The sequence below is a fragment of the Urtica dioica genome, chromosome 7 (assembly GCF_054948205.1).
Source record: "Urtica dioica subsp. dioica isolate 48M chromosome 7, U.dioica_male_clone48M_v1_H2, whole genome shotgun sequence".
Lineage (NCBI taxonomy): Eukaryota > Viridiplantae > Streptophyta > Magnoliopsida > Rosales > Urticaceae > Urtica > Urtica dioica.
In genome coordinates, this window is record NC_142762.1 from 46,626,653 (window position 1) to 46,747,525 (window position 120,873).

At 36.2% G+C, this 120,873-nt stretch overlaps 18 protein-coding genes and 1 pseudogene across 34 annotated transcripts in view; 8 read left to right on the forward strand and 11 right to left on the reverse strand.

Moving 5' to 3' along the window:
* Positions 1-2,315: 2,315 nt before the first annotated feature.
* On the forward strand, positions 2,316-6,667 carry LOC149392251 (wall-associated receptor kinase-like 14). 2 transcript variants are annotated; one of them, XR_016300156.1, is made up of 4 exons: positions 2,317-3,215; positions 4,592-4,666; positions 4,771-6,059; positions 6,149-6,667. XR_016300156.1 is itself a non-coding variant. In XM_089619658.1 (3 exons), exons 1-3 carry the CDS (start codon positions 2,438-2,440, stop codon positions 5,952-5,954), a joined length of 2,037 nt encoding a protein of 678 aa, XP_089475784.1. In that variant the 5' UTR covers positions 2,316-2,437; the 3' UTR covers positions 5,955-6,667. The 2 variants fall into 2 exon arrangements, 1 of the variants encoding a protein (XP_089475784.1); XM_089619658.1 differs by having other exon boundaries at positions 2,316-3,215; positions 4,771-6,667.
* Positions 6,668-10,765: 4,098 nt separating this feature from the next.
* Positions 10,766-12,798, reverse strand: AOS (allene oxide synthase). The gene has a single exon (XM_089620231.1). The coding sequence runs from the start codon at positions 12,606-12,608 to the stop codon at positions 11,031-11,033; it is 1,578 nt and encodes a 525-aa protein (XP_089476357.1). The 5' UTR covers positions 12,609-12,798; the 3' UTR covers positions 10,766-11,030.
* Positions 12,799-23,464: 10,666 nt separating this feature from the next.
* Positions 23,465-29,170, reverse strand: LOC149392253 (putative E3 ubiquitin-protein ligase ARI7). Of its 4 annotated transcripts, none has more exons than XM_089620377.1 (4): positions 28,835-29,170; positions 27,997-28,063; positions 27,318-27,446; positions 23,465-25,098 (listed from the first exon to the last, which is right to left on the reverse strand). In XM_089620377.1, exons 3-4 carry the CDS (start codon positions 27,328-27,330, stop codon positions 23,696-23,698), a joined length of 1,416 nt encoding a protein of 471 aa, XP_089476503.1. In that variant the 5' UTR covers positions 27,331-27,446; positions 27,997-28,063; positions 28,835-29,170; the 3' UTR covers positions 23,465-23,695. The 4 variants fall into 4 exon arrangements, with proteins under 4 accessions (XP_089476503.1, XP_089476502.1, XP_089476501.1 ...); XM_089620376.1 differs by having other exon boundaries at positions 23,465-25,165; positions 28,835-29,169; XM_089620375.1 differs by having other exon boundaries at positions 23,465-27,446; positions 28,869-29,170.
* A 2,855-nt stretch (positions 29,171-32,025) lies between these two features.
* On the reverse strand, positions 32,026-40,953 carry LOC149392254 (exocyst complex component SEC3A). Its single transcript, XM_089619384.1, has 25 exons — positions 40,569-40,953; positions 40,062-40,132; positions 39,665-39,745; positions 39,499-39,566; positions 39,273-39,375; positions 38,934-39,082; positions 38,434-38,551; positions 37,739-37,843; positions 37,285-37,386; positions 37,077-37,214; positions 36,752-36,880; positions 36,585-36,665; positions 36,313-36,387; positions 35,638-35,811; positions 35,403-35,559; positions 34,913-34,977; positions 34,360-34,530; positions 34,191-34,270; positions 33,784-33,865; positions 33,534-33,631; positions 33,340-33,448; positions 33,112-33,180; positions 32,783-32,848; positions 32,598-32,687; positions 32,026-32,337 (listed from the first exon to the last, which is right to left on the reverse strand). Exons 1-25 carry the CDS (start codon positions 40,741-40,743, stop codon positions 32,227-32,229), a joined length of 2,667 nt encoding a protein of 888 aa, XP_089475510.1. The 5' UTR covers positions 40,744-40,953; the 3' UTR covers positions 32,026-32,226.
* A 1,021-nt stretch (positions 40,954-41,974) lies between these two features.
* On the reverse strand, positions 41,975-43,379 carry LOC149392255 (Disease resistance-responsive (dirigent-like protein) family protein). Its single transcript, XM_089620907.1, has 2 exons — positions 43,267-43,379; positions 41,975-42,917 (listed from the first exon to the last, which is right to left on the reverse strand). The coding sequence occupies exons 1-2, from the start codon at positions 43,293-43,295 to the stop codon at positions 42,362-42,364; spliced, it is 585 nt and encodes a 194-aa protein (XP_089477033.1). The 5' UTR covers positions 43,296-43,379; the 3' UTR covers positions 41,975-42,361.
* Positions 43,263-45,849, reverse strand: LOC149392256 (DNA-directed RNA polymerase subunit beta (DUF616)). Its single transcript, XM_089620906.1, has 6 exons — positions 45,209-45,849; positions 44,875-45,098; positions 44,564-44,740; positions 44,332-44,487; positions 43,792-44,068; positions 43,263-43,682 (listed from the first exon to the last, which is right to left on the reverse strand). Exons 1-6 carry the CDS (start codon positions 45,603-45,605, stop codon positions 43,450-43,452), a joined length of 1,464 nt encoding a protein of 487 aa, XP_089477032.1. The 5' UTR covers positions 45,606-45,849; the 3' UTR covers positions 43,263-43,449.
* A 3,855-nt stretch (positions 45,850-49,704) lies between these two features.
* Positions 49,705-51,233, reverse strand: RPS9 (ribosomal protein S9). The gene is made up of 2 exons (XM_089621314.1): positions 50,822-51,233; positions 49,705-50,132 (listed from the first exon to the last, which is right to left on the reverse strand). The coding sequence occupies exons 1-2, from the start codon at positions 51,158-51,160 to the stop codon at positions 49,845-49,847; spliced, it is 627 nt and encodes a 208-aa protein (XP_089477440.1). The 5' UTR covers positions 51,161-51,233; the 3' UTR covers positions 49,705-49,844.
* Positions 51,234-53,009: 1,776 nt separating this feature from the next.
* LOC149392258 (MATE efflux family protein) lies at positions 53,010-57,019 on the reverse strand. Its single transcript, XM_089620950.1, has 9 exons — positions 56,623-57,019; positions 55,190-55,385; positions 54,502-54,847; positions 54,323-54,409; positions 54,199-54,255; positions 53,869-54,107; positions 53,633-53,751; positions 53,466-53,552; positions 53,010-53,362 (listed from the first exon to the last, which is right to left on the reverse strand). The coding sequence occupies exons 1-9, from the start codon at positions 56,866-56,868 to the stop codon at positions 53,306-53,308; spliced, it is 1,434 nt and encodes a 477-aa protein (XP_089477076.1). The 5' UTR covers positions 56,869-57,019; the 3' UTR covers positions 53,010-53,305.
* A 5,602-nt stretch (positions 57,020-62,621) lies between these two features.
* LOC149392259 (putative pentatricopeptide repeat-containing protein At5g52630) lies at positions 62,622-65,350 on the forward strand. The gene is made up of 2 exons (XM_089621228.1): positions 62,622-62,815; positions 62,925-65,350. The coding sequence occupies exons 1-2, from the start codon at positions 62,732-62,734 to the stop codon at positions 65,103-65,105; spliced, it is 2,265 nt and encodes a 754-aa protein (XP_089477354.1). The 5' UTR covers positions 62,622-62,731; the 3' UTR covers positions 65,106-65,350.
* A 1,649-nt stretch (positions 65,351-66,999) lies between these two features.
* Positions 67,000-69,621, forward strand: 5PTASE11 (inositol polyphosphate 5-phosphatase 11). Of its 5 annotated transcripts, none has more exons than XM_089620591.1 (8): positions 67,000-67,152; positions 67,232-67,400; positions 67,489-67,628; positions 67,748-67,824; positions 67,930-68,055; positions 68,790-68,863; positions 68,950-69,087; positions 69,190-69,621. In XM_089620591.1, the coding sequence occupies exons 1-8, from the start codon at positions 67,106-67,108 to the stop codon at positions 69,349-69,351; spliced, it is 933 nt and encodes a 310-aa protein (XP_089476717.1). In that variant the 5' UTR covers positions 67,000-67,105; the 3' UTR covers positions 69,352-69,621. The 5 variants fall into 5 exon arrangements, with proteins under 5 accessions (XP_089476717.1, XP_089476715.1, XP_089476716.1 ...); XM_089620589.1 differs by having other exon boundaries at positions 68,676-68,863; positions 68,965-69,087; positions 69,190-69,619; XM_089620590.1 differs by having other exon boundaries at positions 68,676-68,863; positions 68,971-69,087; positions 69,190-69,619.
* A 1,830-nt stretch (positions 69,622-71,451) lies between these two features.
* Positions 71,452-76,033, forward strand: DA1. 3 transcript variants are annotated; one of them, XM_089619192.1, is made up of 13 exons: positions 71,452-71,698; positions 71,869-72,122; positions 72,539-72,690; positions 72,929-73,019; positions 73,133-73,361; positions 73,468-73,591; positions 73,679-73,762; positions 73,991-74,110; positions 74,220-74,432; positions 74,521-74,583; positions 74,658-74,776; positions 75,317-75,375; positions 75,470-76,033. In XM_089619192.1, the coding sequence occupies exons 3-13, from the start codon at positions 72,580-72,582 to the stop codon at positions 75,793-75,795; spliced, it is 1,539 nt and encodes a 512-aa protein (XP_089475318.1). In that variant the 5' UTR covers positions 71,452-71,698; positions 71,869-72,122; positions 72,539-72,579; the 3' UTR covers positions 75,796-76,033. The 3 variants fall into 3 exon arrangements, with proteins under 3 accessions (XP_089475318.1, XP_089475317.1, XP_089475319.1); XM_089619191.1 differs by having other exon boundaries at positions 71,452-72,122; XM_089619193.1 differs by having other exon boundaries at positions 71,453-72,122; positions 73,471-73,591.
* Positions 76,034-76,171: 138 nt separating this feature from the next.
* On the reverse strand, positions 76,172-77,154 carry LOC149392262 (putative calcium-binding protein CML41 pseudogene; annotated as a pseudogene).
* A 2,731-nt stretch (positions 77,155-79,885) lies between these two features.
* Positions 79,886-83,981, forward strand: LOC149392263 (Pentatricopeptide repeat (PPR) superfamily protein). Its single transcript, XM_089620989.1, has 2 exons — positions 79,886-82,929; positions 83,112-83,981. Exon 1 carries the CDS (start codon positions 80,023-80,025, stop codon positions 82,747-82,749), a length of 2,727 nt encoding a protein of 908 aa, XP_089477115.1. The 5' UTR covers positions 79,886-80,022; the 3' UTR covers positions 82,750-82,929; positions 83,112-83,981.
* A 7,592-nt stretch (positions 83,982-91,573) lies between these two features.
* PARVUS (Nucleotide-diphospho-sugar transferases superfamily protein) lies at positions 91,574-93,028 on the reverse strand. Its single transcript, XM_089620285.1, has one exon. The coding sequence runs from the start codon at positions 92,913-92,915 to the stop codon at positions 91,905-91,907; it is 1,011 nt and encodes a 336-aa protein (XP_089476411.1). The 5' UTR covers positions 92,916-93,028; the 3' UTR covers positions 91,574-91,904.
* Positions 93,029-101,223: 8,195 nt separating this feature from the next.
* LOC149392265 (uncharacterized) lies at positions 101,224-105,105 on the reverse strand. 5 transcript variants are annotated; one of them, XR_016300279.1, is made up of 5 exons: positions 104,897-105,105; positions 103,457-104,331; positions 102,841-102,877; positions 102,142-102,558; positions 101,224-101,655 (listed from the first exon to the last, which is right to left on the reverse strand). XR_016300279.1 is itself a non-coding variant. In XM_089620840.1 (2 exons), the coding sequence occupies exon 2, from the start codon at positions 104,275-104,277 to the stop codon at positions 103,597-103,599; it is 681 nt and encodes a 226-aa protein (XP_089476966.1). In that variant the 5' UTR covers positions 104,278-104,331; positions 104,897-105,105; the 3' UTR covers positions 103,083-103,596. The 5 variants fall into 5 exon arrangements, 1 of the variants encoding a protein (XP_089476966.1); XR_016300278.1 differs by lacking the exon at positions 102,841-102,877 and having other exon boundaries at positions 101,266-101,655; positions 102,142-102,221; positions 102,365-102,558; XR_016300281.1 differs by lacking the exon at positions 102,841-102,877 and having other exon boundaries at positions 101,267-101,574; positions 102,142-102,221; positions 102,365-102,558.
* Positions 105,106-110,440: 5,335 nt separating this feature from the next.
* LOC149392266 (GNS1/SUR4 membrane protein family) lies at positions 110,441-111,871 on the forward strand. The gene has a single exon (XM_089620636.1). The coding sequence runs from the start codon at positions 110,598-110,600 to the stop codon at positions 111,483-111,485; it is 888 nt and encodes a 295-aa protein (XP_089476762.1). The 5' UTR covers positions 110,441-110,597; the 3' UTR covers positions 111,486-111,871.
* A 1,213-nt stretch (positions 111,872-113,084) lies between these two features.
* LPAT4 (lysophosphatidyl acyltransferase 4) lies at positions 113,085-115,465 on the forward strand. 3 transcript variants are annotated; one of them, XM_089618485.1, is made up of 5 exons: positions 113,085-113,152; positions 113,339-113,354; positions 113,521-114,215; positions 114,291-114,421; positions 114,642-115,465. In XM_089618485.1, the coding sequence occupies exons 3-5, from the start codon at positions 113,632-113,634 to the stop codon at positions 115,070-115,072; spliced, it is 1,146 nt and encodes a 381-aa protein (XP_089474611.1). In that variant the 5' UTR covers positions 113,085-113,152; positions 113,339-113,354; positions 113,521-113,631; the 3' UTR covers positions 115,073-115,465. The 3 variants fall into 3 exon arrangements, with proteins under 3 accessions (XP_089474611.1, XP_089474613.1, XP_089474612.1); XM_089618487.1 differs by lacking the exon at positions 113,085-113,152 and having other exon boundaries at positions 113,211-113,354; positions 113,598-114,215; XM_089618486.1 differs by lacking the exon at positions 113,085-113,152 and having other exon boundaries at positions 113,212-113,354; positions 113,499-114,215.
* A 1,700-nt stretch (positions 115,466-117,165) lies between these two features.
* On the forward strand, positions 117,166-118,575 carry TLP-3 (thaumatin-like protein 3). The gene is made up of 2 exons (XM_089618836.1): positions 117,166-117,311; positions 117,589-118,575. The coding sequence occupies exons 1-2, from the start codon at positions 117,257-117,259 to the stop codon at positions 118,278-118,280; spliced, it is 747 nt and encodes a 248-aa protein (XP_089474962.1). The 5' UTR covers positions 117,166-117,256; the 3' UTR covers positions 118,281-118,575.
* Positions 118,576-119,453: 878 nt separating this feature from the next.
* The window catches only part of LOC149392269 (metalloendopeptidase / zinc ion binding protein), a 6,074-nt gene continuing 4,654 nt past the window's right edge, over positions 119,454-120,873 (reverse strand). Inside the window, exons 14-17 of the mRNA XM_089618835.1 lie at positions 120,763-120,873; positions 120,581-120,676; positions 120,156-120,475; positions 119,454-120,025 (exon numbers count right to left, since the gene is read on the reverse strand). The exon at positions 120,763-120,873 is cut by the window's right edge and continues 42 nt beyond it. Coding sequence (XP_089474961.1) covers positions 119,786-120,025; positions 120,156-120,475; positions 120,581-120,676; positions 120,763-120,873 — 767 coding nt within the window. The 3' untranslated portion in view covers positions 119,454-119,785. The remainder of the gene's footprint in view (positions 120,026-120,155; positions 120,476-120,580; positions 120,677-120,762) is intronic.

Consider the following 120,873-nt stretch of genomic DNA (forward strand, 5'->3'; position numbering starts at 1 on the left):
GGCTAATTTTTACATTTTTTTATATGATGGATCGATATATATATCATTCATACTAGCCAAGTTTTAGACACTACGTGAGCTATACATATGCAATGTAGACGAATATGATGAAGAACGACTCAATAGACAATTTGGTCAAAAATAACCAGCTTTGACATCATTTGTTAAGTGTTTGCTCAGTTCGTCAATCTAATATCATTACGTTACCGACTACATAAGAACTTCCTTCGCATTTAAATTCGTTTCCCATCGCACAAGTCTTCCCTTCTTGTTATCCAATATTTCCACCCAAGTTGTTAATAGAAAAAGTTAATCAACTGCGTAGACATGATTGCTAGTTTAAACTTTAATTGATTACATGTATCTATATGTGTTGGATAAACTATAGTCAGCACTTAGCAGGAAAATTTGAGACAGGCAACAATAAATAATAAACAGTGGAATAAAATTACAGAACGATATTAAATGAATAACAAAAAAGGATACGTCGAAGCTGGATTTCTTTGCTTAATTGTTCTCCTACATGTGTTTTAATTGAAGAACAAAATAGACTACAACAGCGTACGAGTATAGCAGAGCATTAGTAGTTTGACACCGATAAACCAAACATGTGTTAGTACTAGAGTTACGCACAAAGATAATTTTTTTTTTTTTTTTTTTTAAAGAAGGTGAAGAAGAGGACGTCACTATAAATACTTCTGTACGACTTTGATTTTCAATTTCTTTGCACATTTATGTATATGTTACACAAACTCTCTTTAAATATTAATTTCTCATTTATTAGCTTATTTTAATCAAATAAAAAAACCGATTTTATACTTCAAACGACGAGAAATAAGAATATCATGATTTAACTTGCCCGTTTCAATAATCACAAACCACTCTAAATTGTGTCACAAAATAAGTCATTAATACGTCAAAGCCGTACTTCTCCAAGAATATATACAAATTATAAACTAATTCGAGAAGAACGCGGTGCATGGGTTGCAACATGTCACAGATCGCGTTAAGGAAATGAATTAAGAGTTTTCTATATGCAATAAGACGAAAAAGGGAGATATGTGATATTTATACACACTAAGCTTAGTTACACATGTGTTACAATTGTCACAATTGAAAGATATTCTTTATGTTACCTGAGGAGACAAAACAACATCAGGACTTTTTGTTTGATTAATCGCGCATGCTATTGTATTAGCCGTTACTTGACTTCGCTCTCTTTCCTACGGACCCAAATTGTAGACGTACGAAACAAGATCCTGTGAAGTGAATTCATCGAACAACAAAGACCGTTCGCACTTATTATAGTTTCTTTATACAACCATATATTCAAATATGAGTTTACACGAGTGTGAAACCCACGTTAAGAACAAACTGAAAAATAAGCAGGAATTAACATTTCTAACTATGCCGGACTATGGATTTCTAATGCATAGCAATTAAGTAACCGCAAGTTGACGGATCAATGATTATAACAGCCTATATTTTCAGAAAACGTAATGTACGTATCTGGAAATATCCAACTGATTGGTCACGGAAAATTCGTTCCGTAGCTACAAACTTCAAAGAGAGCATAAGAAAACAGATTTTAAAAAAGAAAATGAAGCCCCACCTTTATAGAAAAAGAGAAACTAGCGGATCCATATTCACAACTACCGTGAATACATCCAATTGTTATTGATAATTGTTACTTGTTAGTGAAAGAGAGATACATGTGATATACATTGATATTAATAAGATAGATATATACATTGATATTAATAAGATATATATATATATATATATATATATATATATATATATATATATATAATAAGTTGACTTCTAGTGTACCTTCTATTTACACAGAAATACTTCACCCATCTCAGCAACATAATTACATGTCCATGTGAAAATAAATGAGATCAAAGGCCATTAATGGCCATCAATGGTTGGACATAAGATATATATTTATATTACTATTTTATATTATATTTTGATTGTTGATTTGAAGAATAAGAAGAAAAAACAATTTTTAATCTTCAATCCGTATTATCCAGAGCGCTGGTCAGTATGAGCAAAATTAATACATGCAGGTGCAATAATAAATCCTCGTCTGCATAGCCAACCGCATTCTTCCAATTAGAGAAGCCCTAACTTTATAATGCCTTACCGGCTTGACTTTAATGCACTTGGTTTGACTTTATTCCGTGATACATAAAACATCTTTAATTAAGCATTAGCCCCAACAACGAAATTAAATAACCCAAAATTGAATTGGAGTTATCAAATTTGTGACGAAAGTATTACTCAACAAACAAAGTACACTTTGTCACCACTTTAACCTTTTATACTCCTCCCACTAAAACCACAAATAATAGAAACCTCGTCAATAATATACGCCAACACAAACCTAACAACCTTTCTCTCTCGCTCTCTCTCTAGAAAGAGGTATTCCATGATCAAACTCAAAACAAACCCAACTCTGTTGCTCTTCCTATCAATACCACTACTCATCGCCACACTCCCATGGAACATCAAAGCTCACATCACCAAGAACTCTTCACTCTCACCGCACACGTGCCACAGAACATGCGGTCCCAAGCACGGACCGAGCGTGACCGTACAATACCCCTTCGGATTCTCCGACACGTGCGAAATCCCTCTGTCCTGCGACGCCGCCGAGGGAAAGGCCAGTCTCAGGAGGTTCCCGGTGGAGTCCGTGACCTCCGACGGAATCCGAATCAACCTCCGGACGAAATGCGACCGTCCGATGGGCGACGCCGTGGATCGGCTCTTCGGCAAGAACTACGCTCCGACGTCGCGCAACGCCGTGCTGCTGGAGAACTGCAGCGACGCCGGACCGCCGTGCGAGATTCCGTCGATCCTTGTCGAGACGCGATTCTCGTCGCAGGGGTGCGGCGACAAGAGCAGCATCAGCTGTTACACGGAGAGCAACACCACCGCCTTCATCGACCGGCGGCGGCTTCTCCGGCGGAAGTGCGGGTTCTTGCTGTCCTCGATCTCGGCGGACGGATCGGTGGCGCCGATCTCGCTGGCGGTGGAGATGGCGGAGCTCGGCTGGTGGATGGACGGAGATTGCCGCTGCTCCGACGACGCTAACTGCACCACAGTGGTGCCGCCGAGAGGGGTCGGAGTACGGAAAGGGTATAGATGTCATTGCAAGAAGGGTTTTGTTGGAGACGGTTTTCAGGCGGGTTTTGGTTGCCGGAAAGGTTAGTTTATTATTTACTCCACGTCTCCACTCTTACCTACCAAAATTTTAAGGAAAATGAAAGACATTTATTTATTTTCTTCTTTATTTGGAATTGTCGAACTAACTTTATTTACTAATTGTTTTTCAGAAGCTACTATTTTCATAATTTCAGATTTTGAGGTGTGATGCCACGTAATAATGTCTAATTAATTAGCTTGACACGTACGGTGTGTATCGTATCGCATATGCATTGTTTAGTATTAGGCTGAAGAAAAAGAGAGTAATTCATTGAATGCGTGTTTTTTTTTTCTTCTCTCTTTAACTTGATATTGCTTTACACGTACGAAATTCATGGGATTTTAATTAAAAATAATTGCTAAAATAAAAAGTGATATATTCCGGTTTTTCGCCTGAGTTTCTGTGGTGTATATATCATGAATGATTTAGCATAAGTTTCAGAGAAATTGACTTTCGGTGTAATTCATGAGTACTTTTTCGTGAGGCCAAGCGAGTTTCGTTTTGGGTTCACACTCAAATGATTGCTATCAAACAATATGGATATCTCATCGATTGATTCTCAGGTTAAAGGAGAAGAAAAAAAATTCCGTGTGAGTCCCACTCTAGCAAAACATTTGTCGTACCAACAAATTGAGACCATTGTTCTTCTTGAACATCTATAACGACTGTTTGCCTTTTAGTCAAAACTAATCATTTTTTTTTTAACCCAAGTGGTCGTTTAGTTACGTTCAAAATGATAGTTAAGCTTTTAATTTGACAATGCTTTTTATTTGGCACGCTTCTGATCACAACCACCTCTTTCTGTCGTACTTATTGTGGGGCATATATATTATATAGTGCACACAAAAAAAGGTGTTATAGTGGTCCGCTGATAATGCTATTTTGTTGATCAATTCTTTGTAGCGGTTAGAGATGTAGAAGTATAAGATGGATGGTGACGTAATCATGATGAAGCAATTTTGTCAAACGTTGAAAACTTAATACGATATAAAGAAAATAACAAGAAGAAAAATTAAATGAAATTGAATTCCAATCCATCGGATACCGGTAATATATATTCACATTTCATGAAGAGTCAACTAGATTATTCTTTGTTTATTCCATTAGCTTAGAAAAAGCATCATTCCTGTTTTTTGTAGTCAAACTTAAAAACAGTGTATGTGTTTTACACAGTCTCTAAAACATTGATATAAAAAAGAAAGAAAACGGCAAACGTACGAAAAACACAACTTAATGGCATGTCACAATTTTACAATAAGTGACAACACAGAGAGACTAAATATTCACCATGCATGAAATATTCTTTTCTTATTTTATTGTTAATTAAATATCTAATAATGCATGTCATCGTCGTCGTTTATGATGTAAACAAAACAGCACATTCAAAGTGCAGCGCAGTGAGATTTCTGTCCGGCAAATGCGGAGGTGAAAGAGTCGTCACATTAGTCGGAGGTAAATCAATTAATTAATTACCGTGCTAATTATTCACTAGTTGATCTATTTTCCAAAAAAAAAAAAATTGAATTTTCCCAAGGTTGACGAGTTTAAACTCTCAGCCATTGCAGTGGGAGTCTCGTTAACCATGACACTGTGCACAGTCACGTGCTGTTTTTGCCGACGGCGAGCGAAACAAAAAGCGCGGCGACTCACGAGACGCCGGCTCTCGGAAGCCACCGGAAATCTGAACGTGCCGATCTACCCTTACAAGGACATCGAGAGAGCCACGAACGGGTTCTCCGACAAGTACCGTCTCGGCACCGGCGCCTACGGGACGGTCTACGCCGGAAAGCTCAACTCCGGCGACCAGTGGGTGGCCATAAAGCGGATCCGCCACCGCGACGCCGACAGCATCGAGCAGGTCGTGAACGAGATCAGACTCATCTCCTCCGTTAGCCACCCGAACCTGATCCGCCTCCTCGGCTGCTCAATCGACTTCGGCGAGCAAATCCTCGTCTACGAGTTCATGCCCAACGGCACTCTCTGCCAGCACTTGCAGCGAGAGCGAGGCCACGGAATCCCGTGGCTCGTCCGCTTAACCGTCGCCACGGAAACCGCTCACGCGATCGCTCACCTTCACTCGGCTCTGATCTACCACCGAGACGTCAAGTCGAGCAACATCCTTTTGGACCACAGCTTCCGATCCAAGGTGGCGGATTTCGGGCTCTCGAGGCTCGGGATCTCCGAGAGCTCCCACGTGTCCACGGCGCCGCAGGGCACGCCGGGGTACCTTGACCCGCAGTACCACCAGAACTTCCACTTGTCGGACAAGAGCGACGTGTACAGCTTCGGGGTGGTATTGGTCGAGATCATCACCGGGATGAAGGCCGTTGACTTCTCGCGGCCCCAGAACGAGGTCAACCTCGCCAGCCTGGCGGCGGACCGAATCGGGAAGGGTCGCGTGGAGGAGATAGTCGACCCGTGGCTGGACCGCGCGGCCGACGCGTGGACGATGGCGTCGGTGCACAAGGTGGCTGAGCTGGCGTTCCGGTGCCTGGCGTACGACAGGGACGCCAGGCCGGGGATGGCTGAGGTGGCGGCGGAGCTCGAGCAGCTGAGGAAGGGAAGGTCGTCGTGGCGGGGCGGGTCGGAGGAGACGATCATCATCAATACTTCCTCGTCGTCCTCCGAGCCCTGCTCTTCTTCCTCTTCCTCCTCCAACGTCAGCGATAGACCTCCGAGCTCTGCGCGAGGATTTCGGCCGGCCCAACGAGCCACGTCTTTGTCGCCCAATACTTTGTGAAGGACACGTCACGTTTATGTATATTTCTGATAGATAACTGTTAGAACAGACGTAAACATGAAGTGAGGTTTGGCCCGGCTAGATCTGTGCAAGAACTCTGACTAAGTCTGTTTTCTCATCCACCATACATACATGTCAACACACACGTATAGTGAGTTTGCAATTTTTTTAATCTCTTTGCTTTTGTTTTGTAGAAAGGGAATGTTATGTTACGTACATGGAAGATGTTTGAACCTCGAGAAAAAGTTTCTTGAAGCGCAAGAAACTTGAACACCAAACTTTAAACACGATGAAAGAAATCAATCTAAAGGATTTATCCTAGTTCGGAAAATTTCCTGCGTCGAAAGTGATCACAGATGCTGATTTTGTTGCCACTACAACAATTGTTGAGTTCAGTCGCGGCTGAAGCCTCGTCGTCGTTAGGAATCAGCCGCGACAAGTTGCAGCTACAATGACTTGTGCGCATGCATATCAACTATCAAGTCGCAGTTATATGAGGTTTTTTTTATTTGTAATATATTTATATATGTTATAGATAATCGTTTGCTAATTAGAACTCAACAAGATTTGTAAATAGCTACTCTACAATTCTTTTCTTTTTTATTATTGGTGATGTACCCATTATTTATCTTAACTTTATTGTCCTCATTTTTCCAATAAATACACGTCTTATATAAGAAGTAAAATCCATCGGAAAGTAAAATTTTACTTTACACTTTCCTCTCATTTTCTATTTTCTCTATTATAGCTCTCTCTCTAAATTTCTTGTCTATAATTATTATTATTCGTAGTTTCAATTGTTTATCCGATTTTTATATATTTTTTTTTATAACAAGTCATTAGCACGATCATTTTTCTCTATAGTTAATCGGTGTACTAATTGTCCAAACAAATGTTTTTATTTTTATTTTTTATCAAGAGACATATTTTTTATGCATGATAAATTCTTTTTAGAAATTGAATTACTTACAATATCACACTTAATCTATGAAATTCCTCATATTTGTTGCCAGAAGAAAATGTATAAAATATAAAAAGTTAAATGTAGACCTAATAATTTGAAAAACATCAAGAATGAATCTCTTACTTGCAAAATATCAAAAAATGAACTTTTGACCAAAAAACGGACAAAAATACCCTTTCAAGACATTTGATTTTTTTACTCTATCATTGAAAAATATTAAATTCATAATATATTAGCATAATATTTTTTAATTTATTAAAATTAATCAAAACTAAGGTAAATAGAGCAAACATCGACTCTTTTTTGGAACACAGACTACAAAAAGATTCGTTGTTGCTTTTTATTCAAATAAATTTCGAAAAAATGATAAAATAAGATGAATTACGATGATATTCAAAGTTCATCGTAATTTATCTTTTTTCAAAAATTTATTTGAATAAAATGCAACAACGATTTTTTTGTAGTCGTTATTGCTAAAAAGAGTTGATATTTACTCTATTTACCTTTAATTAATTTCAATAAATTACGATAAAGTACGATATATTAGGATGAAGTTTAATATTTTTTAATGATAGAGTTTAATATAATTTTTTTAAAATTAAGTTTAAATGTCTTGAAACGGTATTTTTGTTCTTTTTTTGGTCAAAAATCTATTTTAAATATTATACTTACAGTATACACGCACATACATCTTATGTTAGAGGTTGGTTATTATAATACATTACATCTTATGTTAAACAGACTGATAAGAAATTAATAGAATAAATGTGAGTGCCACATTTGCATTACTGCAATTTATCTTTTAATTACAACAAGAATCATTAGAGAAATTCCATTTTGTGAACATAAAAAAGTGGAGAAATATCAAAAGGCATCTTTTATTGTTGTAAAATATTTAAAATTGGATATTTGACTCAAAATCGGATAAAAAAACACTATTTCAGCTCATTTTTCTATCTTTCAATCTCTCCCTCATTTCCACTCAAAATTATATTTTTTTTCGGATTTATGATTTCGGTGCTCAAAATTACCAAAAATGTGAGATTTTCATCTTTATTTCTTGTTTGAATTGTTGTAAAATAGTTTTAATCATGTTTAGAGTGATTATTAGATTATTTGAATTGATTTGGATCGGTTTTGAAAAAGTTATTGTTTTGAATTTGAGATTTTTTCGATGAAATACAATGATTTAAGCTGAAATTTGTGAAATTCATAGCAGTTTACAATGAAATACGATGATTTATGATTAAATTCGAAGATTTAAGATGATTTTCGATTAAATATGATGATTTAAGATGGAATAATGATTAAAACAATACTTTTGTTTGAATTTAGATTAAAAAAAATCGATTTTAGGTATTTTATAACTATAAAGTCTTGTCTTGATATTTTTCATTTTTTAAGTCCAGGAAATAAAATTTATCGATCATTATTACATTACTATAGTGCTTTAAAAAATCTTCGTCCCTCCACTTTTATTTATAAATAATTCATGGAAGACTCTTTTGTGGTTTGCGATGCTGCAAAAATGTGGTGGAAAGGTGGTTGAAGTTGAGGCTGAGATCTACTCCACTAATGTGCTATGACTTTTGTATCCTCGTCGAATTTTTTAATAGTTTATTTTAACAGCATACTCAAGGGTCAATAAATAAAGAAATTTGTAACTAATTAAATCATTATAAACTTAATGTTTGAGATATAGTCGACGTTTGAAAATTTTAAGAAAAATAGCCAAACATACGATGTGGCACTTGAATAACCCATTTGAATTTCAATTTTGGATTTTGTTTACAACATTTTTTTTAACCACAACTCGTCACACACATCTCATATAGTTTTTTTTTTCTCATAAAAAATTCATATCTTCTTCATATGAACTCGAAATTGAGTGATTTCAAATCCTACGGATTCATGGCGATGAGAGCTTTAAAAGTAGATCCATTGTCATTAATTTTTATTTTTCAAATTATTTATATTTTTTTTTGTTAATTATAGCATGTTAAATGAGAATATTTAGTCAAATATAATTGTCATTGACTGTTTTCCTAAACGTTTGCAAACGTTCACTTCTTATTAGTAAGAAAAATAGTAATAATCAATATCTAAGCGGAACATCAACCTGGCTTTTTCCTTTTATATTTAATTGTTTTTTCAACACCCTTTTTTTTTATATAAAAACAATTTTTTATTTTAGTGCCTTGGTCGATTTCTAATTAATTAGCATGTCTGATATTAATGCCTTCGTATCTTATTAATATCGGTATTTTTTTAAAGAAAAATATGTAACGCATCTTATTTCTTTTTTATATTAACATTATGTGCGTTCAAATTCAATAAAGAAATACCCTTTAAAAAAATATCAATAAAGAAATAAGATATGCCACAGATGAGATGGCCAATTTTTTTCTTTTTCTTTTTGATCTTCATATATGAAAAGCTCATAGTTCGATTAAAGTAAAAATTAAAATATCGATATCGATGTGAAAGTTCCGATTTTACTAATATATCAGTTATTAATTGTTATATTGATGGATATCTTATAAAATATATATATATATATATATATATATATATATATATATATATATATATATTTATACCATTCAACTCAAACTACAAATCTCTCTCACATTAGTATCTGACCTTAAATAATAAATTTCATATTTATTGTCAAGTAAGAGAATGACCCACACACACTTTCTAGAAGTCTATTTTAAAGTGAAATTCTATGAAATATATCATGTCAATCATCTCAAATTTAGTCAAATACTAATCTATACTTTGTTTGTAATAACAACATGTATATCCCATAATTTATTATACATTAAATTAATTCTTAATTATTTTGTATAATTATATAATTACCCAAATATATTTGATAAAATAATATATTTAATTCAAGTTATTAAAAATAAAAAATTCAAACGTTTTGTATTTCGATGCCCTATTTATACTTCCTAATTCAATTTGTTCTACATTCATCAGTGTCACAAAAAAAAAATAGAAGTTCAAAAGAAAAGAAAAAAACTATCAAGAGAAATTTATACAAAAAAAAATCAAGTGTAAAAATTTAATTTCTAAATTTCCATCTCAAAAAACAAGAAAAATAGATTTTGTATAATTTTTCTTCTTGTCATTTTGTAATACGATTTTTTCTATTGAGTTGTATTATAAGTTTATATTTGATATTTTGTTGTATGATAATTTTTTTATATGTTTTTTTAAAATTAATTTAAATAGAGTTATAAAAAGCCCTTTTTTTTGTCCCTAGCCCAAGGCCCAATTTTTCTTGAGCCGGCTCTGTTCATACCGATAAAATATCATTGATATATTGCTTATTGACGAATATACATAATATCCTATAAAAACGAGACATATTCATTACATGTAGTAGTATGTATGTGTATATATTTTATATATACATATATTATGTATTCATTCATTGCATCATTGCATGCCGTGTATATATATATAAATATATATATATATATAGTAAAAGACAAAAAAAAAACTAAGAGATTTACCATTTATTCTGCATCATATTTAAAAAAAAGGCTAAAAATAGGAATATGTCTTTTTACACAACAAATGTTCAAAACTTTAGAGTCTCGTATTGATTGTGAAACTAAAAAAAAAAAAAAAAAAACAAAAACAAGAACAAAAAACAAAACAAAAACAAGAAAAAAAACAAAAAAACAAAAAAACTACTCTATATATAAACCAATGTGATGCCAAGAATTTTCACCACCAACAATGGCCAAAGTTTAAGTTATTATAATTTGAGCCTGTTTGGCCCCATCAAGAGATTTTTATTTTTAATTGGTAATTTGAACATTGGTTTAAAATTATGATAATTTTTTAAACAAATTTTGTCCATAACAAAATATTAGATTATGAAAATATACTTGGACTTGGTATTCAAATACAAAAATGGTGTAACATAACGTAAAAAAAAAATGAGGGGTAAAACTGACAATACGAGAACTAATAAATAATTAAGCAAACCCTATTAGATACACGTGGTGTGTCACACTCACACCTTTAAAAAAGAATTGTACCCATGGCTCCACAGAAGCAATTTCCCAGATTACCCCCAAAAATGAAGAAGATGATCAAAAGGTGGCTCTCTTGAGCGACGTGACGTTGACGGCGGAGCCAAGCGGCGACGAGCCAACCTCGATGTCGAAGGAGTCGTACCTCAGGAAGATCTCGACCACCAAAAGCCTCGCCACCAACACCACGAAGTCCTTCCCGGCGCACTGCTTGTTCCCCACCGTCGGGCTCTCCGTCTCCGGCCCGTTCGACCACACCACGTGTCTCAGCAACGCCTCTCCTTCCTCTCCGACGAACCTCTCCGCCACGAACTCCTCCGCGCGCTCGAAGATCTCCGGGTCCCTCGTCGCGAACGGCTGGTACCCGAACACCATCTCTCCCTCCTTCACCTCGAACGACGCCACGTGGCTCTCCACCACGAAGTCCCTCTTCGCCTTCCCGAACTGCAGCGGCACCGGCGGCTCCAGCCGGAGACACTCGTACACGACGGACTTCATGAGCTCCATCCTCTCCATCCCCGCCATGGTCACCTTACCTCCGTCGGACTTCACGGCGGATCTGATCTCCTCCGCCAGCCGCGAGTGGAGGTTCGCTCCGCCGCGGCCGAGGAGCTTGAGGATGTTTGGGAAGAGGATCTTCATTCCGCCGAAGGAATTGAAGCACGTGGCGAAGAGGAGGTTGTGGCATGCTTCGTCTCGCTTGATCCCGAGCCTCTCGGCCTCGTCGAGCACGGCGGTGGACGAGTCGTGGAAGTATCGGTAGAGCCTGTCGTAATCGGACTTGATCAGGAACGCCGGGAGTCTGAAGCTGTGGATCGTCAGCTCCTCCAGAGCTCTGGGGAGGCCCAGAGAGAGGATCGGGCTGAGCTGGAACAAGACCCATTTCTGGACCAGCCCAGGCCCGTCGCGGCCCAGAGTCGTCTCCGTCGGGTCAGTGCCGTACAGGGCTCGGCCGAGGAACGTGAACGAGGCCTGGTCGCTGGCGTCGCCGAAGTTGGCCTTGCCTTTCGACGAGGCCAGCTCGGACTCCAGGGACTGGAACATCCCGGCGAAGGTGGATCGGAACTCCGGGATCACTCTGTCGCGGCGGGATTTGAGGAGGTAGAAGAGGAGGGACTTGAGCTTGGCGTGGTTGGGCTCGGAGGGGTCGAGGTAGGAGAGGATTCTGTAGCCGCCGGTGAGGTCCACGGAGGGCATGAAGGTTCCGGTGAAGAGGTCTCGCTTCTCCACTTTGGAGACGTCGAAGAGGACCGGGAAGGATTTTCCGTCGAGGAGGACGATGACGCCGGAGTTTTTGGAGATGAGGGGACCGGGAGGGACGTTGGCGCGGAACACCGTTGACTTGTATTTCTGGGATCGGGATTTGAAGAACTCGTCGCGTCCCTGGTTGTAGAAGTAGTCTCCTCTGTCCGAGATCGGTCCGATGAAAGGAAGGCCATAGCTTCCGGGGATCTTGCGGAGGGGCAGTTTCGGCTTTTCCTGCTGCGCGGGAACGGAGGGCTTCTCGGAGACCGAGGATGTGATCTTCAGGAACACGAATCGGCGGCGATCGGCGGAGAGGGATTTCGAGGGCTTTTTCGAAGGAAGGAATTGGGTTTGGAGATACGGCACGGTCAGGGAAGAAGAAGCAGCAGCCATTTTTCTCTGTGTTCTTTTTTTTTTTTTTTTTTTTTTAGTCAATTGGATGAAACACAGAAGAGTTGGTGAGTGAGTGACAGAGTGAATATTAAAAAAATAATAAACCTACAAAGAGAGGGAGATATGATTAAGAATAAAGAGTTGTGATCTGACTGTGAGAAATATTTGGTGATATTTAATTATGAACAATTAAAGTGTGTATTTATAGAGAACAGTGGAGGCTAGGAATGAACGCGTGGGCTTCCAAATCCCAAAAGTCTTTTGGACGGAGAGAGTCGTGAAAGGCGTGCTTTATTACAAAATGGTCTTAGACTCTTATCATAAAAGTAAAAGCTCATACAGAAACATAATATTCATTGATGAATAGTATTAATCAGGCAATCAAAAAAATATAAAGATACATCAGGAATTCGTGGATGAGAAAAGTTGAGTGTTAAACATTGGCGTTTATAGAATATAATACAAGATATAAATTTGTTAATTAATGAGATCAAATAAATTACAAATAAAATCTAGGGCCGGTTAGGTATCTAATCCAAATTGACCACTTCTTTTAAAATTCTAGCCAAACTATTACTTAAATTAGGTAACTAACCCAATCCACTACTAAACAATATTATATTTTTATCTTACCCCTCATCAAATACACACCAAAATTTTCGGATCCGACTCCAAATCCTTCAATCCTCCGATATTGCCTCCGAACTCTCCGTCGATTTCGAATCCCTCAATCCTCCGATATTGCGTCCGACCTCCTTTTCCGCCACCAATTTTCTGATTTTGCCACTTCCGAAGCCGACGAAGCGTCTCCGTTCTCAGACTTGGAAAAAATGGTAAGTATATATTATTTTCAATTCGATTAACCCATAGAACACCATAATTGAAACCCTCCCCCGCATCTCCGATCAATTCTCTGTTAGATTAACTATAAAATATGTTTTTTCGAATGGTAAATAATATTTACTATCGGACCATCCGATGGTAAATAATATTTACTATCGGACCATCCGATGGTAAATAATATTTACTATCGGACCATCCGATAGTAAATATTATTTACCATTCGAAAAAACCAAATATTTGTCTCCGATTTGACGAACGATTCCATGATTCAAATCTGATGATGAATAACTGGAAAAAAAATTGGAATTAACAACCAGATAAGAACGAAGTTGTAAGAAACTAAAGAACCTAAACACCTACACTAGACAAACATAAACTAAGAAAGATTAAATGACTAACCTAAATGAACAGATAATATAAAAACAATAGAAGAAAATCTACGAAATCGATGATCCTACTATTCCAAATGAGTTGTCGAATATCCTGGTTGCAAATCGCAGGATAATTTTAATGGTAAATAATATTTACAGTCGGGCCATCCGATAGTAAATATTATTTACCATTCGAAAAAACAAAATACATGTCACCGATTTGGCGAACGATTCCATGATTCAAATCCGATGATCAATAACTGGTAAAAAAATCTAGAATTAACAAACAAATAAGAACGAAGTTTTATGAAACCAATGGCAATTTTGGAAGTATGAGAAATATGGACTATTTTCCTAAATAAATAGATAGTTGGGCTATAATTTAAAAGTTCCCTCTATAAGTAGGCTAGTTGTTTATAAATCTCTAAAATCTATATGCGTAAAAAGATATAGTCTAACGCCAAAAGATATTTAAAATTCAGATATTGAGACATAAAAAAAAAAAAAAAAAAAAAAAACCAATATGTATAAACTAAAATAAAAAATTAGGCAAAAAGAGATAGAGGGGAATGTTGAAATGAGGTAAAGAATAGTCCACACTTGCATGGTAACAAATGAATATTTGAAAGGGGGTTAATATTAAAAAAAATCAACACACAAATAATTAGAGGCATAGTTTATTATTTTTAAAACACAATTTGTAAAAAAAAAAAAAATTGGACTGTTTGGTATAGCTTTACTTTTTAAAAAAAATTACTTTTTTCAAAAGTTACAAAAATCTTGTTTTTCAATTTTCTTTTATATTTTGCAAAAACAATTTTCAACTTTTACTAAACATTATTTTTACGAAAGACTTTAAAACGGTTGGATTTTTATAAAAAAACTAAAATCAAGTTTAATAAGCTAAACCAAACATAACCCATGTCCATTAATGAATTAGAAAACTCATATAATGTAAATTAATAATGAACAATGCACACATATTTATATTTAAAACACTTACTTTCTTAATGATGAATTAGTAAGTGGAAGAGTTGAAATGATGAAAATTAGAAGAAAAATTAAAAGGGGATTTTTGGGCTTTGTATAGACTTATATTTGTTTTCATATTGGCTGACAGGAACAACTTAGTCCTCGATAAAATGCTCTTATTTCCAATTTAAAATGATAAGTACTGGTCAATATTCGAAGGGTTATTAAGTTATATAGCCACACGGTTATAGTGAATTGGGATATAACCCACATTTGGTTAATTTATTATAAATAGCCATATTAACTTATTAACAGATTAATAAAAGACTTATTTAACTCAGCCAAACATGTAAAAAATGTAGTTAATAGGCTGCCACCTATGCAAGTTGACTATTTACAAAGTATTTACCAAATGTTTGCTAATTTACAATTCCTATAGTTTAGGTGGCTTACGTAGCCAATTTTTTGATATTCGAATAACCAACTATTTTCTCAACCATCAATATCCAATCCACTAAACCGTAACATGGGCACGTAACGTTTAGCATGTTCACGTCGAATTTTATTGTGCAATTTTTTTTAGCATTCAGAAACAAATACTAAAACGTGTTCGGATAAATTCCATCAAACAAAAGTCAAAAGGGCAATGATATATATGTCATTGTGGCCATCGGAACCAGAAGCTATTGGAAGTTCTGGTTCCGATGCATTAATTTAGTATAACGAAAGTATCGTTTTCGTGATTAACCCTATCGGAAAAAACTCTTCCAGTAGCATTTTAAAAGTAGAAGAAGGCTATTCGAAAGCATGCTTTCCGCTAATTTTCGTTAGTCATTTGTATTGTAATTTTTTTAATTAACAAAATTATGCGATAATTAAACATCTCTGGGCTGATATTGTTTTTTGTTTTTTTAATTATATAATTGGAAGCTATTGAAAGCACGAAATTCCAATAAGCTTAACGGAAATTCCGCTTCCGTTAAGCTCGAAATTCTGCCAAAAAACTAACGAAAATTTCCGTTCCAATAAGCAGTCGGAACGTGCTTTAACGGAAGTGGAAATTTCAATAGCTTCCAATGCCTAGGATGATATATACGGAAGGCATGCAAAAGAGGGAAGTTTATATCAGTGGAAATTTCATCTCATTTATTTGATGAAACCAAGTTCAATCTACATTGAGCTTCTCTGTTTCGTTGTTTTAATTTATTTTATACTAATATGAAGTATTTTGAAGTTTATATGATTTTTATACAAAAAAAAAAATAATATATTTAATATACATTACCAAAGAGTTTAAATAAATATATTACTAATAATTTTAAATATGATTAATTATAATTTATTTTGGATATTAAAATGTTATTTTTTCATTTTTTATATAAAGTCTAATTTCAAAATTCTATTTTGCTTTTTTAGTTTTAAAAAAGTAATTAAATGTTAATTTTTTAAAAGTTTTGATTCTCTAGAAGAGAATACGTGTCTACGTACGTCTACTGTACTTGACAATTCATACCCATGCTTCTTATTACTAAATGGTTGTAGTTGGATCCAGGGCCGGCCCAAATCACCGGGGGCTCTAGGCGATTCAATATTTTGGGGCCTTATAATACTAATAAAAATTTAAATTTTCAGGGTAAAAAATGTAAACTTTTTAGAAAATGAGACAAAAGTGTAAATTTTTAGGGTAAAAAATATAAATTTTCTTAAAAATAGGCAAAAAGTGTAAAATAATTTTTTTTTGGCCCAAGGCACAAGCCTTACCCGCCTTAGGTCAGGGCCGGCCCTGGTTGGATCCAATTTTTTTTTTGTTTTGTTTGGCGCTTAACACAAAACAATATCATGGACTTGTACACGTCGAGAATTTAGAAATAGAAGGTGACAGTTTTTTTTTTTGTTTCGTTTTGCATGTTTCCAAATGCGACGATATAAGAAGGTGGCTTGAAATCCCATATATAGCAAAGCTTTTTGGCTTTATATGTGAGAAAAATAAAACTTCGCTTTGCTATAAAAGAAATGTTGCACTATTTCTGAGCAATGGTATATGAATTGACAGTTTGAAACCAAAAAAGGGGTATGTATTATTTCCGTACAGGACAAGGTTCGCTGTATACGTGTATAAATTTGTTTTCTTATCGAGTTTATGTACCTGAGATTCTACCATTCGACCGTGGTGATTACGCCGATGGTCAACGGGGAATTTTGGAATGCACACCGAATATTTCAAATAAATGGCAAACTACGCCATCTATACCAAATATCCCAAGGGAAAAAAAGGGCACATTAATTTTGACAATGTAAGACAATCCTCTCATAGTTATACAAGTTCGTTTTAGACTCTATCCTTAAAAATAAAAAATGAAAGAAACTTCATCATAATTACGATTAAATTTATGGGCAATTAAACTAGTAGCCAAATATCTCATATAGGGATGGCAACGGGTACAGGTAAGGCCGGGTACACCTATTCCGTTACCCGTACCCGTTATAATTTTTTACCCGTTACCCGGACCCGTTTATCCGGATTTTGAGACGGGCCGGGTAACGGGGATACCCGCCGGGTAAACGGGTTAAAAATGTTGGACCCGTTACCCGTTTACCCGGTTTAAAAAAAGGGTAGCGGGTCGGGTAGACCCGCTTACCCGTTTATAAAATAAAAATCTACCAACAATATAAAGTTTAAAAATAATATATCATCTTTAGGTAAACATATGATTTATTATATTTTTAAAAACAATGTTTAAAATATATCATCTAATTATGTAAACATATGATTTATTATATTTTTAAATATTTAAAAGTTAACGGGTCGGGTCCCGGGTAACCGGGTACGGGATGGCTATTCCGTTACCCGTGCCCGGACCCGTTAAAACCTTAACGTGTATTACCCGTTTACCCGTTTACCCAAAAAGAACGGGTATTACCCGACCCGAATAAATCGGGTAACGGGCCGGAACGCGGGTAACGGGTCAAATTGCCATCCCTAATCTCATACTCTAAAAACCAGGTAAAATTTAATTTTATTAAAAAAGTAGTCTATCAGATCCGTAGTAAATTAATTATCAAAAAAGTAAATTAAATTTACTTTTTAGTTAATTAACAAAATAATAAATTAAATTTATTTTTAGTTAATTAATTTACTGCAGACCCGATAAGTTATTTTTTTAATAATATTAAATTAAATTTATTGCAGACCTGGTGGACTTTTTTTTAATAAAATGAAATTTTTGTTAAAATCTTAAAATAAACTAAAGAAATTACTAGTTGCAACTAATTTAATAAAGAGAAATTGGCGGCAAAAATACCCAATGATTTCGAGTTGTTTATGTTTAATACTCAACGTTTAAAACTTACGGGTAAAATCCTCAAAAACACATTTTTGTGTCATGGTTACTACTATTGACGTTAAAAGCAGACGGAAAACACGTGGACGCACCAAATCATTTATGAAGTTCTTTTTTAATGGTTTTGCATTTGATAAATATTTAAAATCAATTTGTAGCAATTTTTAAGCATTTTATTTTATTTTATTTTAAAACCTCTTTAATTGTACGTATAAAACAATTGAAAATCATTTTAAACCCTAAATCCCCAAATTCGACCCAAATCCCTTTTGCTGTCTCTCGTCCGATCTGTCTTCATCGTCGGTGAGGTTTCAACTTGAGAATGGCAGTGAAACGCGCTTCTTCATCGCAACACTCTTATTCGTCGCACACGAAGCACGAACGCAGAGACTCGACGACGATGAGAGACTCGACGATGATGAGAGACTCTCCAGGTGAATTTCTGTGTAAATGCGGCGTACAATGGGTCGAGAGGACGTCATGGACCAAGGATAATCCCGGTAGGAGGTTCAGAAATTGCCACGTGACGACGGTAAGGATTTTGATTTTGAATGTTTGGTTGAAATTGATTAAAATCCTATTCTGAGAGTGGTTTGGATTTTTGGGTATTTGGGTTTGTCGTCTCAAAGGTATCCTTGGTAATCTCTGGTTAATATTTCGACAAAAATTAGATTGCAGTTGTCCACTTTGCAGTTAGCCCGGATATTGTATCATGTTTGAATACAACCAGAACTCATATAGGCTCTAATACAAGAAACAAATACCTGCTTTTTTAGGCTATAATTGGTGATTTTCAGGCAGAGGGTGGGTGTAGTTTTTTTCAATGGGTTGATCCTGAAGTTTCTGAAAGAGCAAAGAAAATCAATCCAGGATTGCTGAAAAGAATTAACCAGTTGGAGTTGGATATTGAGCATCACTGTCGAGCAAATCGGAGGCTGAGATTGATAATTGTGTTGTTGGTTATTATGATGTTTGTTGTAATATATGTGTGTATGATGTAAACAGATTTCATGGTAACAGATTTATGTGTGTATGTGTTGTATTGGATTATGTATTGTGTTTTGTAACAGATACAAGTTCCATGGTGTAACATATACAAGTTCTGTTGGACGACCTCCTGTTGAGCTCGACCTCCTGTTGAGCTCGACCTCCTGTTGAGCTCGACCTCTTCGTGAGCTCGACCTCTTGGTGAGCTCGACCTCCTGGTGAGCTCGACCTCCTGTTGAGCTCGACCTCTTGGTGAGCTTGACCTCCTGTTGTTCTCATTGAATGATAATTTAGGAGCTGTTTTCAGGTGTAAATAAGTTCCATGTGTAAACAGACTTAACAATACATATTTCAAGTGTCAAACAACAAAACGGGCTAAGATCAAGGGGCTTAAACAGACATAACAATACATATTTCAAGTGTCAAACAACAAAACGGACTAAGATCAAGGGGCTTAAACAGACATAACAATACATAGTCAAACAACAAAACATACTTAATAAGATCAAGGGTTGATTTTTCTTAAGAGATCTCAAACAACAAAATAGAATTATGTAAACAGACTTCTCGGGGCAAGGATGGTTTTTCTTAAGAGATCTCAAACAACAAAACAGAGTTATGTAAAGGGTTGGTTTTTCTTAAGCTTGTTGTCTTTGTCTTCTTTCTTGTCTTTTCACGGTCTCGGGGCAAGGGTTGGTTTTTCTTGGTCTGCCTCGCTTCTTTGCCACTGCGACCTGCAAGGTAATAAGATCAAGACAATGGGTTATAATATCTCATGTGTAAGTAAGATCAAGACAATGGGTTATAATATGTACCTGTACAACAGCCTCATTCATACACGTTGTCCTTGTATGGCCTTGCTGTTTGCAGTTGCTACAATGATTCACTTGTCCTTTTCGTGACTGTTTGGTAGCATGTGCAGGATAAGGCCCAATAATCTTCTAGGACGGCATATTGATCTTTCACCGAACCCTCTAGAGTCTCTCTTGCTGCCTTCCTAGCCCGGTAGAACACTGTACTAGTGACGTTGCTGTATTTCGTCGATGCGACCATTTCCCTGAAGCTTTGATACTCCAAGTGTGGATTTAGCCGAAATTGCTCAAGGAAATTTTGGGCTAACCAAGCGCTATTCACACGTTTGTTGTAGAACACAACTCCACACTCGTGTTGATCTACGAGAGTATTAATCCTCACCGTCTTTCGGTCTGAATTCAGATTTCGCGCATAGAGAAGCCACTTACAACCTATCCCTTTACATTTTGCTCTCACTCTGTTTTGGTCATTGGCGAGATATTGAAAATCTCTATTCTCTCTAATGAACACCTCTTTGAGAACACTACGAAGATGACCAATGGAGGGAAATATCATACCGAGTTTCAGCTGAACGTCTTCGCGTGATTGAGGATTGAACTCTCTCTTACTCTTCCTCGTTGATTGCTCCTCCTCGTCGCTATACAAACTGTCGAGGTCACTCTCAGACCTTATTCCCTCCGATTCTTCATCAACACCAGCTCCGTCGTTGCAGATTTCGTTGACCACATCCCACCACTTGCTTGGTTCGGACGGTTGAGTCGGTGCAGTTGCGTTGGCTTCATCTTCTTCGTGATATTCATCCTCAACCAGTTCGAAATCACCGCCTTCACCATCGCCTCGATCAGAACCCATTCTCGAGCAATTTTCGATTCAAATTTAGCACCCCGCTCAATTTTGGGATTTAGGGTTTACAAACACAATGGTTTAAATAAAACCTTTTGTTTAACAAAAATGCTTAAAAATTGCTACAAATTGATTTTAAATATTTATCAAATGCAAAACCATTAAAAAAGAACTTCAGAAATGATTTGGTGCGTCCACGTGTTTTCCGTCTGCTTTTAACGTCAATAGTAGTAACCATGACACAAAAATGTGTCTTTGAGGATTTTACCCGTAAGTTTTAAAGTTTGAGTATTAAACTGCAACAACTCGAAATCATTGGGTATTTTTGCCGCCAATTTCTCTTTAATAAATTTAGGCATTTTGACATAAATATTCTTTCACTTTCTTTTGACCCCCTTCCAATGCTTAACGAAGGGGGACATATTGTTGTTAAACACCGAAAATTCTGTTACTTTGGAACGGAAATTTCAGTTCCAATAGCGAAAAATTTTGTTTCTAAAAACCGCAGAGATCATGAAAAACAAGCAATCGTGGCCATTGAAAATTAATCCAACAACCCAGTTTTTTTTAATAAATAAAATAGTTTTTGTTGACGGAATAAATGAAAGTTTAAATGGAATGGAACCGAAAGTTTCATTGTGACACGCTACGTTCTAGTTGCGATGCACAAGTTTAATAAACGACAAAATGTTTCTTTAATAAACAACAGTTTTACTGCGCAAAGCCCAAGTCGGTTCTGCACTATTTACAGCTATGCCACATATGAGATATGCGGCCGCTAAGATGTTATATACGATTTGGGTGGCGCAGCTGTAATTACTTGTCACATCTCTTATAGGTGGCGTATTTGTAAATACGTTCCAAATCAGAACACGAGAAATGCTATCGAGGTGGCGCAATTGTAATTAATAAAAACAATTGGAGCTAATAGTTTTCATACGTAGGGATGACAAATTTACCCATATAATCACGTACCCGCAAGACCCTATCCGCCATGGGTAGGGTCTTACCCGAATAAATGGGTAATGAGTAGGGTAAGGGTATTAAGCATTAAAAATATATGGGTATATGTAGGATATGATTTTTAAGTACCCCACCCATTTGAAATTATTACTATATGAATTTAAGCAAATTTTAGTGTACGTATTTTTAATTTAAGTATCTTTTAGATTTGTTTATTTTTTATTCATAAATCTAATATTAAATGGGTAAAAAAATTACTCATGGGTTATCATGTACTTTGTAGGGTTTTATTCAGACCCATTAAAAATAAATAGGTATAGGTAGGGTTTGATTTTAAAAAAAATTTGTGGGTATGGTCTACTTTTACAGGATCCTATGCAGACTGTACCCATCACCATCCCCTGTATTATACGTACATGTGTACCATATATAATACGTACAGCTTTTTTTTTTTTTTTTTGTGATAAAGAATACGTACTGCTTTTTTAAACGCGAGCTTTGGTTTAACACAACATTCAAAGTCTAATTCCTCCATAAAGCCTTTGAAACCCGAGTCGTACTCAGAGGCAGTTTCTATATTTCTTTTAGTTACCGAATCTTGTAGTTTGAAGTCATTTTATTTCCGGGCGATAAGAGTTATACTTAGGCAAGAAGATTGATAACGAGTATGTAGGAAGAAACAATAAATATATATTTTTAAAATATTATTGTTAGCTCCAAGCCTCCGACTGTCCAACATGATGAACATTGGGTTTTGCGCTCTAAGAATATAGTATTTGTATTGACATTAAATAATCGCCTATACTTGATCTTAGTCCAAGTTGTAAGTCCAAAATAAGCATTATGGTTCAATTCTTATGGTATGATCGAATTTTTTTTAAAATTACAACATCAATAGTAGAATGAGCTGTCATTTAAAATGGCCAAAAAGTCATATTATATGTATGCTTTTATAAGTGTAATTAATGACCAAAAAGTTATGATATTTTAATCTCATTCTCTCTAACTTATAACGAGTCTAAAACTGAAATTCTCTTGTGTACATTATTCTTTTATAGATGGTAATCATAGTACCATTTCCGTCGCAATTTCTTATTTTTGAGACCATCAGCACATTATCGGTTGTCGACATAACAAACCTTTCCATCTAGACCTACAATGTCTTTGTTTAATGCCCACCGTTTCATGTGTGTTTGGACTTTGGATGATTAAATCATACATGGATAAATATACTTAACACTAATTGCTCTGTCCTAGCCACCCGAAAACAATTTTTTTTTAGGGACAATATTTTTAGTTATGATAACACTTTCAAACCCAGTTTTTCTAATCATAAAAAAAATACTATCTTATAAGTTAAAATATATAGGTGAATAACACGTTTAGTCGCAATAAAAGAAAAAAACACACACCCACGCACACACATTTAGTCACAAGTCTTGATTCAATTCCCAAAAGCCAATAGAGTGTTATACTTGATTCAAGGTTTTACCAAGATTTGGAAAGAAGCACTACTACGGATTCAATTTTTTGGTACGTAAAGGTATTAGGTGCGACATGTCGCACTTAAAAGTCGCACCTAAGCAGATATTAGATGCGACTTGTCGCATTCGAAGTCCTTAGCGACGAACTTTCGGGTGCGACATTTTGGGCATCAGGTGCGATTTTCGTCGCACCCGGTGCCTATATTTGTTCTAGTCACCATTGATGCCGAATTAAAAAATGGTTCAAAGGGAAAGATAAAACGTCCCTCATACAATTTCACAAATTCATAGCAAAAGAAGAATAGAGAACGAGAGAGGACTCGTATGTATATGTGCAACGAAAATGTTTCTCATTAGCATGACTATACGTGATAATTATTTACAACCGTGTAAATTATTTATTTTTTTGAACCAGAAACTACTTATATTGATAAACTCGGGTCATCCCTACATTTACCATTCACGAAATCTCACTCTTCTTTTTCCTTCTTCGTCGCACCTATTTGGGGTCGGGAAGGTTTAAATGAGGCCCCTTTCAAAGCGCCGCCGGAGGCGCAATCCGGCGAGACTTCAGGCAGACCGTCCTCCAAAGCGCTCAGAAAATTCTCATAGTAATCGCCGACGGCGAAAGTGAGGTCCGACAGCGTCGTCAAGTAGTCGAGGAACTCGAACTCCTCCGCGCACTCCTGAAGCCTCTCGACCCAAAACTCGGCCTGCCTCTGAAGGTGATCCAGAAACCGCTTCTTCTCGGGACGTTCGTCGCCGGGAAAGTAATGGTAACCGTAGACGTAGCTCCACCGCAGCGATCTCCGACACGCGATCGTCGTCTCCCACGCCCGCACGACTATCCCGAGGGAGAGCGGGTCCGGACCCGAGCTCTTCTTCAGGGCCTCGAGACTCTCCTCCGCCTTTCGGATCGGCTCCGAGTTCCGGGCCCACCCGGCGAGGTAGAAGGCCTCGTGCCTCGTCATCTCCGCGGTCCTCGGCGCCACGTCAGCCTTGCTGCACACGTGGATGTCTCTGTCTGGGCGGGGGTGGAGGCAGCGCCAGCAGAAGCGGTGGCGGCACGGGGCGGGGCACGCCAGGCTGTCGCAGCCGGAGCCTTCCTTCTCGATGGGCCGCCAGCAATTCGGGCAGGGCTTGGTGTTCGCCAGGATCCAGCCCCGCGTGGCGGCTTCCGGGGCCGACGACCCGGCGGCCCACTGGGCCGCGGTGGAGCAGCCCACGGGCCAGTGGGCCTCGCCGCCGCACGCCCAGCAGAAATGGCGCGAGCAGCGGCACTTCGCCGAGAAGTGGCGGCGGCCGGCGAGGAGGACGTCGGAGAAGTCGAAGGCGTGGAAGCAGTCCGGCGAGGGACACCACTTGATCCGCTTCCTCAGGTAGCTGTGGTCGACGTAGGAGCGGAGGAGGATCCGAGAGAACTTCTCCTTCGCCGAGTGGCTCTCCGCCAGAGACTCCACCATGTCCTCGCCCACGGCGGCGCTGCACGACGGAGTGGGACACGTCAGCGTGAGACACCCGTCGTTTACGGACTCCGTTATGTATTTGGACCAGCAGCTCCGGCAGAAGAGGTGGCCGCAAGAGGCTGACGCGGCGGTGGCGGTGGAGTAGGGCTCGAAGCAGATACCGCAGGTGGGATCGGAAGGGGCGGCGGCGATGGGGTCGAGGAAGAGACCGACGGCTGATCGGAGTCGGAGAGGGTCGTCGAACCAGTGGTCGAAGAGCTTGGTGAGGTTCCAGTCGAAGCGGCGGAGGAGGACGATGGCGGAGGCTCTGGGCTCGGAGATGGTGGCGGAGACGGCGGAGATATCGTCGTCGAGACGCTGCCGGAGCTGGGCTTCGTTGAGGATCGAGTAAGTCGGGGCTTGTTCGTCTGTGGAGTACATGTTGAAGATAAGGAGGCTTTTATCGTCGCTTGTAGCAGAGCGGTTACAACACAACTCAATCATGTGAAAGACAGAAACTTAGTTAAATAAACAAAAAGTCTAGCGGAGGCTGATATAAGTCAATGAAGGGAAATTACTGTGAAATAGAGAAGTCTCAGTCGGGGACAAAGCAACTCGGGGAAAACGTATTTATTTATTTATTATTATAAAAGTATTTTCAAATTTATTAGAGCTAGTAAAGTTGGAAGTTTATTTCTATCAGGCTATAATATTCCCTTTTTTTATTTTTTTTATTTTTATTTTTTATAAATACTGTTTTCAACGAGTTGGCAAAGGTTACTTACATTTGTGCCCGGTATTTAAAATAATAGTTCTCCGTGACGAAGAAAAAAATACACACTTTTAATGGAGCATACTTAGTTCACGTTGCTGCCTTAAACTCCCCCTTTTTATGTGTCTTTTTTCTTATTTTGCTTTCCTTTAATCTCTTTTCTTATCTTGCAAAAGATTTAATAAGAATATATATAAAGTAAAAGGTGCCAGGTGGCTAAGCATTATTTTATTTTTGGGGACATATCTTAGCGACTTATCAACGTTGATTGTTGATTCTGACGGAGGTCATCCTTATCTAGTTATCTTCCTCCAAGTAATTACACTACGGTTAGGCCCCAAGTGGGGACTGAGATAACAGCAAGAAAAATCAAACAATCGCAGAAGGTTGTGATATAATTTTCATTGTCAATTCTAAGTTAGTCAGACTATTGGATTTCTTGTTTTTATATATCCAGTTCAAGAAGAGTATCATGATTATAAAACTTGAAAGGAAGGATAATTAATAGACTCCTAAGATAAAGGCACGATGAAGCAAAACATACACAGAGAAACTACATCAAATCCTTTCCTAAAGGAATCACTGCTTGATCTCCGTCTAGGGGTTCATATTTTTATAGTGATGTACCTTGAGATAATATTAAAATAAATAAATTCAAAAAGTTGCTTTTCAATGTTCTATTGCTTGATATATAGGCATTACACTAGTATTGGTAGTGTCATTGCAGACGAAAACTGTTGAAGTTGATCTCATCTTCACGGTGAAGCCAAGTCAGCAGTGAAGCCATCGGTGGAGCCACGTCAGCATTAGTTAGTTTGTAGTTTGTTAGACAGTTACTTGTATAGGAAGTTATCTGGTGTTATGTGTTCTACCGTGTAAATTGCTTATGCAGTGGTTTATAAATAGCAAAGCAATGTAGATTAGGACATATGGGAAACAGAAAAACAAACTAGTATGAGAGAGATTAGAGATTGGGGATAAACACTTTTGAGCGAATTTTGTACGGGTTTGGGAAAGTGAGAATTCTCGAGAGTCTAAAGAACTTCTTGTATTGTTGATTGTTTTCATATAGTGGATCATCGTGACAGAGAGGCTGGATGTAGGCAATTGACGAACCAGGATAAAATTGAGTGTTCTTGCTGTGATTTACTTCCATTGATTCAGTTGCTTGTGTCCTAAGAAATCTGTTCTTGTTTTGGTTTTTTTGAAAGAACTGATATAACGCTGCAACAAAAACTATGAGAGTATTCGAGGAAAAAGGAAAAGGTACGATTACAATATTAACAATACCCAGAAGGAGATTAAAACAAGTTTTAGCTATAAAAGTTAAGTTTCCCCATTTACAAACGTTATATGACTGAGTATTTAAGCAAAGATATATTTACACTACAACCATAATGACTCATATTCATCCTTAACAAAGTCTACATAAGTATTTTCCTTAGATGAGTGCTGCTTCAATACTTCAGTTCATTTCTCAGGTTATATCTTTTTCTCAGCTAAGCTTTTGTTTCTTTGAAGTTGATTTTGAATCCTTGCCTAGTGTTCGAGCCTGCACTTTTGTTTTGTCTTTAGCAGCAACGAGTATTTCAAGAAGATCGTAGACTTGATTGATATTATATTATAGTTTTAGATGACCTCAAACAGTCGTATTTTTTCCAGGTCAACTCTGAGTCGGTGGATAATTCTAGGAATAAACTCTCAAACTAACCGTTTTTATATTGTTTTGATGGAATGGAGTTAAGATATGTACATAATGTATCCGAAAGTATAGAATCTTCAGATCGTACGAAAGATAAACATACCCAACTATTAGAAAACATGATCTTTGTGTGAGAGAAGAATATAAAAATGCATAAGTAAATGAAAAACTACCTTTACCAGCCATGGGAATGCCAGATATTCAAACTGTTTAGATATGCAGATTTTCTAGCACCTTAAACACATCAAGCATAAGTAATCCCTGATGATAGATTGTGTACCTTTCCCTGAACCTAGTGAAACCTGAAAGAAAGTGAACCTGAAAGTGATTTTTTCCGACAGAACAAAATCACTGCATATAACTTGCAACCAAGAGAGCAAAGTAATAGTAACTACATTTCACTAATTAATGTTTTTTTGGAAGAATTTCGCACATTATATTTGAGTAGTCAGTAAGAGATTAAGAGATCTTTTACGATTACTGATCTCACGCAAAATACGCATGCATCAACTCTAACCCAAGAATTCAACATCAGTCGGAAAATTTTCTATCAATTCAACACTCAGTAGTGTGACAACTTTCTGTACTACTAGGTACAAACCTCACAAATTCTAACCAGTACGTCAACCAGTTTTATATTTCAAACTAAAATTTAGCTTCTTTCATGCACATGCAAAATAATAATAATTAACTAAAAAAGACAAAAAAAAAATGTCAGAACTTTGGAAGATAAATATAGGTAATTGTATCTGAATCATCATGTGTGACTAGAGTGTTAAACCACAAAGAATATTTGTTTGCTGTAAAAATTAATAAATCAAGGGAAAGTTCCACAAATTCAGCATAATATACCTTTGATGATGAGCACAACAGGTTTAATTGGTCACCGCGAAAACAGGTGAATCTTGATTTACTTGTTCTGCCAAACATATGAGAGAAATATAGTTAAAATGAATAAATGTCATTATAGGACTGAATAATAAATAATAAAAGTAAATAAAATAAAAGTTCCAACTAAAATCAGTTTTTATGCTCATTCATTCACTCACCAAAATACCAGTCCATTGGAGACTAATTAATAATAACAAAGGCCAAGAGGTACACCAAAATTATCAGCACTGATTTTATTAGTATCATAATACGGATGCTCACCAACTTTTGAAATAAAAAACTATATAATCTGTAATTATATATGTGACCTGATCTAGAGTCTGACAGAAAGTTAAGTAAAAATCAAGCATAAAGCTAAACGAAATTTACTTGATAAATTCAAATCCAACTACAAAACTCACACACAATACCTACAACAAAGCAAACACATGAGCATGAGAAATTTACTTTAATGTTCTTCTATAGTAATTAATTCGTTTTACAAGACATCAATCATACTTAAGAGGTTGTTGTTGCTTCGTACAAATCCAATACATGCGGAACTTCTCAACATGAGCATGAGAAAGAACAATACATATAATCTAAATATAAACTAACAACAAAAAATTACAAACAAAAATTCAAAGAACATAAAAAACCGTATCATAGAACATGTAGTGTTCATAATAGTTTTTTTTTTTTTTTTTTTTTTTTTTCTTGTATAAACTCCAGAGCTTTGGAGCTTGAGCATGAGAGAGGACATTCTCAATACCGCGAAAACAAAATCCAACCCAAATTCAAAGATTATTAAAAACCATACCTCAATTTTTGTTTGGGAACATCGCCAAAAATACCTGTGGTCGCCGTTGAAAATAGAAACTATGGAAGAGTGATCCGATACGCGAAACATTCTCCACCGTGAAAAAAAAAAAGCAAATCAAACAGCATACAAGCGAGGCAATGTATGAGAAAAAACATGTTGAGAGAAATCGAAGAGAGACGTGTATCTATTTTCGGTCGGTTTGCTTATTATTTTTGGAATTGCGCAAAAAATTACTTCATTCTTTTCTCTGTTTTTTAGAGAGAGGTGTTTGTGGAAGGTGATCATTTTCTTCTTATTTCTATGTTTTTTCAGCGATAGAAAACGACAGATGAAGAAGATTTGGGTCTGTGGAAAAAGCTTGGAAATATGAATTTTTTTTTTTTTTTTCAAACAAGTGAATTGAGAAAAAGAACGGATAATACAGCCCTAAGGAAAATAGAGAAACGACACGTCAAGTTTTTATCTTTTACAAAAAGAAGGGAGGATAGAAAGAAGTGTTTACTGAGACACGTAGAAGAAGAGGATTAGCTATCCTTATGATTATGAACATTAACAAATTATACGTACTTATATTATATTAAGGGTGATATATATATATATATATATATATATATATATATATATATATATTATGCAACAGCCATCAGTGATACATGTGTTACCACCTCTAATAACTACTCTAGTCCCAAAATTTTGTTTTGAATAAATCAAATTATGGGAAGAGGAAATACGGAAATAATCAAAGTATGAAGCTTAAACACGAACTCATCACTACAAAAATAGGGTTAAGAGAAGCATAAATATCATAATGTTTTCGATTCAATACATTTAATAAATTTAAATATTAAATAGCACTTTATATTTATAGTAATTAGAAATTCCGTTAAATGACACAAACTGTTAAATTTTAAAACAATAGATGTATAAATGAATAAACTAAAAAACATATTTGGTATCTATGCTGTCAATTTTCTAATAATAATAAAAAATTAATATTTTAGATTCACGATTTAATATTAAATCAATTTCTCAAAGTATTATAAATATTGTTGTTACTACTGACATGATGCGCATTGAGTTTTGCGCACAAAAGTATTATTTGACTTTATATAATCGCTTATATCCGATCTTAGTCTAGGTTTTAAGTCTAAAATCAGCATCATTGTTCGATTCTTATCGTACAATAAAAAAAAATTGTAAAATTATAACAGAATGTCGCTATTTGGCCAAAAAGTTACGATATAGTTTGTTTTTAAAAGTGTAAATGGCCAAAAAAATTACGATATTTTTAACACAATCTCAAACTTATAACGAGTCTAGAAATGATATTCTCTCATGTACATTATTATGTTACAGATGATATCCTCAATATTTGGAATCTGATTCCAACTCGCGGAGGAAGAAACACCATAGCTGCTCTGTAAGCACAAGGACCATATACCAGTCTCTTGAGTGTCTTTGCTGAATTATCGAGCCTTGTGATAGCCGCTTCTGACCGTATACACAACTCTTCTGTCAAAGTGCCAGATGATAAGAGTCCTTTTTGCTCACGGTCTCGCATGCTCGCTAATCATAGAACGTGAGTCCAGTACACGTGGGAAGATCGAACTTTGAACCGCGATGGGCCCTTTTTCGAGCAGATCGACGCCCCAAAGAAAGCTACGCCACACATAGTAATCACCGACCGCAAATGTCATTGCCGACAGTTTGGTGTAGTTGTCTAAGATCTTAATCTTTTTTGCACATCCCAGAAGCCTCTCGACCCACGACTCGGCTCGCTTCTGAATGTGATCCAAAAACCGCTTCTTCATGGGACATTTTTCGCCGGAGAAGTAGTTATAAGCGTAGACATAGCTCCACCGGGGGCCGGCCTAAACTCACCGGGGCTCTAGGCGATTCAATATTTTGGAACCCTATAATACTAATAAAAATTTAAATTTTCAAAATAAAAATGTAAATTGTTTAGAAAATGAGCCAAAAGTGTAAATTTTTAAGGTAAAAAATGTAAATTTTCTTAAAAATTGACAAAAAATGTAAAATAAATTTTTTTTTGGGCCCAAGGCACAAGCCTTGCCCGCCTTAGGTTAGGGCCGGCCCTAGCTCCACTGCAACGATCTTCGACACACGATCATCTTCTCCCATGCCCGCACGATTATCCAAAAGGAGAATCGGTCCGGACACAAGCTCTTCTTCAAGGCCTCGAGAATCTCCTCCGCCTTTTGGATCAGCTTCGAGCTCCGCGCCAACTCCACGAGGGGTTCTCTGCTGTCTCTGTCTAAGCGAGGGTGGAGATAGTGCTAGCAGAAGCGGTGACCACACCTCAGCCTTTCTTCGCTTTAATCTCTTCTTTATCATCCAAAAGATCCAACAAGAATAGATATGTCTGAAGGTCTGAGTTCCCCACTAACAGCGAAGTTGACTTAAAAAAACCAATAGATATGTATATAGAGAAATTGTCTAAACTACCACCATTTGATAAATTTTTTCCAATTTCCCACCAAAAGCTTAATTTAGCCAAAAATACTAGTAAGTCACTTGTACAAATACAATTTTACCCTCAACATGATGTCAATAATTGACATCTAATGTTGACAGATGTCAACAATTGACATCTATTGTTAACATCTGTGAGTTTTGGATTATCTGTTTATTGACATAGATGTCAACAATCGATATCTATTGTTGACATAGATTTCAACAATTAACATATATCGTTGACATCAATTGTTGAGGGTAAAATTGCATTTGTACAAGTGATTTAGTAATATTTTTTACTAAATTAAGCTTTTGGTGAAAAATTAGAGAAAACTTATCAAATAATGATAGTTGAGATAATTTCTCATATATAGTACACAATATATATATATATATAATAATAATTATTATTATTTTATTTTATTTTTCCTGTCTACAGAATATATAAGTGCAAAGCTTAAAGTTATAAAGGCAGCAGTAGCGTAGCTATTTGACAGGTGTAAACTAAGCATTGTTTTAAATTTTAACTTGTACACCTCTTTAACGACTTTATTCTGACCGAGGTCATCCTTATCTTCCTCCAAGTAATTACCGAATTGGGAATGAGATAAAGCCAGGGCAAAGGTAAATTTAATCAAACATTCGCAAACAAAGACATTATCGCACAACTCAGCCGGAATATAATATCAAAACAATAACACAAAAACACAAAAAAAAAAAAAAACACACACATTCGGCAACAACATCAGGGATACATGTGTGTTACCACCTCTAATAACTAGTCCCAAAAATTTGTTTAAATAAATCAAATTACGAGAAGAGGAAATACGGAAATAATTAATTATGAAGCTTATACACCAACTCATCACTACAAATAAGCTATAGACATTTTCGATATACACAAAAATACGTCTTTACATCGAAGCCAAAAGATCTCTCATTTCTGCTACAGGTGGGATGCTCTCTGAAGGATAAATCTTGGCAACCAATTGCGCAAAACTTTCATACTTGTCTAGAAACTCCTTCTGTCGAAAGTAATATTGAAATATTTATAACTTTACTCTTCTTCTATTAATAGTAACCACCAAAAAAATCCACTACGATAATATAAATACAATAGCATTCTCTCTCTTGTCCTTCACTATTATTAATGTTATATTAAACCAAATACTCGTTACTTAATTGACAAGTGATAGAAGTAGATTAGTTCGGTCGCACCATTACCCACCTAATTGCAATGTTTCCCTATATAATTCAAATTTGAAAACATATAGACTCAACTCACCTTGCACTTGTCCCATAAAGACGGCAAAAGCTCTTCCGAGGTCAAGTACTTTTGCAATCTCTTGTACATCAGAGTGATATTCTTATCAACCTGTAACAGGGCAAGAAAAGCACCACAATATAAAGTAAGAAATTAAAGGTTCATACAAATACCAAATATATATAAAGGAATGTTGACAAAATTACCCCTGTTAAACTGGCTTTCAACATCTTCCGTAGGTCCGGTTTCGACAATCCAAGCTGGAAAGGGATCTGAAATTCATCAAGAAATCCATTAACCTCCCGGAGATTAAGCAGTGTTCTTGTTGAAAAGTATGTGTGCAAGCAACAAAGACCGTTTAACAGTCATGGTTTCAATGTTTTCTCCAACATTTCATTGAGAGATTAAATTTCAGAAAGTTAATCATAATAGAAGAAAATCTTAGCGATTTGACAGAAGCATGAATAAAATGAAACAAATTGTCGTGAGAACTAGATCTCCGAGCATGCACTGTTATCTCACAACATGAACTCACCTCTTCTGGTGTGATTGTGTACATTAAATCCTCTATTCTCCGAGCGAACTGGAAAAGCCGTTCAAATTGCTGCAGAAAGGAAACTTGATTAGTAGGTTTACCTTGAAATGGGAATGTGGGAATTGCAGATATGAAAGCAGATATTATAAGCATTTCAAAGAGTTAAAAATAATAATTATAAAATAATTACTAATGGAATGGAAATGATAAGATGTATAAATCACTTACACTATAAATGATGGCACTGATATAACGTGTGCAAGCTTGTTCGTATGATTCGCTTGCCTGGTGATAGAACTTGGCTAGGGTAGGCACCACATTGGCAAGATCATACAAACTGCATGCAGTGACTATGAATCAGAGAACCAGAGGAATAATTTGAACATTGAAGAGATAGAAACAAAGACAGACCAAAATTATACCTATTCTGAAATGCTGCATAATTCTCCAAAAGAATGATATCAGCATATTTTGGATCTGTTTGTGAAATTTTCTCCAAAGTTACAAACATTATGCTAACCTGTACCAAACAATGGTCAGAGCAACCAACACAGAACAAATATTCATTTCAAATATCATAAAACATAATAAAATAGACTGTGCATGTAGTTATCCAATAAGAGTATAGCTGTTTTCACAAATAACAAAAAGCCAATAGTTGCAGAGACTTACAAACTTTGTGTAAGCTTGGTCAACCAAATCCCTGGATTGTCCCTGGATATACTGCTCCATCCGCGTTGCAAGAGTTGCAAATCTGATACAAAGAGAAGAAAAAAGTTATAAACACAAATGAAGATGCTAGTATATCTTGGGTCGTTACAATTTAAGTGAGGTTAAAAAAATTCGAAACCTTTTGATCAGTCTAGAGTAAAATGGACTAAACGTTTCAAAGGCATCTGATTAAACTGATTAGTCTTAAAGTGTATTATGAATATTTACAAATCATTTTGTTTATACATACATACGCTTTCCAGAACATCATTTTGTTTACAATTACATAAATAACAAACATACGCTTTCCAGAACATTTTGTTCATAAATTGAAATCTTGCATCAGATATCAAGTTAAACCACATTACCTTGGGATATATGACAGGACACCTGTCTGCCGTACATTGCGCTCATTTTTTTCAATCTGGTGACAAGCTTCATCGACAAACTGAGGCAGTCCACAAGTTCAACATGTTAGGATAGGTCTGCAAGTGACAAAGAAAGTCAAGTATAGATCAGCTTAAAGATATAACTAACCCGACTGAACTGTGCAGAAATTCTCGACTCCAAGTCTCCAAGCAACAAACGCACAAAACCTGCTGCATCTGCCTTCTGACCAGACAGATAGCGCTCTGTAATCCCATGCATAGATATGCAGCGCAAAGGATCAATCTTATAAGCCCAGTCTACAACAGCATAAAAGTCCTCCTGAAATTCAAGAACTGCAAGTCATATCTCAAAACAAGAATCTTGGGTCAATTCACCTATAATTCCATACTGACAAACCATGTGACCCATTTTTGGCAGGAAAGGGTCACAACTCAATTCAAGCAAGAGCACAAAGTTGCATCAGTCTAGTAACTAATACTCTATGCTCCAACAAAATTAACTGGTTTCGGGCGGCATGTACCATGTCTCACTAAAAATTACATATACAATTCTAATGTCTTTATGCACAATTATATATAAAGGCTTTAGTTTTATCCAGAATCAATATGTTAAAGCGTCTGGTAAACACATGGGGATCTTTCTGATCACACAATAACCAAGAACAGACAAACGTAAGAGTTGCAATGTCTCTCATATTCACCTGGATCCCATCAAGCAAATCCTGAAGTGATGCATTCAGTGCTGCAAGTTCAGCAGAACTTCTACCTAAAAAACAAATAGTAGTCAAGTGATTTAGGATTGTGAACTAGGTGGGAAAAATGGTTAACCGGCTAAACCTTCTACCATTGTGAATTGTTATCGTTAACCATTAACCATTCAGAACGGTTAAATCTTAACCGGTTAACCATGTTTTTTAAGCACGGTTAACCAATTAACCGTTAGTTTCAATATTGTTTTTTCCTAGTGGCTGGTTAACCGCACTTAAACATGAAATAACCGGTTAAAATCAACCGCTTGATTATTTTAACCAGAACAAACGGTTAAAATTAACCAACCGATTAATTTTAACCGGTTAAAATGTAAATTAACCGGTTAAAATGCACACCTTTACCCAATATAAGACATTCCTTGTCAAGCTGAAACAATATTGACCGGCCATAGAAAAACAAAATTAAAATAAAAAAATATACCCGATTTTCCATCATCGACATCATCATCAATATCCATAATCCCTAAATCATCATCATTGCTGCTATCCTCATTTCGAGATTTAGAACCATTAGCAGCACCTCCTGGAGGTACAAGAGCTGGAACTTCAAAGCACATAAAGTGTGCGAAAAAAGAACTCTGCACTTTAAGAAAGTGATAATCATCAATCTGAAAACAAGACATCAGTTCAAAAATGTACAGAAACTATTCTCTAACCTCATCTACGAGAAGTGGGATAAAAATTGTTAGCATTTTGGCATAAGCTTCAGATACTGTAGAAGTGTCTGCAGCATTCACATTTTGAGAGGACCCTGTGGAAGCTTCAAGCCAGACAGTCGGATTTCTTGATGCTTTTGTGCTAGCACGAAGCTCATTTGCAAATTCTCGAGCCTGTAGGTATCAATTTATCGTCAATCTTAAAGCTTCACTTAACTACCATGGAACCTCCACTATCTATCTTTAAGGCTGGACTTAACTACCAGAAACAGTTATGAAAGTTTGAGCCTTAACAAAGGAAAATTTTAAATCCAGAAACCGACTGTAAATACTCCCCGTAAAACAATTTCGCCCTGGTGAATGGATGAGGGATTAGGTGATATCGGTTATTTTTTTATAACAACTTACAAGTCTCCGCCATGCATAATGTCAGCAAATTAGTGGGGTGCAACATTCCAGAAAAAAACAGGCCGGTAAAACCATAGATAATTGAAATGGAAAACCATGGGATAAATTTTGCTGAGTGACCAAGGTTTGTAACTTCACATGCGTTTGACATCCGATCAGCAGAGCAGTTGGACTTGGTGAGCTAATTTAGACACACGTATCGCTTGCATGAACTATTATGAGTTACTTATAAAAACATGATAACGATAGAATATTTTTTTTCCTGACCTCTCGTCGAAGAAGTAAATTAAGAGAACCACAATATGCTTTTCTTAGTGGACCAAGACAATTCTTGTCAAGACTCTGCAAAAAAAGATACAGAAAAATTAAGAAAAGAAAAGAACCATAGCATCATAGGGTTCAGAAGAAGAAAAATAGTTGCATTACACAAATATGATGATGAATTGTCTCATAACACCAAGATATCTAATCTCTACTTTAATCCCGGAATTGCAACTGACTAAAATTAGTTTATTATATTATAATACAACACTATTTACCTTGAGATGTTGCAAAAGTCGAGCATATGTCCGGCATTTGTACCGCAAATCAGCATGATCGGGTCTTTTCAACTGCCCCCTCTGTAAAAGTGTAATTGCCAAACTTAAATCTTGTCCAAGAAATAGTAGTTTTAAACAATATTAAAAAAGCCAAAACAAACAATTACCTGCGAAAAGTAGCTTTTGTCGCTTATCATGAAATCCACCAAACTCGCAAAGTAATTTCGCAAGAACTCTGAAGCCCTTCTTACAAATGTAGTTTTCAATTTTTCAAGCTCTGCTCGTTTCTCTCTGACCTGTAAACGTACCTCCAACAGGTCTAGTGAAACTATAAAAATCCAAGGACTATATCTCTCAACTAAACCCAAAGCACAAACAGTATGCGTGTAATCATTTAATCTCCTATATTATCAAGAAGAAATATTAGATAAAGACCTAAAAATATATATACATATATTTGACCCAAAAAAACTAGAACAAAAAAAAACATACAGCTCGAATGTTAGCATAGACAGGATCCAAATGAGGAACTTCCAGGCCATGCAAAGCTTTAGCTAACCATTCACAAGCTTCCACATTCTGAATCATTCGAGCCTCATCAAATGAACCACCAGTCAAGCATGCTGCATACTGAACCAATGAAACGTCATAGTAAATTACAGTCATCCAATGATGAAAACGATAGAATTTGGCAACATACCTCAGAAGGAACACGCAAGCGCTCAAGAAGTTTATCTAGTTCTTCAATGAGGGCTTTATTATTTACAGATTGCATCTCCAAGTTGTTATTGCGCGTTTCTATCTGGTTAGCACAGAAATAGAGTTAAATGCTATGTTTCACATACAGATAGTACAAATTCATAAGTTAAATCATTAGTTTTAGAGAAGATGAAAAAACGTGAGGGATTAAGATTCAGCATCATGCCTGGAAACTAAAAATAAAAAAAGTCAACCCAACATCATAATCCATTACAATATCAGAGCACGGAAATAATCAGTTCAATCAATGTTATACTGTTAACAAGGCAAGCATCCCTTGAAGCATACATGCACAAGCACAAAGAAGTGAAATGCTTACCCTGATATAAATATCACTAGCAAGGAATCACTAAACAAAGACTATGCAACCAAAAAAAAAAAATACATCTTCGTACCGATTCAATGTCTTCTCGCATGTGCCTAAGTTTAACATTGAAAATGCTTAACCATTCATCCATGTCTTCAACACAATTTGACGCTGCCTCAAGCCCGTGTAGTACCTGCAACACCAAAATAAATATTATTTGAATTCAATGCGGTCTTTGTCCTAGTAGGGATCTCAATTAAATAATTAAAAAAAATCCCATTTGAGAGGCCCTATATATTGAAGTGCATACGTACAGATAACATATCATTTCATGTACAAAAACGGCACCCTTTCCAATCTTTCTCCTTCCTGGACTAATGTCCTCAAAAATGCTAAAGATGCCCTTTCCTTTTCATCCTTACGATGAATTTCATGTGATGTACATACCCTTTATATGGGGCCCAACTTACTTCAATCCCAGCGCTAAGGAACCCTATTTAGTAATCTAAGTCTCTAGTAAGTCAAACAGGATGTTATGTCTTTGTCTATGATAGTGTCACACCAATGGTTTCGTGAAAGTATCAACACCTTCTACCCCGATAAGGTCGTATCATTTAACTAAATCTACACCTGGGATACAAGCTAAGAAAATAAATAACGCGGCTTTCTCGAGCTTACTAGGCCCGAATGCTATTGTGAGATCACTTAACGCCCCGGAAGAGCAACACACTCTGCAAGAAGAGGTAATCAAGTATACAAGAACAAAAAAAGTGGCAGAATCACCTCATCAATCAATGGTTCACTTTCTAAAATGGCATGTACATTAGCTGCTTCCAGAGCTAAGAGCTCTCTCTTCAATCTTTCAGAGAATGCCTCGGCTTCACCGATACCCATGACATAACTGCAAAACATAACAAAGCAAAAGGGGATTTAGAGTAAGAAAAAATTGTCAGCAAAAGAATCTTATTATTCGCATATTTCAGTCTAAGCGATAAATTAGCATAGGTCACCACAGATTTTGAATTGGCAACAGACAGTGCAATAATGTTCCTAATACAAAATGAAAATTGACTAAACAAATATTCAGAGCGTTTACTAAGCAATGACGTGTATGAAAAATAATACAAATAAATGCTATACCTAAGGTCAAAGTCATAAAAAATACAATACAAATTTTGCAATCATTTGAATAAGCTTCGTTAAACAGAACACAATTATCGACCTACAATGACAGAGGTCACATTTTTTTCTTAGTGGAATTCTGAAAGAATGAGAATACATACGTCCCCAACAGAGCCTCCATGTCCTCTTCCTCAGCTTGAGACACAAGCTCTTTTTCAACTGTTACTTTCAAATCCCTTTGAGTTACTGTTGTAGCTGCAAATGTGCCATCTTGAACACTCCTTTGAGTAGTGACAACTGAATCATTTTCCTAAACAAGATTTACAATGCAAACTCAAAATTACAATTTTATACCTAACAAGTTACAAGTATAGAAAGGGGAATGCCTTTTGCCATAAATGAATCAGTTTATAAAAAAAGTAAAAACACATCACGTTGTCAAAGAACTTGATTGGATAAAAGCAAAAGTATAATTGGACAAGTTGATATTGATCAGTTACCTTGGCCCATAAAGCCAATTCCACGACATCTATACCAACAACTTTGGGCAGGCGACCTAATACATCCTTGCACATGTTCAGAATCATTAACAGAAGGCGGTTCCTAGAATGAATTTAATAAGAAATCAAATTAAAATGCAGTAATTTGACGAAAATTGATCATTTCCATAAATTGGCGAAGCACAACTGAAAGGGCAATTTTTAACTTTTAGTTTTTTTATATTACCTGTCGTCAATATTGCGATTGGTCCACTGTGGTGGAGCAACACTCTGACTTCTAAGATTATCAAATCCCTAAAAAGTGGCACAGCTGGATTGTCAGTGCTTAAATTCAAATACTAGAACAGAACGGTAGGCTGTCTTTACGACAAATGCTAAAGATGGAGGGTTACCAAAGTAAAGGTACACCCAGTAGGATCATTCGCTATAACCTCAACCTTTGCAAGATGTTTAAGCTTGTATAACTTTGCAGGCTGAGACCAAAGAAAGACTCAGAAGACTAAAAAGTGGCACATAAGTTTTCTGGAGGTTAACAACCTCTTCATTTAACAGTAATTAAAGTTCGTTTAATTTTCAGGCTGATATGTGTGTGTAAAAAAAAAAAAAAAAAAGCCAAAAATTGATATGTTAATCAATCCAATTTTTTTTCATTATTATCTTAGCACTGTTAAACCATGAGATAATCTGCAATTAAAATTTGATATTTTCTTAGTAGTATGCTACACAGACCTAAATATAAGAAATGCAGAAAAGTTTTTGAAATGAAAAATCGTATTCCTTATTAATTACCTCAAGAACTCCCCCTGTAGAGTATTTTAACACTCGAAGAAAAGCTTTAGTCCTCTGGCCTTTCGATTTTGCTGCCAATTCGCAAAAAAATTATGAAAAACCGAAAGAAATTAACATAGAAAACCCAAAAGTCTTATGCTCCTTCAATTAAAACTAACTCTATAACGAGGTCTCAGTGAACTTCACAAATCGGGCAACAAACAAACCAACACTATCTCATGAGTGATTCATATCGAAGATTCCAACGGTAGAGTAGAATTGGCATGTCAATCACATCGAAACCTCAGCTACATTGCTTTAATTCCTCAATACAGATTCCAATGATCCTAAAACATGATCATTGAGAGTTCGAAGCTTACAAAAAGTAAATGTAAATAGCCTTCCAATAGAAGCGCACGATTCGAACCCTAGCGTTACCATAAACACAAAACTAGGACAACAAGACAGACTAAGAAATCAATCAAATCACTAGCATTGGAATAGATAGAGAAGATAAAAATCGCGTACTGGAAAGAGCAAGAACCCTAGGCTTGGCCATGTGACGGCCAAGCTTTCCGGATTTCCCCCAAACACCACGGCCTTTGACGACGCGGATCGACAGCACGATCTTCTGTTTCGTTCCTTCGATCGCCGCCTCGCAAGCCCGCTTCAGCTCTCCATCGTCGGCGCTCGATTTCGCCATCGCCGCTGCTCAGTGGCGTAGATCTCGATCGAACCTCCGTCTGTAGATTTTCTCTGAATGTCCGTACGAACGCAGGTTGAGGTAAGAAAATAGCCACGGAGGGAAGGTGTGAATAAACAGAAATGAGTGAAACCGAGACGAAAGCGAAAAAGCAGAACGAGGTAAAAATTCGTTTGATTACTGATAGCGTTGGAGTAACGTCGGGTTTTTCTAGCGCCGGTAATTCCTCAGGGATCTTTTAGCAAATAAAGAAAGATATATAGTTGAATCATTAGTGAGCTTCTTCGAAAATACTTGTTTCTTTAAGCCCACGAAAGAAACTAGTTTTCCAGCTGTCATGTAAATTTTGGGACACCGTGTCTCTAACTTCATCTAATACGGTGTAAATTTTGGGACACCGTGTCTCTAACTTCATCTCATATATTTTAACAAAAATACTCATTTTTTTCATTTCTGCAATTTTTTCTCATGTCTATTCCAAAATCCAGACTCATCATTGAAGCTCATCCTACGAGAGTCTGATGCAATCTAACATCACATTATCTATTATACAATCTAACATTAACATGACACAAAATTTTCTCTTGTTATTTTCTCACAAATTTTTTCACACATCACCGTCAAGACTCAAAGTACTACGAAATTTTAGGCAAAAATAAAATTTGAAGCCTTTCTTTTACAAACATATAAAATATATTCTAAAAAAGTGAGTCTTATAGATAATAATTTTACTTTTTAGATTTTTTTTTTTAAATTAGAACTTAGACCATGACCTAAATGATCATGGCCTAAATGGACATGCATGGACGAAGCTACATACATTACATTTCGGGGAGCTTCCTCCCCGACTTTTAAAAAAAATAATTTTTTCAATAATTCCAGCTTATAATCTTAATGAAAAATGGACGAAAAATTACTTAATATTAAAGTTTTTTATTCTTTTGCAATGACTTTGTAGGAATTCATATATAGTCCCCTCTTAAAAAATCCCTAAAAAAATTATATGTAACCCCCTGAAGACAAATCCTGCTTCGTCCTTGATTACAGGACATTATCTATTTCATATTTTCGTCGGTCTATGGAGACATAATCATTTCTTTATATATATATATATATATTTGCTATAATTTTTTTTTTTTTTTTATGAGTTTTTCATATAAATTTCACGTTTTTAACGCTTGTTACAAAAAAAAATTTGTTAAGAGGACACCGTTCATTGTAAATCATCAAAGTCACTAACATTATCGGAAAAAAAAAATATTGAAATATGATGATCTTCATGGCACGCTATCACAACTCATTACAAAATAAAATAATAATAATAAAAAAAACATGATGTAGATGAAGCAACATAAAAAATAGATATAGTACGTTCTCGATAAATTTCTAGTAAATCGAGAAAAAAAAAAGAACAAAAAAAGAAAGAAACAACAAAGAAGCGATTTATATTTCTTACTTATAAAGACCATCAACACGGCATATTGAAATTATTAGCCATGTCTCTGATCTCACGTTTCGCTATACTAATTTAACAATATCATAACGTACAACAAAATTATTACTTAAGTAGGAACAACATATCAATAATTAGCATTCAAATAATCACTTATCACAATAATCATCCCGGAATAGGAACAGCCCGAGGAGAGTACTGATTATTAGGAAACCTAAGCTGAAGCTTCACGTGATAACTCACGTCTTGGGCGGCAAAAACAGCAGTCCCGCGCGCAAAGGCGAAGGACCCGGTCCCGCCGACCACCGTGAGCTCGTCCTCGGAGAATCGCACCCCGAGGCTGCCGGAGTACTGGGGCGTGTCGAAGCTCAGGTAGACCACGTTGAAGCCGGAGCGAGCGAAATGCTCCGCCGGGATTATGAATCCCTGAGCTTTCCCCACGATCCTCGACGTGTTCTCCGGCCCCTCCGTGAGGGTGCGGTGGAAGACCAGCGCTCCGGCGTCCGCCTGATCAGCCGCCACCGCTGCCGCCGCCGCCGGAAGTGGCCGGCGGCCGGAATCTCCCCCGTGGGCCCCGCGGAGCGGCTCTTGGATGTAGAGCGAGAGGTCGAGCCACTCTGCAGCGTTCTGGCTGGGCGACGAGTTGTGGAGTTTGGGCGTGAAGACGGCCAAGAGAACGACCACCAACGCGGCCAAAGCCACGGAAATGCAGAGCGAAATCCTAGCCCACATTCCCGACTTTGATTTATGAAATGAAACTTCTCTTTGAGAAGACCTTGGTTTTTGTTTTCAGAATAAATATGGTATTTGTGGCTACTTACTTTATCCGCAGTTGTTAAACTAACCCACGTACCATCTCTTTGTGTTTAAGAGTCAAATATCAAGTATGATAATGAGATAATGTGACGTTTTATAGAGGGCCTAGGCTTTTTACTTGCCCCCTTATAAATTTGGTACTCAACTCAAGTCCTATGAAAAGAATATTTAATTTATAATACATAATATTTTGCCTGTGGGTCACTCAGAATTCTTCTGAACAAGAATGGAAATTTACAGGCAAACAAACTAACCTAGAATTTTCAGAGATCTTTTGCACCATTCAACTTTGAAGGAAAACCATGAGTCGATACTCGTGGCATTGACACCACTTGAAAATTGCGCCAGCAGACGAAAAAAAAAAAAAAAAAGCGTGGGTAAGTGAAGAATGAACGATATGGAATAGACTATGCATTTACAAATGACAAAATAACAAATCAACTTATTAGTGGCTTAGGCTTGCGTAAATGACCCATGCTATTGACGAGATCCTTTCGCGTGCAAACGGGAAACATATTAATGTTTTTGAGCACTTTCAGCCTCCATAAAACATACGGGAAGCTCAGCTGATCACGGGAAGTGAAACGAACCACTTCGTTGAACCACAAACACATTAGCATATTAGTCACCGCCGTGTGTTCCCTCACGATCACCGAAGCTTCAGAAAGAGCTGCATTTTCCAAAAAGAGGTTTTACCGTTTACATAAATCAGTACGATCGAGACCTTTTCTTGATAGAATGTTCCAAAGTGCCGACAGAACATTCAAAACCATTATTACCTTTCTTTCCGTTGAACCTTTTGTCCTCTGGAAACCCATCGTGGCGGTACTGTGTCAATTGAACCTCAACCTCTTCAGGTCCGGCCTTGTTTTTCTTGACAACAGCCTTGGCCTCGTCATATACGCTGCTGCGAGCTCCGTGCTCTGAAATCGCAAGTGCAGAATTCGAACGCCAAAGAAGGGCCTCCAAAACGCCCAAAGGATCCCTCCTAAACTGGGATTTTGAATCTACCCAAATCGAGTACTTTGCGTTGGGAAAAAGCCGATGTGCCAACATCTGGTGCGATGTGAAGCATAAACATTATCAGAAACGCGTCAAGGAAAAAAAAATTAAAAAATTATAGTTGTTGTAGACCACGTGTAGAAGATCACAAATTGAAATTACCCTTCATCACATACATATTGTTATTTACATGAAACATATTTTCACATAAAATTCAAATTGTCATGATGTTATTACATCATATCTCATTATCATGGAGTAAGTTAACCTAGTATGATTTTTCGTTGTAGTATTGGTTTAAAGCAATTCTTAGTTACCTTTGGGATTTTACCATTAAGCCTCTGATCTGAAAACGGAAGATTCCTAACAACAATAACACGCCACTTTCCAATAAACCCGTCCTCTCCAACCATATGCCCGACTGATTTTTGTGTGGCTAGAGTGATCTCATCCCAAAATGCAGCGTAACAAACCTGAAGGAACAGACGAGCATTAGAAACGTCATTGGCATAGCCAACAATTTACATTGCTTCACAATGCCAAACACACTTTTGTAAGCGATGCCTTTGTCATTCCAATTGGTTGATAAAGATCATCTCCACCACCAAACGCACATGTCGACACCACGGCTTTGCAGCCCAACATGAAATCCCGATCCTCGTCGGATATTGTAAACCCTCCATTTCTGCTGTAGAAACCGCAGTGGATTGAAGCTGTGTCATTTACCTGTAGATATTTTCCGGGAGTATAAGAAATGGAATCACAGATCAAAACAAAAGTACAGAATTCACAAGTTTAAGCAGTGCAACGATCTTTAACATATTTAATGAAAACCTGGTCATCACAATGCAGCTTATAACCTTAAAACTGTTATCCCTCTGCTCTAGAGTCTGGTTCCCAGTAAAGAGATAGAATCTTGAAGTTTGTGACCTCTGTTCAGACAAAACAGTACTATTCTCTTCGAGAGAAGGAGCGTCAATCTCTGAGATGTACAACAACTGGCTCACGTGACTAGAAGAGTCTTTCTTGCTCACAGGTAGTTCCAAATTCTCAAGCTCCTCTACGGGTAAAATATCCAAACAACCTGATATACGACATAAATAGGGAATCGGCAAAACAAGACGAGTTCAATTTAGCTCAAAATTTCGAAAAATCAACACAAAATACAAACTCAAAATCAAAATGTGGACTTACGTTCTCTGACGCCGTGAACGACGTGAGTGGTCGGATCAAGGCGGTTCAAGTTCCCTTCCGATTTGGTATACAGAGTCAGATTATCGGCGCTACGGGGTTTGGGATCGGGAACAACCCGAGAATCTCCGATTTGTGGCTTGACCACCGAGTTGGACTTTCCTCCTAGTCTGGAGACCTCGAAGAGAAGCAAACAGGCAGCTGGGAGAAATATCAAGAGCATCCAGTTCCTGATAAGTTTTCTGACGACCCAGCGGGCCAATTCGCCGCCATTACCATGGCGACTCGGAGGCTTCCTGCGCTTCTTGCGGACCCGGGCTCGCACCCGGCTGAGTTCGTCCGAGTCGTCGTCGGGGACGGAGATCGAGACGCTGTGATTGTTGTTACTGCTGTTGAACATCGAAGAAGAACGATTAGGGTTTGGAGATTTTCAGAGGCGAGGTGAGAGGAAGCTGAAAGATCCTGTGTTGATCTTTCCTTCGTCTCTCCGGCGAAATACGATTTGCTTTAACTTGTTTCAGCGAGAGGTGTGATCTGCCACTTCCAATCAGACCATTGTCGTTCTTTCTGAATTTCTTGCAGAGTGTTTGCTGTCGTTTTCGAGTCATGACACACCGAAGTCTGATACTAAACAATTATTAGTAAAAATAGTGTAAGAAAAGGATAAAAGGAGATGTTAACTATGCTGATTTTTCAATTCGTTTGGGCAAAAACAAAATTATAAAAGTGTTAAATATATATATATATATATATATATATATATTTATAAAAAGTGGTATTATGAAATACCAATTCTTCTTCTTTTCTTCTTCTTCCTCTTTCTACAACTCGATCCTTTGAGCTGCCATTGGTTTAAGGAAGACCCTAACCAGGTATGCTACAAAGAGAGTTGTAGTAAAGTTGTGATAAGAATTAATTTAAAACACAAAAACACTCAACACGGTTAATTAACAATTGCCGCATTTTTATTACTAGGGACAAGATAAGTAGGGTTCGATTTTGACAAAATTTTGGATCGAAATCAAATGTTTGGTTTTCGAAAATTTCAATCTAATTTTAGAAGGAATCGAATTTCTTTTAACCAGTTTAATGGTTCAATTTTAATTTATATATCTGAAATAAATTAAAATACTCTAGAATCAACCAACGGTAACCCTACAGTAAAAGCAAAGGTTATCCTTTCATCGCTTTGAGCCTCGTGTTCGATCCCAAATTTAATTATCGACATGGTGATGAGGCATGTCAAAAATCCAAAAATTTGGAACTTTCGAGTGTGAGATATGCATTTAGTCTTAGACACTCGAGTCGTGTGTTCGTTGTTCTTGAGTTAGCACCTGACATTTAGAATCTTGATATTGTGTCTTTTAAATTCTTTCAATTACGGTTGCTAAAATCGACAGTAAACATTTTTCGTTTGAATCTCGGGTATGATCAGTTTTTTTTATAGATTGATTACATAAATTTTCTATGAATTACTTATGTATTAGTCACAATTTACCCCCTATTTACATTTTCCCCTATGTCGTCTTATTCCCGCCGTGGAACATCGCCATTGTAACCAAGATCAACATGAAATGTGCCTTCTTCTTCTTTACCCCGACACCACCGAGGCTCGGCTTCTTTATCGGCCTAGTCTCTTTGGAGTCGCCTTGGCTGCTCCGAGCGTAGACCCTCCTAAAAAAATTATCATTGTGTGACCTCATAACCCACACTAAACTTAGCCAAAAGATGAAGACTAAATTAATTACTAACTGGATTGGTTTTTCTTTTATACACAATTTGCTCCATGTTTGGATTCTTTCTCAATGTGGGCAAACTTAAAGCCTCCTCTTTTTTTTTCTTTCTTTTTTTTTTTCTTTTTTTTTTTTTTTTTTTTTTTTTTTTAATTTCACATTTGATAGTAGAAGGTTGGCATTTAACTCAACGGAGTGGTTGAATCCACGATGTTATTACAATGTAATAAATAGTTTTTTTTTTTTTTTTTGGTTAGTTATAGTTTATAGATTATATGTTAATAAAAAAAATAAGAAAAATATCGCATCTAATCCTCTGTATTTTATTGAAATGATTTATTTATATCATGTATTTTCAAGTCTATCACAGTTATCTCCTCAGTTTTTCATTAATTGTAAATATATACCTCATGTTTTATTAATTTTTAAAATTAATCCCTTATTGATATTTTGATTGATTTTTTATATTAATTTTTTTAAAATGACAAATACGTTTAAAAAATTAAAACCTTAACAACCTTAAAAAACAGTAGGATAACTTTTGAGCTTCACAATTGTATGTCTCATAAGCCGCAACAAGTGACCGCAGTCCGCAGCTCATTGCAGGTTATCTTTTTTAAAAGGAAAAATATATACAATAGCTCATATGTTTAATTGAAATGCGGGATTTATTCTCTCAGTTTTCAAAAATATCAGACATATCTAGTCAGTTAAATATAAATGACACATACCTTCCATAAAAATATGTTATATTGCAAATACAACTTTTTTCGTTTATTTTTTACAACAAATTTTTTTTTTAACTTCCCAAAATATCCTTAATAAAATAAATATTTATTTACTATTTTATTAAAAAAAATCTTTTAATTTTTATAAAGAAAGATTTTGATTTGATTCTTCTTGGTTGTTTGTATATATAATTAGAAAATAAAGAGTTATTTCATTGAGGGCATTTTGGTGGGTACCAATTTTTTTTGTAAAATATAATTGAAAAAAGGTAATATTTGGGATATATCATATATTTAGGGGAGATATGATATTTCTGAAAATTGAAAACATAAATTGTGCGATTCGATTAAACACAAGAGATACTGTTGAAATTTTATCCTTTTAAAAATGGGCAACAACTTGTTTTAGAATCGTTGTTTCCTTTTAAAAATTTAAATTTATTTTGCTCATAAAAATAATTCATTAATTAAGCGATTCGTGGTGGGCTGCAATAAGATGCGATGACTTGTTGCGAGTTGATGAGACGTACAGTATTTATGTAAAAATACACGTAGTTTTTAATATTTTATCACACATACTTGTTGAATTTTGAAATTTCCCTATATTTTTAACTTTGAATCAAAGCCCTCACACAACTAGGTAGTGTGTGACCCACCCCGGGTATTTGGTTTGGTGGTGATTTGGTATTGGTGCTTTATTTGTCAATTTGGGGTGGTAAAAATACTTTTAACTCTCATTTAAATCTAATGAAGGAATAAACTACTTGGGAAAAATATAGGATAAAACTGTTATATATATATTTAATTAAATCATACTGATTATAAGAGGTTATTAAAAAATTCAATCTGGTGAAAAACAATTGTGCTAAAATAGAAGATAAATATATCAAATTAACTTATGTGTGATGTGTGTAGTATGTACATGATTCTCCATTCTGTATTTCATAATTCATCAACCTTAGGCCCTCTAAAAGCAAAGAAAGGCGGTCGATATTCGCCTCGAGGTTGTTGCTGATCCTCGAACAAGCTTTTCTTCACTCCGACGTGTTTGATGCCCAACTCTTTGCGCGATTCTCCGAACATGTGTGTACGAAATGATCTGCCTGGACCTAAGGAGTTTCGTGAGACATTTAGTCACCCAACACAAATCCATCGGCGACGTGCCTTCTTGCTCCAACTTTGATATCTTTTCTTCTGTGTTGTGCCTCAGCTTTTATTCGAGCACGAAAGAGGCCCTATGGGCTTAGTAACGGGTGTGATAGTGAGTGTAGTGCTCCAGTTTGTTCTTCGCTGTTTCGGCTAAGGCCTCCTTGGCTTCTTCTCTGAATTGTGCACAACTATGGCCTTCTATAGTTGTATATGTATGCAAAAGACCAGTAGCTTCACCACAAACCCAACTACAAAATAGGAAAACAAGAAGAAAAAAAGTTAAAACCATCTTGTATTTCTGTGAAGTGGCTCTGTGACCTCAGAAGTTTAGTACATTTATTTGTGATTCTCATATCATAGCTTTAAAAACCTTATTTACTTCATTTATATAACGGTTTAGTCCCAATTAACAATTAACATATTACGGTTACTTTATGCTCATGCCATGAATACCGTAAATATATATCAAGGAAAACACAAATATTTTTTTTGAACGTGTGTTTATGTGTTACATTAGATTATATATGTATATAATTTTGGCTATATAAGACACAATGCGAGCTTCGAGCTAAAAAAAAAAAAAAAAAAAAGAACTGAGCCGCAGTACGTCTTAAAGAAGAGCTTCGCGCCGTTAAGAGAAATAAGATATCTAACATCTAATATACAGTTTTCCTTTTTGTGCTCGCAATATACAATTCCCCTTTGCGAAACCAAGTCCCAAGATTTCGAGCAAATAAAAAAAACTAAGCCGCAAGACACATGGCATTGAACTGGTCTGCTATTGACGTGGCATTAAGGACTTGGATGAATAAAGCAGGTCAACCATGTGGTCGGGTTGGTCAACCAGTCACGCAGCACCAAAAAAAAAAAAAAAAACACTATGAATCAATGGAATCAATCTTCAGCGTGCCAATACTTTCAGCAGAAAAGCATAATCATGCAACTGCAAAATCCAAGTACACACTAAAAAGAAATCTACAAAAACATAGAAAAATAATACATCTTGAGAGGGTCGTTTTGGGTGCGAGATCAACGCTTGGAGAACTGGGGGGCTTTGCGAGCTTTCTTGAGACCGACCTTCTTCCTCTCGACAACTCTCGAGTCTCTGGTCAAGAGACCTTCTTTCCTGAGCGGCGCTCTGTGGCTCTCGCTCACTTTCAGCAACGCTCGGGCGATCCCCAGAGATATCGCCTGAGCCTGACCCGAGAGTCCACCGCCGTGAGCCTTCACAAACACGTCGTAGCTTCCTTCGTAACCCAGCGACGCCAACGGGAATTTCACGTATTGAATCCACAGCGGGTTTCCTTGAAGATATTCCTGCATAAATTTCAACCACAAACATATAGATGAACAACGCTTTTAAGATAATCTGCTCCCATAAAGTCTTGTTTTCATCTTTCGAGTTTCTATCGAGTCACTCCACAACGATTTGCCAAGATGGAAACAATAGAAGAAGCACTATTTGCTAGGAAATTGCAAACAAGAATCATTTTTTTGGATGATGTATTCAAAACTTCGATAGTTCCAATACCAGCAACTCTTTTATGCTCGAAACCAATTCTCTATGCAGATAAAAACAAGCCTAACTCTTCCCAGTGCTTCAAACAATATTTTCCTATCATCCTCAAACCCAACGGCAAGTTTAATACCATCCGTGAATTCTTCATCGACTACGAGTTCAAAGCATCAAAATAATACACATATGCTCTAGTCCAATTCTTCACCCCAAGAGCTTCAACCAGAGATTAGCAAATGTTTTCCTCACCAAATCAATTTACCGAACATTACAACTTCTCTATTTCTAGAAACGCGTTAATCTCAAGATATAAGTTTCTTGATCTGAGACTGAATTTCGGATGGATGACATAGCTAGAACCTCTGGTATTTCTCATCTTCAAATCAAACACTTCAATCTCTCAGGTCTGCTTGCTCTACGCTAACACAAGACGTAATTGACCGAATTCAGAAATTAAGTGTACAAAAAGACTAAAGCCTCAACCAATTACCGTGGCGTCGCGATAGTTGATGATCAGTTTCCCGGTGCCTTCTTGGAGAACAACCCGCGCAATGGCGGACTTTCTCCGGCCAGTGCCCCAGATCGTCTGCGCGGCGAAGCCTCCGGGAAGCCTTGACTTGACGTATTTCTTCAGGTTGACTGTTTCGGGTTCCTCCCCCGCCGGAGCGAGGACAGTGGCGGAGATGGCGAGCGAGCGAAACTTAGGGACGTGCGAGAGCGAGACGAGCTTCGGTCGGTTGACGGAGAGGCTGTTTGGCCTGGAGGAAATCTGGGAGGAAAAAGAGAGAGACGAGAGCGAGGATGAGAGAGAAGATACCGAAACCGCCATAGTTGAAGAGCTCTATCTGAGAGTTCTCTGTTCTGCTTCAGTGTGTGGAATTGGACAGAATGGTTTAGCGGGTGAAGTCGAAAGGGATAATGTGTGCGCATTGACGATAGTACCCTTGAGGAGGGAGTCCGTGTCACCTGGTTGTTGACTTGTTTCAAACGCCGTGTCATTTCAGTCAACCGAAATGACATGTCGTTTAAGCTCCATTTGTAACCAGAAAATAAAAATACAATTAAAAAAGATAATTGAAAAAATAAAATAAAATATACAGTCTCCCCACATATATAAATTTAGATAAATTTCATTTTTCACTCATTTTTTTTGTGGAAATTTAGTATTAGTTTATAGTTTTCCTACTAATTTTTCTTCTATTTTCATTTTCCTACATTCAAACGACATAAGGAAAATATGAGAGATTTTTTTTTCTTAGTTTCTGAGTTCCAATGAAGCCAATAGAAACTAGAATGATGGTGTTGATAAAATGTTCAAGATTGACTCGAACTGGAGTGGACAAAAATCATTCAACAAACATAAATTCAGAATATGTTCTTAAATAAGTTTCTAAATAATTTTGCTACTGTACTAATGATCAAAATATTGATATCAATGGATGATACCAAAGGTATAAAATCACCAACAAATATATATATATATATATATATATATATATATATATATATATGTACTGGTAGCTGCGAGGGAGCCTTCATTACTCCAAGCGCTCGGGATTTGAGTCCCCTCTCGTGGCATAGATGCGCTATTTCTGAAAGGAATCCATATGACTAAGTCGCTTTATGTTTGAGACTGTGATGACACGATGTATTTGAATTTTATGGATTTGGGTCACAAATCCCACCTATTCGGAAAACAATTAAAATAAGAAGAATAAAATTACATACACAATTGAAAAAGAATAAGTAACAAAGTGTAATGATGTATTTTTGCCGTCATTTCCTCTAATAATAATAAGTAGTTCTAAATATGTCGTACAGTTCAAAAAATATTAAAATGGAAATAGTACGGGACAATATTGTTTTGGAACATAATTTTTTGGATAAATTACATAAATGGCTCCTGAACTTTTGACCATTTAACAACGTGGTCCCTACTTTTATTTTTCTTACAGCGTCGCCCTTGAACTTTGACAATCTTACAAACTTAGTATTTCCGTCTATTTTTCTCAACAATCCATCAATTTTTTCCCATGTGATTGGCATGTGACTATTTAAACATGGACAAAATTGTAAAATAACAAAAAATATTGATTTTATAATGATTTAATATTATTAAAAATTATTATTCATTATATAAAAAATAAATAAAAATAAAATAATTATGTAAAATATGAATTTTTAATAAAAATGAATTGTAAAAATGAATTATTATTTATTATTAATTTTCTATTATCGTGAAAAAAAAGTATAATGGAAATGTATAAAAAAAAAGTATTAAAAAAAGACAACAAACAAAATGAAAAATGAAATTTTTTAATTTTAATTTATTAATTTTAAATATAAAATAATTAAATAAAGGATATATAGGTAATTTTAAATATTCAAGTTATTACACAAGTTAAAATAGACGGAATATACTCCCAAAATTTGACGGAAGGACTAAATTTGTAAGATTGTCAAAGTTCAAGGGCGACGCTGTAAGAAAAATAAAAGTATAGACCACGTTGTTAAATGGTCAAAAATTCAGGGGGTATTTATGTAATTTATCCTAATTTTTTTGTTCCAATTGGTTCGAAAACATAAATTTCGTTATGGAAAATTAAACATCAAAACGGAAATTTTGATCTGTTCCGGTTCTGAGGCGAAGTTCGATTAGCAGTATTAAAATGTTGAAATAAAAACAGGAACTTCAGTTGAAATAAAAATGGGAATTTTTTACATTATTAAATTCGGTTAAACAAATAACATAAATAATGACATGATACCAAACGGACACTCATAATCTCTGGTCCAAAATTTGAATGAGTGCCTTCGGAGATAAATATACAGGGTTATCAAAACCTTGCTACCCAAAAATAAATATTGATCATGACGATCATGACAATATTGCCAATTAAATAATGTCATGCCATCACTTCGCTTCAACCATTTTTTTTACTCTCTTACAATATGTAACAAACTCAATGATATATCATTCCTCTCCAAGTGAGCCTCCCCACTTCTTAACTCGGCTCTCTGCTTCATCAACCTGCAAATTCCCACACACACAATTTAATAAATATCAAATAAAGTACCAACATTACATAGCATATATAGTCAAATCGACCGTTCTATTAAATAAGAAAACCCACTTCTTTCTTCCAGTTTGTCATAGAAGTAATCACAACCAAGATCAATGTCTGCAAACAAACCCCTCCAATCATTCCTGACCAAATTCCCTGTAAACCAAAAATCAAGAAGTACACAAATCAGTCATCTATCCAGTGTATATGAAAGTGTCGTAAAATACTCTTATTACCATGACACCAAAACCAAATTTGAAACCAAGAAGAATCCCAGCTGGCAGTCCAACAATGTAATAACACCCAAGGTTGATGTACGCCACAAGAGATTGCCATCCAGCCCCAATAGCAACACCTTTTGTTATTTCAATTCACACACAATAATTATCATCAAGTACTTCAAAAGAAAAGAAAAGAAAAAAAGGATCATATATTGATTGTAGAGAACAATAAGTGAGTGTTAGTGTGTTACCCGATAAAACCGGTTGAAGACTGTTGAGGAGGACAGTGAAACCGAGCAAGAGAGCGAGCTTGGTGGTTTCCTTGGCGACCAAGTCACTGGTTGTGAAGAGGTAAGGGAAGTAACCTCTGGTGGTGAACACTATCACCATGCAAACAACTCCTATTGCCACCGAAGTCGCTGAAACCACCATCACCGAAAACTTTGCTGCCTTGTGATTCCCTGCCCCGAGCTCGTTCGACACTCTTACGCTGTGATTTGTGTTCCAATTTAATCGTTACGAAAAAAATAGTACATGAAAAGAGAGAGTTTGACGAAGAAGAGAGAACACGTTATCGTCACCTTATTGCAGCGTTGAATCCGATTGCTATCATAGCATCCCATCCATTTATGTTCATACTGCCATATAAAAAAAATTTAAAAAAATGTACTCGCACATGAATGAGAAGTAAATCTGCTCATTTACCAGATCGAAATGGCGTCGACCGGGATCAACGGGTTTGGCAAAAGACCTGTTATTACCACCAACACCATGAAGTACCAAAACTCTAGACTGCACATATCCAAAAAGTCACCACTCAAATCAAACAAATAAATAAAAAATGAGTGACTAGACAAGAGAAAGAAAGAAAAAATGTTTTATACCAGAGCATGACAGCAGAAGCAAGGGAGAGCTTGACGAAGCCGTACAAGTCGGCGAAAGCGAGCCATGAGAATCCGGTCCAAGCTCCGTCGGATTTGGTGATGAAGATGTACAACAATTGGGCGGCGTCGATGAGGCACCACGAGAAGTTTAGCGTGATCGCCGCCCCACTCAATCCCCACCCGAGCTTCATTATGAAAAGCCAGCTCAGAATGATGTGTTGTACTAGCGCCACGGCCGATATCACCGCGATCACCATCACCTTTCTCTGTGCCTGCAAGAACTTCTGTATCGGGAAATTCAAAGCGTATGCGAATAGCTGTGGGATCATCCACATTGCAAACTTCCCTGCCATGATGATAATGATGATGATGATGATCAAATATAATATTATTTGATCGTGACCGTTGATTTATGGGTCCATTAGTAAAATAACTAATTTAAACGTTTGATATTGCTAAATAACCAACGTTTGTTAAATCTTAGGTAATTAACCATTTTCATATGTAAATCTTAGGTAAATAGCCACTTTCATGTAACAAACGTTAGTTATTTACTTAAGATTTACGTCTGAAAGTGGCTATTTACTTAAGATTTACCAAACGTTGATTATTTAACAATGTCAAACGTTTAAGTTTGTTATTTTTCTAATTTTTTTGTTGATTTATTTATGTGACTGCTGATACTAACCCGCGGCTTGGGAGATCTCGGCGGTCTGTCCGAAGAAGAGGAGGATCGAAGGCGACCAAATATAGATGGGAAGTAAAAGAGCAGCGGTGGTGAGCAAAATGACCCATGATCGTTGCATGTACACGCCTAGCATCCTGAGCCTGCCCGCACCATATGCTTGCCCACACAGCGTCTCCAATGCACTTCCCATTCCCAACTAATCATAATTTTGGATCAACCGAATTTCAGTTCAGACATGTTAATATAATATGTACATTTTTTTTAACAGTTGCTCATTGTAATACTAATAACAACTTCTGCAAATATGGTTTTTTGAATTAAAGCGGTAAACAACGGTAATTTTGATGAAATTGTGTATAGTTAAAAAAATATAAATATTAAGAAAAATAATTGTTTACAATTACTGGAGATAGTCAGTATTTTTTATGCTATTAATGAAATTTGGTCTTGGAATAAGTTTTGAAAAATGGGTATAGTATACTGTATACACACTATTAATTTCAAAGGACATTTGGCTCTAGCAATTGTTTTTTTTCTTCTTCTAAATAATAAAGTATTACGCTTCGAAATCTAATGCGGACATAGTTGAGAGTCTTGAGACATACATATATCTCTGACATGTTTTATTCAAAAATATTTATATATATATATATATATATATATATATATATTTATATCTCTGACATTTGAAATGTATAGATTGATTGATATAATATTCAATGCAGAGATTCTCAGCAACTACTGAATTTATACAAATAGTATAGTGCGTACAGCGTAGTTGTTTAACAACCAAAACTGTCATTTATGTCTGAAATGGCAAAACAATTCTTTTACTTTCTCCTTCGGGCCTACTGCCTTACATTTTTAAATGTTTTGTCACCTTGTATCTAATAATTTTGCAAAAAGAGACAAATATTCCAAAAAAAACATAATCTAGAAAAAATCATGACTTTGGTTATCTCTGAGTCTGACCTCCAACTTCAATCAAGTTATATATATTATAAAGAGTAAAACAATAATTGAAGTTAATTTTTTATAATTGTTAAGATAAACTAATAAAATAGCCAATACGTCCAAGAACACTCAAATGGGCATCTCAGCAGCCTCCATATTTTCTGTGATTTTTTTTTTAATAATCAAAACGAGGTCAAAAGACAGTGTTGCTCAGATAATAATTAGGGAAATTGGCAGTAAAGATCCCTGAAAAATACTGTAAAATCTAACTCATGTCATCTCCTTAAAGTCCTTCAATTTTTTTATTCATTGTAATTTTTTTATTTTTTCAATAATAATAAAAAAAAAATCTAAAGAACCGGTCAAAAATCGAGTATAGAGAACCAAGTGGAACCAACTACAATAGTATAATCGAGAGATTTCTACTGCGAATTCGTCTGATGATTAATCAAAATATGTATATTATATTCTGTACATACCATGACGCCGAAGGCGAGGCCGGAGATGACGGAGTTTCCGACGGAGACGGCGGCGAGTTCGAGGTCTCCGACTTGACCGGCGAATATCTGAGTGAGAGCGCCGAGTGAGTACTGACAAATGGCGGTGAATATCGCCGGACCGGCAAGCTCCCACAGCCTCTTCGATTCCGCTCCGACCTTCTGGACCACGCCGATATCTTCGATCTCTCCGTGTCTCTGCTTCTCTATCAACGGAACGTTTTCCATGGTGACTTCGCTTTCTCTCTCTACTCGATGTATGTGCGAATACTATTATACCGGTATATATATATATATATATCTATATAATAGGTGATTGGGATTGGGGAGCCCGGTGGACGAATGAAATTGTTTGACCGTCTGTTACAACGCTATCTTTTATTATTGTTGTTGTATTGTTAATGATATATATATATATATATATATATATATATATATATATATATATATATATTTCGCCTTTGTCCAGAAAAGTCAGTGTTGAGTAAAATAAGCCATGACGTGGCAATATTGTACGCTTGCGTGGCTGGTGTACTCGCTGAAAATTTTGAAAGTTACGTATGTTGATATCGAATGGTTTTGCATGTTCCCACGAGCCACTCACCAGTTAGGTACGTACGAAGAGAGAGATGAGACAGAGTAGAGAGAGACCACACACAGTGAGAAAAGTTTGGAAGATAAGTCCGACTTGGTTTTTGTCTTTAAATTCTGCTTTCACTCTCTGAGAGAAGCTACCTGTTCTTCTCACAAGCGCACAAATTTTCGTATTTTATTTAGTACTTTAATTAATGTTCATTTACGCATGTCATTACCTAAGCAAGTGGATTTGGCATTTTGGCTGCGATTGCGCAGACTATTGCATTAATCGAATTAATTAATTTTACACCACACACTGAATTTTGCAGTGACGTAATGAAACTTATATCATCTTGTCATCAGAGGTAATAGCTGCAAAAAGTTTGTGATATAAAATGATATAGTTACTATTGAAAAAATGATATAGTTATTATTAAAAAAAAATGATATAGTTAATGTTTAATTAGTTTTAAGAAAATCACTAAAAAAAATTGTATTATAAAATGTTATAATTAATGTTTAATTAATTTTAAGAAAAAAATTAATAAATTTTGTAGATTAATGAGGAGAGATATTTTTTTTACTTTTGAGTTGTTTTGTATTATAATATTATATAGTTAATATATAATTAATTTTAATAACAAATATTAATTTTTTTTTATTAAATTTGAGGCTGTCACGTGTTTTTCCGTCTATTTGAACGGCCTATGTTCCTAAGGTGCAACTAAAATATAACAATAGATATATTTGTCGTCGAAGAAAAAAAATAAGAATATTTTTGTCGCTATTAGCTCGACTACATTCGGATTTTTTTTTCTTTCTATAATCTAATCTTAGGCATCTGAGCGTTTCGAACACTTATGCCATTTTCTTTTGTTATACACATATAGAAGCCACGCATGTGAATTCGATGCTGGATAAATAGCCTAACTTCTATAGGTTTATGATTGTATTTTTTTTTCTTTCTTTGATATCGATCAACTTTATATATCATAGAGAAAACGATTTTAAGAACCATAAAATTTATTTTATTTTATTGAATTTCCATTCTTCTCTGATTATATAATCGTCAACGCCGTTTTTTAAATCTTCATTGAGTCCATACTAACTTGTTATGACGAGGAATCAAATGTTAGCCACACTTAATCGGAAGCAGTTCCCTTAAAACCCACGATTCATCACAAAAAGAGCTATTTATTCGCATTTAGCACGAGCTTTATGTGATTTTTTCACAAGTTTACCCGTTTATCAAGAGCAATCCGTCACCCTCAAGAGTTTTTCTCCCTTTATACATGTCTTTTCCGCGCTTACCACGAGGTAAGGATCTTATATCTCGCTAAATTTTGAGGCTCTTTAAAATCATGGTTTCGAGCTTTTACTTGGGTTTCGAGCTTTTACTTGGTTTTGAGGTTCTCTATGTGATTTCAGATCTAACGATATTTTAGACCTTAATTTTTATTGATAAATTTTGTATGAATCAATTAAATTTCATTCAAACTAAAAAGCTACTAGAGCACATTACATAATACTGAAATTTCACAAAATTAAGTCGATTAGACTAGCCAATAATAGTGATGCCTAAAAAACGCCTAAACACAAGATTAAACTTAATGGAGATTAATCAAAATTTCTTCCTATCTCAAAATCGGAGAAAAACTCCTACAAATCCAAAAACCATAACTAGAACAATCGCCCAAGCAACAACCCACAAAACCCAACGAATGAATGGCATCTCTCCAAAGAGGATTTTATTCCTGATTCATCAATGGAAAAAATGTATTTTCTCTAAATTCTCCTCTTTCCCAAATCTAGTTTTCGTTCTCACCTCTCCGGTGATGCGATCGCCTATATTCTTTGTTTTGTTTGGTTAAAAAAAAAAACAAAAAACAAACGTTCCAGTTTTGAGTCAGTTTGATATATGACAAATTGTTTTTAATGTGTAGCTATAAGGAATTTTCAAAGTAGAATAGAAAATATACGTAAATAGTTTATATTTTATTCCTCGTTAAATCAAAACTTTTTTTTATATATATATAATTTGCTAAATTTTCACAGTTTAACTTACTTTTTACATATTTTGAATCATCCATCAATGTTTTCATTGTCTCATACTCTCATAGTTGCACTCTTCACAAAACTCTTGTCCACTACTCTGCTTCATTGCCTTGCGTTCCAATCTAACTGTCCGTTAAGCTCGATGGGAGATATAAGGCTCATATCCTTTTTATTTTATTTTATTTTTTATGGAAGGGACTCACTAGGACTCATATCTGCCAAAATGTACTCCCACATATCGGAAGGTGCATAGTTACACCACTGGGTAGGTGTGTTGAAATTTAAGACCATTCTAGCCAAAAAAATGTGCTGCAGGACTGTGAAAAACAGAGCAAGAGGAAAAGTTTGAGATTCATAGGGCTTTGATATCCTCTATGGCTCATATCATATCCTTTTATTTTGCTAAAAAATTCTCAAACCACTAAGACGAAAAACGTCATCCGGTGCGACGATTGTCGCACCAAATACCTCATATGTCGCACCTAATAGTTTATTAGGTGCGACATTAGGTGCGACAAAGTCGCACCGAATATGCCGTCGCTAAAGGCATTAGGTGCGACATGTCGCACCTAATAGTCATACCTTTAGGTGCGACATATCAGGTGCGACAATGTCGCACCTAATATGTTTTTTAAATTAAAAAAAAATTACAAAATCATAAATAGAATGATGTTCGATCGAGGCGGCGGGGCGGGGGCTGGTCCAGGCGGCGGTGGGGCGGGGCGGGTAGGGGGCTGGTCCAGGCGGCGGTGTGGCGGGCGGGTAGGGGGCTGGTCCAGGCGGCGGGGCGGGGCTGGTCCAGGCGGCGGCGGGGCAGGCTGGGAGAGACAGACAGAGTGAGAGATGGCCGGTGAGACAGATAGAGAGAGAAATAGAGGGGGACGTACCAGGAAGGTCCGGCAGCGGCGGAGCGGAGAGGGACGGCGGCGGGGACTGGCTGAGAGAGAGAGAGAGAGACAGTGTGAGATGGTGAGAGACGGCCGGTGAGACAGAGAGAGAGATGGGGACGTACCAGGATGGGCCGGCAGCGGCGGAGCGGGGAAGGACGGCGGCGGGGGCTGGCTGAGAGAGAGAGACCTTGTGAGATGAGAGAGAGAGTGAGTTAATGTGTAAAAAAGGAGAAACGCAGAGTTTAAAACCCTAAACCTATTGGGTGCGACATTGTCGCACCTAATAATCATATTGGGTGCGACATTGTCGCAGCCAATATGAAATCCCAGATCCAAAAAAAATTCGGCGGGATTCGCTGACAAATTTAATTTTAAAACTCATTGGGTGCGATATTTGTCGCACCTAAAGGTATTAGGTGCGACATATTCATATTAGGTGCGACATTGTCGCACCGAATAACACTAAACATTATCGAAATTTTTAGTCATCCGGATGAGTATCCGGTGCGACATGTCGCACCTAATATGGGCTTAGGTGCGACTATTAGGTGCGACATGTCGCACCTAATACCCTTCCGCACCCAATATGCTAATTTGTAGTAGTGAACTCCACTCCCAAAGTGTTAGGGAGTGTCTTTAGCTTGCTTGCCATACTTATATCGCCTACTTTTCAAACTCCAAGTTGAACCGGGACCTGTAAATAAAAAACCCCACGTCAAATTCATCGAAGACGTGGCTTTTAATAATATTTTGGCTTTTAATATAATTTAGTTTCATAAATAATAAAATCTAATTTATTATTCAAAATCTTTAATTATTAGTATCTTATCTCTCTATTTTCATGCTTACTCTCTCTCTCTCTCTCTCTCTCTCTCTCTATCTTTCTCTATCTCTTCATTACATTTTTAGCCATGGCGGAGGTAAAAAAACTACAGCATCACAGTTAATAGTCGGTAATAACTAGTAATATGTTTCTGGTAGAAACTTATTAACAGTCATTAACGATTATTAGTTAAAGCAAAAGCCTATTAACAGTTATTAACGATTATTAATTGTGTTTTTGACCTTTGTCCACGGCTAAAAAATATTACGAGAGAGAGAGAGAGAGAGTAAACGTGAAAATAGAGAGAGATAACTGAGATTCTAATAATTAGGTATTTTGAATAAAAAATTAGATTTTATTAATTACGAAAATAAATTATATTAACTAATCAATAAGGGTAAAAATGGTATAAACAATGTGTCACATAAGTAGAATGGCTAAAAATAAAAAAAAAAATCTGAAACATATGACAAAATGAAATTCTTAGGTTTGAATAGGTTTAGTCAGTTACAAATTTCTTACATTATACATTTGAACATGGTTTATGATGTATAATCTTAAAACTACAATTTTTTTTAAAGTAAAATGATATATAGTTATCCTAATTAGAAATTAGGGGTGGTAATGTGACCGCCAAATCAAACAATCCAAATTAAATTGCATTGTTTATTAAACTGCCTCATTAAAATTCGAAGAAGTTTGGATTTTAACCAACTTAAACCGCAAATATTTCGGGTTGGTATGGTTTTTGATAGTCGTGAGATTGAGTTAAGCCAAACCAACCCGATGACGTTAATTCTTTAATTGTTTTTTAAACTTACAAATATTTTATATGCACTATTGTTAAAAAAATATCATTTTATTAATAATATTACGATAAAATTAAAAAATACTCTTATTATATTTGTTAATTGCGAATACATGAAGATTTGGTTATTAAAATTATTGATAACTTAATTTTAATATGTAAAATTTCTAAAGATAAGGAAAATTTTGATTTTAGTTAATATCGAGTGTTAGATAAATATAAACACATGATTTCATTCGAGTTATGAAGTCATGTGTCAAGTAAAATAATCCGAAAAAATGAACCTAAATCAATCCGAATATTTCTAATTTGGTTTGGTTTGATTTGATTTTACATTTCGATCGTATTGATTTAAGTTTTAAATCTAAGAAATTAGTTGTAGCGAGTATATTATAATGGAAAAATTGTATAAAATAGTAATTTGAAACTTATTAATTAGCAAAATAGCAAAAGTTATAACTTTTCAGCAAAGTAGTCAAATTTACATTTTCAAATTTTTTTTGACAACTAAGATTAAAATTTTTGACGATTATTATAAGTAATTTATCACTTTCAAAAAAATCAATATTGGTTTCAAATTTTTTTTTTAAATCAAATTACTGCACTTTTGAGTTATTTCACTAAATTTAATTTAGACAAACATTCAGTATTTTATTACCCCTGCTAGAAATAGGTAGTAATTTCTGTCGTTACTTTTTTTTTCTTCCCTATAAACGTCTTCTTACGTGTCTTATCCTGTGGCTGACAATACACAGATAAATCTTACGTGGAATTATTATTAATTTATACGAAAAGAATACACAAAAGCGGTTGGTTGGTTTACCTCCACAAAACAGACGATAGAAATCGGATAAAATGAACGCATGCTCAGCTTTAGTTTCTCCTCATTAGCTAATCGAAGAAACCCCAACGGTCTCTTCAACGGCTTTTTCATCGTCCATGGCTTCGTTGCCCTCCGATGCCGTCAACGGCACTCTCAAGCTCGACACGGACTTAAGAAAAAAACACCCATCTCTCAAAAAGGTTCTCATTTTTTCCCTCTCTCTGTCGAAAAAGCTTGTCGAGTGAGTCCTTTCAATTTTGCGTTCTACCATGTAAATATTTTTTTTTACTCTTATATGCGTCGTTTCAGAGCCCACATGTGTCGTATCCGAAACACCGTAGGGACGGAGCTTTTGAGTCGGCTTCTATGGACTTTAGAGAAGCGCTTTCTTCCATGAGAGACGATGCTTCGAGTGATTCGTGCTATTACACGGGTCTCTTGCAGCAATGTATCGCAAAGCAGTCGGCTTCTGAGGCGGAAATTGTTCACGCACAGATTGTGAAATTCGGGTTCTTCAAAGATTCCTTTGTCTCGACTACTCTGGTGAACGTTTACGTTAAATGTGGGGCCATGGAAAGTGCACGCAAAGTGCTCGACGATATGCCCAGCAGAAGCTTCGTAGCGTGGACGACATTGATGACGGGTTATGTTCAAAACTCCCGGCCGGAACTTGCGCTCCAAGCTTTCCAGGAGATGTTGCTCGACGGGGTTTATCCGACGAACTTCACTATCGGGATCGCCTTGAACGCCTGTTCTTCGTTGCAATCGATCAAAACGACCGAGCAAATCCACGGATACATCGTGAAGTGCAGATTCGGCTCCGACACGAGCATCGGAAACTCGCTCTGCAGCCTCTACTCGAAATTCGGGCATCTCGGTTCGTGCGTGAAGGTGTTCGAGGAGATCAAGGAAAGGAATGTGATATCTTGGACCGCGGCAATGTCGGCCTGTGGAAGCAACGGCGACGCTTCGATGGGGTTATCGTTCTTCGTCGAAATGCTCTCCGAGGGAATCGTGCCCAACGTCTTCACTCTCACCAGCGTTCTGAGCTTGTGCTGCGTCACGCGCTCCTCGCGCGTCGGGACCCAGGTTCACTCTTTGACCTTCAAGCTCGGACTGAACTCGAATCTCCGAGTGAAAAACTCGATCATGTACCTGTACCTCAGAACCGGGAACATTCCAGACGCAAAGAGGCTCTTCGACGAGATTAAAGTCAACAGCCTGGTGACGTGGAACGCGATGATCGCGGGCCACTCCCAGATGATGGAGCGAGAGCCGGACGATCTCGCGAAGCACCGGAGCGGGAACGAGGCGCTCCGGATCTTCTCGAAGCTGAACCGAACCGGGATGAAGCCCGACCTCTACACCTTCTCGAGCCTCTTCACGGTCTGCGCCGGATTGGCCGCGCTGGAACAAGGCGAGCAAGTCCACGCACAGACGATCAAGAGCGGGTTTCTCTCGGAAGTCGTCGTCGGAACCACGCTCATCAACATGTACAACAAGTGTGGGAGCCTCGAAAAGGCGAGCAAAGTCTTCGTCGAGATGTCCGTCAGAACCCTGATATCGTGGACCGCGATGATCACGAGCTTCGCACAGCACGGGAAGAGCCGGGAAGCGCTCCGGCTCTTCGACGACATGAGATTCTCGGGGTTCAGACCGAACCACGTGACCTTCGTCGGGGTTCTATCGGCTTGCAGCCACGCCGGGCTGGTCAACGAGGCTTTGACCTACTTCGAGACGATGCAGAGAGAGTACCGAATCAAGCCGGTGATGGACCACTACGCTTGCCTTGTCGACATGTTCCTCAGGCTGGGGCGGGTCGAAGAAGCCTTCGACGTCGTCAAAACCATGGATCTCGAGCCGAGCAAGTTCATATGGTCGAGCCTGGTGGCGGGTTGTCGGAGCCACGGGAGACCCGAGCTGGGATTCTACGCGGCCGAGCAGCTTCTGAAGCTGAGACCGAAGGAGGCCGAGCCGTACGTGCTTCTCTTGAACATGTACCTCTCAACGCAGAGATGGCAAGACGTTTCGAGAGTGAGAAGAGTGATGAGAGAGGAAGGGATCGCGGAGCTCAAGGATTGGAGTTGGATAAGCATCAAAGACAAGGTGTACTCGTTCAAAGCCGGGGACGAGAATCACCATCCGGGCGATGACCTGCTCGGCTATTTGGAGAGTTTGGAAGAGAAAGCGAGAGGGCTCGGATATCGAAAGATCGAAGGTTCACAGGCGACCGAAGAAGGAGAAGAAGAAGTAGAAAAGACGGGTCATCACAGCGAGAAGGTAGCGATTGCGTTCGGGTTGTTGAATGCGCCGAGTTACGCGCCGATAAGAGTGAAGAAGAACTACGTAATGTGCAAAGATTGCCACGGATTTATAAAGGCGGTTTCGGCGGTGACGAAGAGGGAATTGAGTGTGCGAGATAGTAGGCGTCTTCATAAATTTGTCGATGGGAAATGCTCGTGTGGAGATTTTGGCAGCCTTCTTCTATGATTTTCTTAAAGGTTTATTTAATTTTTTTATTATTATTTTTTTTAGCATTTTGATAATACCGTTGTGTGTATTTGCCATCTACCACTCAATTTCCGTAGTTCAAATAAGGGTATGTTTCGAAGCTGTAAAATGTAAGGGGAAATAAACGAGAATCCATTGTATTTTTGAGGGAAAATGTATAGCTAAAATGGAAGTTTAATTTTCCGTTAAGAGGTTATTAATAATACTGATACCTCTCTATTTTACTGTAGTCATGGTGCAGTGACTCTGTCAATCCAATAGTCTAAGATGACATTATAATTACAGGCAATGACAAATGTTCCAACAACCTTTCTTGATTCTCTTCTTCAATTCGCTCTCTACTCTAAAATCTTCTCTATAATGAAATTCCAAGCTACTTCACGCACGTGGAAGGTTTTGTTTTTCTCATATGCCACGTATGTGACTCTCTCATTTCCATTATTTTTTCCTCAAAATTTCATAGTCGGATAGGTTTTTTAGTTTTTATTTTTTAATTTTTCTGTTTGGTATCAATGTTTATAGATGGTCGATATTTTTTTTAGTTTTCAACAAATCATCTGAAAATATGACTAGAAAGAAAACGAAGAAATTGTCATACATCATATCATCAATTACATTAAACATTTAATCACAAGATATTATTTTGGGAAAATATCAAATGTATCCCTCATGTTTTAATCGAAATGCGAGATATATCCCTTCGATTTCTAGAAATATCAGACATATCCATTCAGTTTAATATAAATGACATATACCTCCCATAAAAAATGTTATACTACAAATATCATTATTTTCGTTTATTTTTTACAAAAAAATAATTTGAACGCCCCAAAATACCCTTAATAGAATAAATATTTATTTACTATTTTATTAAAAAAATCAAAATCTCTCTTTATAAAAAAAATCCTTACTTTTTATAAAGAAATTTTTTAATTTTTTTTTTATATATGATAGAAAATAAAAAATTATTTCATTAAGGGTATTTTGGAGAGTTCATTTTTTTTGTAAAAAATAAACGAAAAGTGTGATATTTGTAATATAACATATTTGTAAGAGAGATATATGTCAATTATATTAAATTGAATGAATATGTCTGATATTTTTGGAAATTGAATGTATAAATCGTGTATTTCGATTAAACACAGGGGATACTATTGATATTTTTCCTTTAATTTCAAACGTCAATTATGCATTTACTAGGGATAGAACCTTAGCGCCTCGCAGGGTCTTTTCATGAGGAGGAGATTTTGCCACCCAAGATATTTGCTTCTTGATTCGTATCACTTTGCTTCTCAATATAAAAAAAATACTATTTAAGAAAAACTAAACTGCCCATTTTAAGTAGTTTTTTTAATTAACAATATGTACTAAAATAATTTTATTAATTATAGCAACTAAAGTATTTTAATGGACAAACATTCCAAAATAGATCATAAATTCAAACTCGATGTTGAACTATCAGTTATAACTCCGTAATTGATATGACTTTTAGTATATTTTTTTTTAACAAAACTTACAATGACTGATCTGGAAAATCTTTTAAAACAGGGGATAATGTGATACAACTACCATAATTTAGGGGGGACAAACGTGCAATTTATCCCAAGGAAAACTAAAAGAGAGTGAAAGAGAGAATATCATCTTTGACTTTATCTAGTTTGCAAATTTGTCAAAGACGCCCAACCTAACTCGAGAAACAAAAGAAAATCAAACAAATCCAAAATTGGCAGATAAGAAATAAATACCAGCGATCATAGATGGAACTTTGACTTTTGCTTCGTAAATTCACCGCCAGAAGACAAGTGTCATTAATATCATGTTGTATTTAACCAAGTCAAAGGCTAAATATTTCTGAAACATTATTTGAGCCCAGCCAAAACATTTTGGAACTCATGTTTATACGTTAATGTACAACAAAGAAAGACGTATAATAGGATTCATTTATGATTCAATGAATGAAGATATAAGAAAACAAATTAATGGGAAATCGCTGCTCATCAATTGGTCATCCTATTACTAACAAAGGGTATGTATTACTTCTTTTGCATTATGAAAAATTAAATACTTGATTTATATTTCGCAATGGTAATATTATTACTTCCTAGATTTTTCTCTGGAAAATCCAAGTGTAAGAGAAGAAAAAAGTACTTGTCCAAAGATCATCATTATCATAGCGGAATTAAGAGAGTAAGAACAGAAAATATTAACTGCGAGTTATTATCGGCGGATTCGGAAATTTGCATTTGCGTGGTTACATGGAATATGAACGGCAAGGTAATATCTATTTATTCGCAAATTCATCATGCTGAAATTGGTGGTATATATCTTTAATTTCCCGGGTTTTTATAAATATTGAAAAAAGGTGTCTAAAGAAGAATTGGGAGAGCTAATTGGGAACAAAAACCACAATCAACTATATGATATTGTGGTCGTTGGTCTTCAAGAAGTGCCTCGCCAAAACGTTTCTCAGCTTCTTCAAACTGCCCTTGCCGAATCTTACACGTACGTATTATATATATATATATATATATATATATATGTTCCTGTTTACAGTATATTTTTTGTAATCTGTATGCACGGGTACGGCTAAATTAATTATGTTAATGAAACAAACAATTAAGTCTGTTAGGTGAAGCAGTTATGCAATCTCTTCAGCTGTACGTCTTCGGAGAAAAGAATTCCGACAAGTCCTTCAACGGTGAGCTTTCACGTATATATATGTATGCATATATGATGATTTAACAGTGGTATCACATACCTAGTTTGGAATTATTATTGTGTGATTTGAGTTTAATTGGAGCAGGGTTAAAGGTGGATAAACATTCGGTGAGAGGATTTGGAGGAGTTATCGGGAGAAAGAAAGGCGCGGTGGCGATTCGAATCAACTGCAAAGGCATCAACTTCATGTTTGTCTCGTGTCATCTCTCCGGTGAGCCCATTATTTATTGCTAGTAGAGACGAGAGAGTGTCGTCATATTTTAAGTAAAAGTGACTCGACAATAATTAACAAAAAGTTTTGTCGAATTATGCATGATAACTCACATGATAACTCAACCATCTTACCAATTCTTTAAGTCGAAAGATGGTATTTTTTTGTTGGTATTACTTGCCCCGTTTTTTTCGGTAATGATAGGTTATTGTTTTGTTTCTTTAATACTCGATAATTATATATAAGTTAAAACTGAATTTAGGAACTGATTTAGTATATAATGAAGTATAAAAATAAAATTTGGATGCGATTGTCGCAATAAACTTCTATTACCATGTTTATTATCAAATAAATGTCTATTTAGTTTAAAATTATATATAAATATGAAACACTATTGTGAGAAAAATATAGCAACAATTAATAACATTTTTCTATAAAAAAAAAAAAATCAACTCTAAAAAAAGAAGGGCAAGTCCGTTCAGATTATTCCTACTTTTTTTTTCCCTACAAATAATTGGTTCCCTCTAAAAGGCATGAAATGACATTAGGGCGCTCCTCAGGAGCGAAACGACATGTCGTTTTTACAATGGATTGTTTAAGATCGTCGTTTTATGAAACAGCTCATGCTCATAAAGTGGAAGAGAGGAATTCACAGTGCAGACACATATCACATTCACTATTCTCTAAAACATGGAATCCTTATTCCAAACCAACTCAAATCACTGTATGGTTAGGGGATCTCAATTACAGAGTTCAAGGCATTGATTCACACCCAGCCAGGAATCTTATCCGCAAAGGCCTTCTCAGGGTAAAAGTGTATTTACATGAAACAAATACATATTTATTAGATACATTTTTTAATCTGCATAAAATTAAATTAATAATAATGCGCAGCTTTTGACATCTAAGGATCAGCTAATTCAAGAGGCGGAGAGAGGAGAGATATTTGATGGATATTGTGAGGGCATATTAACGTTCAAACCCACCTATAAGTATAACGTTGGAACAAGTAACTATGATACAAGCTACAAGGTATATTAATATATTATATTATGCATGCACATATATGCATTTAATATATCATCATATTCACATGATATGTTTAATAATCTACTTACGTACGCACTTTTACAGGTGAGAGTGCCATCGTGGACGGATCGTATATTATTCAAGATTCAGGACGTTGATCATATTGACGTAACACTTCATTCTTATGAATCGCTTGACCATATTAACAGTTCGGATCACAAACCTGTGAAGGCACACCTTTGCTTAACCTACACCAAACCCTCATAATATACGTTGATCTTGATCGCTGCCAATGTACTGCTATAAATTTATTACCATAAATATATAATGCAGACTTGTGGAACAATTTGTACTACCGTACGACAATATGACAAAATGGACAACTAAACGTGTCAATATAACATACGTTTTCAATAAAAATAGGAATTACTTGTGAAAACGACTTCTTTGACTTTATATTTTCTAATTCCTTCTTCTTCGAGCAAAGAAAGACGAGTTGTTTGTGGGAGGTTTGACTAGGCGATCATATTCTTTAAGTGTGAACACGGATAAACCGAGTTATTTGAATTTGTATTCGGAATAGAAACTTAAGTTTTCTGAATTTATTAGTTGTTTTTTATTTTTTGCATGTGATTTGTGAGGCCATCCTTGTTGACCATTAAAGTTCCCACACACGGACGGTACACATCATTTCATTTTCTTTCTTATTCTTAATGAAGATAAGAAGAATTTATTTCTCATAAAAAGGCTTCTTAAAAATTAATTAAGCAGACGTGCGTAGAAATTTGGATTTAAGTAACGAATTACAAAGGCGGTTAAGGATTTGATTTTTTTAATGTTTATATTAATTAACTAAACCAAATTTTCCGTGAAGAATGAATTATATAATAACTATCATAATCATCTCATCCAACTCTTTCCGATACGTTCTTTTTCTAATGAATGCAAACTCCGTGTTTATCTGATTATGAGACAACAAATAATGCAGTTTTAATTATTATTAAATTAGCTCCGTCATTCATGATTATAAAAATAAAAACAAATCCATTTTGTCATATTTGTGTCGTTTAATTGTGACAGAATAAAATCGAGACAAGGAATTCGTCACAAATTGAAACATATCACGTCGTGCTAAGTAGACATCATGTGTCACCCACTCCACCTTAAATGTGTTTTTGTAGTCTAACGGAAAGCATAACTTGATTTTATTAAAATAAAGAACATATTTTTATTTTCCATTAAAAACATTATTTGTATTTATTTTGCTATCTATTTATTAATCAATTTTACTTTCTTTTTTTCATAGTTAAAGTCATTGCAACTTTTATTGTCATCCCATTTTGTGAGTTGGAATCTTTATCAACGGTTATTTCCATTTTTTTTATTTGCATCAAGAGTTCTTTCCCTTTTATAGATTCTCTAAACCTTTATATTTATATATTTTTTTTCCTTTTTGGTACATCTTTTTTTTTTCCCCATCAAAAAAAATTCTTAAAAGGGCGGCGAAGTGCTTTTTCATTTTTTTTATAAGGGTGAATTTCCCAAAATTTCCATAAATTATCGCTCTTATAACAACTCGTCTCATACTGAAATCTCTATTCATTTAAAAAAAAAAAACGCCTAATCAATTTTCAAACGTAAGAACCGTTCTCCTAGATTTATAGTTTATGTCATCGTCTAAATTTTAGCAGGCAAACTATTGCATTTTTGACATTTTTTCATTAATTTTTTTTACTAAACTAACTCTCCAGAATTTTTAATAATATTGCATTTCACCTCCCTAAAAACTCGTCACTTTTTGGAGCTAAAGATTTTTATCTTTTATTTGTTAAAAAAAAAAATATAGTATAGCACAACAGCACGTGATTACGTCTTTAGATTGTAATTTTTAATTCGACAAAGTATATGTCTTATAAACAAATTACCAAGTGGATAAAGGTGGATAACCAAAACTTTCACCATATTGGTGTGATTTATGCAGTTTCTAGATGTAATTACGATTTACAAACACTTAAAATTTATTCACGTTGAATTAGAAATAAAATAATTTATTAATTCAAGGGACAATTGTTACCTGTTGAGAGACTAAAGAGAGTTGACGAAATTCTTCCTCCTCTAAATCTACACATTTGTCTCCCTTCCATTAGGTACAGAACCGCGTTCACCAATTATACTAATTTATTTTAGAATTCTTTATTTTATTATCCATAGGATATTGGTCATGATTAAAAAAAACATTTAATTAATAATATTATTATAGAAGGGACTAAATTAATTAATTACAATTGTCGTTGTCGTGTTTTGGTCTCTACTCTATCTAAATACGCTTTCCGTTTTGCCCTTTATACTTTCTTTTTCGCTTCTTTGCGTTGCTTTTTGCTGGGGTCTTGTCGTTGAGGAAGTTTCAAAGGTCCCAGCAAAAATTAGCATGCAAACACAGCACTACGAATAACAAAAATACATTTATATTTATAAATTGTTTTTATTTTTTATTTTTTTTGTTTACAGCCGGGTTTCGAATTCGAAGGAACTCGTCAATTCCTTTTGGGCTAAGACAAAAACCCCGCTATAACTCTTCAATTTTTCTCCGAATTTGACTTTTGAACGGCGTACAGTTGAGGAACTCTTTTTTCCTTCCCTTCTCTCGTCCAATTAGTTTGATTACATTCATTTTCTGCTTCTCGCTTAATTTTTTTTTTAATTTCCGTTGTTATATTCGTTGCACGTGAATGATCTCGAATTTTTCCGTGTTGCCAATTTTTTTTTTTTTAAATCTTTTTACAGTTCTTTTGTGGCCTGGCAGATTCTGCTTTGAATCGAAAGAAAATAAAAGGGCGTCTTTGTTTTTCTTTCTGAATTGATTATCAATTTCTTTACCTTCACCCAGAATAAAGTCAGGAAAGAATAATCTCTCTTTATTCAATTTCAATTTTTCTCTCATTCGTGATGAAACTGTAAAAAGAGAATGTCGCTTTTGAGCGAGCTGAGATCATCTTCTCTGATCTTCTCACCGTTCTTCGTCTGCTGATTTGTTTATGGTGAGTCATTCTTCCACTATTTTTATTCTCTTTACCTTTTTTTCCCCTTTAAACCCAGATTAAAAAGTTAGTTTTGTGTAGTTAACAATGGTAATGTTGAGGTGTAAAAAAAAAAAAAAAGAGAGAAGAGAGAATCTCTTTACATTTATGTTTGTTTATTTATTCATCACTTTTTTCTGTATATAAGAAGCTCTAATTGTTCAGTTTCTATGTTCTGGTTTGGACCGTTTATGTGAAGATAAAATGGCTGGTGAATTAAACTTTCTATCCATGTTTGATTTTCTGTTCTCTTGTTTTGGAGCTGAAATGAACTTGCTTTTTTTTTTTTTTTTACCTCAATCTCTCATCCTTTACCAACTAACATTGCTTGCTTATTTTCCTGCTAAAGCTGAACTCTTCTTATGATTTGCTTGCAGTTAAAAGCTCTATTGATGATTATCAGATAGCACTGCGCATCATGGGTTGGTTTAGCAAGTTTTTTAAAGGCTCTAGCCACAAACTCTCCGATGGAAATTTCCGCGAGACATCTGTAAATGATTCCGGTTCTTATGACCCTTCTATTACCGGGGTAATTATACAAACTTTAGTTCATATTTTGCTTTAAGAAACGTATTTTTATGCCATTGATCGGGTACGATTATGGGGCTTCTTCTTCGTTTGGAATCTAGTTCAGCCCCTTTTTTTTTTCTCTTCTTGTGGGCTCTCAGTATTCATGACTGATCTGTAGCTACTGTAAAATCGAAATATATATGGGTGAATGTGAATGCCTGACAAATCACCATTTGGAAATTGGAACTTAAATTCAGGATCCGTGGGCGGCAAATGAGATTGAAGATATCGACCACGCCATTGCACTGTCTCTAACAGAAGAAAGTCGGAGAGGGACGAGATTGATTGGTGAGCAACCAATTTATTTATTTATTTATAATAACGCCCTTTTTGCAGTTGCTAGAACAATTGTTTGCTCTACGAACCTGATTTTAGAAATTATGTTTCCGTGTGTTGGATAGATAACGAATCTCAACTACAAGAAGACGAGCAACTTGCTAGAGCATTGCAAGAAAGTCTCAACGTAGAACCTCCCACGTATGGGAATGGCAATAGGAATGGGTTTGGGAATGGAAATGGAAATGGAAATGTAAATATAAGTGTATATGGAAACGGAAACGGAAATGGAATGGGAAACGGAAGTGTGAATACGTATCAACCTGTCCCGGGCTACTATCCAATGGGGTACAGGTACGGAATTTTTACTCAGACGGGCCTCAATAAAAAAAAAAGTCATAAGAAATAGCTCTATCGGGCATTACAGATAGTTTCCTCGGATTCTGTTTTTTTTTGTTAGTAGGATTTGTGCGGGTTGCCAAATGGAGATCGGTTACGGAAGATATCTGAACTGCGTGAGTGCTTTCTGGCATCCGGAATGTTTCCGCTGCCGGGCTTGCAATCTACCCATCACCGATTACGAGGTGCTAAATTACTTTGACTTTCTTCTACTTAACTTTCTTTATGGGATTTGATTGATTAATGCGTTAATATTATAATTTCTCTTGCAGTTTTCTACGTCCGGGAACTACCCTTACCATAAAACCTGCTACAAGGAGAACTACCATCCAAAATGCGATGTTTGTAAGCACTTTGTAAGTATTTTACCGTCACCTATACTTGCTTATTTATTTAAAAAAAAAAATACAAATTATACTTTTATTAATGGGATTGCTTATTTCGAAAGAAAGTTGTATACTTTTCTTCTTGACAAAGATAGCCAGTCATCAGATATCCAGCTTATATTATATTTGATTTATATATTTTAAAATGTATGACTCATTTTGGTGTTGGTTTCCTTTTGGAATATAAATTCTTGACAGATTCCAACAAACCCTGCTGGTCTTATTGAATATAGGGCACATCCATTTTGGATCCAGAAATACTGCCCTTCTCACGAGCACGACAACACTCCTCGTTGCTGTAGCTGCGAGAGAATGGAGGTAATATCTCATCTCTTAACCCCTCTCTGTATAATTAGTTGATTAATGGCCATAAAAATAACAAAAAAACCAGGGATTAAACCGCAATGTGTATATTCGTTTTGTGCAGCCGCGGGACTCACGATACATCACGCTCAACGACAGTCGAAAGCTCTGCCTCGAGTGCCTCGACTCGGCTATCATGGACACCACTATGTGCCAACCGCTTTACCTCGACATTCAAGCTTTTTACGAGGGTTTGAATATGAAACTGGAGCAGCGAGTCCCATTGCTCTTGGTTGAAAGGCAAGCCTTAAACGAAGCACGAGAAGGAGAGCGATATGTAAATATACCAGTTTTCCCGAACGTTTTGAAATATATGATTACATTGTTAGGATTATAGTTCTCATGCTTTGTGGGCCTGATTTCAGGGCCATTATCACATGCCTGAGACTAGAGGTCTCTGCCTTTCGGAAGAACAAACTATAAGCACGGTAAGAGTTCTTGAAATCCTGTTATCTGAATTCGCGAGAAACTCGAGGTTTTGATTCAATAAATTATATATCAGATATCAAGGAGGCCAAAGTTTGGAGTGGGAAACCGAGCTCAGCAGATGGTAACCGAACCCTACAAGTTGACCCGGCGCTGTGAAGTGACTGCAATCCTGATCTTATACGGTTTACCAAGGTATATCTCTGGCATCAAAACTTAATCACAAATGCATTTAGGTTTTTTTAGCTTAAATATTCCCTAAACTAAATTTTTATCACAATGGTTCTTAAACTATTGATTTTGTAGCATTTAGTCATTTTTATAAAAAAAAAAATATTAATGTCGTTTTTTTTTTGTTATGAAATTAAACACCTAAAGGTCCTAAACAAGATAAAACAGTTACAAACTTAAATAACCTGTGCATAATTTTTTTTTTAATCATTAAAACACATTATTACTATAATGATGTAAAGTTGTTTAGCATAGGCTTAGTATTTTTAGAGTTAGAAATGTAATTAATTAATTTCTTTTTTGACATTAAAAAGCTACATAAGTCGACACATTCGTTGTTATAAGTTTCTTAGGTGATAAATTTCATTAAAAGTTTAACACTTTTATGAAAAGTACTTGAATGCTACAAAATTAATAATTAGAGGACCAACACGTTACTCGCATGATTGTTCAAGGACTTTTCATGCAAAAACTCGAATTCATATCCAGGAATTGAAATTTCAGGCTATTGACGGGGTCAATCTTGGCACACGAAATGATGCACGCTTGGCTTCGCCTCAAAGGTGACATTACATTCTCTCCGTATACTTATACGAACTGACAATGTTTAAGCATATGTTTAACAAAGAAAAGTGCATTTTTCTTTTGTTTAAGAAGGTTATCGGACTCTGAGTCAGGATGTGGAGGAAGGAATCTGCCAGGTGGTGGCTCACATGTGGCTGGACGCCGAGCTCACGTCTGGACCGGGGCCCACCAGTGGAGCCTCGACCTCGTCCACATCATCATCATCATCGTCGTCGTCGAAAAAGGGAACGAGATCTCCGTTTGAGAGGAAGCTCGGCGAGTTTTTCAAGCATCAGATAGAGTCAGATATATCTCCGGTGTACGGCGACGGGTTTAGAGCGGGCCAGCGAGCCGTGCACAAATATGGCCTTCATAGGACTCTTGAACATATCCGAATCACAGGAACATTTCCTTTTTGATACCGTACATATCTCATTCTTTTTCTATTTTTTTATACAGATTTTTAGAGAGCTTGTTTCTTTTTCTTAATATAATTTTTTTTATTTTTTTTATTTTAGCACGAGTCATATTTTTGTTTGGCTTAACATCATTTTTCACGAGTGCTTGTATCTTTTGCCTCTGCTTTTAGTTTCCTTTGTTCTATTTACTTCATTTTTTTTTTGCCTGAAAAGTTAATATATGATTTATTTGGCGCCAGCGTGTGAATTCTATGAATATTTTGCACTGCAAACTATGATTTTACACGATAAGAGTTTTTGAGTAAAACAGCCAAAAGATTCGCATTTTTATGAAGTCCAACTACTTCAAATTATTCAATATAGATTATCCGATACAGTAACTATTTTATTACTCGCAAAAGAAAATTTTGGTGGTGACACAACAAAACAAAGAATTATTAACATTGGTATGAGCTCACAAGGACAATAATCTGGTGTAAAAAATAACAAAAGAATAAATATTATCTAGTGTAAAAAAAATAACAAAAGAATAAGTATTAATTTGAAATTGTGTGTGCCTGTGCTGTGAGTGAGTGAGTGTAAATCCAATCAATTGGAAGAAGTCATCATGAGGACAAACTCATTGAAATCAAGAACGCCATTGCCATCAAGGTCGAAAGCCCTAATCATGGACTCGCAGTCCTTGGAGGGCGTCGAGTCACCGAGTCGACTCAGCATGTTTCGGAGTCCGATGGGAGTGATAAAGCCCGAGCCTTTATCGGCCTCGAACATCTCGAAAGCCATCTTCAATTCGGCGTCGCCGTCGCCGTCGCAGTCGCTTCTCTCCATCAGGCTCACGAAGCCCTCAAAGTCCAGCGACTCGCTATCCGCTTCCCAAGAGACCGCTTCGCCGACCGACGCGAAGTACGATCGGAGCTCGTCGCCGGAGATTTTTCCGTCGCCGTCTGCGTCGAAGTGAGAAAAGACCGCCCTGTACTCCTCGACGATCCTCGCCCGGGATTTCGCCGGAGAGGCAGGGCTGGCTGTTTGAGGCTTCGGTTTGGGCTTCTTGGATTTGAAAAAAGCTTTAGGCGAGAACCATTTGTGGGGTTTATCCGAGCTAGGAGAAGAGATTTTTGTGGCAGCCATGTCTAGGTTCTTTAAAAGGTAAGAGCTTGATGTTTGCTTGTTGAGTTGTTTTTGAAAGAGCTATATGATTATGCGTATATATAGAGAGAGATACAATTTGCATGAAGATAACGGCAATTTGCTACGGACGAAGGTGCTGGGAAGGTCATTACCGTTGTATGGCGGTTTATCGATAGTGTTCATTTCTTTATTTATGTTATTTGGGCCCACAAAGCCAAGGCCCAATTATTACTTCGTTCCGACAAGGTGTTAGACAACAGCACATTTCTTATGATTTTGTTTTATCTTAGGTTGAACTGACGAAAATATTGTTCAAGACTCTTTAAGTTCTTTTTTCCCCTTCTTCTTGGATAAACAAGTACTTTTTGAAGTCATTGATAAACTTGATACCAAAACAAAATTATTTATTTATTTATTTTCTTTTTTTTGTAACTTACCATTTCAAATTACACGTTTTCAATATAGTCAACGTTTAAAAACTTATAAACACATAGCCAAATTGATGAATTGTCACTTAAATCATTGAATAAAAATTTCAATCGTGTCTTTAATAATAACTTGCGGTTACTATTTTTTTTATAATTTGTTTCATCAATTATTAATGAGTACGGATACATTATCGGGCCATGTTAAGCTCCTATTTTGTAATAGGTAGTTACCAGATTTTGAATTTGTAGGACCTAAAAATCAGCGCTTAATATTTGTAGAAAACCTGTTTTGAGTTTAGAAAAATAAAAATCTGAACGTGTGTTAAACCTCTTCATTTTTTTCTGGCGATTTTCAAGGGACTTGGAATCAATTTAATAGAGACAGTTATGAATACTAATTTACATCTTTTTTTAGTATATTCTTAATACCATAAATCAGGGTCTACCATCTGGCAGTTCGTATAGAGGAGGCCTAGCTAAACAGCACAAATTTTTGTAGTATATAGATAGTAAGGAAAATTGCCAAAAGTAGGATTAAATTAAGGCCAATTGCCATTTTTCTACTTTTTTCAAAAATTTACCAAACTAGGACCGGTAAAAAAAAAGTCAAATGAAAGATACACAAAATTCTACCTATTATACCATCATACTAATTACCAACCTACAATCTTCCCCAATAAAATCTCTTATTTTTTCTCTTTCTTTGTATTTTCCCGCTCAGCCCATCGAGAAAAAGAATTTTTTTTTTTACTAGTTCTAATTTGGTAAAAATAAGAAAATGGAAATGTCTCTTAATTTAGTCCTAGTTAAAGAAATGTCCTAGTAATCATATGTTTAAAGGAAAACTTACTGGCAACAGCACCACCCCTAAATTGGAAATACTTGCAGAAACCCATTTAAATCATATTATTTCCAAATATTTTTAAATCATATTATTTTCAAATATTTTCAGAATGGAAATCGTCTTACCACTTGGAAATACTAGCAAGAACACATTTTTTTAACACATACAACCGTGATAATAATCATAATCGTTTACTACAGCTTTAAATACTACTTGGGGGTAATCCTAACACTAGAAATCCACAAAACACTAAAACTTTAAATCGGCAAATACTTGCAAAAACAAATAATTATCTATTATTTCCAATTTTTTCAAAGAACTCAACTTGGAATCGATGAAAGAAAAAAATCGGAAGAAAATAGATAAAAATGATTTGCTGAATTCAAAACACGATCTGTTAAAAATAGTTATAGGAAATCAGAATCTATTAGCACGTGTCATTAACTGCTTAATTTGAATATTTTTTCTTATTTTATTTGGTTCATTATAGCGAGATTTATTTAAGAGTATCTGTTAGTTTAGATGGTTTGGTTATTTTTCAAAACGTTTACAAACGTTAGTTACATAGTAGTTTGTTTTGAGCTATAAATTCACAGCACCCATTTAAATAATTGACGTACAGAATAATATTGTTTGAACTCTAATCATAAAGCAACACGATTGAAAAAATGTTATATGATATGCTACTTTGTTAATTTGCATTTGATTTGAATGCCCAAATCTCTTATTTTTGTACTACAATGCTAGAGTGTCAAGCTATGATTCTTGTCGGTTGCAGTTATTTTACGTTCTTTTAGAGTATAAATGTATAATAATACTATAAAAGTCAAGTGAGGATATTTTAAGTTTTTAATAGCATTGTTTTACAATAGGGGAAAGAGCATAAACTAGGTATAAAAACCCAACAAAAAAGGAAAAATAAAATTTAAATTTGTGTCCAAGCCTCTCATTACAAGCAAGGAATAACATGCTCTATTTCAAAGAAAAAATGGCTATTTTGTTATTCTTTCGCATTCTCTTATTTACGAAAAATCGACTAATTGATAAAAAAAATCGCACATAAATTTATATACATATATAGATACATATAACTGTCAATTTTTAAACTTGTAAAATGTAATAATATTTATAAATTTAGTACGTAGTATGTATTATTTTAATCAAATATTTATATTCGTTTTTAATTATCTCGAACCCAAAAACTATAATGACCACAAAATGAGTAGAAGATTTAAATTTGATTTAATTAGTTCGTCGTATTTTTCGTTTTATACAATTTTAATTTATTTTTATCCAATGTTTATGCTATGTCTTAAACTAGTTCAAATAAATATACGTAATCAAACTGCACAGCTACAAAAAGAACGCGTGGTCTAAATGGTTTGAACTTCATATCTGAAGCGGCTTGTTTTAGAGTGCGAATCCCATCTACCGGGTTTTTTTTTGGCAATAAGCAAAAAAACGACAGCAATCGCAAATTTAAACGACAAAACTAATGACAAACGACATACGACAAAAATTGTAAAAAAACGACAGAAAACTAAAAACAAAAGCAAAAACGACACGAACTAGAATAATGAAAAACGACATACGATAAAAATCGTAAAAAACGACAGACCGTCCCGTTAGAAAAAACGGGTTAACGGGTACGGGTTTTGCCATTCCTACTCGCTGTCACTCCTTCCTCAGCACAAGTCCAGCGCGCAAGTCCATATACTAATCATGCAAATTCTCACTCGAAATCAATGGCCAACGGTCTCGAATCCACGAAGACGATGACCGATTTCTGCCCTCGTTCACAACGAATTCAAGCCCCTCCAAAATCAAATGCTACGCCATTTCAGATCGCTCCACGTGTCCCGTGCCATCCAATGGAGGCCCCGAGACGAGTACAAGCTGACCCAACCCGAAATCACCGACCGGATCACCCGACTCCTCGTCCTCCGCCGATCCGACGCCCTGAAAGACCTCACCTTCGACATCTCCGACGACCTCCTCAACACCGTCCTCCGTAGGCTCAAGCTAAACCCTAGCGCTTCCCTTGACTTTTTCAGGTTCGCCGCCAAGCAGAAAGATTTCAGGCCTAACCTGAACTCTTATTGCATGATGGTTCACATACTCTCTAGGGCTCATATGTTCGACGACACCCGAGCTCTTTTGAAGGACCTGGTAACTCTCCACAAGAATAACGACTCCGGAGCTTCGATATGGAACGAGCTTGTTACTGTTTACGAGGAGTTTTCGTTTTCCCCGACTGTTTTCGATATTATTTTGAAGGTTTACGCCGAGAATGGCCTGACAAAGCACGCACTCCATGTGTTTGATAATATACCAGAGCTTGGCGGGGTTCCGAGTTTGAGGTCCTGTAATTCGCTGCTGAGTAATTTGGTGAGAAGCGGCGAGTTTCACACCGCTATCGCCGTGTATGATCAGGTCACTAGGCTCGGGATTGACCCGGATTGCTTCACTTGTGCTATAATGGTGAAGGCCTATTGCAAGGAAGGTCGAGTCAGAACCGCCACGGAGTTCGTCGAGAAGATGGAACGATCGGGCGTGAAGCCGAACTCCGTGATTTACAACTCCCTGATCGACGGGCATGTCAATGCCGGGGATTTGGATCGAGCGGAGGCGGTGTTGAAGTTGATGTCCGAGAAAGGAATTTCGAAGAGCGTACAAAGCTATTCGTCTCTGATCAAGGGTTACTGCAAGAAGAGCGATTTGGACGGGGCGGAGAAGGTTTTCGAGAGGATGAAAGAAGACGGGTCGGTTTCGGCGGACGAGAGGGCTTACGGCGCGTTGTTGGACGGGTATTGCCAAGCTGGCAGAATGGACGACGCGATTCGGGTTCGGGACGGGATGTTGAAATCGGGGCTCAAGCTCAACGTTTTCGTCTGCAACTTCTTGATCAACGGTTTCTGCAAACTCGGCCGAGTCGGCGAAGCCGAGGAGACGCTGAAGAAGATGCGAAAAGAGTGGAAGCTCCGTCCGGACTCGTACAGCTACAACACTCTGGTGGACGGGTATTTCAGGAAGAGCGAGACGAGAAAGGCTTTTGAGCTCTGCGACGAGATGGTCCGGCGAGGGATCGCTCCGACGGCCGTGACTTACAACACTCTCCTGAAGGGCTTGTGCCACGCGGGCGACTTCGACGGCGCGTTGCGGCTCTGGGAATCGATGGCGAAACGGGGCGTCAAGCCCAACGAGATCGGATACAGTACTCTGCTCGACGGGCTGTTCAAGTCCGGCGATTTCGAGGGCGCTACGGGGCTTTGGAAAGACGGTTTGGCCAGAGGCTTCGCGAAGAGCAAGTTTCTGTTCAACACGATGATCGGAGGACTTTGTAGGACGGGGAATATGGCCGAAGCGGAGAGCGTTTTCGGGACGATGAAGGAGCTCGAATGTGGCCCGGACGAAATTACTTACACTACCCTCTGCGACGGGTATTGCCAAGTTGGGAATCTCGAAGAAGCTTTCAGAGTAAAAGCTGCGATGGAAAAGGAATCAATAGCACCGTCCATACAAATGTATAATTCTCTCGTCGCCGGAGCGTTTAGATGTGCGAAATCGAGTATAGTGGCCGATCTCTTAGCCGAAATGCAGACTCGGGGATTGTCGCCGAACTCAATCACTTACGGAGCTCTAATCCTTGGTTGGTGTAACGAAGGGATGTTGGATAAAGCTTTCGATGCTTATTTCGAGTTGATCGGAAAAGGTCTCTCGCCGAATATAACCATCCATACCAAGATTATCAGCAGTCTCTTCAGGTTCGGTAAAACCGATGAAGGAAGTCTGATGATACAGAAATTAGTAGATTTCGATACAATTTTCGGGGGTCGCGGCTCTTCCTCCTTGCAACCGTGTAAAGCTAGCATCACAAACACGCAGATCGAGAAGATTGTAGATTTTCTCGGCGAAAGCTCGAAGAACGCTTCTCTTCCCGATGGAATAGCATATAATATAGTCATCCTAGGACTCTGCAAATCTGGAAAAGTCGCCGACGCACGTAGATTGCTATCGGCTCTGTTGCACCGGAGTTCTTTTACCCCCGATAATTATACTTACTGCGATCTGATTCACGCGACCGCCGCTTCCGGGGACGTGAACGGGGCTTTCGTTTTGCGCGACGAAATGGTGAAATTGGGCATCGTCCCGAACATAGCCACGTACAACGCTCTCATAAATGGGTTGTGTAAGTCGGGCAATCTAGAGAGAGCTCGGAGCCTTTACGATAAGCTTCACAGGAAAGGTCTGGCTCCGAACGTCGTCACTTACAACACTCTCATGGATGGATATTGCCGCGGCGGAAACGTTCTGGAAGCTTTAAAGCTGAAGGAAAAGATGGTCGCGGATGGGATTTCTCCGTCTTTTAGTACCTACTCGTCCTTGATCAACGGTCTCGGTAAGCAAGGTAATAACGAGCAAGAATCGGCAAAGCTTTTCGCTTGCTCAATCAAGATCGGGTTACACTCAAATATGGTTCGATATCGTGTCAAGGAGAAGAATACCCGAAAGACCTCATGGCCTGATAGCGAAAAAGCAACAATTCCCATTTAAGGGAATGAAATTCATTGGAGTCTTCAAATGGACAATGGCTCAAAATTTTCCAGGCCGAAACACATTTTTTTTTATCTGTTTTTTGTAAGATAACGAGTTTTGAATACAGATTCTCATTTCTGAATTAGCATTCTTGCGAACCGGTAGCCTCGTCCAAAATGCGATGTTTGTAAGCACTTTGTAAGTATTTTACCTTCACGAACTCGCTTATTTCGAAGGGAAAAAAAAACTGTATACTAATCTTCTCGACATAGATAGCAATTCATCCGATATGTAGTTTATATTATATTTGATTCATGACTTATATGTGGACCATTATAAATTACGGTTTAAACCGCAATGCGTATATTTGTTTTATGCAGCCGCGGGACTCAGTGCCGAAAGATCTGTCCCGACTCGGCTACCATGGACACCACTACGAGGGCGTGAATATGAAAATAGAGCGCAAGTCTCGTTGCTCGTAGTTTAAAAGGCAAGCCTTGAACAAAGCAAGAGAAGGAGAGCAATATGTAACTATATAGGATTGCCTTCATTGTCCAACTTATGTTTTCGATCCGAAAAATTGTCAGATAATCAAGGAGGGCAAGCCGAGTTCAGGAGATGGTAACCAAACCCTACAAGCTAACCAAAACGCTTTGTTTTCTCGTAAGATATAAAACGGGGTGTGAATACATATTTATGTTTCTGAACTAGGATCGTTGTGATTGTGAATTGTGATGGTCTGTTCTGAAAGTGACTGTCTTTAGGGATGAGGATGAGTTTGTTAATGTCAAACTGTGATTCTGACATGTGCAAGCCAGCTTGTAAAGCTCACTTCAAAAGCTTGGAGACCAACCGTGATCACAGCTTGCTTTCAATTAGAGACATGATTGCTCTTTGACGCGTTTCTTTGCCAGGTTACAGAATATACCCGAGTCCTGCTTTTAGCAGCGTCCAATGAAAAGCTAACAAAAAAAAAATAACACTTGATTTGAGTCCTAGTTGTGTTGTCTGATGGAGTAAATATCTTTTCTCTAGTGGACTCTGAACTAGATTTTGTTTTGAGAGGCAATAGTTTACTCTTCTTTTTCTTGCTTTCAGTGTAATAAAATATGATTGCTCTTCCTGTCTTTTTTCTTTTTATATTTTTTTGCTAGCATCTTTTTTCTTCTTATATGATTGCTCTGCTTGGGTTTTTTACATGAGAAATTTCATTTTCTAGACCTAAAAGTTATGGAAATATCTCAATTAGACCCGTTAATTAAAAAATATCCAAAATTGGACTTTTGTACCAATTTTGGACAAAAATACCCTCAATTCAAAATAAACCTCATCTTCATCTCTTTCATTCTCACTTTCTCTCACTTTCTTAATGGTTTTAATGGTTTTGTCATGGTTTGAATAGTGTAGGATTGATAGGATATAAGATTAGAGTGGTTTTTAGTTATTTAGGGTTGATTTGAATCATGGAAGATAGGTTAATTTTTTTTTTTTTTTAATCTGGGTATTTTGTGTCGGATCCCATCGGATTCGGTCGAATCCGACCGAATCCGATGGAATCCGACGGGATCCGACACAATCCGATGATCTTCAAAGAGAGGGGATTAATTTTTTTTTAAAAAAAAAATCTGGGATGGGATCCGACGGGGTCCAAATTTTTTTTTTTTTAAACTGGGTATTTTTTCCGACCGGATCCGATGGATTCCGACACGTTCCGATGAGATTCATTGGATTTTTCCAAGTGAGAGAATTGTGATGAAGATGATTTGAAAATGAGATAAAAATATGAGTTATTTGAATTTCAATGGTATTTTCGTCCAAAATTGGTATAAAAGTCCAATTTTGGATATTTTTTAACTAACAGATCTAATTGAGATATTTTCATAACTTTTGGGTCTAGAAAATAAAATTTCTCTTTGACATCCGGTGGATGTTACATTGAAGAAAGATTTTGGGTGATAATACACCATTTCATGAATTCATGACATTTACTATGACATGCATTTTTTTTATTTATAAAAATAGGCACTTGAATTGATTTGTAAAATAGCCAACTTTTTTTTTAGCTTTAACATACCGTTGAAGTTATGTTTGATAAATTTTTTTTACAAACAATTTATAACTATCAATAAACGATTTCTCATTGTCAACTCGATAGTTGCTGATTTTTGTAAAATTTAGCTAACTAATTTTTTTATAAACATTAATTATTTTACAAATTGATTAGTTTCAGTCACTATTTAGCTAGATGCCCGTAATACCTTTAGTTTCAAAAAAAAAAAAAATATATGTGTGATGTCACCTTCAGACTTGTCCAATCCGAACAACGTACACATACACGTTGTCAAAAGTTAAAAAGAAAAGAGAAAAAGAGAGAAGGGAAAAAGCGTGTTAATAATATTACAGCTGAGTTTCGCTAAACTGATCAACACCAGACACCAATATCATTGACAAGTCCATATCGATCTCTCCAAATAAAAATTAATATTAAGAAGCCGACCATTTCCTTTTTTATTTTTTTGTGCCAAATAAAAGATGTGAAGTCGTCTTCAAGTTCGTGAGGTAATTAGTCTCAGGCTCTCAGCCTTGTGGTCATATATGTCTCTAACCAATGTTTAAAAAGCAAGAAAAATCCGTTTCGCGAGCGATAGAAACTACAAATGCTGAAATGAAATGTCCATTTCACCCAAATAAACGTAACATTACAGCTTTAGCAACTTCCAAACTTGAATTGACTCAAGAAGAGGGAGAAGAGAAAGGTATGCCTCAGCTAACTCGAACACAACGTAGAAACTCGGTTATCTAATAATCTGTAATTTGAAATTTTAAGTAACTTAATGATGCCAATTGTTGAAATTTCAATACGGATTTTCATAATATAAAAAAAAAAAAAAAAAACCCCATATTTATGACATGGATCAAAAGAAATCAACAATTAATTTGCGTGAAGGTCTTTTTCTCGGAAAAATCTTTGATCCTTTTTTTTCTAAAGGGATAATAATTAAGTAATAAATTTAGGAAAAGACTTGTCATGTGATCTTTCAAAGCGTATAAAGTATTATTATTAGGGCTCTTGAAATATATAATAATATGAAAATTCAATTTTTTTTTCCATATAATCAATTTTTGATAAATTTTAAGTAAATAGTCACCAATTTTTATAAACAAATTAAAGAAGACATTAATAATTATAAATAATCATCAAACTCCAAGGGCATAAATAAAATACCAAAAATGTCCAAATAATAACACATCATCATAATAGTTATTTACTTCAAATTTATAAATTTCTTTCTATATAACCAATTTCTAAATTTTGGTGGTTTCGTTACTCAATTTTAATTGTTATTAATCTGTATTAGTGAGTGAATTACGTGTACTTGCATGTCAATTTCCAGCAACTACTTTTTGGCTTTTCTGCAACAGGCAACGCGTAGACTTTGAATTAAAACGTACGGAATCTCTACTGACTGAAGTAAATAAACAGAATAATATGTTTACGCCATAATGAAAATGAAAATGAAAACAAAAGCATGCCAAACGGGTTGTACTTGTATGTATATTTTCTTACTAAATATCCTGCTTAAGTCAAGGGAATACGTTTTCCAATTTTTATTTATTTGTTTTATGAAATATAGTTCGTTTTTCAATAATGCATGTGAAAGTCGCGCATATATATGCTCTATGCACATTATATATGTGAAACTGGATATTTATTTATCGTACATTATCAACGGCGATGCCGACTTTTGCCGGAAATCGTTGATTCCAAGTTATTTGGGAAATCTCAAATAATAAGCCTAAATACAAATAAATAATTATAAATATATGGCAGTGGGACCCACTATTGTACCATTCCGCTCCGGCTATGTACCAAACCATTCCTGTACAGCTAACAAGATTGCCACGTGCCTGAAATGGAAGCCTCATGAGAGCAACGTCATTGGTGGCATTTGAAAATTGAAATGGCTATTATCACAATAATATATTATATTTAAGCAAAAAAAAAATATATATATATTATATTTTATTGTCTATTTCATTTCATCCACGTTTGTTTTTTAAATTACAAAAAAATCCATCATAAATAGAGGAAAACACCAATAGATACATGAGAATTGTATGTTAGTACAAAATACACCATTAGCTTAAATCATAGTTGATCTAGATCACAAATATTGTTCATTCTTTCAACAAAGAGAACGACATTAAACAGTTGAGCACACATAAAGCTTGTTGGCATCAAAGCCGCCCAATAGATTCTTAAATGAATCCCAAGCTCAGATCGGTAGTCATTCGTCACAGTGTCGTCTTTGGTACCAAACGACAACGCAAAGCCCGAGAGGGAGGGCTTTACGTATAATGATATATGACGATAATAACCATTGATGTTTGCCTCATTTGACGAATCGCAACAATAACTTTAAGACTTATCAGACCTCTCAATTATATTCTCTCTGCGTGTTCTTCATCTTAGTGATTGATTTTTCAAAGAATTATAAAGGGTTAAACCAGAGATTGTAATGTTGTGATCATCTAATACTGAGCGAGTGAGTTCGGAAGTGGGTCTAGGTATTGAATCCATGGATTAAAATCAAGGGTGTTTGGAAATTTTTATAGGGGTTTTATGAGTTGCTTTGCATTAAGGGATTCTGTGTCTGAGCTTGAAGGTGTAATCAGATCAATAGTTCAATAGTTTTTTGTGAGGAGGTAAATAGTTCATTGTTCGTTGGATTTGCATAATAATTTGATAAAAAAAATCCCCACACAGATATTTCAAATATCCAATATGGCCGATAGAAAAATCACACAGATATTTGACCATTAAAAATAATATTCTTTAGCTTTAGATCAAAACCTAAAATAAAATACAAATTAAAATAATGGAACATGTCTTATCCGTCTCCAACAATAATAAAAAAAAACAACCAATAAATAAATAACAAATAAAGCAGTGATAAAGATTAGGATATACGTATCTTAGGGTAAATAATTTTTAATAGGTTCTGTTATACATTATACAGCATAATACTTTGGGCAATGTAGATTTATAGCCAAAATGAAACTATAGATTTTGTTTTTAGCCTACGTTTCACATTTTGTAGGGAAATAGTCAATAGGCTTAGGCGGTAATATTTATTAGACTAATTTGCCCTTTTTATTTTAAAAAATGAAATAATGAATATAAGGAAATTATAATGCTTACTTTAAATAATTGTCAAAAAATTATTTGGTTACACGCGGCCTTAAAAATCTAACAAACAATTCGAACTATCTCAACAATATTATCATAGATATTAAATATTAAATATCATTAATTATGTGCGATATCCTAGAAATTGATTCACCTGTTCAGCTATATCTGGGGAAATTTAAGACTCTATTGTTCCAGTTGGTCGTACAAGAAGCAGTCAAAGATTAGGCAAAGAAGTGGTAAGTAATTTAAGACTTTTTAAATTTAATATACTCGGTGGAAATTTCTGAAAATAACTGTAAATAAAATCGTGAGATTGCTTGTGCTTCAAAAATTTAAACGTTCTAAAATTTAAAAGCTAACGGCTTCCTTAAAAACAGCAAAAAAATATTCTGAGAGTAAAATAATAAGTCAAATACGCTAATTATAAAACACACGCACAAAAAAAAAATAACGTGTCATAACAACTTTAAATGTAGAAGTTATTGGACCTAATTCTAATTAACACACGCATAAAGAAATTACCAACACATACGGAAAAAAAAAAACGTGTCCAACAAATTAACACGCGCACAAAAAAAAGGAAGAAATAATATACGCTAATTAAAAAACTGCATTAATTATTGAAGGATAAAAAAGTAAAATATAATTTGTCACCTAATACGTTTGGCTATTTCCCTAAAAAACTCCAAACATAGGTTAGATAAAAAAATCTAACGTTATAGGTAACCTAGTTAGTTACAAAACTCTAATACTTTTGTGGTTTTTATTTGGTAAATAATGCTATTATGCAAAGGCTATTGTTGTCCATAAACTAATTTTTAAGCTATTTAGGTTTTTAATACATATTTAGAGTTATTTAGTTTCTAAATTTCATTGAAATTTTGATTTTTTAAGGGTAAGAAATTAAAATGTTATAAAATAATTATTCAAGAACCAAAATGTGACTCAAGTTATAATTCAGAAACTGGCTGTGTTACTAGATTTTGATATTCTTTATCTTATTTATTGTCAACTTTGAACATCCTAAAATTAAGCTCGGGGTTCCTTTTTTCTAACTCACGAGTCACGACAATTGGTTTATGAAATTTAAGTGGTGGCCAAATCTCAATGGGGCATTGTATAAATCTTCTTGTTAAAATTTTTCTATAAGAACTAGTTTAATTACTCTAAAAATAAGTTCAAGCGGAATTCGCACACCTGATGTTTCCACTAAAAATAATCCACGAAAATATCCCGAATGCCAATTTTCTAAATTCGGATTACGTAGAAGCAAAAAATTAAGGGTCAAGCGGCTATATAGCCAAATAGAACTTAAGCTTTTGCAAAATAGTCATAGTTTACCAACTATAAGTAAACTAGCCAAAGTATGATTAATTTAGGCTGAATTAAATTTAATCCCAACGAACTATAAAGACAGAATGAAAATTTTATGAAGGCTGGATTAAAATTAATCGAGACAGGATTAAAAGTCGCAGTACTCTCAATTGGCTATTTATCTATACCTAATGAAACTATATTTATTTTGCAAAAGTCATAGTTTAAATTGGATACCTCATACCATTTTTCCAAAAATTAAATATTAGAGGTCAATATACCACGTCTAATAACTATCTAACCATATAAAACATTAAAAAATTTCAAATAGCCAACGTTTCATTATTTTTTTTATAAATAGTCACGTAAATTTATTTACGCTATCAAAAAGATAAAAATACTGAGTAAATTTCTAGTAAATATGTGTAAATAACGTTAGTTACGTCATTTTTTGACTATTTACGAAATATTTTGACCATTTACAAAAAATTTACAAAATGTTGGTTAAAACGCAAACGCTTATGTTTATGTGACTTATATCGCTAAATATTTTATTTATAATACCATAGGCAAATAAAATATTTTGATTTTTTCTCATATATAAATTACTTACTCTATTATTTCATTGTATTAAATCTCATATTACCGTATGAAGAAGCAATACTCAATATATATAGTAAAAATAAAATAAAAAACCTTGTCAACCGATATCAAATTATCAACAAAATCATCCAGCATGGGCAGCGTTTTTGGCACCATCGATAAAGATACTCAATTAGTATATATTATGAGAATACGAGAATAACATCGATCCTTTCAACAACAAAAAAATGTTTTTGTTTTTGTTTTTGTTTTAATTTTCAGTCCGCGCATAAGAAGACGTTCTTCCTTGATCCTTCCCTTCGCTACCGACACTCTCAGCTCCTCTTTTATTGTTATACCATTTTGTTTTCTATCTATTCTATTGTTTCCTTTTCTTTTTGTTGACTTTGAACTTGGATTTTTCTTCAGATTAGTAAAATGACAAATAAGCAGAAAACTCTTACAGGCTGTCAAAATGTTGAAAAAACACTAGCAAGAATAAATTCGTAAATACAGATATAGATCGAAGCAAAACTCGTACAACTTGGCATTTGTATTATCTCTATTTTTTTCACGCAATAAAAATACCCACTAGTTGCAAGGCATAATGAATTATTCTATATATGTATCATCATAATTTCCATATATATTTTACAAAATAAGCTGAAATTCATGTAAAATTAATTGGTCAACTTGTATACTATTTGTGACAAGTCATAAAGTTAGAGGAGATGTAGTTGCCAGCTCATAAGATTCAGTTAGTTATTGCCTGTATATGTCAACTTGTAATTAATTACTATTAATTTTGTTTAGAAGGTCATATAAATACGTAAATCACTATGTGAATCAATGAGAGGTCATATTATTCACAACACTTCAGTTTTGTCTCTCAACTCTCACATCCTCAATTTTCGCTTCTTCAATTACTCAGACACAACAGGTTTTACATTTATAAATTTTCTCTCTCACACACATATACTGTATATTGTATTACAATATTAAGCAGATTAAGTTTAACGAGTCAGACAATAAAATATTTTAGAATATATATATTAAGGGCTGTATTAATACTATATCAGCTTGCATATTTTTTCCTTTCCAGCAAACATTTTATTGTTTAAAGTTAAACTAAACACAAAACTAATTATATATACATGAATTCGAATTTCAAACAATAATAAAACCAGACTGTCTCCCACTATCGATTCTTCAGGCAAAACAAAAACATTGGTTGGACTCAATTGGACAGACTCATATAGATCATATCCATAAAAAAAAAATAACTGACCTCTGAGGCAAGAACGAGCAAATGTTTCCTTCATTATTAGTCGATCAATAATTTGTCCACGTATACAAATTGAAAATAATAATAATAATAATAAAAACCACAACTTGAGAAAGAATTGCATTTATTGAAGTTTGAATCGTGTCAAATCTTCAAGAAATATATTAATGTCTGATTACGACTGACTAGCTAAGTAAGTTGATCATATATACTACCCCAAGTATATTATATATAATCCTTTTCGAAAATAATCATGAGGTTTCAAACCTTGTAATAATACAAACTGAGGTTTAATAACAATCACAAACTTGACAATGGTATCATTTAAATTCGATGACGATAGACGGAGGTTCATATCATAGACTGTATACTGCCAATTGCCCCAATTACAAGAGTATTACGAGGCTCAGAAATTACGAATAATATATCTACTTAAAAAAGAAAACAAAAAACTTTGAACATATAGATGAGGAGGGTATCAAAATTTTCATTACACAATAACCAAAATACAACTTAATTAATCCGAAAATGTATAAGAACTCCAAAATTGAAAAAAGAGCTCTCTTTTACTATACAGATTACAGAAGTTCGGTCATCCGTATTAAATGGACTCATCATTATTGTCGGGAAGAAGAAGAAGAAAAATTAAACCACGTTTTATAGTTATATATGGTGTCGTATATGTATACTATTTGTAGGTCCAGGAATCCGAATATACGTATAATAATATAATAGTAATAATATACAAGAGAGAGAGAAGGAAGGAAAGTGACGTCATCATGGATCGGACGGTGGAGATCAGGCGTCGAGAGAGAAAGGAGTTCTCAAGAGGTCATAAGGTGCCCAGAGAGCGTCGAGAGGGCAAGGGCGGTTTGCGTCGAGGCGAGCCCAGGGTTTTCCTTTGCCGCTCCAATGCAAGAGGCTCACCGGACCTGGGTGGAGATCCCGGCAGAGTCCCCGGAAATTATCCCCGCCGAGACCGTGCTGGTTCCACCGGTGGTCCACGGCCGCGATCCTCCCGGCGAAGACCAGCAAGAACGGAGGCAGAGAACCAAGCTCGTAGATCCTGATCCGCTTCTGGAGCTCCATCCACTCCTCGATCGCCGCCGTGTACCCCCCGCTCCGCCACCGCCGGAGGTCGATCACCATCACGCCGGTGTTGAAGTAGCACGGCGTTCGGCGATCGAAGGTCTTGGACAAGGCGGGGCTGGACCAGAAAGAGGGAGTGAAGTAGGAGGTGAAGTTGGCGTTGCAATACTCCGGCGCGGCGAGGACGGCGTCGCCGAGGGGTGTGGCGGCGAGTTTGGCGATGTCGTCGACGAGGACGAGGTCGGAGTCCAAATAGACGACTCGGCGGACGCAGGGAGGGATTAGGGCGGCGAGGTAAGAGCGAGCGTAGTTTAAAGGACAGTCTAGCGCCGATCGGATTGACGTTGAGATGAGCCCCGAGACGGCGGTGTCGTCGAAGGGGTAGATTCGGAATTTCAGGTAGGGGAAGGCGGCGGAGAGGGCGGAGCGGAGGGCCGGGAGGTCGGCGGCGGAGGCGGCGACGAAGTGGAATCGGATGTTGGCCGGACAGGAGGAGTGTTGGACGACGGAGAGGATCGCCGCCATGGAGCCGCGGATGTACGCCGTGTCCAGCGTCATTGCCACGTGGACCGCGTGCTCCGAGCATGTCGCCGATCCCTCCACCGCCGGGCACTCCGGCGAGTTGTAGAACTCCGGCGCTTCCCTGAAACGCTGTCGTTCCGTGGCCGTGGCGGTGGTGATGAGTGTGAGAACGAGGAGGACAAGTGTGTGGAAATGCATTGTGAGAGAGAGAGAGAGAGAGTTTGTGTAGTAAGACTCTGTGTGTGTTTGTTGGTTGTATTTGTACCTTTTTTTTTTTTTTTTTTTAGGATGGGTGTAAATTACACTTTAGACACGGTTTGCTTTTTATTTTATATATATATATATATATATATATATATATATATATGTATTTTTTTTAAATGACAGAAACGAATATATGTCATTCCTCTTATTGGCCAATATAGCTGGATGGATAGTGAAATATGAAGTAAGGGACTAAAGGAAGGAAGAAAACGCAGTTATATTTAGATGCAGGGAAAGGGGAAGAATTATTTTTAAGCATTATTTTAAGGGGGAAAATGGGAATTCATTTTGATTTTCTTATTGCTGTTTGGATTATGAAAAGAATTGCGCGATATAAAATATTGAAGATGAATGTTAACTATAATTGAGGTTAAATTTTCCTGCATATGAAATATTAATGAAAATCTAACCAAATTTGCCTAAGGTTAGATATTTCATGAATTTTTCTAATATAATAAGGGTGATTTAGCTAAAATGTATAATAATCAGGTTTGAAACAAAATTTCAAAACTAAAATTAATTTTTTTTAAGTGATAAATTGCTTATAATTATCAACAAAATTTAATTTTGATTTAAAAAAAAATTGTCAAAGTAATTTTGACTACTTTTATGAAAATTTGAAACTTTGACTCAATTAGTTTCAAATGGCTATTTTTTTCATATAATAAAGAGTGGGGGAGTTAATCATATAGTCTATTTAAACTTCTTACATTAAAATTATAGTCTAATTATCTAAAAATTAAGAAAATAGTCCAACCCAAATCAAGATGCATGCGTTATACTATGAAAGCGTAGGCATGAGTTGAAATTAACTAATTCGCTATTTCAAATTCATATAGATTCTTCATAAATAATTTCGATATTTTACCGCATTTTCTTTCCATTTTGTTTTGGTCAAATTTTCATTGTATTTTCATATACATCAAATAAATAGTTTTTGCACTAAATTTGATATAACATTTGGTTAAAAATTACATTAAATGTTTAAATATTATTATAATCTAATAAATTTATATTAAATAATTAAAATGTATATATTTTAAATTAAACGTATAATTAGTGAATAGATAATTAAATTAAATTAACTAAGCAAAAAGTATATTTTTAGTTACTTTCTTTCGTGTAAAATATAATATAATGTAAAAAAAGTAAAGTTAAAATTTAATGTAAAAAGCACATCAAAATGGTGTTAAAAAATCGTTTGCTTCTTTGAGCAAAGTCCTAAATTATGAGAAGTCGGGTCAATCAGCCAATCATACATCACTGAACTGATTGTATCTTTTAATAATAATCACAATTTCATAAGTAATTTTATATTTTTATCACTTTATCTATGAGAAACGATAGATGTTTTTGTTCTCAAACAAAATTTATAGACTGAAATTGTCATTCAAAAATAAATTGTCATTAAAACAATATACTTGTCATTAAGTTTAGTTCCGTACGATCCAACTGCTAATAAACATTAGTGACGAAATAGTCATTAAATGCAAATTCTCGAAAAGTATAGCAATTAAATCTTATCTTTTGTATAGTAAATTAAAATATATATATATATACTGTATGCAGTTCCTTTAGTAGGAAACTTGAAAAAATGTTTTGTGAAAAGGGTGGTCGTGGATGGTAATGAAAATGAAGTAATGAAACGTGTTTCACTTTCGATTACTTCAATTCCAAATGATCTCCGACTCTCCTTCAATTGCTTTGCGTTACCGATAGTAAATCATATTTCGACAAACTGTCACTGTTGCTTCTAAACCACATTGAGTACTATGTATAGAAGTGTCATATATATAACGTATTTGAGTTCTAGAACTTTGTTTGCTAGTTTTGTTATTTTTCTATCATCTCATTATCATACATTTCCTCGCATATTTTTTTTTATTCCCTTAGGCCTAAATTTACTGCTATGTATATAGTTTAATCACTGTTTTACCTAAGATATTACACTGACCCATCATTTAATGTGAACCAATTTTTTGTTTAAGAAAAAAAAAACAATCATTTTTTATTTCACATTTTCATTGTCACGTGGTGTAATTGCAATTAACGTCTATCTATCAGACTTTAGCACACCACTTACTGCAGTTAAAAAAGAATAACACTTTTCTTTTACAAAATATTAGCCAATTAAGCCACCAAAACTATAAAATTTACTAATTATACAATTTTTTATAAATTTTAAGTAAATAATTATTATAATAACGTGGCACCTCCCAGACGTTTTGGTCTTTCCATAATGGCCCTATATATATTTTTGTTTTTATTTGAATATACTAGGCAATTATTCATTTGAATCTGAATTTTGTTATGCATTTAAAATCATTTATTCAATTGAATTTGAAATCATTTATTCAATTGACAATCTTTAAGTACCATATTATTTCTCAAAATATAGCAAGCAATTATATTTACATAATTTCATAGATTTATGAAATCATATCAGTGCCCAACATATAAACAACAGTTCTTCCTATTTTTTTTCTTCACATGATCGTTCGCATTTTTACAAATTGACATATTTACAAAATTTACAATTATTTACACATATTTACAGATATTCGCACATATTAATAGATATTGACACAATTCATCTACGTTTTCATTTGAATATTTTGGACAGTCATTTGTTTCAATTTGAATCGTGTTATGCATTAAATATATTTAAATCAATTATTCAGTTAAATCAATCGTGTTAAATGCCACACTAATCTAAAAAATACAACAAGCAGTTATTTCTAAATAATTACGTGGATTGCTGAAATCATATCAGTGCCCAAAATATACGCATAAATTATTTTCCTTATATTGTCTTCATACGATAGTAGTTGACATTTATACCTATTAATAGGTTTTTACAACAATTTAAATTATTTACACATATTGACAGTTATTTCAAATACAAAGTTTTACAAATACAGGTACGGATCCGGATTTGATATTCCCGATCGACGAGGATTTACTTCCGAGAGAGCTTTTTATGGACATTGGCCACTTTTCAAGGACATTGGCCACTTTGTAAGGATGTTACAGTGGCCACGACGTTGGCTTTAGAGAAGGAGGAAGATTTGCTGGAGTCGAATAAGAAGAATGGAAAGAAGGCGGTGGATGAGGAAGTAAGGGATGCTCTGGCGGATTCACCGCGGACTCTACCGCTTACGAAAATCCTAAATTTATGAAATCACAAACTATTAACAAAAACAACAACGAAAATCAGACCTAATGAACATATCCACACAAACTGAAATACTATAATATACGAATATTACCTCTTCGTCGATTCGCAAAGACGTGAAATTGGTTGATTTTTTTTTCTTCTCTCTCGGTGCTTTTTTTTTAACGCTTGATTTGCTTGGAATGAGAAACCGATCGATAGTTATTGTGTTCAGCTATTTTCTCTCCTTGATTTGTGTGATTCTCATTAATGCGCTTATTAATATTTTTTTTTTAAATATATGAATCATTGAGCAGGAAGTTGTACAAGGTATTTACGTAAATTTTGATTTGTCAATATCATATCGGCCATTTACCAAAAATTTACAAAAAATTAATTATTTGGCAAAATTTAAAATTTCATATGATTATATATCTATTGGCCACTTTCTTTTATAATACAAATAAGTACAATTCACAGTCTATTAGCATGGCCAGCCCTGACCTAAGTCGGGCAAGGCTTTTGCCTTGGGCCCCCAATTGGGTTGGGCAAAAAATAAATTATTTTACACTTTTTGCTTATTTTAAAGAAAATTTACATTTTTTACCCTAAAAATTTACACTTTTGGCCAATTTTCTAAAAAATTTACATTTTTTACCTTGAAAATTTAAATTTTTATTAGTATTATAGGGCCCCAAAATATTGAATCGCCTAGAGCCCCCGGTGAGTTTGGACCGGCCCTGTCTATTAGTGTACAACTAACTGCATATTAACATAAATTCTATACATGCAAATTTATAAATTATATCTAAAAAATTTAACCACAGCGATATATGATAATCGAACAAATAGGACGCACAGTGTCGAGAAGATTTAATCAAATCTCCTAATTAACAAAGTGCACAAAGGCAATAGCCAAATATATATAGTACGAGTCTTTTATTTATTTTAATTTTTTAGCCTATTGACGGTACTCTTCTTAGGGTATTTGATTATTATATTTATATAATATATATATTATATTTTTTTCCCCTGTTCAAAGAAAAATCAAGGGCGGCGGAAAATACAAGGCATGATAGTGTGATTCATTATATTTTTCTTTATTGTCATATTAGTTTGGGACCCATAAACTATATAATGGGGACGCCCTTGTTTAAATTGACAAATGCTTACTTACTATATATAATATATACGTATATACACTTATATATATATATATATATATATATATATGTAATTTATTTGTGTACTTGTTTGACTCTTTAGGTGTCCCACGATTTTCTGACCTAGTTTTTTTATGTAGTACGTAAAATAACAACAAAATGCATCTCATGTGTGTTCAGTGATCTCATTAGGTTCAAATCTAACAAATGAAATGCACATCAATTAAAAAATAAGTGGTACAAAAGCTAAATTCATATATAAATTATTAAATCTCCCACTAGAGACCCAGTCGCATTTTTTTTCAGGAAAAACAAGTCCCATATAAAAGCGGCATTTACGGAAACCATATGAATTACACGTTCTGACCAAATTTTGTTTATTTTCTACAAATTTAATTATAAAGGCTATAGTAAAATGTTAGGCGACGTCACACTTTGCTTGAAAACTCATTCACAATTATAAGTACCTTGATTTCAAAGCTCAATCAACTATACAAAATTAACAAAAAAATAAATAAAATAGGTTGTTGTGATTAAGGACTTCTTAACAACACTAGTCCTATTTTTCAAATAAGTATTATGAATTAAATTGACAACAAATTATTGCGAAATTGAACAAACAGTCGTCAAAAGCACTGAGCCCCAACGCCCTTACCAAGTTTTTTATTATTTTTTTTTAGAAAAAGTTTTTGCATATCCAACCCAAATTTCAAAGTCCTAACTTTAGTACATTACATTTACATACTATCAATGATGCCAAGTCGATAGATCTGTGATCTGATGATATCCTCGATTATTATAATTTTTGCGCCGTCACACCTTGATAAAAACGAATCATTGATTCATGAGTACATTTTTTTAAAAGCAATTGGTTGTAAAGTTTCAGTATTAGCTGATTTTTTTTACAAAAAATTAGCAAAATAGCCAAATCAAACCTTATGATTTGCTATTTAGCCAAGGTTTTGTAAATACTAAGTAAATAGCCATGCCGATGACGTGGCCCAATAATAGATTTTTTTATTTCCGAAAATTGCCTATGTGCGTTTGAATTTTGAATTACATATTTGAATTTTCGGTTTAAATTTTTTCCCGAAATTTTTTGAATTGTTTTCCTGATATAAGTGTGAACATGATTTAGTCAATTTATGATTCCCTTTATTTTAGGAACTAAATGGACGTGGAAGTTGTAATTTATTTGTTTCTTTTTATAGATTATTTCTGATATTTTCGGCCAAAAATATATTGTATCGTTTATTATTTAAATATATGTAAATAAGTTAAGGATATTATGACAACTTATGCAGTAAATATGCGTAAATAAACACTTCCAGATAACCAAATATAATAGTACTTAATATTTACACACATTTACTACAGATATTAACAACCATACATTGTTGTAAAATCCAAGGATTGACATACTCGGTGTAAATATGTGTAAATAAAGATTTACACACGACAAAAATTTTAAACTGCCCAATATTTACTCAGATTTACTGCAAAATATGTCAACACCTATTTTTTCATTCTAACATCCAAACACCCAAAATTCTAAACGCATTCACAATGGTTTTTCCCATACATTAACACTGAAACATGATTACATTTTACTACGCATCAAGATACATTAACATAGATTTTTTCTATGGCAGATTGAATATTAGTGAAGAGATAATCGGTAATTAATTTGCAGTTATTACTTCCTTGATTATCGTTTACACGTTACCTCTTTTTTTTTTTATTAAGTAAACCGTGTGCTTATGGGCGGGAAATGCCTGAGCTTTTTAGTAAATGTAAAAGTGTCTTAAATGATATCTGACTATTTACTTAGTATTTACAAAACATTGGTTATTTACTTATTTAGCAATGTTAAAGGTTTGATTTGACTATTTTGCTTAATTACACCTTTTTTTAATAAGTTGTAACAATAAAACCGTATGTAATATATTTCAAGAGCTAGAAAGATCTGAGTCCTGAGTTTATATTTTATAGTTTTTCCATCATTATTATTATTTGAAGTTTGAACAGCCAATTTATTTACTATCCAAGTCCGAATACTATCCAAGTCCGAACTTAATTAATAACACCAATCCAAGTTGAAAATTCAAAATTCAATGGATTGATCTGTGACTGTGTGTCTGACTCTGACTGACGAAAATGTACAGATAACAAAGTCTTTATCAAAATGGAATATGTAGGCATGCATTGTGATTTTTTTTCTCGTCTACGTACACACTATTAATATTATATTCATTCATGGTCACTTAGGCATTAACTGTTCAGTTTAACGATCAAATTTTTGCATGTGATGAAGATACCCACATCATTAAACGATTGGTCCCCAACAATTAGATCATAGCCTGGTTGTTCCCTGAATTGTGAAACTAAATAGGCTTAAATCTAACAATAGTCAATTAAAGAGTTAATCACAGATGTCCATTCAAACAAGTCTTTTTCGACAAGACTTTTCTTTTCAAGATTGGTTTCGCAATTATTGGGCAGCAATTAAGAATCTTACCGACTCACCGTGTAAACCCTACGGTAGTCTCTCTCTCTCTACATGAATTCTTAACAAAAATGTGACTTGCCTTAGATTATAGAATTTTTTTTTTTTTTTTTTTAAAAAACAGGGTTGTGTTGTGTGTGTAGTAGTGTATTATGCCAACTCTTACCTCACACTATATTATCATATATATAATGCAAAATCTTCTCCAACAACACTGCAAATACAACGCTATTATTTAGTGTGTGTATAATATCATACCAAATTTGATGTGTTACTATATCACACGACAAAAAAAATAATTTTATATTATTTTAGCTTTAGTCGATTACCAATTCCACTAACAAATCAATTTTATTTTACTATTTTATTGATTTAAATAAAAGTAATGAAGAATAGTACTTTTAGTGTAAACTTTAGTATTGTGATTGGAGTTGAAAAAAAAAATTTAGTGTAAAAAACACACAAAAATAATGTGATTTCAACACAAAATTTAGTGTCGGGGTTGGAGTTGCGCTTAGTGTATCAAAGCATGATGGTATAATAATATATACTTGTTTACCCTAATCACTAAACATTCAGCACAAATGTTCGAGAAGTTACATATATATATAAAAAAAAATATTATGGCCATATTACACAATTTTTTTATTAATATAAAAACTGAAGTAGCTTGAAGATAATCACCGACAAGCATAAACGTGTGTGGGTCACGATGGTGATGAAAGTCAGCTTAAAGTTTCAAGTGAATAGCGCACCATACACACATTGTCTAAGCACTTTTTGTCGAATATACTTATGTTTTCTTCTTCTTTTATCTTATCTAACATATATATGTATATACATATATACACACACACACATATATATATATATATATATATATCACTTAGTTGTTTTCTACAGTAATGTTGACTTAACATCAATATATATATATATATATATATATATCACTTAGTTGTTTTCTACAGTAATGTTGACTTAACATCAATTTCAAATGATAAAATTATTAGGATATATTGTTATTATTGTGTTTGAGCAAGTGTACATATTATTCTATATCGTTCTCTTTTTTTATCTCGCTTATTGTAACTTATAAGTACGTATACCCTCCCCTCAGACGTGCATTTTTTTTATTGCCGGATTATCAAATTGAAATCTCTAGTCAAATCTACAAATATCAAGAAAAGTAGAATCAATTCTACGTCGGTGCATACACAGTGTTAGCTAGCTTTCTAGATCAATGATGGTCAAACTTGAATATAATATATATAGGTAAATTCTGGAATCTAAAGTGACAAGCAATTTAATTAATATGAAGTATTTGGTTAATATATGAAAACTATGCATCATTTAACTAAAAAAATGTTCATTGCTTCTCCTATTTTTTCATTCTCTCTTTTGTTTATCAATTTTCGTGATTCTGAAGAGGAGTACTCAGCTTGAAGTTCTCAGCTTGTACATGGTGTACCACTTTTTTTTTGTTAAATGTTATTTTATTTCGAAGTGTTCTGAGATACTAAAATTTAGATTTAACATTTATTTTACATATTTAAAAAAAACTTTAAAAAAATTGAAAAATTGCGACAGCATATGAAAAATATTATGGTAGGTTGCGACAAAGCGCTATAGATCTTCACATTGCACCGCACCGCATGTCACTTTAAGGACCCACAAAGCGCCGCAGATCTATGGAAGTAAATTTGATCACCAAATCGCAACAGCCCGCGGATTTGCAGCCGAGAACCAAACATTCCCAAAAATTTTGACAACCTTAAATGTCAGTGCTCATGAGAACCGTCAAACCAAACAAATCGATCATTCAAAGTCCAAACCACCGCACTCTTTTCTAACCTGCCCAATTTGATATGAGACATGGTTCATTTATTCTTAGTATTTGCATGGTTTTTGTTGAATTAAATTCAACGATTCTATTTCTTACCTATGTTGTGAAATTAACCTGAACAAACCAACTTAAGCTACTCTAAATAAACCAAACAAAATCAACCCAATTATTATCGGTTCTGGTTGGTTTAGTTTCGGTTCTATAAACGGTTTGGATCGGGTTATAAAAAAGACAAACCAAAGATCTTGAGTTGGGTTCATGAAACTTACAAGCCCGAATAACCCAACCCGATGTACATGCCTACTAAATATACCATGAACAAATCGAAAACCTCAATATCCAACCAAAATCATTCAAATCGAACAAAAATCCACAAAATACAATAACATTCTAACTTCTAAACGACTCCTAAATACTAATCTTACATTCAACCTACTAAAAACTAACTCCGAAATACTAATCTAACATTCGACCTACTAAAAATTAACACTTACTTTTTTTAGATCTTCAAATCCGAGAGGAAGGGATATCGAAATCGTACGACGGGGAGAGAAGAGATGGCAACGACGTGCGGCTGGAAAAGGCGGTGGCCGGTCGTACGATATATATATATTATTAATTCTCAAGTACATTTGGAAATATAAATAACATTATAAAAATTAAAAAAATAAAAATAAAAATAAAAAAAAGCGTAAGTTGATGCATGATTCAAGTTACCTATTGTTACCGACAAGTTCTATCCCCACTTATTTTCCTAAAAATGGTCTCATCTAAGTAGGAGAAACATAGGCAAGCGGTCCCCTGGGTTTCAATTCATACATGATGTAACACATTCAAACCATTGCTGCTTCCTCAACCTCCACGATGGCTCATGGGATATACATATCGCATGTGCATTTTGTTCTTACAATCTGAAAAATAAAAAATAAAAAAGCCATCTTCTGATTTTCTTTTTTTTTTTTAAGATTACAAAAAAAAAAAAAAAAAAAAAAAAAAAAGCCTTTATGAACGCGAAAGACAACAATGGCACAAAATTGAACTTAGACTTCCGCGCCCCTTGTCATTTGTTTCCGTTGAATACTTGAACAGTATCCTATTGTTTAAAAGTGAAACCTTACACTATAAAATTAAATAATAAAGAAAGGTAATTGTTGTCATTTTCTGAAGACGAAAAAAAAACACTATTTATTTACCTTTTTTTCTTTTTGTCGAGGATTAACGAGAAACTACCTAACGACATAATAATCAGCAAAAAAAGAGTAATATAAACAACAGCACGAAAGAGAAATTTAAAGAGAAAACAAGAAAAAGGCAAGGCAATCAATGCCAGTATTTTCATTTCACATAAACAACATCAACTTTTACTTCTAGCAAAAAAACTGGTAAGACCTCAAAACAGCTAAACAATAAACGACATGGTCGTATGACAAATGAATAAACGACAGCATATAAATTGATGCCCAACATCCCAGTATAGCTCATGAGCCTCATGCACATATACTTGTACCAGTCAGTCATTACTCAAGTCTACAAATTAAAGCCCGCCCTAAACCCACTTAACTTAACACCGCTGAAATAACCCCAAACACAGACATGCATTTAAACATTATTGATCTCAATGAAAGTCCTTATCTACACGGAAGAGTTACAGCAATGGCATTTTAATTACAATATAATTGGCAGAGGAGAAATAAACAAAATAACGATGAAATAAAGTGAAATATCAAAACGCAATCAAAGTAAAGACCTGTCTGTTGCAACCAGCTAAGCTAACACAGCATCTGTGTAGACTGAGAAAGAGAATATTACCACTCATCAACTGCTCTTTATGTACAGTTCTTCAGGTCAAGCCGGTCAATTCCTCAGTCCACAGGCCGACAAAGATGATGAAGTCGGTCGTAAAAAAAAATATATGTATATATATATATAGAAATCAAATTCTCAACTTATCACTGCAATATAAGGGCGGCGAAAACGAATACGAGGATGATTACAAGCAAGCGCTTGAGGACATAGTCTTGGTGATTCCTCTGACCGACGTGACGGGGTTGGTGATGATGTGGCGGACGGTGTCTGTGCAAGTTCAGACCGTGGAAGGGGTTCGACAGCCTGTGCGAGAAACCCCCGACGGATCCGAACACCGCCGGATCGTTGAACTGAAGATTCAGCAGCGACGGAATGAGTCCGCCGAGGGCCGCGGAGAACGTGAAGTTCCCGAACCGCGCCGAGCCCATCGGGCCCGCCAAGCCCGGGCCCATGAGCCCGAAGCCGTGGTGGTGGTGGTGGTGGTGGTGGAAGAGGTTGGGCTCCGGCGGCGGAGCGGTCTCGGGCCTCTGGCCGGAGGGCCTGTGAGGGATGGACTTGGACCTCGGGTCCGCGGAGGATTTGCCTCTGCCGTAGAGAGGGACGAGCTTGTCTTCTTCGACCACGGCTTTGCAGACGGGACAGTCCTTGGAGCGAGAATGGATGTGGAGCCACTGGTAGAGGCACGGCCAGCAGAAGAGGTGGCCGCACAGAGTCACGATCGGGTCCTGAGCCAGGTCGAAGCAGATGTTGCACTCGAACCCGGTCGTGTCGTTGCTCGAGAACGACGACGCTCTGTTCGTCGATCCCCCGACCCCGCTTTCCATCGAAAACCCCCCAAAATATCCACGAGATCTTAAGGGTGTACGTATGTTCTAAGCCTGGAAAAAAAAATATGAGAATCCGTTGAATTTCCCTTTGTAAGTATATGAGATTTTGATACAATCAACAACACATTTTCCTTCAATTTTTTTTTATTTTTTTTTATCAATACTAAAATACCGTTCGAAACACCTGAATCGTCAGGGAGTTTTTTTTCGTGCATTTTAGTCGTGACTGAGTCAATAATGTGAAACGAAGTGGTCAACAAGAGTCAAGCTACGGGGTTGAATTCATTTCTTTTACGGATTCCATGAAAGAACCCTAATCCTGATTTCTAGATAGCCGTAGTCGTTAAACCAATAAATTTTCCAAGCCTTGAACAGAGGTAGGTAAGTAAATAAAATCGACATCAGCCAAGCAAATCATCTGAAGAAATCATTAGAAAAATATCACACGCCAATCTTTTCCGATGAAAAATCCAAAGATCTCAAGCAAGCAAGCATCGAAATCGCACCGGGGTTTCTGATTCGATTTCGCAACCCGGCAACTCGGTAGGCGTAAAAGATTAAACGCAAAAAAAAAAAAAAAAAAAAAAAGATCACTAAAGGCAAGAAAGGAACACACCTGTGGCGAAAATGAAACTTGAGAGGAAATGATCGATCCAGAGTCAAAAGACGAAGATATTGTTGGAGAAATTTCGAAGAAATTCGAGCAGAGGAAAGATTAAAAATGGTACGACAAATCCCTAATTTATCTTTTTTTCTCTTTTTAATTTTTTTTCCCCCTAATTTTGTTTGTTTTTAGTGCGTGTTACTCGGTTCGGGAATCCACGCACAGAGCTAGAAGATAGACAAGAAGTTCGCTTTGTCCAGCTGTCATCATTCTGTCCGTTCGATTTGTTTCCATCGTCAGGATTATCGTCTTATTGTATACGAAAAAGATCTGATGCATATTTTTGGTCCCACCCATTTCAAGTAGGGCCACGCACAACACATCGTTCGTATAGTAATTATGTTTTTTTTAATCCACGTGGCATTATATTTGAATTTTTTTTTCTCGCATAAGAAAACACTTGTAAAAAAAAATCTTAAAAGAAAACACTAGATCGATTCCTCTCTAAAATTTGAATATTAAATATGAGCATTGCTATTGGGCACGGGTCACGACCACCGAACGATCCACTCACATTGTGACACGTGGCACTGTGCTGCCACGTGTCACAATGTGAGTGGATCGTTCGTGATCGTGACCCGTGCCAAAGAGGATTTCCGATTAAATATAGGTGTTCGCTTATTATATGCATACCTCCCACGTTTATTAGCCTTTTCAATATGTACATTACCTCCGTAGATTGATTAAGATATCCAATTAAGTATGATCTTGTTAGAATGTCGTTGCTTGCATTATCAACCTTGAAGTTGACAGTTGGCGACGACCCAAACTACACTACCATCGTTAAAGAACCTTCTCCGCATCAACGACATTAAACACTAATCGACGTAATATTATTTTTAGTGAAACCCTACCATAGCACTATATTCACTCCTTTGCACATATAAAACTCGTTATACCTAGTCTTTCAATATCCATCCTAATAACTCTTACCGTAGAGTCAAAACAAGGAGACAAACCAGTGTCACTGAGAGAGAGACCTAATTAATGGTCTTTAAATTCCACAAAACTATTACATACATGACGTAATATTATTTTTAGTGAAATCCTACCATGACACAACATTCACTCTTTTGCACAAACAAAACTCGTCATACCTAGTCTTTCAATATCCATCCTAATAACTCTTATCGTGGAGTCAAAGCAAGGACGACAAGCCGGTGACACTGAGAGAGAGAGACCTAGTTAATGGTCTTTAAATTCCACGAACTATTACACACATGTCACAAAAAGTGCCCTTATCAATTTATTGTTTCTGTTAGAAACGTTTAATCTAAACTCTTAATTTATTTCAAAATTAGTCATTATGTGTATATATAAAATTCATTTTCGGCAGTTAAGTGTCCCCTGTGATGCTGGCGTCTACAATGGTGATTGATACAATCTTCTCCGTTTATGTGGTTATTCGATTTAGAGGAGAGAAGCTGAGACTCATTGCAAAAAAAAAAAAAAAAGAAGAAGAAGAAGAAGAAGAAGAAAAATAAAAGAATCATTTTTAGGAAGAAGAATGAGGAAATAAGCGACGAGAAGAAAAAGATGAATATTTGTGGTTTATTAGAAGGCAATTGAGTTAAAAATAAAAGAATTATTTTTAGGAAGAAGAATGAGGAAATAAGCGACGAGAAAAAAAAAGATGAATATTTATGGTGAAAAAAAGTACAATAAATAAAATAATATTTTATTGGAACTTTACGATTTTAGCTTGATTTTTCTTACCTAAAATAAAGTAAATGACTAAACACATAAAATTGCTTTAAAATATAGACTAAATGACTAATCTTAAAACAATTTAAAAGTTAAAGGTAAACATTTAAATAAATGATAAATATGGATATTTTTTGCACGTGTAAAAATTTATGAATTTTTTTTATCACTATCCTTAAGTTGAATGTCTTAGAAATTTAATTAATCATTTCCTTAAGAGGTATAAATTTGAGCATTGAACATATTATCACCAAATAATAAATAGATAAAGAAAACATCATAAACTCTTGTTTTGGACAAATTTCATAATTTTATAATGATATTATTATATTTTATCACAATATCGTCATAGTTCAAATATTTTTACGACTATATCGTCGTAAAGTAAAGTAGTATAAAAGTTACAAAATAAATATAAAATAGTTCCGAGCCGGCGCGAGTCTCTCAGGTACTTGCCTAGCTACTTGCTCAGCGACTTGCTCAAGCGGCTTGCCCAGCAACCTGCTCAGCGCCTTGCCCAATGGCTTGTCTAGCGACTTGCCTAGCAACTTGCTCAGCGACTTGCTTAAGCGGCTTACCCAGCAACCTGCTCAGCAACTTGCCCAACGACCTGCTCGGCGACTTGCCTAGCGACTTGCCCGGTAGCCTAAGGCGGCTTGCTCAATGCGAGCAACCTAGATCCCGACCTCAAACCATAGAGAATGACCTCTAGTAGATGACGAATCTACCCCCACCATCATCACATCTCTATAAATACCTCCATTTTTCCCATTTGGAGGTAAGTTGGCTCTCACTTACAAAACCTCTGCTTCTCTCTCATCAGAGCTTCTCTCTCTAGAATTTGAAGCACGATACCTAAACTAATGTTGAGCGTCGGAGTGCCCGCCGGAGCAAACCCCTCCGCGGTTCTTTGGCTCACTCTTTCCTCTTTTCTCAGGTGACGAGTCGTCGGAATCCCTTTTCCGGCACGGCGGAGGCGACGAGTGTCGAGACAACTTCCCCGTTCGACCACCGCGCGGTCATAGGGTCCGGCCCTAGACCGAACCGCGGACCGGTTTTCGTGTTGATCCATTTTCAGGCATTAACATTTGGTATTATTTTTTTCCCGGGTTTTTTTTTTCCCTAATTCATGCCGAATTCCCTATGAAAAGTTAAATGGAATCACACATTCTCTACACCAAAAAAAAAAAGAAAAAAAAAGTTGATTAGAAGGAGTGGATGGTCAAAACATTAGGAGGCTAAAATAACATTACTAAACAATAGCCGCCGAATCTAATAATATTAGTTTCTTTACTATTGCTCTATGTTTACTTTTATTTAAATTAAGGGCATTGTAGCAAAATAGTCACTTTGAAATTATAGATTTTGTTTTTAGCCTATGTTTCATAACTTTTAGGGAAATAGCCAACGTGCTTAGGTGTCAATAATTAATAGACTAATTTGCCATTTTACTTAATCAAATGGAAATAATGAATATAATTATATTAAATAATAGGCAATAATAATATAAAATAACAGACGATTTCAAAATTGTTATACGTGGCGCGCTAATCTAGAACGGCTCACCAAGATTAACGTTACTGTTGGGAACCTGTCAACACAGATAATAAACGTAAATTACTGGAAATTATCTCATTCTCCACATTTAAGTAATTTGAATGGAAATAAATGGAAATAACTGTAAATAAATCGTCTGTAAACAACAGAGTATGTACTATTTTTTTTAAAACCAGATCTGAGATCTGGGTTTAAAAAAAACCCAGATCTGGTTTCGAAATAAATGGAAATAATTGTAAATATTCTACTACAGAAGCTTCATGAGGCTCCACGGGTACAGCTCGAGGGTCTCCGCCGCGGACGTGGTCTACGGAGTCACAGCGCTCCTCGAGTCCTCTGCAAAATCCGACGGCTCGTGCGCGTCGAAGCAGTTCGGCGTGGCCTTCGACGCCCTCTCGCTCTGCAACCTCGACAAGCTTAAGACGGGGATGCAACAGGCGATCCGGGTCCAGCGTCGATCCAGGTAAGTCAAGCTCGAGGACCAGGCCGGCGCGGTCACGACCAGGCCGCATGCTTCGCCTGCGCGACTAGCAAGCAACCAAACAGCGCCACCCGGTCGGGTGGCGGGGTCCTCCCCGACGCTGGGATCGGCTCAGGTGGCATCGCCCATGGCCGGTGAATCTCCCCTGGTGCCGATCTCGCCGGGCGCAGCCACGCTCGGGTTGGAGAGAGAGAGAGAGAGAGAGAGAGAGAGAGAGAGAGAGAGAGAGAGAGAGAGAGAGAGAGAGAGAACGTGGAAGATGAAAGAGAGAGAACGTGTTTTAAAAAACCAGATATGATTTTGGGGAGAGATAAAGAGAGAGAAAGAACGTGGAGGAGAGAGGGAACGTGGATTCTAATATTTGGTAACTACCTTCTACAAAATAGGAATTTAACATGCACAAAAAAAGGAAAAAAAAATAATGTGATTTTAAAAAACTACTTTAATTATTGAGGACAAAAAAGTAAAACGTATTTTGCCACCTAATACGTTTGGCTATTTCCCTAAAAATCTCCAAACATAGGTTAGATCCCAAACCAAACGTTTTAAGTGACCTAGTTACTTAGAAAACTCTTAAATTAAAGACGATGGTCTAGGCCTTGGAGAGACTCTTTCTCTTGTCGAGTTAAGGTCTTGTCTCGTATATATCTAGACCTTTTATTACACATCCTTATATAGTTAAGTTGTTTAAAAATATGGGTTGGTTAATTGGGTAACCTGTAATTTTGACAATTTTTATGCTTTCCATAGAGAATTGTGTTCTGTTTAATACCCGAAAAATACAGAGATGGAACTTATTTTCGTATTATTTAGATATAGGAAACATGAAAAGAAAAATATATAACTAATATAATAGATATCATATTCAATGACTATTCAGGTTTGAATATTAAATTCATTCCCGTTGATCCATGATTCTGGTTCTGACCATCAAATGTTCTAATATATATTGTTGGTCAAGATTATTGCCCGTCTGGGTTGATATAGTAAATGTTTCAAATGGAAAAAAAATGCTATACAGCAGTAACAATGGATCAACGGGGATGAATTTAATATTCAAACCATAATGGTCAATGACGAACGAAATATCTTATAATACTCTGCCAAAATTAAATTCTAAAAGTCCAATGTTCCTAGCCTTGAACAACCTAATAAATCATTAGCTTAATTTGTCAAATCAATTTTTTAAGGTATAATTTTTTTAAGCAACATTGCTCATTAGTGGTAAGCCAATCTCCATCTTATTGCTTAAACATTAACCATATTTTTTTTTACATTTTATTGCATTCTCATTGGTTGAAACATAAGTGGGACCCATTAGCTTAGTTTAGAGTCAATTTGCTTAATAGAGCTAATTTGCTCTACCAAGCAAATAGCTAAAATGTGCAACAATGGTTAAGCTAATAGCTTAAACTTTTCAAAATTGCTAGCAAGTCCCTCTTTTTGCATCATTAAAGATGCTCTAAAACTAAATAACGTTCTTTATTCACTATATCATTACAAGTAATTAGTACAAATATAAGTTACTAAGAAAGTCAACAGCAACTCAAATTACATGACCAACGTATTTCGACTTTCGAGAATTATTAGTTAGAAATTATTTAAATTATCATGCAAGGAAGTTGTAAAAGAAATGTGGTCCGCGCCGACATTTTTAATCTATTCGAGAAAGAAAATAATAATTTTACGTAATAAAGCGTTCACAATCGAACCCACACGGACCACACGTTAATACATTGTACGTTCATTGGTTCATTTAAATTAATTCGACTCTGCTTTGACCATATATATAGTATACTTATATCATTTATTTATTCCACAACCCAATATAATTCTTCACTAATACTATAAACTAATCCCTCTATCTCTCTCTCTCTCTAAATCTCTGATATAGAAAGATAATCGATAATAATGTACGAGAAGCAAATATCCGGTTCAGCCACAGTGAAGTACTACCTATCGGACCACCCTGCGATCTCAGGCTTCACGTGGAGCCCCACCCAATCCTGGGGCTCCACGTGGCCTTTCCCAATCTACGCCGTCGCACTATACCTCTCCACCGCCGTGATCCTCCGTCTCCTCCTCCGCGGCCGGAGAGTCCCGCTCGGTCTGATCCCCGCCGTACACAGCCTCGCGATGTGCGCGATCTCCGCCGTCATATTCGCCGGCGCCGCCGTCTCCGCCGCAGCGGAGATTCGCGACACGCGCTGGCTGTGGCACCGGAGCCGAGCCTCGCCGATCCAGTGGCTCCTGTGCTTCCCTCTCGGAACGCGCCCCTCGGGGCGCGTGTTCTTCTGGTCCCACGCGTTTTACCTCTCCCGGTTCCCTAACCTCCTCCGAAGCTTCTGGAAGATTCTCCGGTCCGGAAAGCTGAGTCCGTTCGAGCTTCTCAACCAGTCGATCATGGTCTTGACGTCGTTTCTGTGGCTGGAATTCTCTCAGTCGTTTCAGGTCCCGGCGATCCTCTTCACGACCCTCCTCCACTCGGCGGCTTACGCGTGTCGACTCTTCGCCGAGCTCGGCTTCGTGAGCCGAGCCAGGGAGCGCCGCTTCGCGGCCGGCTCTCGGCTCGCGCTGCTCTGCTTCAACCTGCTCTGCCACGTGGCAGTGATGACGTTGCACTTCTCGAAAGGCGGTTGCAACGGGATTGGGGCTTGGGCGTGCAATTCCCTACTCAACGCTCTAATTCTTTCGCTCTTCTTCAAGTTCTACTACCTTAAACTCACCGCTTACAAATCTAGGTACAGGACTGATATTCATAATCATGACCGTCAGATAGTTGCGGAAAAACACGCGTGATATTATATTTCAGTTGTTGATAGAGTTTCATGTAAATTTGCCACACTGGATCAGAGTTGTTCTAGATGTTTAGTGGAATAGCTTGTTTCTTAGGTTAGTTATTCACCCATTTATTGATACCGATCCGAATATAGTAGACAGGTGTTAACTTGCGGCAGAAGAAAACTGATTTAATAGAATGACGTTTTGGATTGTTGTTTTTATTTTGTTTTCATATTCTTTGACCTTTTACTCCAACGAAGCTTCTCTTCTATTTGGATGTGATATGCGGTCAATTTGTTGGAGTTGGTATGAGAATGTCGTTTGAAATTTCAATTCACCAACTTTGATGGAATTATGATTTTTTTCTCATTCTGAATGAATTACAAGTCATGAGTTTTACTTTTTTTTTACTATGTCTATATCTGACCTTTCCATATTTGTAATTTTCTAAACATCCAAAATTATTAAAGTTAACCAAGATGAATAAAACTTTCTTCAATATTTTTAACCAAAACATAGATTTTATTTCTTCCCATAACTAATACTTTTTTATGACAAGAGTCATCTTAAAATTATGTAGTTTATGACGACTTTAATCACAAAAAAAATTAATTTTGATATTATAAAAAAAATTGAGTTTAGTATTATTCATGTCTGTTGAAAGTCGGCTTCAAGCCGGTACAACATAAGTTAGAAGGCTGGTGACGTGGCATTATCTCAACGCAAGACTAGGATCTACGGTGGAAGTTTATCTATTGTACTAATAGTAATATGACTTGTATATAAAGTCTCTCTAGTTAGTTTTAGTCGATACCAATTACTGTTGTATTGTATTGCATTTCTTCTGAGTGATCTATTGTTGTGAGGCTTAGCCAAGAACTGAGAAGCAATTTCTCGAGGGTGTTCTTGGTAGGGTAGGTTGTACATTAGGTCTTGAAGAAGATACGATCAAGTGTTGGGGAAGAAGAGATTGTAAAGATTTTCACCGGAGAAGATAATCGGAGTGACTCGAACTACCTTATTCAGAGAAGTTCTGGAGATTAGGCATTCGTGCTGAACCTCGTTAACAAATCATGTGTCTTTCTCTTTTTCAATTCCTTGTACATTGCTGTTTGTCTGGTTTATTGCTATCGTGTGTGATTGCTTGCGCAGTAAGTTATCCCGATAGGAGTTTTGAGCGAGAGAGATTCTTAACAATGTCTATTAAGATATTTTCGTAAACAAAAGTCTATTGAGATATTTACGTAAACAAAAGTCTATTAAGATATTTTCGTAAACAAAAGTCTATTAAGATATTTTCATAAACAAAAGTCTTCATAATATCTTAAGTTTTAATAATACTTGGGCCGAGTCATAAGCCTATAATAACTAATGGAACTAATTAGGTACAAAACGAGCTCAAATTTGGATATGCTGTGGGCCAATATCTACAAGTCCTTTCCACATGGCCCACTATACCGACGTGGGAAAATCTTCTAGCCAGCTCCGAAAACGATTGCGCGAGAGAGTTTTATTCCACTGCGACGCTTTGGGTGCCTTTAAGTAACCGAAACCAATAACATTGATTAAGACAAATCCATAGACTCTCAAATGCCAATCAAAGAACTTCCTCTACGCAACGAAACAACCTTTAGTTGTACACAATACATACCGGTTACATGGAAAACATCTACGCTCCTCCGCAGGTGATTTGTAGTGACAATCATGCTTACCCATTTCCCACGTTTATACTACGACCTTTACATATAGATTTCGTGCTTTTGTTCGAATTGCCTTACTTCATTTAGACTTTAAACCTTCGTTTCTTAATTTCTGACCGATCTTAATCTCTCTCTCTTTTTTCCATTTCTGTGTCTGGATTTCAATGGAAGTTTGACGAGAATCGAGGTAACAATGTTTCTTTCCCCTTTAATATCTCATTATATACTCGGTCAACGTTCATTTCATCACACTTGCTTTTACGAAATATTTACTTAGCATAACATGAATCGAATCGCTTGCTCAATTGTGTTCTTTGATTCCAAGAATCAGTATTTGTTGTTGATTCAATCAGGATTGGCGTTAAAATCACAAAATAGGAAGAAAGGAAAAGAATTAAAACTGAAAAAGTCCTCCTCAATTCGTCAACAGATTCGAAACTAGATTTCAAAGAAAGCGAGAAGCCATGGAAGCTTGCGAGAATCTGAAACCCAAAGATTCCGCGAATATCCCGCAAAAGCATCGTCCATTGACGAATCTCAGGATCGTAAGAGCCGTGATATGCCTGGTGGTATTTCTGAGCACCGCTTTCATGTTCCTCGTCTACTTCGCGCCGCCTGTGGTGGTGGCTCTACGGCTGATCAGCCTCCACCAGAGCCGGAAGGCCACGTCATTGGTGTTCTCAATCTGGCTGGCTCTCTGGCCTTTCCTCTTCGAGAAGATCAACGGGACGAGAGTGGTGTTCTCAGGAGACAAAATCCCGAACGGAGAGCGAGTTCTGCTGATATCGAACCACAAGAGCGAGGTGGACTGGATGTACCTGTGGGACTTGGGGCTGAGAAAGGGCTGCCTCGGAGGAATCAAGTACGTGCTCAAGAGAAGCTTGATGAAACTCCCCGTGCTCGGTTGGGGATTCCACGTTCTCGAGTTCATCCCTCTCGAGAGGAATTGGGAGCTCGACGAACCTGTTCTGCGCCGATCTGCATCGAGTTTTTCAGACCCTCGAGATCCCTTGTGGCTCGTCATCTTCCCCGAAGGAACCGATTTCACGTACCTCTCTCTCTCTCTCTCTCTCTCTCCCCTTTTGAGCCGCGACTAAATCCGGTTACTAAATTTGAATTGCAGCGAAGAGAAGTGCGAAGCGAGTCGGGAATATGCTGCGAAGACCGGGCTTCCAGTCATGTCGAACGTCTTGCTTCCGAAGACAAAAGGCTTCTGTGCTTGCTTGGAAGCTCTGCGAGATTCTTTGGACGCAGGTTTATCTCTTTCTTTGCCTTTCACTCACTTATTTTGACATGGAACCATAATACTTCATATGATATGATATCCCACTGAGCTGAAACAAATTATCTTGAGGTGCAAGTTAAGTATCTCGGGCTGAAAATTGAAAAAAATGAAAGGGCTTATGAAGTTACTCTTCTCGTTGTCAGTTGGTTTTTAATAAGATGAAACGCCATGAAATTCGTTTGTTTGCAGTGTATGATGTGACGATCGCGTACAAGAACAATTGCCCTTCGTTCATGGACAACGTGTTCGGGGTTGATCCGTCGGAGGTTCACATCGACGTCAGGCGAATCGCCATCGACAACGTCCCGCGGGCCGAGTCCAAATCGAGCGCTTGGCTCGTCGACACGTTCGAGCTCAAGGACAAGCTTCTCAATGGCTTCGAGGCTCGGGGCTGTTTCCCGAGCCCTGTGCAGGAAAAAGAGCTCTCTTCGATCAAATGCGTGGCCAATTTCGCGCTCGTCATGGCTTTGACGGCGGTGTTCACGTACCTCACTTTTAGCTCACTCGGTTGGTTTAAGACGTACGTTGGTTTCTCGTGTCTATATCTGTCTTTTGCTACGTTTATGAATATTCATCCAATGTCGTTTTTCGGCTCTGTAAGAAGAAATATGATTGAATAGGGTTAGTCTGATCTAATACTTGTCCTGGATTATCGAGTTCCTGATTTTTTTAAATGTATTTTACCCATTGATTTGTCTTGCTGCTTTGTATGATAGCCTTTCTTTACTTCTGTTTGGTTGGTAAAAAGGAAAGAAGGGGATATAGATGGATTATTTTGCATGAAAAAAGTGGAAAAGAAAAGTATGAAATGTGTATTTCCATTTTAGTTGTATTTGGTAGGAGAAATGGAACTCTATGTGGATGACTTGCTCAAGGCTGTATTTTGTAAAGAAATTGATATTTCTAGATTGGATTTGGAAGGATTAAATTGGTTTGACTAATTCCCTCCAGATGTTCTCATCTACCTTTCTTTCCTTTACCCACGTCAGATAAATTAACGGAAATTTATGGTTGGTGGGATAATATAATATTAATACGTTACACCAATTTTTATTTTTATTTTTTTAACAAAATTTTTAATCCACACCCATTTGGCCATTTCCCTGCACTATTCTCTCCCAAGCAGTGCCTGGACATAATTGAATCCCATTATATGATGGGAAAGCAATAATTGTAAAACAACATGAAATTAGATCTAATCTCTCTTTCCGTGTCATCTTGCAAGCTCTGTTTTTTTTAATAACATAGTGGGTTTTCTTGTGCAACGAGCTTCCAGGTATGATCATTCGGTGGTGACTTCATTTCATTTTCTTATTTAATAACTTGTTTGTTGTAAATAACATGTGAAGCAGCGATACAATTAGACATATTGAATTTTAAAATAAGAATTAAAGCCTATGGGGTCTGTACGTTTAAGGAAAATCAAATAATTACAAGTATATATGAGTGTCTCTTTTCAAGACTATAACATCCTAATGGAATTTCTCACGATGCACGAGCCAATGCACAACATTAGTCTAGATGAAAATTTTGAGGCGGAAGATCTTTTGTTCTTTATTTAAGTTTAGAGAGAAAATGAGGAGCGAGAGAGTATTTTAGCAGAGTTTTTTTTTTCTTAGTTTGAGAAAACCTTCCTCAAACTTGGTTGCAGGGTATTACTTTAACCAGATTCCCATTATGTAGAATTGCTCTATTGTCTTGCGTGTCGTTTTACTTTTAAAGATAAATTTTTTTCTTAGGAAAAATGGTGCTATAACATAGATAACATGGTTTCGTTATTAGTATGAGATGATGATGAGGCTTTTTTTTCTTTACGTTTTGCAGGCGTGATAAAACCAATATTGTTCACACTCCAAAACCTTGTTTGATTTGTTGGGAATGGCTGGTTTTCCTTTACACCGAAGGATGATATTGAGTCGATTAAAACGAGGTCAGATTCGGAAAGAGGGTCCAAAATCATATGATTAATTAGTCTCAAGTTGAAATCTTGCGGAAAACAATGAATCCAAACAAAGGCACAGTTTGTAACTCACTGCCACCATTTTAATTGTATGGTCGTGTTGCCATATTAATTGTTTTATTTATTCATCTATTTATCCGCTGACCATGTTTCCTGAGCTACCAAAAAAATTTATCAAGTAAGATAGTAAGAGAGATGTTATTCTGTTAAGATTTAAGACGTTACATAATAACTGTAGTTCGTCAACGACAAGAGAAAATGGGAGAAAAAACAGGCACGTGGGAATTAACCGTCCAAGAACGTGTGCGTGTGTGAGTTTGAGTTTTAGCTGATTATGCTCGCCACGTGGTCACAGTACTTGTCACGTGACTTGATACTCCTCCTCAGCTAAAACAAAATAAACGTTAATATTCATCAAGTTCTTGGATCGGGTATTAGTTACAACGTCACAAAAGAGAGGGATGCTCTTTATATATTTAACCTAATGATGTGGCAACTGGTTATTGGCGGTGCACGTAAGGTTTTAATACTAATTACCGTAGACCCACGAAATCTAGAATTTTAATGGTTGTCATGGAAAGAACCCAAAACTTGTTTAATTGATCACGTAAAGAGATATAACAGGAAGAAGTCAAAACATGCAATGCATTGCCACAATTGAAATTCTTGGTGGGACCCTCTTCTTCACACACGAACCCACTCCTATAAATACACACATACAAACACACAAACGAATATCAATCAGCCCTTCGTTTTCTTCATCTCCAATACTCCAAATATCTAAGCAAAGCAAGCATTAACGATCTCTTTCATCATCTTATATTCCTTTGTGCCTAATCAAAATATGGCCAATTATTTCATTATCACTGCTCTCGCTCTCTTTCTCTTCTTATCTTCAGGTACAACACGACCACCCATATCTTTCTAATGCGTTTATGTGGCTATACATTTTGTTCCTAATTTCTTTTAAATTCATTATGTACCGTATTTTAAAAAATATATACATATATTTACGCTAACATCAAAGAAATTAAAAGTATACGTATATTAGCCTTTCTGCAATAGATTCATGAAAAATAAAAATCCATTTTTTTTTAATACGCTTACCAGCATCTTATGAGTTCAATCTGACGTCATAAATATCATAATTTCATCACCAATTTTTTTTTTTGGCAGGCGTGAAAGCGACAGTGTTCACACTGGAAAACCGGTGCAGCCACACGGTATGGCCGGGAACTCTCTCCGGCAACGGCGCCGGAAACCTAGGCGGCGGCGGGTTCACAATGCAGCCAGGTGAGTCCACCACCCTCACCGCCCCGCCGGGGTGGTCCGGCCGAGTGTGGGGTCGCACCGGCTGCACCTTCGACGCCGCCGGGAACGGAAAATGCGCCACCGGAGACTGCGGCCCCTTGAAGTGCACCGGCGGGGGAGCCCCGCCGGTGACGCTGGTGGAGTTCACGATCGCGAGCTCGGCGGCGGAGAAGGACTTCTACGACGTGAGCCTGGTGGACGGCTACAACGTGGGGATGGGAGTCAGGGCGGTCAACGGCGGCGCCGGAGACTGTCAGTACGCCGGCTGCGTGGCGGACCTCAACGCGAACTGTCCGCCGGAGCTGAGGGTGACGGATCCGGAGACGGGACGCGTGGCGGCGTGCAAGAGCGCGTGCGCGGCGTTCAACGCGCCGGAGTTCTGCTGCACGGCGGAGCACGCGACGCCGCAGACTTGCTCGCCGACGCACTATTCGGCGATGTTCAAGACGGCTTGTCCGACGGCTTATAGCTACGCCTACGATGACGCGTCCAGTACTTGTACTTGTTCCGGCTCCGATTACTTGATCACGTTTTGTCCCACCTCCTCAAACGCTTGATCTTTTTTTATTGGAGAGCCTTAAACGTATACAGATTGATCGTTTTAATTTTTTTTAATTTTTATGATGGATAAAGATCATAATTAGTTCATTAACAGAGAGAGAGAGTCTTCTTTTGTAGCCGTTTACCTACATTTAATTTTAACTACCGAGTCATACGTACGTTTTTACTGTTTAAGCCGTTTGCGTTTCTTTCTTGCTTTTGATTTTGTACTTGTTTTTAAGCGATTGATTATTGTGGAATTTGGATGTGGTAGTGCTGTTTTCAAACTAATCAGAAGAATAATATGTAAAGTTTTTATAATAAGTCGTAAATAATATTTGTTTTATTCTTACATAATTTAGAAAAAAAATTTGTTTTATAACTAAAAGTTTCATTTACAAAGAAAATAATGGGATATTTTGAATAAATAAAAAATAACTATTTTTTTTAATGAATTTAATTAACATGTCGCACTATTTATGTCATTTTTCCTTAATTATTTACTACGATAGAGCCGCTTCCTTGCTCTTCGTTTGGTCGATTTAGTTCTTTTTGGTCTTGGTTTGAATTTTAATTAACGAAGGTTTATAAGTTTTTTTGTTTGAGTTTTTTATTCTTTTTATTTTTATGGCAATGGAATATTATGTGAAGAGAGACTGTAGTTAGATGCCGAGGTTAGATCAGATTCTTGAGTCGTTAAACGACAACAAAATTATAAGGAGACAGATAAGTAGCTCACACAAATCATGCATGTGCAATGTGTCCTTTCTTTCCGTTTGCAAACTTCATTTTACATGGATATACGTGCATTTGCTGTTTCGCCAATTAATTATTGAAAAAATAAAATTAAAACTGAAGCTTCACAATTTGTCTGTTTCCTTATTATTGATACTTTTTATTTTGGTGGTTGAACTTGAACTTGAAGGATTATTCTTTAGGCATTTCTTTCAAAATGGTTATGTCATGTTTCTGTGTTGCCATGTCCTTAAATTTTTACTCCTTTCCAATGCCGTTGAGCTGATCAGCACTTGGTGAACGACGTTTGGAAATTGTAGAATAAAACGGTGAACGATCACAGACTTTATTTATTAATAGCCAAAGCTTCCGAGATTTCTTCTGTATTTGTTACCTCTCTTTTTCATCATAATGATGCGTGACAGTATAAATAAATGGCTAAATATAAAAAAAGATACAATACAACAAGGCTTTTTTTCTTCATATTACTTTTGTGGCCTTCGGCCAATATCTATTACATATGAGAAAAAAAAAAAACTTCCTCTTTTTAACTTTGCATTACAATTTAAATTTCCTCTAAAAGTGGCGTTTCATCTTTGAAAGCCAGCACTCAGTAAACAACCCTTCAAAAACCCAACTTTTTTTTTTCTTAAATCAATTATTGGGCAAATGCAGAGAAGGGAATATTCTACACCTAACACTCTAAAAAACCGGCACATGCATTACGTGCCGTCCTAACGAACGGACTAAAAAACACCACGACTCACCCAGAAGAGCTAGTTAAAAGCTACCTATACTTTACAGATATAATGTCTCTGAACGAGAGAGCGCTGTGGAGGCGACTCACCCACGAGAGCCTGGTCTCGCCGGAGCCGGTGCATTGACCCTCGCCTTCTTCCTCGCTGCTGAATAGGGTTTGGTCAGAGCAGTCCAGAGACGCTCCGCACGCTAAATTATACGACTCGCACGCTGAATGGCACACCCTTAGCCGGTTGTCCCCGTCACTATCGCACTTTTGGATCGAGATCTGAACAATTGAAACATCTCGGAATTGCCATCAAATACATTTTTAGGAGCCATTTGTTTTACGGAAAAAAAAAAAAAAAACTTATTTCTGTAATTTATCTTTAAAAAAATATTATATTCGGGTCGTTTACCCAGCATGCGAGGCGTTTTGCGGCGGCGTCACAATAGCTGCTGCCGAAAATGTTAAAAAGCTTTCTAGCACCGCCGGGAAACAAGCGGTGGTAATTTGGCATGACAACCACTTCTTCCAATTGCTGCAATATGCTTGGCTCACTAGGTGCACAGTGTTGCCCGGAGATATCTCTCTCCAACACATTCTTGCAGACCGAGAGACTCGAGAGAAGAGTCGAACTGTTTTGGCACGAATACCCGGCATAGTCCGAGCACCGGAATTCGCACACTCCGTTGTCACAGACACCTCCGTGGAGGCTGCATTGCTCGTCACATACAGCTGAATAACACACAGAAAAAAGTGGAGGCATTTCGGGATATTTTATTAGCACAAGATTTTAAAAAGCCTCGTGCAAAACAGACAAAGAGTGTTTTCGTCAATTACCAGTTGAGCAATCGATGCCGGCAAATCCATTTTCACATTCACACAGTCCGTTGGACAGGCAACTTCCTTGTCCACTACAGCTATTGGGACAAGACCCTAAAAAGAACATAGGCAACAAAGATAAGAACCAGAGAGTAGACTCTTCTAAATAGCAACGGATTGAGGAATACGAGAACACTCACGTTTACTACAATCAGAACCATGGAAACCTAGGAAACACTGGCATCTTCCATCAACACAATCTCCGTTGAAATGACATGAATTGGGACATTGTCCTGAAACAGATAGAAGGC

What these genes read in the sequence shown, in the direction of transcription:
- TLP-3 (XM_089618836.1), top strand. Translation starts at nt 117,257, where the DNA reads ATGGCCAATTATTTCATTATCACTGCTCTCGCTCTCTTTCTCTTCTTA. An exon ending in CTTTCTCTTCTTATCTTCAG is followed by an intron (nt 117,312 to 117,588) that starts GTACAACACGAC and finishes TTTTTTTGGCAG; the next exon opens with GCGTGAAAGCGACAGTGTTC.
- LOC149392253 (XM_089620375.1), bottom strand. Translation starts at nt 25,174, where the DNA reads ATGATTGAGTTGTGTTGTAACCGCTCTGCTACAAGCGACGATAAAAGC.
- LOC149392255 (XM_089620907.1), bottom strand. Translation starts at nt 43,295, where the DNA reads ATGGTGCAAAAGATCTCTGAAAATTCTAG. An exon ending in AAGATCTCTGAAAATTCTAG is followed by an intron (nt 42,918 to 43,266) that starts GTTAGTTTGTTT and finishes AATGTGGGCTAG; the next exon opens with GATTTCGCTCTGCATTTCCG.
- LOC149392266 (XM_089620636.1), top strand. Translation starts at nt 110,598, where the DNA reads ATGTACGAGAAGCAAATATCCGGTTCAGCCACAGTGAAGTACTACCTA.
- LOC149392258 (XM_089620950.1), bottom strand. Translation starts at nt 56,868, where the DNA reads ATGGAAAACGTTCCGTTGATAGAGAAGCAGAGACACGGAGAGATCGAA. An exon ending in GTCGACGCCATTTCGATCTG is followed by an intron (nt 54,256 to 54,322) that starts GTAAATGAGCAG and finishes TTTATATGGCAG; the next exon opens with TATGAACATAAATGGATGGG. An exon ending in GGATTCAACGCTGCAATAAG is followed by an intron (nt 54,108 to 54,198) that starts GTGACGATAACG and finishes CACAAATCACAG; the next exon opens with CGTAAGAGTGTCGAACGAGC.
- DA1 (XM_089619191.1), top strand. Translation starts at nt 72,580, where the DNA reads ATGGGTTGGTTTAGCAAGTTTTTTAAAGGCTCTAGCCACAAACTCTCC. An exon ending in TACTATCCAATGGGGTACAG is followed by an intron (nt 73,362 to 73,467) that starts GTACGGAATTTT and finishes TTTTTTTGTTAG; the next exon opens with TAGGATTTGTGCGGGTTGCC. An exon ending in CGCTTGGCTTCGCCTCAAAG is followed by an intron (nt 75,376 to 75,469) that starts GTGACATTACAT and finishes TTGTTTAAGAAG; the next exon opens with GTTATCGGACTCTGAGTCAG.
- LOC149392251 (XM_089619658.1), top strand. Translation starts at nt 2,438, where the DNA reads ATGATCAAACTCAAAACAAACCCAACTCTGTTGCTCTTCCTATCAATA. An exon ending in GGGTTTTGGTTGCCGGAAAG is followed by an intron (nt 3,216 to 4,591) that starts GTTAGTTTATTA and finishes TAAACAAAACAG; the next exon opens with CACATTCAAAGTGCAGCGCA. An exon ending in AGTCGTCACATTAGTCGGAG is followed by an intron (nt 4,667 to 4,770) that starts GTAAATCAATTA and finishes TTAAACTCTCAG; the next exon opens with CCATTGCAGTGGGAGTCTCG.
- 5PTASE11 (XM_089620588.1), top strand. Translation starts at nt 67,106, where the DNA reads ATGGGAAATCGCTGCTCATCAATTGGTCATCCTATTACTAACAAAGG. An exon ending in CATCCTATTACTAACAAAGG is followed by an intron (nt 67,153 to 67,231) that starts GTATGTATTACT and finishes ATTACTTCCTAG; the next exon opens with ATTTTTCTCTGGAAAATCCA. An exon ending in GCCCTTGCCGAATCTTACAC is followed by an intron (nt 67,629 to 67,747) that starts GTACGTATTATA and finishes CAAACAATTAAG; the next exon opens with TCTGTTAGGTGAAGCAGTTA.
- PARVUS (XM_089620285.1), bottom strand. Translation starts at nt 92,915, where the DNA reads ATGCATTTCCACACACTTGTCCTCCTCGTTCTCACACTCATCACCACC.
- LPAT4 (XM_089618485.1), top strand. Translation starts at nt 113,632, where the DNA reads ATGGAAGCTTGCGAGAATCTGAAACCCAAAGATTCCGCGAATATCCCG. An exon ending in CCCGAAGGAACCGATTTCAC is followed by an intron (nt 114,216 to 114,290) that starts GTACCTCTCTCT and finishes TTTGAATTGCAG; the next exon opens with CGAAGAGAAGTGCGAAGCGA. An exon ending in GCGAGATTCTTTGGACGCAG is followed by an intron (nt 114,422 to 114,641) that starts GTTTATCTCTTT and finishes GTTTGTTTGCAG; the next exon opens with TGTATGATGTGACGATCGCG.
- RPS9 (XM_089621314.1), bottom strand. Translation starts at nt 51,160, where the DNA reads ATGGCGGTTTCGGTATCTTCTCTCTCATCCTCGCTCTCGTCTCTCTCT. An exon ending in TCAACTATCGCGACGCCACG is followed by an intron (nt 50,133 to 50,821) that starts GTAATTGGTTGA and finishes AAATTTATGCAG; the next exon opens with GAATATCTTCAAGGAAACCC.
- LOC149392263 (XM_089620989.1), top strand. Translation starts at nt 80,023, where the DNA reads ATGCTACGCCATTTCAGATCGCTCCACGTGTCCCGTGCCATCCAATGG.
- LOC149392256 (XM_089620906.1), bottom strand. Translation starts at nt 45,605, where the DNA reads ATGTTCAACAGCAGTAACAACAATCACAGCGTCTCGATCTCCGTCCCC. An exon ending in CAAAGGCATCGCTTACAAAA is followed by an intron (nt 44,488 to 44,563) that starts GTGTGTTTGGCA and finishes CTGTTCCTTCAG; the next exon opens with GTTTGTTACGCTGCATTTTG. An exon ending in AAGGTTCAACGGAAAGAAAG is followed by an intron (nt 43,683 to 43,791) that starts GTAATAATGGTT and finishes TGGAAAATGCAG; the next exon opens with CTCTTTCTGAAGCTTCGGTG.
- AOS (XM_089620231.1), bottom strand. Translation starts at nt 12,608, where the DNA reads ATGGCTGCTGCTTCTTCTTCCCTGACCGTGCCGTATCTCCAAACCCAA.
- LOC149392259 (XM_089621228.1), top strand. Translation starts at nt 62,732, where the DNA reads ATGGCTTCGTTGCCCTCCGATGCCGTCAACGGCACTCTCAAGCTCGAC. An exon ending in AACACCCATCTCTCAAAAAG is followed by an intron (nt 62,816 to 62,924) that starts GTTCTCATTTTT and finishes GCGTCGTTTCAG; the next exon opens with AGCCCACATGTGTCGTATCC.
- LOC149392254 (XM_089619384.1), bottom strand. Translation starts at nt 40,743, where the DNA reads ATGGCGAAATCGAGCGCCGACGATGGAGAGCTGAAGCGGGCTTGCGAG. An exon ending in TAGGGTTCTTGCTCTTTCCA is followed by an intron (nt 40,133 to 40,568) that starts GTACGCGATTTT and finishes GCGAATTGGCAG; the next exon opens with CAAAATCGAAAGGCCAGAGG. An exon ending in GTGAACCATTGATTGATGAG is followed by an intron (nt 37,844 to 38,433) that starts GTGATTCTGCCA and finishes TTGGTGTTGCAG; the next exon opens with GTACTACACGGGCTTGAGGC.
- LOC149392265 (XM_089620840.1), bottom strand. Translation starts at nt 104,277, where the DNA reads ATGGAAAGCGGGGTCGGGGGATCGACGAACAGAGCGTCGTCGTTCTCG.